At 47.2% G+C, this 138,739-nt stretch overlaps 5 protein-coding genes and 4 long non-coding RNA genes across 19 annotated transcripts in view; 7 read left to right on the top strand and 2 right to left on the bottom strand.

Moving 5' to 3' along the window:
- The window catches only part of LOC137483137 (uncharacterized), a 7,106-nt gene extending 3,000 nt beyond the window's left edge, over positions 1-4,106 (top strand). The window contains exon 3 of the long non-coding RNA XR_011004357.1: positions 3,919-4,106. This is a non-coding gene — a long non-coding RNA (uncharacterized lncRNA). The remainder of the gene's footprint in view (positions 1-3,918) is intronic.
- Positions 4,107-5,113: 1,007 nt separating this feature from the next.
- LARP1 (La ribonucleoprotein 1, translational regulator) lies at positions 5,114-45,935 on the top strand. Of its 5 annotated transcripts, none has more exons than XM_068205982.1 (20): positions 5,114-5,561; positions 21,166-21,192; positions 33,910-33,971; positions 35,496-35,561; positions 36,288-36,456; positions 37,021-37,152; positions 37,318-37,461; positions 38,104-38,266; positions 38,490-38,634; positions 38,850-39,024; positions 39,843-40,012; positions 40,284-40,643; positions 41,782-41,905; positions 42,498-42,703; positions 42,798-42,904; positions 43,290-43,441; positions 43,712-43,856; positions 44,039-44,148; positions 44,646-44,773; positions 45,335-45,935. In XM_068205982.1, the coding sequence occupies exons 1-20, from the start codon at positions 5,219-5,221 to the stop codon at positions 45,554-45,556; spliced, it is 3,150 nt and encodes a 1,049-aa protein (XP_068062083.1). In that variant the 5' UTR covers positions 5,114-5,218; the 3' UTR covers positions 45,557-45,935. The 5 variants fall into 5 exon arrangements, with proteins under 5 accessions (XP_068062083.1, XP_068062082.1, XP_068062084.1 ...); XM_068205981.1 differs by having other exon boundaries at positions 5,115-5,561; positions 36,285-36,456; XM_068205983.1 differs by lacking the exon at positions 21,166-21,192 and having other exon boundaries at positions 5,115-5,561; positions 36,285-36,456.
- Positions 45,936-46,627: 692 nt separating this feature from the next.
- On the top strand, positions 46,628-49,802 carry LOC137483136 (uncharacterized). Its single transcript, XR_011004356.1, has 2 exons — positions 46,628-49,029; positions 49,067-49,802. It is a non-coding gene; the product is annotated as an uncharacterized lncRNA (long non-coding RNA).
- Positions 49,503-67,084, bottom strand: FAXDC2 (fatty acid hydroxylase domain containing 2). 4 transcript variants are annotated; one of them, XM_068205988.1, is made up of 11 exons: positions 66,923-67,083; positions 63,258-63,368; positions 60,483-60,541; positions 59,318-59,365; positions 56,950-57,041; positions 56,752-56,849; positions 55,919-56,040; positions 55,407-55,612; positions 54,400-54,505; positions 53,178-53,344; positions 49,503-52,231 (listed from the first exon to the last, which is right to left on the bottom strand). In XM_068205988.1, exons 4-11 carry the CDS (start codon positions 59,363-59,365, stop codon positions 52,075-52,077), a joined length of 996 nt encoding a protein of 331 aa, XP_068062089.1. In that variant the 5' UTR covers positions 60,483-60,541; positions 63,258-63,368; positions 66,923-67,083; the 3' UTR covers positions 49,503-52,074. The 4 variants fall into 4 exon arrangements, with proteins under 4 accessions (XP_068062089.1, XP_068062088.1, XP_068062090.1 ...); XM_068205987.1 differs by having other exon boundaries at positions 63,258-63,377; XM_068205989.1 differs by lacking the exon at positions 63,258-63,368 and having other exon boundaries at positions 66,923-67,084.
- Positions 56,039-57,705, top strand: LOC137483139 (uncharacterized). The gene is made up of 2 exons (XR_011004359.1): positions 56,039-56,420; positions 56,910-57,705. It is a non-coding gene; the product is annotated as an uncharacterized lncRNA (long non-coding RNA).
- Positions 66,572-74,240, top strand: CNOT8 (CCR4-NOT transcription complex subunit 8). Of its 3 annotated transcripts, none has more exons than XM_068205992.1 (7): positions 66,572-66,682; positions 68,708-68,907; positions 70,155-70,348; positions 71,734-71,895; positions 72,661-72,805; positions 73,450-73,560; positions 73,861-74,240. In XM_068205992.1, the coding sequence occupies exons 2-7, from the start codon at positions 68,791-68,793 to the stop codon at positions 74,008-74,010; spliced, it is 879 nt and encodes a 292-aa protein (XP_068062093.1). In that variant the 5' UTR covers positions 66,572-66,682; positions 68,708-68,790; the 3' UTR covers positions 74,011-74,240. The 3 variants fall into 3 exon arrangements, with proteins under 3 accessions (XP_068062093.1, XP_068062092.1, XP_068062094.1); XM_068205991.1 differs by lacking the exon at positions 66,572-66,682 and adding an exon at positions 67,315-67,440; XM_068205993.1 differs by lacking the exon at positions 66,572-66,682 and having other exon boundaries at positions 68,777-68,907; positions 70,037-70,348.
- Positions 74,241-76,110: 1,870 nt separating this feature from the next.
- GEMIN5 (gem nuclear organelle associated protein 5) lies at positions 76,111-93,831 on the bottom strand. Of its 2 annotated transcripts, none has more exons than XM_068206009.1 (28): positions 93,631-93,831; positions 93,355-93,509; positions 92,177-92,358; positions 91,690-91,841; positions 91,345-91,473; positions 90,679-90,811; positions 90,132-90,291; positions 89,306-89,518; positions 88,540-88,625; positions 87,950-88,044; positions 87,209-87,345; positions 85,979-86,052; positions 85,403-85,584; positions 85,152-85,291; positions 84,566-84,737; positions 84,112-84,339; positions 83,528-83,641; positions 83,203-83,331; positions 82,812-82,907; positions 82,392-82,529; positions 81,893-82,040; positions 81,653-81,772; positions 80,557-80,767; positions 79,777-80,034; positions 78,971-79,133; positions 77,793-78,366; positions 77,263-77,359; positions 76,111-76,709 (listed from the first exon to the last, which is right to left on the bottom strand). In XM_068206009.1, exons 1-28 carry the CDS (start codon positions 93,815-93,817, stop codon positions 76,554-76,556), a joined length of 4,629 nt encoding a protein of 1,542 aa, XP_068062110.1. In that variant the 5' UTR covers positions 93,818-93,831; the 3' UTR covers positions 76,111-76,553. The 2 variants fall into 2 exon arrangements, with proteins under 2 accessions (XP_068062110.1, XP_068062109.1); XM_068206008.1 differs by having other exon boundaries at positions 91,345-91,476.
- A 74-nt stretch (positions 93,832-93,905) lies between these two features.
- Positions 93,906-100,431, top strand: MRPL22 (mitochondrial ribosomal protein L22). Its single transcript, XM_068205979.1, has 7 exons — positions 93,906-93,983; positions 94,515-94,560; positions 96,398-96,533; positions 97,655-97,720; positions 98,034-98,111; positions 98,938-99,007; positions 100,140-100,431. The coding sequence occupies exons 1-7, from the start codon at positions 93,956-93,958 to the stop codon at positions 100,349-100,351; spliced, it is 636 nt and encodes a 211-aa protein (XP_068062080.1). The 5' UTR covers positions 93,906-93,955; the 3' UTR covers positions 100,352-100,431.
- Positions 100,432-110,820: 10,389 nt separating this feature from the next.
- On the top strand, positions 110,821-113,652 carry LOC137483127 (uncharacterized). The gene is made up of 2 exons (XR_011004349.1): positions 110,821-111,538; positions 111,569-113,652. It is a non-coding gene; the product is annotated as an uncharacterized lncRNA (long non-coding RNA).
- The last annotated feature ends 25,087 nt before the right edge of the window (positions 113,653-138,739 follow it).

The following is a 138,739-nucleotide window of genomic DNA, read 5'->3' on the forward strand; positions in this document are numbered from 1 at the left end:
TGGGTGGCTGGGACCTGGGAAGGATGCAGGACATCTCATCTGAAGCATGTGGAGCTTAAGTCATCTTGAACAAGGACAGTAGAGCTCTTATATCTCTTCTCTTTGTAGAAGTGTCTGAAATATTTCTGCTGAAATTCCTGATGGCAGAGGGGTGGCATGGAGGGTAATCATCCTTCAGAGAGAATATCAGGTTCAGTGGTCAACTTATGTCATGTTTTCACATGCTCCTGGAAATGGAAGTGGTTTAGGGGACATAAGAAACCTTGGGTTAATATATCTCCAGCAAAATATACAAGGTGAGAAATTGTGTTCTAGAGGAGGTATTGCTTTCCAAAGCCCATGTCATCAATAACTAGGAAATGGGGGAATTTTTCTCAAGCAGTCAAGATTATTTACTGGCTTTGGGGAAGTCCTACAAGAACTGTGGCTCTTTGAGGGAAAAGTTGTGATGATAAAAGCAGTCATGTATCATTAGATATCCCCTCCTCCAACCCACTTATTAAAAACACGCAAAAGCTGCATAACAGGCTTCAGATTTTAATTACAGGATATTTGCTCACATTTCAATCTGACTTCCTAGCACCAGGAAAATCCATGGGGTGCACTCTCAGACATGAACACATCTGCAGCACCACTTCCCAGCGCGCAGAGCATGGGTGGAAGCAGTGAGGGGCCGGCAGCTTTAGGAGCTGGTTCCTACTCCAGGCATGGCACAGTGCCCTGAGAGCACAGTGCCTTTGGCTGGGCTGCAGCACCAAACCACCAAGCCCCTGGGCTGTGGAGTCCTGCTAAGTGAAAGCACTTTTTCATGGGGATGTAATGGAACTCGTTAGTGTCTGCTGTTTTATTACGCAGGTTGAAAATTACTTATTGGTGGGAACGCGCTCACTCTTCACGCTGATCCTTCATATGCTTTGCTGGAAGGGTCCAAGCGAATTAATCTCAGAGCCAGGGAGTGTCTTCCACCTCTCTGGATCACATGGCTGCAGATAGATACGGGACTGTCTGGGAGCACTCAGGGCACACTCACCCCTGTGCCCTGGCAGCAGAAGTGCAGAAGCTGAGATAGCTGCTCTGGCTGTGCATTGTGCTTTAGTGCATGGCCCCCACTCCTGAGAAGGGATGGAAGCTCTGGGGTTAAAAACATGAGGCAAGGAGAGGCTAAAATCTGGGTTAAACTGGGGGATGTTGGAGCTCTCTCTCCGGCAGAAACCTGCAGGAATGGGCACTCTCTTCTGGTTCTGAGCTAAAGCAGGTCGAAATGTGGATATTTTGAGTAGTAGAATAAATGGTTTGGGTGTTTAATTTTAAAAGTACTCGAGTCCTTTGTGATGGCCACTATGTGCCACGAATGGGTGTCTGCTGGTTGCAGGCACCTGCCATGGCAGGGTCACAGGGATTTGCTGGCAGCCTGCCCTCAGCCCCACTCACCAGTGGCACAGCAAATTGGGACTGGAATTTGGGCTTCCACTGTTTTGTGGGAAAGAATCTCACCCAGACTGAAAAGGTTGGGTCAGATTATCCTGATGAAGAATTTATATCTTCATCCTGATTGAAGGTTGTAACTGTTGGCCCAGAGTCCTGAGAATGGTTCTGCACCAGCACACCACCCTCTTCTCAGAGCGAAGATCTTTCTCTTCTAAGAATGAGCTGTGGGTGTCCTTTGAAAAGCTTTTCCCTGTGGGCACCAGCATTTGGATGGTCAGATTGCATTTGCAAGTCCATTGGGAGCAGGACTTTGACACCCCTCAGGGGCAGTTGGGTTTGCTGGAGGGCAACATTGCAGGGCTGCTGCAGGAAAGTCAGCCCAACCTTGTGTGCATTGTCCCTGACAATGTTTCTGCCTAGCAGGGTTCACGGAGCAATAACAACCACATAAATAAATCAAAGCATATGACCCCGGATAGGAAGCTTGGACTTTCCTGGAAAAATCCTCTTTTGCACAGCATTAAAGATGCCTGAGCCTTAATATTCTGCCATCCATGTGTAAAGCTTGGGCATCTCACCAGGGAACAGCGTGACCAGCACTGGCAGCAAGCAAACTGGTCTGGAGGTGCTGAGGAAAGAAAATTCCCTTGGGAAGCACACATCAAATCTGAGCTGACTGCGAGGTCTGCACAGCCCCTGGATGCAGGGAAAGGAGGTGTGATCAGGAGTGTGCTGCAGACGCTGAGCGGCATTCAGGACCAGACTAGAGCAAAGGTGAAGCTGTAGGAAAGAAACACTTTTAACGGTGACCTCGTGGCCACAGCGCTGGACAAAATTAGGCAAGGGGAACCTGAGAAAGGGGCTGAGCTACCAGCCAAACAGGATGGTGAAGTTAAGGAGCATATCAGTCACACTGGCTGCTTTGTGCTCCTCGCCATGCACAGGCCTTGCTCCAGGCCACTGAACTAAAGCTGTTCCCAAAGGGAAGGTTGGGCCCCTAGGTGAGCTTGCCAGACCAGCAGAAATGAAGCTGGGGATATTCCAGCCAAGCAAGACCCAGAGATGCTCAGAGACATTAATGGCCACCATCAAAGCATCTTTAAACCTCCAGGCCAGCACCAAAGCAGCCGGCTGTCTGTGATAAATATGCAAGCCACGCTTCAGTCGGGGAGAAATAAATAAGCTGTTGTACAGGGAGCAAGGGAGGTGGGGAGCTCCTGCCCAAATCACTGCTCAGCAGAGGAGTTTCCCTGGAGACTGCTTCCTCAGAGCCTGCGCAGGGCCAGCACAGGGCCGGGAGGCAGCACCCAGAGCTGCTTGAGGTGGTCTGGGCAGGCACAGGGACACATCTGGGGTGAAGGATGAGGCAGAGAAGCAGGATTGGGGATGCCAGTCAGGTGCTTTTGTTGTATTTGGGGAAAGCAGAGATGGATTACTGCCCAGTGAGTTGTGCTGCAGAAATGTGGAAACTCCTTGGCTGCTTCTCAGCAAGCCCCTGGAGGCAGGAGCAGAATATCCAAGTGGACGCTGGGCAGAGCAGGGGAAGATGGGTCCAGCAGAGGTGAGGACACCAAGGGAGGACTGGAGCACACGGAGCTTGCTGGACATGGCCAGCGTGTTCACACCAGCTGGAGGTGGTGCACACCCAGCTTCCCTTGCCATGAAGGATGGGTGTTTGAGAGCTGACCTGCCAAGGTGATGTTCCCTATAGCTGATGCAAGAAGCTTGCATGGACACCTCTCTCTCTCTCTCTCATGCATTTATTTTCTAACTCTGAAAACCTGCCAGGGTTTGGCCTGGCTGGGCACTGCGTGAGGGTGAGACTCGCCCAGCTCCCTCCTGCCTGGCAGCTCTGGAGCCAGTTTGGCTCTTAGCCACCGCGGGCTCGTTTCTGCTCACGTGGCAGCAGAGCAGCGTCCCAAAGGGACCGAGCTGGAATGCTGCACCCTGGCTGGGGGACAGGTGAGGGACACCAACGGCCTGCAGGTCCCCTGGCTGCAGCCACCTTCCTCACCCAGCTGTGCTCCCCATGCCAGGACCTGCTCCTACAGAGGGTGTAGGTGGGAGACTGGCTGGGAGCTGTGCAGCTCCCAAGTCACACTCAGGAGGAGCGCAGGGACCCCCCAGTACGTCAGGGACTGGGCACAGGAGCACAGGATGTGGCTTGGGTTACTGCAGCTCAGGTATTGAGCCAGCCAGGCCAGCAGACCTCTCTTCTGGAGTTATATTTAAACTTCCTTTTGGAATTTTACTGGCCAAATTCTTGAATGACTTGGGATAACTGCTGGTGATCCCTGAGGCTGTGGCACAGGAGGGTATCCTCTGAGCCAAGAGCTTGGGTACCAGGGCACACAGAGAGCAGAGATGGTCTCAGTGGAGCATCCCTGACCGCCTGGGACTCCCTCTATGGATCCACCATGATGCTGTTGCCCTTCCAAATGTTGTGCTGAGCTCATGTTTGTTTCTCACTTTCTTCTTTCCTTCCAACAGTGAAATCAGCTTTTCATCTTTCTCCACACATCAGCAGCTGGCAGCTACATCTTCAGTGCCTTGTCATGCTGACGGGTCTCCTGCAGGGATTGCATAGATGTGTCCCTGGGGCTGCAGGACATGCTGGGACTTCCAGATGAACCTTTCCAGGCAGAAGCAGAGTGGTGTGCTCGCTGTGATGAGAGAAGGGGCTGGGAGAGGCTTGCATTGAATAAAAAAGGCATCAAGTAAGGGCTGCTGTGAATTAGGCAGGTTGTGCTAAACGGTATCAGCAATGCAAGTTGCCTTTTAAATGTGTATAATTCATGTGCACATACACACACGGTCTGCAGTCGCTGTCTTGCTGGCTGCAAGAATTGAGGACAAATACCAGGAATATTAATGATGGTGATGAGCAAGTGACATTCTATCAGCTAGAGAGCGATTAAATATTTTAGCTTACTCAAACAAAGGTTTTTCTGGGCACAGGAGACGAGAGGTGGTCCCTCCCTCATCAATGTGTATAAATATCTAAAGGGGGGATATGCAGATGGAGCAGGGCTCTTCTCGGTGGTCTTGAGCAGTAGCACACAGGCAATGGGCAAAAACTGATGCACAGGATGTTCCACCTGAATATAAGGAAGAACTTCTTTACTGTGCAGTGACCCACACTGGAACAGAGAGTAGAGAGGCTGCGGGGTGTCCCTCACTGGCGATATTTAAGAACCGTCGGGACGCAATCCTGTGCATGTGCTCTGGGACAACCCTGCTGACACAGGGAGGTGGGACCAGGCGGCCCAACCTGGCCGTTTCTGTGGTTCCGCGATTCCCCAGGACACGCACCGAGTCCCTTTCTGCACTTCCCAACCACCTTATCCCGTTATCCCCAAGCGTGGGTGACCGAGGACATCCCTGTCCCTCGGCTCCTGGCTGATGCCGGCCGGGAAGACTCTGTCGAAGCCGGTTCGGGGACTCCGGGGCTCCACCGGTGCATTCGTTCCCGTAGTCCCCGAGCCGGCAGCGGTACCCCTGGCCCGAGCCCGGCCTCTCCCAGCCGGGCAGCGGGGCCGGGATGTCGGGAAGGGGCCGGTGCCCTTTAAAACCCCCGTTCCCGCCCCCCGGCTCAGCCGGGCGTTGCATCAGGCCCGTGCGCGCCGCCGGCCGCCCCGCGGGGGCGCGCCCCGCGCCGCCCCTCCCCTCGCCGGCGGCGCGCACGGGCGGGCGGTGCGCGCCCCCGCGGCAGTCGCGTGGTCCCCGCGCGGCTCCATATTGCGGCGGCACCGGGGTCGGGGGGTTCCCGGCGGGGCTCGGGGGCGCGCAGATGGCGACGCAGGTGGAGGCGCTGCTGCCCGGCACGGCCCCGCTGCTGCCCGCCGAGGAGCGCGCCCTGGTGCTGAAGCCGCCGCAGGACGGCGGCCGGGAGAAGGGCGAGCCGCCCATGGGCCCCGACGGCGGGCCGGCGGCGCCGAGGCCGCCCAGCGCCAAGCAGCAGAAGGAGGAGAGCAACAACCAGGAGAAGGAGAGCCTGCTGAGGGCCGGCGGCGAGGCGGAGGACGGCGGCGAGGCGGGCGGCGCGGGGCGCCGGGAGTTCATCGAGGCCCCGCCGCCCAAGGTGAACCCCTGGACGAAGAACGCGCCGGCCGTGAACGGGCAGTCGCCTCCCGGTGGGTGCTCGGGGGTCGCTGGGAGCGGGGCGGGGGGGGGGCCGGGTGCGCCGCCGACCGCGCCCCGGGCGGCCGCGCCATGCGGCACACGCGGCGTGGGGCCGCGCCCGCGGCCTGCGGGGCCGCGGCGGGGCGGGGGGCGCGCTGGGAGCGGGGGGAGCGGCGGCGCCGGCCGCGGCCACGAGGCGGGGAGGGCAGCGCGGCCCGGCCATGCGGCGGCGAGCGGAGGGCGCCGGGGGCTCGGCGGCGGCGGCGGGCGGGCCCGGCGGCGGACACGCGGCCCCCCCCTTCCCCTCCCGCTCCCGGCATTCCGCCGCTGCAGCGCCGGCAACGTGGTCGGTTCCCGGCGTGCGGCTCCCCCGGGAGCGCGGCCCCGCCGCCCCCGCGGGGGCCCTTCCCCGGGCCGCGGCCTGCGCTGCCCACGTGTGCGCGGCCGCGGCTCCCCCGCGCAGGCCGCGCCGCCTTTCTCTGCCGACTCATGGCGGCGGCGGGGCCGGGGGCCGCGGCCGAGCGCGGCTCTGCCCGGCCCGGTCGCTGCCCCGGGCTGGGGGCACGGCTGGGGAACGGGGGTCCCCGAAAAGGGAAGCGTTGGGGCTGCGCTGTCCAAATCGCGCTTGTAACGCGCTGCTGTCGTCAGCAAAGGCTGAAACTGCAGAACACCATTTCCTCGCCTGTCGGGATGGGTGTTGCGCTCCTCTCGTACCTGTTTCAAGTGAATCGGGAGTTGGAGAAAACCACAGAAGTTTTCACGAAGCGTCTTGTTTGGGAAAGACTTAATCTTTTTCTACCTGTCTCTGTTAGCTCTGGAATCACGCTGCCAGATGTGCCATCACATTCCCAATTACTGTACGTGCCAATGTTTTGTAAAGAACTGTTGCTACCTAGCATGGTGATTCATCCGAGTTATTGATCTTTAAGAAATGGACAGCTCTGCAATTTACCTGGAAAGCTGTCATCTTAATGGGAAGTAAAGAAGACAAGTTAATCGTGCCAGGTAGAAGTCTGTGTTTGGATTGTTGGGTGGTTTGTCATTGTAGTCATGGACATAAGCAAAGCTTAAGGAGATCCAGGACAGCGTTGCTGTCTGCATTCGCCTCGTGCGTTAATGACACAAAACTGGTCGCATCGCTCCTTTGTGTGAAGGTTGCACTCTATTGTGATGCCTTCTGAGATAATGATCCTGAGAAATAAACCAAAAAATGCAAAACTGCAAGGTTGAGTGTTCCTGGTTGAGTCTCCTGTGTAAGGAGTGTCCAGATTCATTTCCAGCCTCATCCGTTTCAAAGGTGTGTGATTTGTCAGAGTCAGCAGCAACGAGGCAGCTGCCCAACACAAGCAGGGGGCCCTTGCAACTCCTGGGATGATTATTTAAAGGAGAGAGTGAGGGTGTGTCATTAGCGTGTCCACGCAGTTGTAGGGTAAGGGAGTAATGCTGCAACACTCAGAATTGTCCTTGGGCCCAGCACAGTTGTCTCTGTATTCCCAAAGGCGTTTAAAAATGGAATTTGGTAGTGGTGTGTTCTGGGACGCTTGGCAGCAGCGACTGGTTCCAGCAGTGCCCCCAGTGCTGCTGCTTGGCTCTCCTCTCTAGGGCCATTGTTTCTTTTGCTTCGTGTTCATAAGCAGAAGAGAAAACGTGTAAAATAAACACGGCTGCTGAGCTCCCACGAGAGGCAGACTGGCAGCTGACCTTGCCTGGCAGCCCTGCACCCAGGTACCTTCTTGTAGAGTTTGCAGGCTCGTATTGTGTCTTCATTTCATTGGGTGGAGGATTTGTTTTGGCAGACACTTACCAAAAAAGATCTGGAGTGTGAATTTGTGTGAAAGAATGAGCTGATGAGGTGAGTTGTCATGTTGTGGTGTGGTAGTGACCTCCAGGAGGATGACCCAAGGAAAGCCACTCTTTTTCTATGCTTGAAGTGAATTGAGAGCTTCTGAACTCTGGAAAGTCACTACTATAAGTCTTTGGTTTCTCAGCAGAGCTTAGCAAGGCCTTTGCTCATAATCCAGCAGCGTTCCCAGTGCAGTGCTCGTGTGCTGAAGATATTAAATGTTTCCAGCCCTGGTCCGCCAGAGGTAGTGAGGAGACCAGAGAGCGTAGTGCAGACAGCTCTGTAAAGATAAAGGGATCCTTCTATGACTTGTTTTACAGGCTTTGAAAGCCCTAATTTTTTTATAATGATTATATTAATTATAAACCCACAGAACAGATTTAATGGACGTAACTTCTCCTTAGGTGTCCACACATTCTGTAATGGCGTGCATTGGAGTTGGTGCTTATAAAAGTAAAAGCACTGAGCTCAGGGAAAACAGCTGCCTGCAAGAGCTTGGTTTCTGCTGTCCGTGTTGGAGTATGGATAGGGAAGAGGCTAACACCACCTCCAGATGGTCAGAACACCAGCTTGTTTTGAGCTGTTTGACTCGCCATGGCTGGGCAAGTTGAGTGCGTTTGGGGCCTGACACAGGGACTGAAGAACAGGGTCATTTTTTCATGGATTAGGATTTACCTTTAGAAGTTTGTTCCTTGCCTACCTTACCTGCTGCAGTATTTTTATGCTAGAAGTTGGCAATGAAGCCTGTAATATAATAGGATGTTCAAGCAAACGTTTCTGCTTTCTCAGGAAGGAGGGCTCTTGAAGTGAAGCCTCTCCTTGCTTCTTAACCTCCCAAAAGCACAACTGCTTGGCAGTAAGTGGGGCAACCATTAGGTCGAGTTAGACCCCAGTGATACTGCTGATGCTGTGAGTGGAGGAGGCTGAGGCTCTTCTGGAGCAGCACACCAGAAAATTTTCATGGTTTCTTGACAAGATGCATGTTACCTTTTTAATCATGTGTGTTTCTGTCAGAGGAGAGGGGGAACCTTTTGAGTCCTGAGTACACATGGTCCTGTCCTGTGTGGCAAGGCTTGTACTTGACACTGCTGACGGCTTGTGAGGGACGCTGCAGAGCTGTAATGATTCCTCGTTTTTACTCTCTAATGATCTAGTAGCAAGGTCTGTGTGACCATGCCCTTGTTATTACATGTTCTCTTCTTATCATGTAAATAAATGCAGCCAGCAGCCTGACTGACACATGATGGTAGTGTATGTGTGTCTGTGGTAGTGAAGGAAACATTTTCTGGCAAAACCAGCTTTGTACTACTGGCTATAAACCAAATTCCAAGTGTTTTCTTCAGTTCTTCTGTAGATGAGAAGTGTGGCTTGCAGTTAAAACAGCTCAACCTTCTGGAACATGTTGTACTCCTTGGCTGTGCCCTGCACCAGGGCTGATGCTGATGCAAGCGTTGGTGTGGACAGGTGTTAACAGCACCCCATTTTGAAAACCTGCTGGATGTATTTCAAGAAATGTTGCATCAAGGCACTTGGCACTTCTTTATTTTTAAAGCCATTTACATCTTGGAAGTAAGAACATGCAGGTTTTAATGACTGGCACTACAATCGCTGAGCTTTGCCTGGGCTAACTTTTAAAAATCTCCTTGTAAGTGCTTGGCCAGGGAAAGCAGTGTATTTCCTAGTGGAGATGCAGGAGATGCTTTGATTTCTTGAGTAGAGTTTCCTGCACGCTGTTTGGCAAACATGCTGGGTGGATAAGCAGTACTTACAAGAAGGCACACCTTCGTTGCTAGCAGCAAGTACCAGGGGTGAGCTGACTGTTGTTGAGAGTGCGTGTTGCTTTATGCCTGAGCAGAGTCTGACTTGGCTACCGGTGCTGAGGAGAAGGCAGGGGAAGATTCATTAGCATCTCACCCCTTGCTGACTAACTCCCCATAGGGCTTTCCTTGAAATCAGCCTTCAGTACAGGAGATAAGATGGATGGGAAGCTTGCTTTACCATTGGCATTTCTTCGTGTTCAGGGTAGACACACACATCTGCTTGCTCAGGTATCCAGCTTGGTAGTGCTGCACACACCTATTTCCAAAGTGTTGGGCAACTCTCACTCTGTCGTGGCATGTAGTTGTGGAGCTCTTCTGGCTGTTGCAACAGAGCTGCTATCGCAGCAGGAGGCCTCCCCTCCACCGCCCCAAGTTTCCTCTCCAAACTCCTGTTTTGTTCCAATCCCACAACTCACGTTCGAGTAACTCTTCCCACCTTGTTAGGGAGGATGAGGGTAACTGGAACTTGTTGCTCCAAAAAATAAACATGAGGCTTAGTGTTTTCCCTCCCCCACATACCTTTGCCCTTCAGCTTTGTGCTGGACCTTTGCCCTGTTCCGCACTGTTTGTTTCGGGCAGAGAAGGCTGGGGAATGCAGCGCAGCTCCTGGGAGCTGACTCATTGGCCCTGGTTGCTGGGCTTTAGTGCCTGCTTCTGCTGCGACCTCCAGTTCCAGGTCCAAGGCGTCGCTGAAGGACTCTCTCCAGCCATCTCCCTACCCTCACAGCTCTTCTTTTAAACTTCATATTGCTCATTGTGCCATGGAGATTTCCACCGCGACTGGGGCAGCAGAAGGACTTCATTCGGATGTGAAGGCGAATTGAATCCAGAAAGCAGGACTGGAAATGGGGGCACTGGGGCTGCAATGCTCTGCTCTCCCTTCCGAATTATGACACCAGATCTTTTTACTGTGCTCGAACGGTGTGAAATTATCTTCGGGGCAATGCCAAATGCAGACTTGGATAGAGTTAGGTTGCTCTTCGCATACTTGCGACTATAATGAATCTCCAACACCATCTCTGTGGTTGTGCTTGTTTGGCAAAATAAGGAATGGGCATTTTAGTAGAAAGCTGTGCTTGCTGTTCAGATCAGGCTGAATGTTTTAACCCTTACAGTTATTACAGGTGCTCTTTCCCTAGGTCCAGTTGGGTCAGAGGAGCTTTGTTCATTCCCAACCGCAATACGCATTTACATTATGGTCTTTAATATGTTACTTATCCTTTGGTCATCTTAGCATTATTGAAGCCTTTCCTGACTTCCTACCAAGGGCCTGAGTCTCCACACTGCTGGCTCTGACAAATCCCTGGCTTGCTGTGTACACAGGGAGCTTGGGGAAAGAGGTTGATGCAACCTTGGTGATACCTGCTGAGCTCTCCCATGGTGATAGGGCTGTCTAGGTGGAGCTTTTCATGGCCAAGAAGTTGTCTCCAGGGGTTGGCTAAAGCTCTGGGTGGATCTCTGGATCCACTCTGTGGTCTCTGACATGGCCAGCTCTGCATTTCTTCCTTTTCTCACTTGAAATTGGGCTTTGGTTCCACTCGTTCTGCAGGTCCAGGTCCTTGTAAGTGAGGTCTGAATGGAGCTGGGAGACTTACCTCCTTGCATTGAAATAACTGGTTAATCTGAATATCATGAATCAAATGATGCAGCTGCACGACTTAAGGTCAGAGGAAAGGGAAAATAAGGGTTTCAAAGAAGTTAGTGCAGTCCTGGGAGAACTTAAAGCTACTTGTGCATTTAGGTAATGCTAATGGGTGACCAGAACAAATGGCAACTTGATTTGGCCTTGAATAAATAAATTACCAGACTTCTGTGTGGGGAAAATTTTGGGTCAGGGTCGGTCTGGATTGCTTGGCAAACAGAGTAGTGGGTGTGCACATGAATGTCGCACAGCTGTGGAGCAAAAACCGGCATGAGGCATTTGGTGGAAATAGGTTTGCTGATAGCAATTCTAATGCTGTGCAAGATAAACTTTTGTTTTTGGGAAAGGTTGTGGAAACTGTGGTCAAGTGTCAACATGTTTCTAAAGGGAGGCTCATCCTGTAATTGGAGGTTTCCAGAAGATCCTCTTAATTGAACTTTCCTCTATCAGAGCACACATTTGTACTGAAGTCTGGGGGGCCTTGTGGGTGGATTGCCTTTCCCGAGCAAACTGCTGTGTGATGTGTTGTGGCTCTGCTGGTTTCAGTGTTGCACAGGCTGATGGTGCTGGTTGAGCTGCTGGAGCCATCCTTAGCAGGTCATTCTGCCCCAGCTTTGGTCTGACACTTGCTGTGGGTATTGCCAGGATCAAGAGCTCTTCCTGCAGCATTAAAGCTACGTGTGCTGGGGGATGTTCTGCTGAGACATGCAAGGAGAAGGGAGGAAGGGCTGGGAACTGGCTCATCTAATACCTGCTTTATCAGTGAGTTACCTTCACTGTCCTTCTGGAGCAAAGCTGACTTAGGAGCAGAAGCTTCCCTTGACACTTCCATGTGTTTCAGGGTTGTATGGGAACACGCAGCAGGGTTCAATGCTCTACAGTGGTTGTGATGTTTATTTTTATTTTTATTTTGTGGGTTTGAGTCCTTTGTTCCTTTGTGTGGTGACAAACCATAAGGTTTGGTAGAGTTCTCTGCTGCAGACTGGTGTGTTGGAGGTGACCATGGTGGCCCTGGCTGGGTTGGGTGCTCTGTCACAGCAGGCCAGGTGGAAACCTTAATTTCCTTTAGAAGTGGTCAGCGGGGTTGGTTGTTGGTGTGATGCCATTCAGTCTCATTGTGGTGACATTCAGAGGTGACACAAATGCCCTTTGCTCTTTTGATCTATAAAATGTTTCTCTGGTTCCTCCAGAATACGTGTGACACTCGCAATGTGCTGGCGGGCACAGCGTGCCCTGGCCTGTGCTCCTGGGGAAGCGCGTTTGCTTCCTGCTGGACACCCCTTGAAGTGGCTGGGAACAGGTCTGCAACCTGCTGCTCTAGCAGGTGCTGCTCTCCACTCCCAACTCGCTCCCCAAAGCAGCCCTGGCCACTGATGGGGCCCAGGAGAGGCATCCCTGCCCCAAGAGGAAGATGTTGGAGGAGAAGCATCTCTGGTGCTCCTCAGTGTCACTCGTTTGAGCTCTGTCAGGCTCTGCAGTGATCCCTTGGTGACCGTGGCAGCCGGGGGGCAACCGGGAGAAATGGGGGCTCAGCTGGGGCTTGTGAACCTCACACGTCCTTGACACATGGGGCAGCGTTAAAGCACGATGGGGAAGCTGGAGAGGGGGTGGAAACGTGCTGCGTGTCCTTCCTGCTGGCCGCGAGGGCCTGCGTGAGCCCCAGGTGGGGTCAGGCAGGTGGCACACGGGGGCTGCTCCGCTCTCCCGGCGCGGGTATGGGGGCACAGCTCGGGGCGGCGGAGCCCGTCCCGGGCACAGCGCTGGGCGCGTTTTTCCGGCTGAGCGGCGGCGTGTGCAGCTCCTGCAGAGTGACTCTGCAGTCTGCAGGGCACGGCTGCACCGGAGGAGCGGCCGGGCGCGGGGGGCTCCTACCGCTTCTGCTTTCCTGCTAGTCATTCGGCTTCTTTGACTCGCCTGCAGCGTGAATGCATGGAGAGAACAGGGGGGTTTCAGGGCTGGATAAGGTAGCTTTTAAGGAGTCTGAAAAAAACTGAGAGAAGAGGTGAGTTTTTTGGGTTTTTTTCCTGGCTAAATATGTGGGGAAACAAGTATGAAATTGGAAAAACCACAAAAATGAGGAAAGGGTAGAGTTTTGTTGATGGGAAAGTAAGAGAAAAGGTGTGCGGGGAGATTGGTGTTTTACCTGCCTGGTAACTCAGAGGTGCTGCTAAATACTGAGCATTGTCTTCAAAGCAGATTATTTGTGATATATATTCAGCCTCCACACAAAATCACACAGCCTTTATTTTGTTTTTCTTTCTGACTGTGCTTTTGAAAGCATCTGGTCAGTGATGTAAATGAGTGATTATTTTACCAAGTCTTAGTTGCCAAACTATCTGGTTTGCACATTTGCAGATGATGAAGCCAGTGACAGAATAAAATAGTGAGAACTCACAGCTAACAAGCAACACTCAAATGTCTGATAAGCCAGCTTTCACTTAAACTACAGGAAATTAATTTCTTTGGATTATCCAAGGTCACATCTTCCTTTTTTTTTTTTTATTATATGTTGCTAAAGAAGCACTGAGTTTATTCCTGCAAGACCCTTAGGATTCTCTGCAATTTTTATGCCTTTGCTGTAACTGGAAAGGTTACACTTCCAAGTAGTAAAAAGTCTGTGTCAGCTCTCCTGACCTCAGAGAATGAGCCTACTGGAAATAAAGACAACCACAATAACAAAAAGCACTTCTCTTGGCCTCATTCAGCACAAAAAGACACCTAAAGGAGTGACTGAAGCACTTGACCGTAGTTCTGTTACCTCCAGGTGGGCTCATGTTGGCAAGTCAGCTGCAAGGCTGTGCGAAGGGGAAAAGTAGAGGGGAAAAACAGAATGAAGAATTAGGTGTAAGGAGAGACACCAGTGTGTGTGATGCTGAGAAATGATGTGTCTGTAGCAGCAGATACTGAAATGTGGAGAAGCGCATCCCAAAAATGTGATCAGGAGGTTTTTACTGTGACTGAAACAGAAGAGTGATGGGATTTGTGCACGAGGTTCCACCCAGCAGTAGAGAAGAGCGAATCACAGAGGTGTCTCCACCATGTGCTCAGGTGACAAAGCATGAGACTTCACTGTAATCATATTGAATTTCACTTCCCAGCTCATCCTTGAGAGCTCGGGGGAATACCAGCTATGATCTCAGGCATCTTCTGAGTGCTCAGAAATCCTCAGCCACTTCAGAGGGTCTTGCACTGAGCTGAACAAAGAGGGGACTTTTCTTTTGGTTTCCCAGTCTCAGGTGAGCTCTACAAGCTCACTCTTGCTGGTTTTTTGGGGGTTTTTGTTTTTTAGGTTTTTTTTTAACTGTGGAATGGTGAATGTGACATTTGCATACTCTACAGGGAGGAATTTGCTGTAAATGTGCCATGGTTTTAAATTTTAAAATTAAACCTGTAAGGACAATTGTGGAGATGATTTGGAGGAGACATGTCAGGTTGCAGTAAGATAACCCTCTTAGCTTCAATTGGAGGTGAAATCTGAGTTGAAGTAATTGTCAGCAGTGAGTGGAACCAAGCAGGCATGGAGTTTGGAGGGTGATTGGAATGGCTGTGCTTGATTAAAACCAAGCAGATAGCCTGGGCCAGAGGGAGGGAACACCTCAGACTATGTGTCTGATGATTTGTAATTCAGTTAAGAGATTTAATTATGTTGTCTTCACTGTGCTGCCTTGTGTATCCTTACAGCCCCCTGCTTGGCCCTCTGCCTGCAGCCCAAAGGTGGAGAGAGCCTTGCAATTTTCAGTTTCTGGGTTTTTCATAGGGATTTATGGCATCCTTGTCTGAATTTGTGGGGCATTTGAGGGGGTGGAGTGGAATCCTCTTGCATGGAGTTGCTGGATTTCTGGGAACATTAATGGATTCTCCTTTGTATGGAGATGGATCTGTCCTGCCCCCCCTGCTTGCTAAGCTGTCCTTGGGCAAAGCTTCTCTGGAGTTTGGATCTGTCCTTGATATGCAAGCAGAAAAGTGTGTTGCAGCTCTGAGTGTGACAGCCCTGTCAGACAGAAACACCATCCTGTATCAGTTTCCACAGTGTGGGATCCAGCTGGCTTCTGGGCCACACCAGAATGGCTCCTGTATTTAAATATGAGTCTTTGAGATGTGTATTCTGCTTGATTGTGCCAACAATTTTAGTGTCTGTTCAGTATCCAGTGGCTTAAAGAACAGTTTGGGGAGGGTGACTGTGATCATTTGGACCAGAATCATGTAGGGTTGCTCTCCTGGAAGGCCTAAGGGCTCCAGTGGTATCACTCCAGGCTTCCTGGTGATTACAGGACGTGAGGCAGAGCTGGGTCACCAGCTGCTCCATGGGAAGAGTAATCAAGAACCTTTAAAGTTGCCTTGGACTTTCTCTGAAGCCCTTTGTTGAGTTAATGATTGGGAATGTTGAGACTCATGCTCTGGAGCAGCAGCGCTTTGCTGCTTCTGCACTTTGGAGATGAGGGGAAGGGGTTAACGGGAGAGAACACCCAGTGTTTGTTCTCTCCAGTGCAAGCACTGATAAGTGGATGGGAGAAAGAGCAGCCTGTGACCTTCCAGTTATTCCTTGTGTGCCTGTGCATATGAGTGTTGAATTTGCAGGACTGTCTGTTTGGAGAGCTCTCATTCTTCTGGTCAGGTTCCCAAGAACCCCATTGGCATCTCTGGTGCTTGGAGGAGAGACCTGGACCTTCTTCCATCCATGTGGATCTCTGAAAGGTGTTTTTGCCAGGCACAGTGCTGGTCCTGCTGGTGACTGTGTTCAGCTGGTGTCGCGGCCCTGCTGGGTCTGCACTGCTCCCTTCGGTCTGGAGGACACTGAACATCAGCACTGAGGTACTCATTTAGTGTGTGGTGTGGAGTTAGTTAGGGACTTATCCCAGATAACACTCTGATTTTGGAATAGGTGATTTTGTTCCCCAGGGTTGTTCCTCTTGAAACTCTATGATGCTGGAAGTCTTCATTACTTTTCAAGTGCATGAAGGTAGCAGGGGCACCCCAGCTGAACTTCACCGAATGCACAGCTGTTCATACACTGAAAACGTATTTTGAGCATTTGTTTTTGTGTGGTTTGTGGGAAATTGATGTTAGAGCTCACACTGGCTGCAGCTCTTGAGCCAGTGTAGGTGATGAGGGTGCCTGAGAACAAATCTAACCTTTCCTCTGGGCAGGGAACAGAAAACCCCTTAGCAGATACTGGTAGTCTGGATACCCTTGCAGAGGAACTGATTTGGGATAAACTCTTTGGTAGCTTTTTTCTCTTGCACAGGCCTTAGCGGTGTCTTGGGACCTAGCCAGCATCATGTTAGGATTGACCCATCTGTCTCATGCTTCAGCTTCTGTTTGAGGGGGTAAATGTCTTACAGTAAGTTGAGAGGCATGGGAGATGTTAGCGTGGACCTGGCAGCTGGAGAGGGCTGGAATGATCTGGGTGACTTGAGAGGTGGACCCTCCCCGATCCTGCTCAGCAGGTAACAAAGGAGGGGAACAGGAAGCAAACAAGATCTCGGGAGGGATAAAATTGGCCATGCTAATCTTCCGGTTTAGGGTTTCTTGCTTTGCTGCTTTTCCCTAGCAGACCTCACCCCCTTCTCTGCTGAGTGTTGCTTTGAAGAGCCCTGTAACTGTCTCAGGAACCTGTGCAGGCACTGCCTTGGCCTCCGAGGGGGAGCCAGGTGACAAAGATGCGAACTGAAATGTTGATAGGGCCAGAGAAGAGATTCAAACAGCTCTGGTCTCTTTGCAGTGTATGCTGGACTATGTAATTTGGACCTTTTCATGCCCGGATCGTCCCTGCCGGGCAGCAGGTCAGGTTAGGAGGAGAGATCCCAATCGATCCTGCCATCCGGCAGCGCTTCCCTCCCATTCCCTCTCCTGGGCAGCCAGTGCAGCCCTGCAGCTTTGGAGCCATTGTGAGCGAGTTCTGGTCACGTCCCTGCTGCGAGTCCCCCTGTGACCTTGGAGAGGTCATTTTTTTTGCTGACGTCCGAGTCTTTTGTCTGCAAAACGTGGAGGATGATTTGGTTACAACTTCAGGGGTCGAAAGCCAGAACAAATCAGCTGGTGTGTTCCTGTGGCAGCGTGGATGAGCCCCATGTCCCACTGGGAGCCGCCGAGGAGCTGGCTGTCATCGCTGTGCTGGTACCTGTGCGCGCACAGCCCTCACCCAGAGCACACTGGCCAGCGTGCTCCGCCAGTCAGTGTGCTTTGGCGTCTGGCAGGTGGCATAAAGCACTCCGAGGTCGTTCTTCCCCGTTGGGAGAGCAGAAGGGTAATAATGGGAGGTGGGGGCCAGCGGGGAGCTGGTTCCTGCTGGCACGCAGCCTGCGGCCCCTCGGCAGTTATGGCTGCAGGTTGCTGTAATAACGAGTCAGCGTTTCTCTTGCGTCAGGGATAATGAGCTGCTCTTCAGCCGCTGCCTCCCGGGCCCTGCAGGGAGGAAGCAGTGTCCATACTGGAAAAGGGGGGCTGGGGACAGGCACTGGGTGGTGGAGGTCCCTTCCTGGCTGTAGCTCCTGAGCTGGGAGAAGACAGGCTTCCTGCGCGGGTGTTTGGATTCAGCGCTCTGAGTGTGGCTGGCAGAGGAGCGTGGTTGGCGTGTGTTTCCTCAGGGAGCAGCAGAGGGGAGATGGGGGCTCATAAATGGGGTGACTTTTTTGGACTTGTCCCAGATACCTGAATAGCAGCAGTAGCCAGATAGTCCCTGGGGAAAGGGGTATGTGTGTGGATGCATCAGCTTTTCTCTTTAAATGCCCCATTTTAGCATACGGTCTTCTCCTTTGTGTAAAAATACCATCAGGCAAAAATTGAAATTGAGATCCACCCCCAGCACCACCTAAAATAAGGATGAGTGCCCTCAATTTAGTTCTATCTCCTGGGCTGTGTGCCACAGCTCTGGGTAGTGGTGCTCAGAGCAAGCACCCCTGTACCACATCTGCACCTTCACTTGATGGTCCTGAAAGGGATCTCTGTGCCTGTCCCAATACCCTGCCATCTGCTATGCACACCCCTGACCTCCTCCTCCTCACTCCGTCCTCCACCCTGCTTTGCTGGTAACAGGAAGATTCACAGAATGTGTTTTCCTGTTGAGATGTTGTAGGCTGCATGGATTCTGTGCAGGGCTGAGGAGAATGGTCAGGGGCTTGGGGAGTACCTGGTGCTGCAGTGAGGAGATCACTGGTTCCCATGGTGACTGTGGGTCACTGGGTCCCTGTGTCCAGACACCACTTCTTTCTGATTTTGGGTGCATGGTGAGAAACAAAAGTGTCTGTGTGCGAGGAGGAGGAGGAAGTGTGAGACTGTAGGGTCGAAATCTCATTTGCATTGAGTTACTGTTTCTTGCTCCTTCCCACTGGGCTGCCTGGAGGGCAGTCTGGGCAAGGCTGGGAGGGTGTTTGCAGGCAGGACTGCCTGGGTCCCGTGTAGGGATTGCCTGCTGCTGAGCCAGGTGGCTGACAGGATGGTGGAGAGCTGCTGTGAAGCACTGTCCTGCAGCATCTGACCAGTGGTGGGATACCTGGCATCAGGGTGCCTTGGGAGGTAGCAAGTGTGCGTGTGGTGGGAGGAATTGGTGGGGCTGGTTTGCTGGCTTCACCTTTCTATGTTGTGACTTTGAGCAAAAAACCCGTCCCTGTGCCTCGGTTCTTTGTGTTTGAGTTTTAGCCTTGGGAGGGAGCTGACCTGGACAGGCAGCCTCAGTCCTGCAGTGTAGGAGATGGGCTGCTTGGAGAGCAGCCCAGGGGTTTACCTGCTGGCCACATACCTTTTCTGCCTGCTTCCCCACTATGGCTTTCTTGGGAAAAGAAAGCACTGCCTGATTTAGACTTCTCTTGGGCACCTGAGGTGCTGCCCTTAATTGGCAGGCTAATTTTTAATCTAAGTCACTTGTGCTTGCAGGGGAAAAAGGTGTCCCAAAGTGTCGTTGTGCCTGCTGGTCCCTGACCAGCCCTGCCTCAGATGTCTCCTCCCAGCAGTCCCATTTTTCAAAGCAAGTCTACAGACTGCTCTGTGCTTGTTCTCAGCTTTGGGAAAGCTGCCTGCAAGCCCAGTGTTCTCAGTGTGCTCTGGAGAGCTTGGAGTCAAATATGTGTTAATCATAGGTGTGATGAGTTGGACAAGGTCAGCCTCTCCCAGGCAAGGGGGCTGAGCCCTGGATGCAAGTGTCTTTCCTTGACAGGAGTTGCCCTGGCAAGTCTCTTGAGGTGAATGTGAGCTGTATCTGTCCTTGGCTGTCACACGTGGTCCTTGCTTTCTTCTGACCTCAGACACTGAGTAGAGTCACTGCTTTTCTAGTAAAAGTAGTGACAAAGCTGCTCTAGAGTCATGGCTGAGCTCAGGAGGAGCCAGGAGAGCCTTGCTGCACATCTAGAGCAGTGGGGAATACAGCAGTGAGCTGAGAGGAGACCTTGAGGGCATGTGAGTTTGGAGTTGTGGTGGTGACATGTCTGATAGGAGGTGTTGCTGGGGGTCACCTGCAGCTGTGCCTGATTTGGTGGCATTAGAGCCTGGACCTGTTGTGAATGGCTGGTTCTGCTGTGGCGTTCCTGATGAAGAGTTGGTGGGACAGCCTAGCAGGAATGCAGACTGGAGAACTGCACCTCTCAGGGTACAGCAAGGGGAACATTTGCCAAAGCCTGGCTTTGCTAAATTCCTGGCTGGCACAAAGGAATTTATTTTATCAACCATTGTGGTGCTGTTATTTATTTTGGTTTTTGGTAGCATCTGGTACAGCTGATCCAAACAGATGGGGTACCAGTGTTACCACCTTGTTCCTTTGCAGAGAAGCCCAAGTAGGGAAATAATTTATATCTTGTTTGAGATCTTAAAAGGTCTTTTCAAACCTTACAGTTGTATGATTCTATGAAGTACAGGGTGTTTTGTCTTGCTGATGTGGAAGCCTGAACTCATCAGTGACCATACAGAAATAGAAAATATTTAAATGCATTTGGGATGTGGGCTGGTGGAGGATTGCAGTAGAACATGCAGCTTGCAAAGGATCAAAACTGTTGCTTGGAGACTGTTCTGGATGTGCTGGGCTGTCCTTGATGTCATGTCTTCAAATGGCCACAGACCATAGCTGTGTAATAATGGTAGAGAGAGTCTTGATTTAACTTCTGGGTATTTTTGCTCAGCTTGGCTCTTCCCATTCCTATGTGGCATGAAAGCATCCCTGCCTGAGAATGCTTTGAACATGGTGCAAGTCAAAGGAAGAGAAATAGAAGTTATTCTGGCCGAGGAGTGTTTTTGCTGTTTCTGCATGAGCTGAGCCCAGGCCAGAGAGCATTGCCCTGCCTGAGGGGTAGTCCTTGCTGCAACTCTTGTGATTTTCCAGCTGAATGTGTGTTTTGGGTGGCTGATAAGCAGAAGCCAGGGGCCTGCCCCTGTCCCAGGAGGACCTTGCCTTGCTGGCAGTCTTCCTTCCCCCTCCTCTTCCAGGATCCTTGAAGAAAACATAAAGTATTGCTCTCTCAAAAGTACTGTTTTCATATCTTCTGGGGAAGCCTTATCAACAGGGGTTTTCCACACACACTGTCCTGTATGCTCCTTAAATTAGATCTGGTCCTTCCAGCTACTTAAATGAACATCTTCCCAACAATACATGAGGCCCTCCAAGAGAAGGGCCCGTACCTCTAACTGGAAAGAGCCTGGGGACTGGGGAGGTTGAATAATCTGTTTTGGGGTCTGAACCCTCCAGACTCAATCTGTCCTGTGCAGTGCCCTGTGCCTGCTGACAGAGACTCCTGAGCTGGGAAAGGAAAGGAAAGGAAAGGGGTTCTCCTGGTGTGATGGGTGATGTGCCAAGGCCCTGGGTGTCCATTTGGTGATGGGGGTGTGTGTCTGGTGTAGGTGCTGTGTAAGAGCCAGGCATAGCTGATGTCCCTCATGGTTGCAAAACCAAGGACAATCAGAAGAATGCTTACTTGGCTTTTGCCTTGGCTTCCACCTGTGCTCCCTGTTAGATGTTCTCTGTAGATTTCCATCTGATGTCGCTGCTCAGGGGGAGTGTGGGCTGCCACCAAGTAGCTCATTGTGTGGGTCTTTGTACATCTCAACAACCTTTTTTATTGCTCACTGCTGTCTGCTAGAAGCCAATACAGAAGGTTATTTATGAGAGCAGTGCATTCGGGTAAACATAGACTCCTTCAAAATCTTTCTCACAACAAGTGGTTGAATTGAGGTGGGTTCCAAGCTGGATTGATGTTTAACTTGAGATTCTAAGAAAATACTTCCTCTGTTTAGCTAAAGCAAACAAATTGAGAGAGGAGACCTTTTAAATATGATTTGCACTCCAGCTGCAACCAATACTGACTTTTTTTTTTTTTTTTCTTTTACAGATATATTTCCATCTGATGGCCAGTCTGGTATGTATTAAATAAAAATGGAGCTCTTCAAACTTCCTTCTCCCTTGCCTTCCCTGCACTTCTCTTCCTTCAGAGTCAGCACTAACCAGATGTACATGCAATGTACAGTCTGGAATATGCAGTGGACATTAATGTAAAAAAAAAAAAAAAACCAAACTACAAACAAACCCCCAAAAAAACCCCACCCAAAAACCGAAGCAAAAGAACTTCTTAAACAAACCTCTAATATTTGTTCTTTCCTGTATAGCAGTGACATCTTTTATGGTTTCATGTAGTGATGACTAAACAGCTGGAAGGTTCTTTCCTCCCATACATTGTAGCATAGAAAATTTGGATGTCCAGGGTGAAGGAGTTTGGGAACTTGTAGGTCTTGCTCATCACGCATAATCGAAAACACTGATGTGTCAAGATGCAAATGTAACTCAGATTGTTGTTGTTTATATGTTACCTGTATACAGATGGATGTGTCTGTGAACCTGAGGATATATATTTGAATTTGCACTACTTTGGGAAGACACAGACCTCCCCCATGGCTTGTAGTCTGTGTGTTGCTGTTGAGTATTGCTGTTAAGGACAACAGAGTTGCTCACTGTGTTGCCATCAGTGCAAAGAAAAAACTTCCTGGCCCCAGTCATGTGTGCAGCCTTGCTGGGAGAGCAAGGTTGCTCTGGATGGAGGTTTCAAATCAGGAAAGTAATGTCATTTTCAGAAGCAAATATTGATGATCTCAATTCCTGCCTTTCCCAAATTGCCAGAAGCTCCTTATCCAGGCTGATGTTGTGGAAGTGCCAAGGCTGAAAGAGACATTTGTGTTTTAAGCAGTGATACCAGGATGAGTCAGTGAGAGCCTGATGTTTCAGAGCTGATGTGCCATAACAAAGGCACTGGCAAGGGAAGTCGGTGCCTGACTGGGCCTTGTGTCACCCCAGGCATGTCACTGTGTCCACCTCTGATGTCCATCTTTGGCTTTGCATGGGATCCCATTTCACCAGTTCATGGATGGTGTGAGGATAAATCACTGTTGATGGTGGGGGCATTGGAAGTATGGAAATCAGCTCTGGGGTCTTGAAGCTGATTTCAGGGAAAATAACTCACTGCTTTAGAGTGGTCTGGCGTAACACTGAAGTAATTCAGCCTGCTGAACTGAACAGAGGGATGGAAGTTGTGGATGCATTTCCAGAGCTCTAGCCAGCTACCAAGGCCGTGGTGTAGAAGTAGATGCACTGGATTAAGGCTTTGGTTCCACATTTGTAAGTCCCTCATGATTTTATTGCTTTCTTAACATGTAAGAAGGAAATACTAGGGTTTTGAAGAGCAAAGACACATTCCCGTCTGTTGAGTTTGTAGGAGGCTTTTCTCCACCTTGCTGAAGATATGTCTTCTTTGGGTATTGGGTTTTGTCTGCCTGTGCTGTGAGCTCAGAGATGTCCTTTGCTTGGCACTGCTTCATCCTCTGTTCTCCAGCTGGTTGGGGACCTTGCACAGCTGCCTCCAGGGTGGGGCATGAGTGTGTGTCTGCAGCAGATGATAGTGCTTCAGAAAGTGTTTGTTACATGTCAGCAGTGTTGCAGAAAACATTACCTACAGAGCTTGGGGCTTTTTTTACAATTCTGTCTGGTTTTTAGAAGATAAGTTAAAGCTGAGACAGGATTCCTCTAAATGGTAGCTGCACAGGACGCTGTGCAGTCTTTCTCATACCTTTCTCCAGAAAAGTCTTAAAGTTGGTGCTGTGCTCTTTCTTCCCATGCACTAAGCTTATCTGGAAGCTGTGGTATCTCAAGACACAGTGAAGTGTGAAGGCAGCAGGCAAAGGCAGAGTGGCACTGCTCCTACCACCAGAGCTGTTGACTCCCTCACCTCCTTTTCATTGCTGAAGTTATTGAATGAGGTAATTTACTCTGGTCACCAGAACTCCCACACATGTAATCAGGGGTCTGTTTTTTAAGCTTAATCTTCTGAAGTCAGGTGTATCTGTATGGCTGGTTCCCCCTCTGGATGAGAAGTCTGTTGGTCGTCTCCCAAGGAGATGGTTAGCAGAGTGATGGAAGATGCTGAGTTGCAGTGTCAGGGTTGGGAATTGCATAGGTGGGGGGTGCCTGAGCCAAAATTCAGCCATTTTGTAGGCACAGTAGCTGTAGTGTGCCCCAGAGCATGTTCCTGCTTGTTAGCCGACGGATGCCAGCACCGGCCTGGATCCTCAGCCTGGATCATCCCCGTGTCACGTGGGAGCACTGTGGAGGTGGAAGCACAGCAGTGTTTGCATCCCAGTTACCTAACAGTGTTTGCAAATAAGGCAGTTGTTGAAGAAAGGCCTCACTTTCCTTCTGTCTGGCACAGCAGTGCCTCAGTCCTCTTCCACATCCCACAACCAGGATTTGGCAGCTGTAGGGTGCTTTTCAGAAGGAGCCATTTCAAACCATGTGGTCTGGAGTTCAGATGGAAAGCTGAGAGACTTCAACACCCCTGAGAGATGTAGAGTTGGGCTTGGTGGGCCGAGGGACACACTGTCACATTCCCACTGCTGCTGAGGAGGACTGGGAGGGCACATTTTCAGCTGGATGGCTGTGGATGACTTTACTCCGAACACCAAACTCCTCTGCCAAGCAGCCGGTGCTGCTCAGCTCTAAGGACTTGCTATGTGAGATTTGCTGCCTGCTTTGGAAGGGAATACTTCTGCCACTTCAAGTGGATCTCCTGCTAGCTTAGAGTGCTGTGCCTGTGCCCTCCTGGCCTCCTACATGCTGCAGCCAGCCCTCCTCTCCATGGTGGAGGATCCCAGCCTTTTTAGTCTCACCTCTCGAGGAGCTGCCTCTGGGTGGTTTAATTGCTTTTCTTTGAGCAGCTGTAACAGCCCTGTGCCCTTGTTGAATTCCAGAGACCAGAGCTGACTGCAGGATGCAGTTGTGGATGTGCTGGTGTTCAACAGAGCAGCAAGTGATGCTCTGTCTTGGTTTCACCACTCCTGATGACATTTTTTCATCTGCTGCACCCTGACCTAATCATTTTGTACAACTGTCAGCAGTGTCTGAGATATCTTTCTTGAGTTCATAAATGCCTCTTTGAATTAAACACTGTGAAGTTCTCCATAAAGAGATGAGGGTGATACTACCACTGCAAGGAAGTGGTTCTTAATCCTTTAGAAATAAAAGGAGGGGAGATGGATTTTTAAATTAGGAAACTCCTATGTTGCACTCTTTTGTAATTGGGTATTCTTGACTCCTTTGGGAAGACTTAGTCTGATTAGAGTGTTGTACTCTTCTGTGCTCTGTATTGACATGGGAGGCAGCCACCTGTAGCCCAGGAATTTGCTTTATTAGAGAGAGTGGTTTATGCAGCAGGATTCATGTGAATGTGAACCCAGGAAATTCAGAGTTGCTATATCAGAGTTATTTAGAAAAACCTGGAATGTCTCTGCATCTTGCTTAATGTGGGGGGCATAAGTGAGGATTCTGTATCTTCTGCTTGTAAAAGCATGCCTTGAAATCAACTCAGCTGAGGTGCGGTAATCCTGAAGTAGCACAAAAAGCAGCCCTTCTGCTTGCTCTCAAAGATCACAGGGATATTTGAGTGCCTTGTCATGATTTTAATGCTCTGGATTCACCAGCAGGAGGAAGCCCCCATACCTGTGCTCAGTTTAATCCAGGTGGTTATGAGACTGTAAGATTTCTACAGTACATTTAGAGACATCCTGCTTAGTGGGAGACCTAGGTATGACTTCCCTAAATTCCTGGGAAAGTTTGCTGCACATGCTCCTACCACCAAATCACTATTACTTTCCCCTGCCCCAGGAGATGGAGCTGGATTTCTATGCTTTGTGTTCCTTGACCTCACAAGCTGAGCTGCTGCTCAGTCTCTTCTTGTTCTTGTGCAGCCAGGGAGGCAGGTTTACAGCTGTGCAGGCTGAGGGCAAGGTTAAGTGGTCACTTAGCAAGTGGCCACTGCTCAGGGGACAGTCTGGTCCTGCAGGGATGCCTCTGCCAAAGTCTCCAGGAAGGTCCTGGAATCACAGCGGGAGGAATTCAGAATGATGCTATTTGAATTACATCACAGTCTCCTTTCTGGAAACCCATTCTGTTCTTTGAGATGACAGGTTTTCCAGAGGCATATTTTGTGCAGAGTTCACACTTTTGCCTTGTACAACCCCTCTCCCCCTCCACTGGCACAGTGGGAGCTGCAGTCTCTTCCTAGACAGTGTGAACGCTTGGAGCTGGAGGGTCTCTCTGCAGGCGCTTGGCTCTCAATTCCTGCCTTTTTGTTGTTAAATATTTACAGTGAGACGTACCAGATGCTTCCTAGGAAGGGTTTTGTCAGCTTCCAAGTCCCCAGATGCAGCTGCAGAAGAGGCTGACGGCCATGAAAGGGATGGTGTCAGCACGGGATCGGCAGCGATGCAGTGACCTCCTCTCTCTCGTGCCTCTGGCTGTGCTGGCTCATCGGCCACAGCAGGATCCAGGCAGAGAGCACCCTTCTGTTGATGTCAAGAGATTAATGATGTCTGTTCCTCAGGCTTTTTGTTTTTCTTCTGCTTTGACGCTCTTTCACTGCAGAAGGGAGCAGGTGATGCTCTTGGATTTTGTTGTTGCACCTTTTTCCTAGGGCCATCTCTCCGCAGCAGTGGTGCTGCCTTGGCTCTCATTCCATTCTGAGCACACTGTTGTCTGTCTCGGTCACCCAGCCCTGAGGAGAGAGGGCTAGACTGATCCAGGGGGTCAAACTCCTGTCACCAGCTCTGGGCATCACCAGCCCTGGGCATGGAGAAGCCAGCAGCTGGAGCGTTGCCGCTGCATGCGTCTCCTATGCTTGGTCACACTGGTCAGGTTCCCAGTGTGCCTCCTGCTTTCAAGATAAGGTCCAGGACCTTGGGCTAGGCCCCTGTTTGTTGCTCTTGGTGCTTATCAGCTTTTGCTGCTGACAAGGTGACCTGCTGCAGAGCACTGAGGATGGGGAGGGAGGGTCCCCCCAGCTGGGGCTGTGTGCTGGGCTGGCCCCTCCACCCGGGATAGCCTGGACGTGCACACAGGGCTTGCTCCCGTGCCGGGTGTCCCTGTTTATGTATGACAGCTCCTGCTGGATGGGGATCTTCCCGGGTGCCATGGAGGTAGGATACTGGGAGGTGGCAGGTTGGCCACCCCCCCGAGGGGTGGCCAGGGAGGAGCAGGCTCGCTGGGTCATCGTTTTTCCAACTAAATATAGTTGCCTGTGCTTTCATAAGGTCGGGATTTTTGCATCACGTGACTGTCTTATCCCTCCCGGCCGGCAGTCAGAGTAGGGGATCGTGTGTCTGAATGGGTAATAATTAACTGTTAACTAGCTTTTCATTAGAGCCTGGCAGAACTGGCAGAACGGTGCAGCAGAGGTAAACTGGAGCGGAGGAAACTGGGAAACTGTTCCTGATCCCTCCTGGAGGGTGGACACCCCCTTTTAATTTGCAAATCAGTTGTTCCCAGGTGAGTGGGCTGGGTTGGTTTTTTTGTTTTGTTTTATAAGGAGTTGTGAGTCCTGCCTGGTGTCTGCCCTGTAGTTCCTGTCCATGTCAACCCTCCCTCTCCCCCACCACTGATTTTAGTTTTTAGGTCATGAACTATCAGCTGGTCTCTGAGCTGGCTGGGAGGAGGGCCTGACCCTCGATCTCCTCCACAATTTGGCTCACTTGCATACCCTGGGCTGCTGCAGCCTTGCCTCGGGAGGCCTCCTGTCCTAGCACTGAGGTGTCCTTGCTGTGCCTCGTGCCCAGAGCGGCAGCTGGATCAACTCGTGCCTTTTCTCAGGGGCCCGGACTGACACGGCGTTTTCTCTGCAGCGCCGCCGGCTTTTCCAGCCCCTGTCCCTGAACCATTTAACCTGACAGTGTTTGCAGGTGTCCTTGAAGACTTTTCTGCCTTCCATGCCGGCAGAGGAATTGCTGGTGACATGCTCCTCCAGCTGGAGATGTGTCTGCACCAGATGTACTGGGTCAGGCACTGGTTCTGGAGTAGCTTTTCCTGCAGAGCTGGTCGATACCTTTTCCCTGCTCAGAGAGAACAGGGTGGCTGAGCAGCTGTGGGGGCCTGAGCCAGCACAGCTTCCTCATGTTTGACAGTTTCTGAAGTCTGGTCAGCTGGGTGACCTTGGCTGTGTCCCCTGTGCCATGCTTCTTGGTTTCTGGGAACCATTGGCTTTCCCTGGAGAGAATCCTTAGTTTAGGATTCCTTTTTTTTTTTTTTGTAGACAACTGTGTGGGAGCTGGTTCATGTGCCATCTCATTCTGTGTGTGCCTGGCATCTCAGGGATTGTGTGCAGGGCTGTGAGCATGGGTTGTATGTCAGGAGTTTCCTAGAAATCCTCTTCAGGGAAGAGGTTTGCTTGAAAAGGCGGTGGAAAGATGTCACTCGCCCTTAAGAGGGAGTTCATTTGCTACCTTTAATAGTAGCTGTCTGTGCCAGGAGGAATCCAGGCTGCCCTCACTGACAGTGTTAATGTTAGAAATGCTCGTCGGCGTTTCCTAACCCGCTCCTCCTGGAGTGTAGCTGGCCACAAGTTGAAGCGTTTCTGTCTTGGACTGAGAGGCTGCCGTGAAGATGATCATGCATTTTTGGTAAGTCCAGACCCTTCCTGCCCCTCATTTGCTCTGGAAATAGATGTCAGACCCTGCAGATAATGCATGTGCGTAGAGCTTGTAGCAGCTTTGTGCATTTAAAGGAGCAATGCTGTTCCTCAGCTCCCTGAGGAGGGCTGTGGTCTGACTGAAGCCCCTGCTCCCTGTGCTGCCCATTTGTGCTGTCAGCAGAGGTGGGCTCTGCACGTGTCTTGAGCTGCTCCTCCTCTTCCGGGGCTTTCAGGACTATCAGCTGAGGGATGTGAGGGCTTGGAGAGCTGGGATTATAACTCAGATGCCCACACTCAGCCTGTGACAGTGCTGTCCTGGCTCTACCTCCCTGCACATTTCCAGGTCAAACTCCTGAGTTCCTGGAGCTGCCTGGGACACCCAGGTGGGAGTGTTCTCATGCTCTCTGTGGAGCTGTCAGATGCCCTTTTTGAAGTTATTTTTAGAGAGTGATCTTTGCAGCAGTTGCAGAGCTTACATTGCAGAGAGGTGTAGGCAGCTCTTTGCTTCCATTGCTGTTACAGTAGGGCTTGTACAGTGGAGCTTCTGCTGAGGACGTGTGGAAAATTGCTTGGAAGGCTTTGAGCCAGGGTACCTGCAGATTATCTCCTGCTCCAGCTGAGCAGGCTTCCCCTGTGCTTTACAAGCCTGAAGCCTGCTCAGCCATCCACCTTAAGGATCCAGTCTTCTGCTTGGTCCTGACCTTGGCCATTCTTCTGCAGTTTTTCTTGCACGTACAGGAAACTTCTGATATTGCTGAGGTCTTGCAGATACTTCTCTTACCTTAGTAAGCAAGGCCAAGCACTGCCCACTGGGAGCTGTGAGACCACGTGCTGCGAGTGGTGGGGCTGGCTGTGGTTCTCTGCAGTCCCCAAGAGCAGGTGGGAGCCCCTGTTGTGGAGGCACCAACCCATTTGTGCTGGGAGATGTCCTTGTGATAACATCTCATTTAAAGCTGTCAGAGAGCTCCATCCAGTGCTCCCTTGTTTCCCCCTCCATTCACTCATGTGCCACTGTGATTTGGTGGGAGGTAGAGCTGTAAAACATTGCAAACCTCCTAGAGGAGGTGCAGTCTGTGGGCTGAGCCTGTCCTGGACCCTTGTGGCTTTGTGTGCCTTGTGATGCCTTCAGCAAAATGTGAGCATGCCAAGCAGTCAGTGCTATAAATCCCAGGCTTTTCTAAAGCTCATGTGTGGAGCTGCAGCAACAAGTGTTTCCCATCTCAGCTCTGGCACAAGGCTGAGGCCGTGCTGGGAGCAGCTCCTTGGGAGGCAGGGCAGGGTGGATCTGCTGATTGTTCTCTAGGGGTATCTGCACCTCTCTGCACACAGGGGTGCTACCAGATTGCTCCCTGGGGAGGCTGAGGTCCCCTCCCATCTGCTGATGCTTCCCAGTCCCTTTACAGTAAGGGTGTGTTGCCCACCACAGCCTCTTGCTGATGCAGAAATGGGTGCAGCACCCACAAAAGGGGCATAAAGTGTTTGCCTATCCCCCAAGGCTTCTCTGCCTGTAACTTCAGGGGGTCCTCTTTGGTATGGACTCAAAAAGAAAAGAACTTTGTCACTGTCTGCAAGAGGCAGGCTGCTGGTGGGACCTGGGACTGTTGGCTTGCAGGTCACATCTGGCCTGCAGGACTGATCCTAAAAATGTCCCTGTGTGCTGTTGGTGGACATAAGGCTCACCAGCTGTGTCCTCTGATGGCTTGGGCAGGCTCAGACTGCAAGTCCTGCGCTGAGTGCATGGACAGTGGTGAGTGCCATGGGAGAGTCTCCAAATCCATGTCATGCCCCTGCTGCTGTGCAGGTCAGGTCACCCTGGGAGAGAGATTGCTTGACTCCTGGAGCAAGGACAGGGACAGGGTTGGTGGCCTGAGTTTCTCATGTTGGGAAGGTGGGGATGCACCTTTGGAGCTGTTGTCTCCCTAGGTATTCTTTTGGGCCAGGAAGGGGATTCCTGCAGCCACAGTGGGGTCCTGGCCTGCCTGCCTGCGGCAGGTTGCCTGCTGGGTCTGTCTTACAGGAATTTCTTTGAGGGTTGGTGCTGTTTAACCACATCTTTCCCCGTGTGTCAGCACCCCAGGAGGGACTCTTCTGCCCTCACGAAATGACTCTGAAGGAGCTATCTTTTTCCTGGGAAAACAGATAAATCCCACACAGAAACATTTTTTAAAATGTTTCTTGACTCACCCTTGCCCAAGCTGCACTTTCTCTTTCTCACCTAAAAACCTCGATGCCAGAGTGGGTGCCCTGTTGTGTGGGTTATGACCTAGTCTTCACATGTGCCACGAGTGTTCTGTGGAGTGTGGGAAGGAGGGAGGATTGTTTGGAGACAGAAGAGTGAAGTGGATCCTGGTGGACTGCTGGGCACGTGGTCGTCTGTCTCATACAGCACCCTCAAGCTCCTGCCAGGGCTCTGGGGAAACTGGGGATACTGGTTTGGCTCCTGCAGCCCCATCAGGACCTGCATCACAGAGCATGTGCCCCTGCCTCAGCCTCTTCAGCACAAAGTCCAGGCTCTTGGCTTGGAACCACCTTTATCAGCAGTTTCTGGTAGGTGCCAGGCTGTGGAGCAGGGAGCGGGATGGCTCCGTTCTGTCGACCTGGCTGCTGGGTAAGGAGGGGATGCTGTGTCAGGGACAGTGTGCCAGAGCTGAGGACTCTGCATTCCTGCTGGGAGCCTGGGCTGCCTTCTGAGGCTGTCCAGCTGCTGCTGGAGCCCTTGTCTGCATTGCACATGAGTGGTACACCTGGAGCAGCCCTCACAGCATTCTTGCTATAGGTACACGTATTTCTCCAGTAATGCCAGGTCTCTGCCCAGCACTGCAGATTTATTCCCTCTCTTCATTTACCTTGTCTAAAATTCCATTAGAAATTCCATTGGATGCAAGGAAAGGCAGAAAACCAGTTGCTGGGTGTTTGGTTTCATTTTCCCAGATAAGGTGGTAGGTATGTCTCCTTGGCTGAGTTCAGTGGTCCTACATCAGATGTCCCTGTTGAGGCGGAGGGACATTTAGCTGTGGATCTGCTGTCACTCTGGCTATCTGGTGCTTGTGCAAGGATAAGAGGCATTTGCTCACCTGGATGCCCCTGTGAGCCTCCCACCCCAGGACTCTGTGCCCCAGCCAGGTGTGGGCTGCAGGAAAGCACGAGATGTCTGCACAGCTTTGCCCTTGGTGTTTGTCAGGTGCATTTGGGAGTGAGTGTCCAAAGCTGGCGAGTACTCTGGCTGTGGCACAGCCTCGGGAAGGGTTTGGCTGTGATAGCTGCTGTGGGTGCTCCCACCTTTGCCTCATCCCCTTGGTTGCTAAGAAATAATCTCCTCGTGGCTGGGCAACCCCTTGGCTGGACAAATGATCAGGTTCTGGCTGCAGGCAGCAGATCAAAACTCAAGACCTGCTTTTCTGTTCTTGGCTGTGCCAGCATCTGCTCTGTGGCCGCAGGCAAAGCTGCTCCTTGCTTGCCTGCCCGCTGTCCCCGTGCCAGCCTCACACCACTAAAGCCCTGGCTCCTGCTGCAGCTGTTTTGTCTGTCCTCTCACACTGAGAGGCCCTGTTTCTCAGGAGGTGGTCAGGCACTGCTAGTGCAACTGAAATTGCTTACTGCCACCAAACAGATGCAGAAGGAGGGTTGTGAGACACCCGGAGGTCTGAGACATCTGTCAGCAGCTCTTAAAGGCTCGGCTGTGAACCAAGGCAGTATCCAGTGTCCCTCACTGCTTGTGCTGAGCTCCTGCATGGGATGAGCTGCACTTGCTTGTTCTCCCCTTGCCAGGCTGATGCAGTGAGGTTTTCCTGCAGGAGGTCTTCTCAGCTGAAGACCACAAGATGTGTTGCTGGTGCCCCTGGTTATGTTGCTGTGCCCTGGAGGGTGCCAGGCATGCATGGCCTCTGCTAGCCGTGATCTTGGCTCAACAAATGCTGTGTCTGGCCACGTGTCCACCAGCACAGTCACACCCTCTCCATCTCCTAGTTTGGTCTCCACCATGAATTGCTGGATCTTGGCTCCATCCATGCTCCACAGCCTCCCTCCCTGCTGGACTGCAGCCCTTTGCTTTGTGTTTTGTCTTCCCCAGTGCTCTGCAAATGCTAATTAGTCTTCTCAGCACCTCAGCGAGATAAGGGATCCCTGTTCATATCTTGCAGATAAGGAAAGCAGCAGAACTTGTTTCAAACAATCTCCTCCCTCCCCCGCAGAGATGGAGTCTGCGGCACCTGCCCCTGCAGCCTGTGCCCCTTGGTCCTCTTCAGTGCTGCTTGTGAGGCCCCTCTCTTTGACTGGTTCCCAAAAAAAAGGCACAAGAACATCTAAGGCCTTGAGGGCTCCTGAGGTGAAGCAGCTGGAGGAGAAGGGGCTGGATGCCATTGCTGTGAGCGCTGGGGCTGTGCTGTGGAGGGAGCAGGCACCTGGGTGGGATCCTTGCAGGGAGAGAGCTGTCCCTGCTGTCCCCCAGTGCCGGAGACCCGCCTGTGCCAGTCCCATCAGTGCTGATGGAGCAGGCAGGGTGCTCTGTGTCCGTGGAGAACCGGGCTGGCTGTGGGTTTGTGCTGTCGCTCCTGGTGCCTTTTGAAGCTATATTTAGTTGGTGACATCTGTGGGTGTTGAGTGGAGGATTTTGGGGGCTGTTTTGAAAGTGCTGGCTCTTCCTACACTAGCAGGGAAGTTTAAAAACCCTGTGGCAAGCTTTGTGCCGTGGAGCCAGGATTCTCAATGAAGTGCACATGGAATAAATGAGGGACACGTGGGACTGCTGCTGCTCCTGAAGGGAGGCACTGCAGGTGGGTTGGGGAGGTCCTGGGGGAAAAGGGGAGGGTTCAGGGATCCAGCTGAGAGCTTGGACTGTTCTGCACTTGAAATCCCCATGCAGGAGCCATAGAGATAGGAATTGGGGAAGGAGAGTGCACATGGCTCTGTCCTGCCATGTCTGACTCTGCCTTATTGACACTTCAAAGCCTCTGAGCAAGGCCAGGATGAATCACTGGTTTCGAGGCTCAGAAGGGGACCGGTTTTGATCATCCAGGCAAAGTTGTCCAGCCTTGTGAGGGAGATCAAAGGCAGCTTTGAGCAGAGCTGAATAGGCTACTCAAGGTGTTTCCTGGGGCATCCCCAGATAGCCTGTGCTCCCACCCTCACCCTACCCCAGTCAGGGCTGCTTTTCTTCTAAACAAAGCCAGTGAGTCAGCAGAAATCCTCGCCGCAGCAGCCTGGCACCTGGCACAGGCTGCCCTTTGGGGCAGGGCCCAGTGGGCTCTCCTCTCACTGTGGAGCACCAGCGTCCTGGAGGAGACCCTCATCCGTGTGGGGCTGGTTGGTGTTGGGCAGGTTGTGCTGCTCTGTTGCTCAGACTCTGCGTGCCCTGTGTGAGCCTGATCAGAGACCTTGCAGCCAGACCTGAGGGACAAAGCAAGTCGAATTCCTTTTTCTGCTTGTAAGAAGGTGCTGTGTGAGCTAGAGCCAAGACGGGCCATGGTGAGGTTGAGATCTTGACTTGCTGTGAGGTCTGTGGTGGTGTGAACCCTAACAGTCTCACTCTGATGTGTTAAAACACCCCACAGGTGCTTCAGTGCCTAAATACTTTCAGCTGTAGCAGATTTAGGAGCTTGATGTGTCTGGCTCATTCTCTCTGTACATTTCCTCCTTGAACTTACTGTCCCTGCTGGGATGCCTGACTTCAAACCAGGATTCAGCAGCCACAGACTTTTGCATCTCTCTGTCAGAGCCCTGCTCTGCTCCTTGGGGAGCACCGGCCTCACAGTGCCGTGATGGGTCTTGACTTTTCAAGGGCACATTTGTTTTGCTGTTCTGTGGGTGCTTTGCAGCATGAGCTGAGCTCCTTGCCCCCCCCGTGCTCCCCGGCTGGGGAGGGCAGAGCTAAGGCAGGGACTGCCATCCTGCAGCAGGATGGGTTAAAAGTCCATCTCTGGGCCACCTGGATTGGTCAGGGGTTTTCTGATCTTCATGGGGCAGTTCTGAGACTTGAGGCAGGAGCTGGCTGTGTTTTCTGTTTACCTTTTCCTGTTAGCCCTCCTTTGCTCAAGGGGGAGCTGCTTTGCTTCCTACCCACTTCTCCCCAGAGCCAACACTCCCACTCACAGCCCTCAGCTGTGTTTTAACACTTATGTTGTCCTTCTCTTGCAGAACTTACAACTCCAGCAAAAGTGGTGAGAGCTGCCAACCCGAGACAGAGGAAAGGAAGCAAGGTAAGGCTGTGCCTGCTCTCCTCGCTGGCCCTCAGTTTCTGGTGCAGTCAGTGCTGCATGAGCCTCTCAAGAGTCTGGAGAGCAGAACTCTCCCTTCACAAGCTTGGTTGTGGAGAGGCTGATGTGCCAGCCTTGTTCTCTATTTTCTCTTCAGCATTTTAGGGGTCTTGCATGCTGCTGTGACTGGTTTTCTGCCCAGCTAGGTCAGGGGAGACCTTCTCACCTCCCCTCTAACAGGGAGGCACCTGGAGGAGTCCTGGATGTGGAAAACCTCTCACCTGCTGTGAGGACACCCCAAATTCCTTGTGGGCCCAGCCCATGCCCAGCCCTGCAGTGCAGGCAGGGTGTGACAGTGGTGTGTCTGCAGCTCTGTCCTTCTTTGTGCAGTCTGTTCCTCGCTGGCAGACAGAGAGCCAGGGAAACGGATGTCAGAGAAAGCAACTCCTCTGGAGGAACCAGGGCAATTTGTTCCAGGGAATCAGTGGTGATGGAGGGACAGTTTCTTCTGGGGCCCAGCTGGGGACAGGGGCTGTTGGTGTTGGCTCCCAGAAGCCAGTAGAGATGTATCTGCAACTTGATAGGACTTTCCTTCTATGTTCCATTTTGGAAAAAGGAAGGCCCTGGGATGGCTGGTGCTCCTCTCTGTGAGACAGGCATGGCCCTGCACTGGAATTGGTTTTCCCAGTAAACTTGCCTCCTGGGCAGAGGAGCATGGCACCCGCATGTAAAGATGTGATCTCCTGAGGGACAAAAAATTCCTTTGACTCCAAATTAATTCAGAAATAGCAATCCCACAAGGAGGAGTTTCTGTGCCCAGGTAAACTCAGTGACCAGCCATGATTCTTTTGGTGCCTGGGCAGCTGTTTGGCTTCTTTCCTGTGTCCTGCAGGTCCTCTGAAACCAAAAGAGATAGAAGTGATGATAGTGAGCAGGTCATTTATTCATCAGAGAAGTAGTTGATGTTCCCCTGTGTGCCTATGGGGTGACTGAATGAGGGAGTTCCCTTCACCTGCTTGAATTTTCTCACCCACTCTGAGACCATGCCCTTGCTTTGCTGGCAGCACATGGTGGTTGTAGTTGGGCGCTTGACTGGGGCTGTGCCTGGCTGTGCCTGCAACTAGCTGGAAGAGCTTCTTCAGTGGAATGTAGTTGCATCAGGTGTATTTAGAATGCCGTAAGCTGAGTGCTTTCCCTGTCCAAGGGATGGTGCCTGTAATTGAGTGAATTACTCTGGGCAACTTGCTGCCAAATGCTGCTGCTGGGGCAGAATATTTAGTGAGAGGCTGGGAGCTTGCAGGAGTGGTGCAGCCTCGTTACAATGTCTGATGGACATAAACTTGTCTGCAGCTATTTGGAATTAATTCAGGGTTCCTGCTTTGGTGGGTAGAGGGGTGGTATATGTGCAGTGTGGGTGTCCCCCTCCAGCCTCCTGGGGACAGCTGTTTGTGGGACAGTGATGGGTGGAAAGCGTTCTTCCCTGCTGCAGGGAACACGTGCTAACGGGATCTTTCTCTTTGGTACAAGGTTGGTGACTTTGGTGATGCCACAAATTGGCCAACACCTGGAGAAATAGCCCACAAGAGCGTCCAGGTAAGAACACAGAACCATTGTGATGGGCAGGATATGGCCCTTGCAGACCTCCCTATCCGTCTGGAAGCACTGGCTGAGCTGGGCCATTTGGGGTGCTGAGTGTCAGTGTGGAGGCAGCCAGGAATAGTGTGCAGGGAATTTCCTTTTAGGGCTGCCTCCCTCCCTCAGTGCTATTCTGGGAACCTGAAGCCCATTCTAAACCCTGGGCTGGCTGAAGCAGGTAGGCCAGCTCCCAGACTGACTCTCCTCAGGGCTGCTCTGTGCAGGAATGGACTGGGCCAAAGTCAGGAGCTCCACACGAGGAACTGAAATTGCATGAGAAAGGTTTGGTGTGCTGAAGGGGCTCAGCCCTTCCTCCCTGCTGAGGACGTGGGTGTCATTGAAACCTTTCTATTTTTGGATGCTGCTCTGCTAGCTCCTGGCTGTCTGTCAGGGCAAGGTGGTCACTCACCCTTTTGTCACTGGGGCAGTCTGGTCCTTTACAGGACAAACCTGTCCATGAGCACGAGGTCTCCCTGTTGGCCCATCTTGGTGTCTCAATGAGCCCTTGCCCTGCTCAGCCATGAGCCCTTCCCTAGGAGCAGGACTGCTCTGGGAGGTACAGGGCAGGGATGTACCCAGCCTAGGGCAGAGTCTTCCTGTTCCTGCTGGGACAGCTGGGCTCTGCCTCCAGCTCCTCACTACTCCCACCTCTCACATTTTCCTGTACTGGTGTGTCCCCAGCAGCCACACAAAGCACCGTCCCTTCGGAAGCTGCCTGTCAAGAAAGACATGAAAGAGCAGGAAAAGGGGGACGGGAGTGATGGCAAAGAGAGCCTGAAAACCAAATCGGATGAGTCTGGGGAGGAGAAGAATGGTGATGATGACAACCAGAAGTCAGCCCAGAAGAAGAAAGGTAAGGCAGGAGCTGGTGGGGACAGTCCCCCAGGCTCAGCTTGTCTTCCCCTTTCCAACCCTCAGGCAGAAGGAAGCATCCTCTGCCTTCCCTGGGGGCCTTGCTGCAGGACATGATCCCAGTGCAGGGACAGCTGTGGGAAAAGGTGTTTGCAGGCTTCAGGTGTCATTTTGGTAGGAACAGGTGGAGCAGGTCCCAACTAGGGGCAGGGCAGGAGCCTGCCTTCCTGTGTGCTCCAGGGTGGCACAGAACAGTCCCTTGCTGTGGGTTGTATCAGCTGTGGTTGACATGTGGGCTCAGTCTGGCCTGAGCCTGGGCAGGCAGAAAGGGGCAGAGGAAGGACAAGTGCTGTGACAGTTGCCACAGGCAAGTTCTGACTCGTCCCTCCATGTCTCAGAGTCCTGGTCAGAGCTCTTCTGCACCCAGTGAGGCCTGGAGGGATGTCAGAGGACAGGATCTGTCCAAAAGGCCCTGCTGCTTTCTCCTCTCCATGTGTGGGGGCTGTGGGGGAGGAAGCAAGCACACTCCGAACCTGTGTCACACCCAAACCCTGTCCTTTTGCAGGCAACAAACACAAGTGGGTCCCTCTGCAGATAGACATGAAGTCAGAGGTGCCTAGGGACAAAACGGCCTCTCGGAACAACCGGCAAAACGAGCAGCACAGGCACCCCTCCAACAACCGCAGCGAGCTCAAAGGTGGGGGCTCGGGCCGGGGAGCTGCTCCTGGCCCGGCCGCGGGGCAGAGCAAGCCCTGGTGCCCAGCTGTCCTGCATTCAGAGGGCTCCGGGTGCAGCGGGCTTGCTCCAGGGAGGTGCTGCCATGCCCTAACTGCCCTCCTGCCTCTCCTCCCCCCTGCTGCAGGCTGGCACCCCGACAACAAGCACGAGCGCAGCTGGCAGGACCACGATGAGACCTCGAGCGTGAAGAGCGAGGGAGGGGCCGTGCGAGGAACCTTCCGGGGCCGGGGCCGCGGCCGGGGCAGGGGCCGTGGCCGTGGCAGAGGAGGTGATCGTCGTGTGTGTGCTCGTGTGACTGCAGGGAGAGTGACACAGCGGGCAGAGCTCTGTGTCTGTGTGCTTGAGAGATCTGGGGCTCTAAAGTGGGCTGGGGAGCGCAGAGCACTGCAGGGATGCAGGGGAATATTGTGGCAGGTTATTCCAGCTGGTAAGTTGATCTGCTGTTAATGAAGCAAATAATTCATACCAGTATTTTTATAAAAACAGATGTCTTCCTGCTACTCAGGCTAAGCTCTTTTTCATGTTTTCTGCCCCTTGCCATAGCTGTGTGAGCAGGAATTGGAGCATGTTGATAGTCTGTGAAGGCTTTATGCCATTTGAGAGCCAAGCAGGGGTCATGGCTTGGGTGAGAAAGAGCACCTGCCCTGGCATTTGACTGGGCAGCGTCTGTGCTAACACTGTGCAGCTTCAGTGTAGGGCCTTTGTGTGTCAGCTGGGCTGCCCAGTTACCCTTGGGTAAGAGGGTTCCTGGCCTCTTCTGTGGCAGAGAACCATCCAGGTTGAGGGATGTGGGTGCTCCACTGCAGGCTTCCAGGGGGCCCTCAGGAAGAGGGAAGTGTTTATGCAGGAGTCCACCCCAATCTGGCGGGGTAGACCCCAGGGGCGCTGTGCTGACCCTGGTGTCCCCCAGGGCACTTTGACTACCAGTATGGATACCGGAAATTCGAGGGCTCGGACGGCTCCCGCACCCAGAAGTACGCCAGCAACATCACCTACTACTTCGACAACATCAGCAGTGCTGAGCTCTACAGCGTGGACCAGGAGCTGCTCAAGGACTACATCAAGAGGCAGATGTGAGTACTACCTCCTGTCCTTGTTGGGTGGTGGGGACTGTGCAGCCAAATGCATAGGAAGGGTTAGAGCTGAGGTGTTGACTGTGCTTTGCTTCCAGCACCAGGCATGTCTGTGCTCCCCAGGCTTGCTCCCCTCAGTGTGTGTGTGGGGGGGTTATTTCTTTGCGGTTGCCCAGAGAATGGTGGTTTGGGGCTTCCTCTCACTGACACATTGTCCATGCAGAGAATATTACTTCAGCGTGGACAACCTGGAGCGGGACTTCTTCCTGCGGCGCAAGATGGACTCGGACGGCTTCCTGCCCATCACGCTGATCGCCAGCTTCCACCGCGTGCAGGCACTGACCACCGACATCAGCCTCATCGTCAAGGTGAGGGCAAGGAAAGGTGACCTTTCCTCCTTGTTCTGCTTCTCATCGCCCCTGTGCAATGCCTGCCCACTGTGGATGAGGCGCAAGTGGAGCCTTCCCTTGTCCTCAACTTGCTCCTGCCTCCTATTAGACCTCCCAGGGAGGAATGTCTTGGGCTGCGTCCCTCAATATCCCAAAGCAAGGCCCTAAGTTAACCAAATACTGCTTGGTTCCAGGCTCTGAAGGACAGCAAGGTGGTGGAAATTGTGGATGAGAAGATAAGGAGAAAAGAGCAGCCAGAAAAATGGGCTCTGCCTGGCCCTCCTATGGCAGACTACACACAGACAGACTTCTCACAGTTCATCAATTGCCCCGAGTTTGTGCCCCGGCAGAGCTTCCAGAAGGAGACTGGTGAGCACTGGGGGAATGTGGAGAGAGGTGTGGGATGCAGTGCTGGGACTGCAGCATGACTGAGACCCTGAGAGTCAGGAGTGTTCTCAGGGCAGGGCTCTGCCAGTGGCTTTCTGCTTGGTGGTGGGAGTTGGTGTGGGCTCTGTCCTTAGACCCCGAGAATGCTGCTGCCTTCAGACATGGGGTAGTGTGAGAGACTGCATGTAGCTTGTCCTCTGTTAGGGCTGAAGGGATTCAGAGTCAGTCCTGCTGAAAGTCTCTTGGCATGCCTGGAAATAATCTACAACTGTTGGGCAGAGTAGAGGACACTTGTGAATCCAGCCTTCCTTTACTGGTTGAGGAGATACTGGGCACAAATTGGGCAGCAGATGTGAAGCCATCAACCAAGTGCTTTAGAAGGGTCTTCTGTCCTTCATGGGCTTCCCATGCTCTTGTCACCTCATCCCACAGGGTCTGGCAGGAGCCCAGGGCTGGGCCTGAGAGCCCAGGTGGAGGATCTTAGTGCTCCATAAGAGTTTTGATGGAAGATCTGGCTCCAGACTCTCTCGGGAAGGTTTCCCAGAGAGCAGCAGAGCACCTGCTTTAGAGCTTTGTATGTCTGGGAAGCTGTCACCTGCAAAGCTCTGTGGCCACCCCTGGCATCATAGCTTTAACAGAAGATTCCCACTCTAGCACCTGTGGGCACTGTGCTGGTTAACTGTGGCCACTGTATGCCAGTTAGGCTGTGCCATGCTGCCAGAATGGTTGGATAATTTGTACCTACACCCCTGGCTTCCCTCCCTCCCTCTAAATTAGTTTGTGGCTCTTGTTGGCTCCAGAGTCTGCTCCAGGCTCCCCACGTCCTGCCAGCCCAGTCCCCACCAAAACAGAGGAAGTCAGTAACCTGAAGACAATGCCCAAGGGCCTGTCCACAAGTCTGCCAGACCTGGATTCAGAGACATGGATTGAAGTGAAGAAGAGACCCCGACCTTCCCCAGCCAGGCCCAAGGTAAGTGATGTAGGAGCTGTTGGATTGGGAGTCTCCCAGTGATTGGGGTGACTTGGATCATACATGGGCAGGCTTCAGTCAAGTAGGGTCTGTTGGGAGCGATGTCCTGGTCTCTCCTGTGTCCATCTGAACCCCTTTGGAGCTGGTCCTCAGTGGTGTAAATGAAGTGTTCTCCCCAGATGGGCTGGGGTAAAGAAATAGGGGGCAAGACCTGGGTCTTGTGTCACTGTGTGGTCTTTACCCTGTGTCACCCTTGCTCCCCTACCTGCAGAAACCAGAAGAGTCAAAGACACCGCAGCAGCAGAAGCAAAAGGACCAAGATGAACCTGAGGAGCTCGACTTCCTCTTTGATGAGGAGATGGAGCAGATGGATGGCCGCAAGAACACCTTCACCGACTGGTCAGACGAGGACTCTGATTATGAGATCGATGACCGTGACGTGAACAAGATCCTCATCGTGACGCAGACCCCTCCGTACCTGCGCCGCCATCCCGGAGGGGACCGGACTGGCAACCACACCTCCAGGGCTAAAATGAGCTCGGAGCTGGCCAAGGTGATCAACGATGGGCTGTACTACTATGAGCAGGACCTGTGGACAGAGCAGTTTGAGCCAGAGTATTCGCAGATCAAGGTGAGAGCGGCTGATCGAGGATGGCAGGGATCCGTGTGGCCGATGGGGAGCCTTGTGTGCAGCAGTTGGGCTGGGGTGAAAAGGGCAGTGCAGAGGGTTACAGCCTACTCGTGGGGTAGAGCTAAGCTGGGATTAGTCCTCTTGCAGTGTTTGGGATTCTTGGCTCCCAGCATCATGTTTGGCCATACCAGGGGTAAACACAGCGCAGTAACCAGACGTGAGGCTACAGCCACGTAAACAAAGTGCCAGTAGTGAGGTGACCTGGAACATGGGGCCTATTGTTCTGCTGGCTGCCAGGATCTCAGCTGGCAGGGCCAGATCTGTGAGGGGAACTGGGCGTCTCTGCACTGCCCGTAGTGCCCTGTGCTTTGGGCACAGCCTGTTGGAGACTGTGTGCGTTTGGGACGGATTCATAGGTGGCTGGGCTGCTCCTGGCCCACGCTCTTCTCCATTTTGGTGTCAGTTTGCATAGACATGGGCTTTTTATAGAAAGCCCATCTGCTGTTTTGAAATGCTTGGGTCCCAACTTGGTGACTCTCACTTCTGGGGACTTGCCTAGACTCATTCAGTGCCGGAAATAATGGCTGTGAGGTGGGATGACTTACTGGAGCTCCCAGCTGGGCTCAGTGCTTGATACCTGGCCCATTGCTGAAGCAGTGCCGCTCTCTGGGGTGACAGAAGCTGAGGGTGACAGGGACAATGTGTGCTGAGATGTGGGTCCTTCAGATCCATGGGAGCGCTGTGCCCGGTTCCAGCATGGCTGTGAGGATGTGGGGAGGGGTGCTCTAGGGACACAGGAGGGTGGTAGGGGGTCCTGGCCAAAAATGGGTCACTGAGCTCATGTTGAGCTTTACTGCACTGGCTCTGACCTGGCTGGTAAAAGCCTGAAAGAACAGGTGCTGGTTAGTGAAGCTGCCTTGTGGGATCCCTGAAAGCTTGGCAGCATCAGTGGCTCAGATGTGGCCTGTGCAGTGCCCAGTTTTCTGTCTGCTGCATCTCCCCTTCCTGCCCCTGTGCAGCCAGTGCCCTCTGGGTACTCAGGCCCTGTGACTGCCCTTGGGGCCCAGAGTTGTGGCTGTTGCTCAGGTAGAGCCATGGTTGTGAGTAGTTTCTTCACCATCTTCCTCCTCCAATGCAGCAAGAGGTGGAGAACTTCAAGAAGGTGAATATGATCAGCAGGGAGCAATTTGACACCCTGACCCCAGAGCCCCCCGTGGATCCAAACCAGGAAGTCCCTCCTGGTCCCCCCAGGTTCCAGCAAGGTAAGACATGGCGTATGAATGGATGGGACCGAATTTGTGCAGGTTTCTCATGCTGAGAGGTTCTTGGAGGCTGGGTAGCAGCTGGGGAGAAGGAACTGGGGTCACAGGTGTAGTGGATTATCTAGTTCACAGAGTATTCTGAGTTGCATCTTTCCCAGATAATTGCTTCCAGCCGAATGCTGTGGGGTTCTGGAAGAAGAGCCCCAAAAGCAGGGGTGTCCCAGTGGAGTGAGGAAACCGTGGCAGACTCAGATATAGTTCCTGGGATTTGGTTTTCCTCTTGGACCTTCTCTGAGTACCTGGAAGGCAGCTGCCTGCTGGACCTTGTTTGCCTGTGTGACACCAGGGCTGTGTCCTTGGGGACAGGGATTTGTTGCTGCTGTTAACCACTAGGAAGCAGATACCTTGTGGGAAGCTCTTTGCATCTGCTGCTAGGATTTGGGCTTTCTGGCCAAACTGGATTTCAGGCTGCTTGTGTGGGAGAGCTGGGATGTGTCCCTGCATTCCTGCCCCTGCTGCTTCCCATCTGCGGCTGGTAGTGACGCTCGGTGCCCGGAGCCCAGCGTGACAGGGTGGGGCTTTCTCCCTGCAGTACCTACAGACGCTTTGGCCAACAAGCTCTTCGGAGTCCCTGAGCCCTCCACCATCGCCCGCTCTTTGCCCACGACTGTCCCAGAATCACCCAACTACCGCAACGCCAGGACCCCCCGCACGCCGCGCACGCCGCAGCTCAAGGACCCGACGCAGACGCCCCGGTTCTACCCAGTGGTGAAAGAGGGCAGGACGATAGATGCCAAGGTGGGACCAGGCTGGGCTGGGGGACAGGAGCTGGGGCTCCCAGCTGGGGCCTGAGGAGGAGGGGAGCACATCCGTCATGCACCGTGTCTTGCAGACTCCACGGAAGAGGAAGACGAGGCACAGTTCGAACCCTCCGATGGAGTGCCACGTGGGCTGGGTTATGGACTCCAGGGAGCACAGGCCCCGGACTGCCTCCATCAGGTACCAGAGACAGGCGTGCAGGATCATGGAGGAGGCAGAAAAGGGAAAGGGAGGGAGGGAGGGAGGGAGTGTGGGAAGGAAGGGGAAAGCAGCATCTGGTCTTGCAGGGGAGGTCTCCTGTTAGGTGACTGCAGAAAGGACAGGGATCAAACCTGCCCTTCCTGGAAAGGCTTGGCGGAAATCTGTGGCCTTGGAGAGTAGCAAGATGAGACTTGATTAGAAGCATTGGTCGCCTTCCTAGTAGACTGCTCCATGGCTCGTGTCCCAAACCCAGCATAGTACAGGACATGGGTGGGACCAACAGACAGGTGGGGTGGAGTGTGACTCCCCCTCTCCTGGGGAGGGGTGCCAAGGAAAGGTGCTGACAGGAGTCTCTCACACTCAGCTCCAGCCCCTCGGAGGGGACCCCGGCCGTTGGGAGCTATGGCTGCACCCCGCAGTCCCTGCCCAAGTTCCAGCATCCCTCACACGAGCTGCTCAAGGAGAACGGCTTCACACAACACGTCTACCACAAGTACCGGCGGCGCTGCCTTAACGGTAAGGACCCTGCACTGAGGGGTGGGACAGGGTGTCCATGCTGCCATGCTGGGACAGGAGTGTGTCAGGGATGGACGCAGGCAGGGTTCTACAGGACAGCCCTGCTGGCAGCTGCTGTGTCCCCACGGTTTGTGAGGAGCATGGGCTGCGCTCATGGTGTCCACTGCAGGGGCTGGGTGTCGTCACAGTGCCACAGGGCCCTCCTGCACATGAGCCCCTGACTCCCTGGGAGAGGATTGGCTTTGTAATCACCCCCTCTTCCCCAAACAGAGCGAAAACGACTGGGCATTGGTCAGTCCCAGGAGATGAACACGCTTTTCCGCTTCTGGTCCTTCTTCCTCCGAGATCACTTCAACAAGAAAATGTATGAGGAGTTCAAGCAACTGGCTGTGGAGGATGGGAAGGAGGGATACAGGTAAGAGGGTAGTGATAGAGTAGAGGCCTTTCCTAAGGGTTTGGCCTTTTACAGGGCTCACAGCAAATTCAGGTAATGCCTCTGCCTTGCTTGAAGGTGGGTTGGGATTGTTCTCAGCCTCCTGCTGCTGCCCTGTGTTGTGTGCAGCAGTATCTGAGCTGCATGTGCTGCTCCCTTCCCAGGTACGGTCTGGAGTGCCTTTTCAGATACTACAGCTACGGGCTGGAGAAGAAATTCCGGCCAGACATATTTAAGGACTTCCAAGAAGAGACCATCAAGGATTATGAAGCTGGTAGGTGCCTCCTTTGACTCCCCTGGGATTGGCATTGATGTAGCTCAGCTGCATGGTCCTTCTGAGCCTCTACTCATCATTTTGAGGAAGCCACCTAGTGCTGTAGGTTGAGGACTGGGATGTCCTGTTGCTTATTTCACAGGAGAGGGTTGAGTATCACCATCTTAAAGATTGCTGGGGCTTGGAGGAGGGCAGTGTGAGGCTGCAGCTCTGCCAGAGCATTCCTGCAGAGGCACCATTTCCTGTGGGATTTCTCAAGGCCCTGAATGGCTGAGCCTTGTCACCACCAAGTCAGCTGAGCCTGGGGACATCCCAAGTTGAGGGCTGCCCAGGACTCTGATGTATGTTGCTTCCCTCTAGGTGTCCCATTTTGCCTAGGCTGTGCCCATCAGCAGGACAGTAGGGTTTGTGGGGAAGCCTGGAGGAAAAGTGTCTTGTTTGGTTTTTGTGTTGCTGACATCTGAGTTGTTTGGTTTTTTTTTTTTTTTCCCCTCCAGGGCAGCTCTATGGGCTGGAAAAGTTCTGGGCCTTCTTAAAATACTCCAAAGCCAAAAATCTGGACATTAACAGCAAACTGCAAGAATACCTCAGCAAGTTCAAGCGCCTCGAGGACTTCCGAGTAGATGTGAGTAGACACAATTCCTGCACCACACTGATGGCCCCTGCAAGCAGTCCTCTGAGGATGGAGGATTCTGGGGGTCCTCAAGTGGCAGGAGGGGGGGCAGTGACACCTACTGTCACTCCCAGTCATTGCAGCCAGGCTGGGAACAAACTGCGGGATTGGAATATGGCAAACGCACTCAGTGTGGGGGTAAGGGAGCTGGGTGAGCCTGTCCTCCCTGGTGAGGAGGAAGAAAGGGAGCTTTGATGGTTTGAGTAGAGCCAGCATTGTGTGGAGCTTTGGCTCCCAAACTTCTGGGCTGTGCCTCTGTGTGGGAAGCAGGTGACGAAGAGCAGGTTGTCACCATTGTGGTCAGTTTGTGGAAGTCAGTCAGCTTTTCTGTCAAACCTGGCAGCAGGAAATTTGGACAGGGAAGCTGAGTGCTTGGGGTGAATGTGTGTGTTCCCTGTGGGCCAGGGACAGAAGTTGCAATTGGAGGCTTGCAGGAAGGCTGTTTCCTGATCCCAGGGGGAGGCACCTGAATTTGGAGGAGGCTGTACTGATACTGGGGTGCTTCTCTTCCAGCCACCCATGGGGGAAGAAGGTGGACACAAGAGATACCCTACGACGTCAGGGGGAGATGGCAGGAAGCGCTACCCATCCCAGTCTTCTAGCAAAACGGTCAGCCAGTGCCCATCCAGCCAAGCCCACGCCTCACCCAGCCAGCCTGCACAAGAGGATGCCAAAAATCTGAGCCAGCAATCCCCTGCCCCATCAGCTGCAGAGTCGCAGACAGTGGGGAAGTAGAGAGGCTGCAGCGTCCGCTTCCTGCCGGGGGGGTGGGGTGGGTTGGTGGGGAATGGCTCAGAGAAGGGAAGACATGAGGGGGTGGGACAGGAAGGGAGCTGGAAGGTGGGTTCCCAGGAATAGGCTGCTTGGGAGAAACTTCAACGCACATGATTTTCTTCTCTTGTGGCTGGAAAGCAAAGACGATCTGCATCCAAAACACCATTTTGCTATTACTACCCTGACCAGAGCCAGACCCGCTCCCAGCAGACCCAACCTTTCCCTTCTCTCTCCTCCTGTGCACACACTCATGTCTTAGTGTCTCTTCAAAAAAATGTGTTCTGGCTGGGTTGGAAAGGGGAGATTTTTTTATTATTATATATATATATCAAGTTTTAAATTATTGCTAGAAGTTCGTCTGGATTTACCAAAACAAGTCTGCTCTGTGTGGCCCCAACGAGTCCCCTCTGTGTCCCCCTCGGATGGCGGGGCAGCCGCTCAGGAAGCTCGGAGGAGCGAGGTTCCCCAGTGGGGGACCGAAGCCACAGCGTGTGACGATGCTGCGGAGCCTCTGATCTCCGACCCGGCTGGCGTCTCCCATTCCACGTACGGCGGTGCCTCTCCAACGCCGACCTCTGACAGGAGCATCGCCCTGTTCCTTCTCCCGCTCCCTCCTCCCCAGCGTCTTCACCTTCCCGAGGGTCTGGCTCTCCCTCTGTCCACCTCTCCCTTCTGTCGCGGACAATTTGGAAGTCAACCAAAGGACCTTTGCCAAGGATAGGCTTGTTCTGACTCCTTCCTGCGAGGATGGCTGGTTGGGAGGCTGGCAGGCACCTGGACTCAAGCCTGTGTGGACGGTGCACCCGCTGCCCCAGGAATGCCCATCACTTGCAAAGACAGGACTTTGCTGAAGGAGCTTTTCTCTTCCTTTTCCCTTGGAAAAAATGACATAACAAAAAGAAAAAAAAAAAACCCACAAACCCCTCTAAAACAAGAACAGAAAAACTCTTTAAAAAAAGACACATCCCCCTTTGCTTTCTTCCTTGGAAATATTACTGAAGAAAAAAAAAGAAAAAAACAAACAAAAAACCCCAAAAACACACAAAAAAAAGTTGCCTTATGGTGGAGCTGGAGCAGGGAGGCTTGTTGGCTTCCTGCACCCTGGGGTGCACTGGGCTCTTGGCTCCCCCCAGGCCCAGAGACTCCTCACGGCATTGCTGCCGAGCTGATCTTCCCTGCGGCCTTTCCTCTGACCCCGCAGCTCGCTCGGATGCCTCCCCCGTCACGGAGCCTCCCTGCCAGGCCCGAGTCTCCTGGGGCAGGGGCTGAGGGCAGTCACAGCCAAGACTCGTGCTCACGCAGTAGTCACAGCCCTGTGCTGGTACCATGGCAGCCTTGTCCCCACCACAGCGACGCTTCCTGTCATGGCCTTGCTCGCACCCCCAGCCCTCCCTGGGCAGGAGGTGGCTCTGCTCCTGTCTGTGCTTCCAGCGTGGCTGGGGAGTGAGCAGGGACATTGTCACAGCAGCTGGGGGGACTGGTCCTGGCTGTGAGCGAGGGCTGCTTCTGCTGTAGCCTGACAGGGAGTGAGGCAGCCCTGGGAAAGCTGTCCCACAGCAGGCACTGGCTCAGGGCTGCTGGTGGGACTTGTGCAGGGGTGAGCAGGAGACCTGCCTGGCACAGGAGAGCTCTCGCCTGGGTTTCCTCGTGTGTTGTGTTGTGGCAGGCTCCTGCATGGAGTCTCCCACTCAGGGCACAGTCCCTGTGCATTTCCAAGGGCTGAGATGAAACCGTGTAGCTCCTTACTCAGCTGAGGCAGGGGGTGACTGCAGAGCTGCTGTGGCATTTACTTGATTCATCCTTACACCCAGCACCAGGTGGACTTTGGTGGGCAAACCCTCCCCAGGCTGTAAGCTGGATCCTTTGTGAGGCGCGTGTGTCAGGCGTGAGATCTCGGAGATGTCCAGTGCTACCTCTGGACCATCTCCAGAGGTAGCACTGGAAAGTCGTGTTCCTTTCCAGTCAGACCTGCTTGCCTTGCTGCCACCGTGCTCCTTCTGCTGGGTCCCTGAGATACCAGGCTTGGCTGTGGCTTGGGCTCCGTCCCTGTGAGCTCCAGAGCTGTGCTCCTCTGTGGAGTGGGCACGTGATGCACCACTTCAAGGGTGCAGCTCCTTGTCTTGCCCTTTCTACAAAGTCCCAAGCTGGTACTGAACAGTGTCTTCCCGCGGGATCCAGCTGATCCAGAGCTGTGTCTCTTAGGTGGGACGAGTCATCATCTCTGCAGGGCTGTCCCTGTGCAGTTGCAGGGTTGGGTGGGAGCAGCCAGGAACTGAGAGCAGGAGCAAGAGGGGAAGCATGGCCAAGCTGTCCACCAGCAGTGGCTGTGGGTGCTTGTGGGGTCCTGGCTGTGGCCATCACTTCCCAAACTGACCCTGCCTCCAGGATGCTGCCTTTGTGGGGGCAGGTGGGCTGGTCCGACTGGCGTGGCTTCATGAACTGCTGCTAGAATTGACAGCACAGCTGGGTTTGAGAGGCTGGGGAGCTGCTACTTGGCTGTTTCCTGGTGGTGTGATCCTGCCCTGGTCTGTCCACCCCTGCCATGTCACCCTGCAGCTGGTACCACTCACAGGCCTGATTGCAGCAGGCGAGCCCATCCAAGGCCGTGGATCTCTGTTATGGCAGCAGTGCTCTGGGGTTGTGGGGTGGGAACTGGGCAAGATGGGCAAAAGTAACACTTGTACAGTGCTGTGGCCGTGACTGTTATCTCTGGATTTCCCCTCTTGTGAGCTGGAGTCAGATCTCTGAGGTTACTTTTATAGGTGGGTTTGTCCCACATTTGGGAAGGAGGAGGCTGGAGAGTCAATCAGTGGCGTTGTAGATGTGTTGCTGGTTGTTGCAAGTGGAGGCAGGTCTGGATGTGCCACAGGTGATCATTGCTGCTGTGTCTGTGCTCCTTTTGTTGGTGTGTGTGCGTGGCTTTCTTGAAGCCAGTTGTCTGTGTTTCAGCAACAAATTCATAGGAAATGGGGAGGGATGAGCTGCTGCTATGGAGTTGTTGCTTGTAGAGCAGACTGTGGAATTGCTTGGGTTGTAGAAGAGGTAGGACATTTCCCAGAGAATTTCTGAAAATACTGATTTTAAATAATTTTTAATTTCTGATCCTGAGGCTCTAGTCTTGGCATGGAAGTGTCTTCCCTTCCCCCTCTGCCAAGTCAGTGGTTTGTCACACTAGTGTGTGCTCCCAGGGGAAGGTGGGTCAGAAGAGCAATCCCAGTGGTCCCAGCGCCCTCCAGGTTTGTGGACCGTGTGCCTTGTTTAGCTGTCCATGGGACAGCAGTGGGCAGGACAGAGCAGAGATGGACGCGACAGTCCGAGGCAGCTGCTGCTGGCTCACACCTGTCTTCCTGCAGGGAAGGGAGCACAGAACTGTTCCCTCCCGCTCCGTGCCAGGGTGGGTGCTGGCAGAGGGCAGGGAGCTCCCCAGGTGCGTGGTCTGTGCCCAGCTGGGTCACGAGTGGCTGCAGCGAGGCTCATGTCCCCACTGGATAAAGGGACAGCTGTCCAGAGGGGGTTTGCATTTGAGGAAGCTCTTGCCCTTCTGCAGAGGAGGGAGTTAGGCCTTGCTTTTAGTTTGGATGCCTCACCTCCACCACGTGTTGTGTTTTTTTGAATTTTAGAGGACTGAGTGGTTGCACACATGCTCCTGTGACTGCTGATTGCCCCACAGCCCGCGAGGGCTGCTTGGTGCTGGTGTCCAGCCACTGGGAGAGCCTGGGGGGAGCCCCAGCTGCTTCAGGAAAGGCTGAGGGAGGCTGAGTCAGGGGAGCATTCCTCATCCTGCCCCTCTTCTCAGGAGGTCCTCCTTGCCGAGGTTAACTTGTCTTTAGAATGCAGGTGGCTGCAACAGGTACAGAGCTGTGGTGTGAGGTCAGAGTGGAGGTGGAAAGTGTGTTTTTGAGGAGGCTTTGTTGCTTTGCCGTGTTCATTTGGGGAAAAAAAATTAAAACGTAATGATGCTGCTGCTCTAGTTTTGCCTATCCATCTCTTCTGCTGCCATCCTGGCACCTCTGGTGGCACCTTCTCACTGTAGCCCTTGGGGTCCCTGGGTTTTGGCACCTGCTGGGGACTGATTGTTGTACTGTAACAAACTGATGTGTTTAACCTCAGTGTCCTGCCACATTCCACGTGGCAGTGCAGAGGGGGCCTTCTAGCTGTTAATGCCTTCCCATTTATTTTATTAAAAGGAAAAAAAAAAAAAGGAAAACTGTAAATGTAGCAAGCTGTGTTTGCAGTGCTTATTGTCTGCTGTCTCTGAGGCTGGTTATGTCACTTGTCAGTGTTTGAAATGGATGCTGGGCTCTTCTCGAGAGGGTTGTTACACTTGATGTTAAATGCCTCACTGACTTTTTAAAAATACTCCAATACAGGTAACAGATAAAAGAATTTCTTTCATTTTTCTTCTTCTAAGCAAACGTTCATCTCGGTGGTGTGGAGCGGGTGGCTGGAGGGCAGCATTTCCAGGAGTAGTTTACAGTTTCACTTTCTGCAGACACTTGAACATAGGACCGATGTATCTGTGACAAGCACATCCCCTTGGTGGGAAGTTCCACAGGAGCAGGGAGTGCCCTGGGTGCCAGCTGGCCCCTGTGGAGTGTGCTGGGGTCCCTCCAGCTCCCCACGCTGTCCTCTGCTCTCTCCCCAGGGGTCAGCCCTGCACCGGGGTGGCTTGCACCAGCGGTGCCCCTCGTGGCGGGGGTGCTTGGCACCACTTGGTCCCTCAAGCCTCCCTGGTGCAGCCCTGCTCCCTGTCTTCCCCCCCAGCCTGTCCTGCTCCCACTGGGCTTGGAAACCTTTGGATCTGTGGCTCAGAGACACCCACTGAGCTGCATCCCAGCGAGTGCAGCCTTCTGCTTGCTCGCCTGGAGCTAAAGGGGTGATGGTTTGATGTGCTGGCCCTTCTCAAACCCTATGTGTCCAACCTCAGCCTTCTGTTTCCCAAAACTAGAGAGTGTGTGCAACCTTCTTCAGCTGCATTTATAGTAGAGACAAACTTAAAATGACTCATCACAGACCATGTATCACTTGGGAGGAAAATCTTGTTAATACGGCCTGCTGTACATGATCCATCTCTGTCGGTAGTACATAATCTTTGACCCATGTGCTAGGATCATCATCACGTATAAAAGGAAAAGAGAAAAATGTAAAATACTTGAATGAGAGCTTGTATTATAACATTAATATTATTCAGAGTATCTGCTTTCTAGGCTGATGTGATTCATTATTCTAGTAATGCTTTAGTCCTTTGTAATTTGTGGTAATTATGCTTTTTCCTTTTTAATACAAAAAAAATGTATAAAAATAAAAAGTTCAAAAGACAGTGCTGCCTGGGTCTTCTGTTCTGCTGACTTGCCCTCCCCAGGGAACTGTGGGTGGGTGACTGGGCTGGGTTCATCGTGGTGCAGTTGTGGGGACCGGAGAGGAGCAGGGGAAGTGACTTTGGCTCCACAGGAAGAGCTGGGCTGACCAATGGTCAGTGCAGCACAGGTCAACCCTGTGTGCCTGTTCCTCAAGGGGCTGCTCCAGCACTGGGGAGAAATGTGTTTTTGTTCCAAGCCCCCAGGCAGGACTGAGACTTAGGAAGATCTTTGAGAGAATTCACAGTGTGTCTCGGATGGTCTGTGGGAACTTGTGCATATTGTTCTGGGGGCTGCTTTCTTGGGTCCTTTCTTAGAGGGGTTCCTTAATCTTCACATGGCTAAGGACAGCAGGGACTCTGCTTTCCTTGGAAAATCTCTGGAATTTATCAGAATTTCAGTTGTGTCTCAGAGCAAGGGGAGACTCAGCCAGGAGGAGGTGACGCCATGAAGCACATCAGCTCCCAGCTCTCCTTCCATGTCCCACGAGGGGAAACTCCCTTTGTCTGCAGCTGTCTGTGGAGCAGTGATGAGGCTGTGGCAGCCCCAGTTCAGCCCTGTACTACCTCCAGTGCAAAACTGCTCACAGGAGGTCAGGCCCTTGTTGTATGTGCAGGGGGGTGTTTCTAAAGCTGTGGCCCCATTGATTTTCCACGGGGCTGCATCAAGTGTCCTAGGTGCTCTGAGTCACAAAAGCTGGTTTAATTGTATCACGTGTAGATGGAGTGACTGATGTTTCTATAGAGTGAGTGCTGACAAGAGAGGCCAAATCATCACCTGTGGAGTCTGGTGCTAAAACCTTAATAATGAGAACCCCTGAGCCATGTGGTCCAGAACACAGCTGGCTCATACACAGGCAGCTGGAACCAAGGGACAGTACAAGTAACAGAGAAACAAACCATTACGTTTTAAAAAGAGATTTCTAGAGCAGGTTGTTTTGTGAATGTCTTAGAAAACAATGGCAGCCAAAGTGCAGTCGTTCCAAAGCAGCATATTTAACTTCAGCTTCATGATTTGTTATGTGTGGACAAGAATTTGTTTCCTGATTAAAATACTATTTGGCATAAATCATTGTCTTTCACTCTGCTCATCACCAGGCTGGGCAAGAGCTGCTGAGCTGGTTCACTCATCTTTCTTGGGTGGCTCTGGGATGCTTTCAGAGAGTGGTGTGAGGCTGAGCAGGACCTTGTGTCTCTCGAAGGCTTTAGTCTGTCTGAACATTTTGTCTGTGCCGTGCAGAAAATCCAGCACTCCCAGCACACCGTAGCACTGGTTGAACCTGAGAACAAACACAGATAAACATCACTGGAAGTTACTGAGGTTACCTTGCCCTTTCTCTTTCCATTCCTTTCTGAGCCCTGATAATCTCTCCATGGGATTTCTGCCCCTGCACCAGTCTCCCTGGCAGCTCTGTCAAAGCCTGGGTGAACCTTGTGCAGCTTCTCTCTGGTGCCATCATTGCCCAGAAATGGTGGCACTGAGCAGCAGCTGGTTCTCCTGGGTAGCTCAGAGCTGTGGGAGCATTGGACCACCACGTTACCATGCCCCACATGCTCTCAAGACCTGGCTGTCCTGGGATATTGAGCAGATGTGCTTCCAGCTGGCACAGCGGTTCCACCCACAGTGTCTCAGCTCTGCAATGATCTGTGTCCTGGCATGTGGTGACTGAACTGTCCCCTGGGCTGGTTTTGCAGCAGGGGCAGACATTTCTGGGCAGCATGTCTGAATGTAGTGCACACTGGGAGATGGGAATGTTTCTCCACTGCTCGGGTATGTATCCTTGAACAGTGCTGCAACTGCTTTCTCTCCAGCACAGGAGGCTGAGAATCTCTGTCAGGAAGGGTTAATGGTGATTGTCTGGGCAAAATGTAATCTGATCAGTGTTACTGATCCCAGTGTATGGGAGAGGCACAGACAGGCAGGCTCGCTTATTTTGCCTGTGTGACTTGCCCTGGCTCTGTCTTTAGATCACATGAACTGTATTCTGAACTTCTAGGAAGAACCTTGCAGAGAACTGTCCTTAACAGGGCTGGAATCCCCTGAAATCCCAGTGTAACTGCTCTAAGAACTGGCAGCACTCAGCTCTCTCTCCAGGTGCGCTGGAGAGCTGCCCTGCTGGTGCGTGAGTTAGGCAAACCCACTTGACCCTCAGAAAGGAGCTTTCCCTGCCAGTGGTGCCAGCAGAGAGGCAGGAGCATGGAAAGCTGAGCAGTGCCCAGACATACTTGAGGTGGTGGAAGTCGTGGAACTCTGGAGACGGCAGGAGGGGCAGGTGGTAGCCACAGTGAGAAATGCTTGTTGTTACAAGAGCAATGGAGAACCATGCTGAGATTGAAACAATATGAGATCCCATGATCATTGGGCCAGTCATGACAGGCAGAGTGTTGGAGACCTGGAAATGAGAAGAAAGTACCTCATTAATAGGTCCACTACAAGCAGACTCTCCTCTAGGAGCTGAATTGTCACCTGGTGATCCATCACACTGGTTTGTTTTGTGCAAACAGTGTAAAGGGAAGATCTCTCTGCAAACACCTTAACTAAAGTTACATAATCATCCAAAAAGTAGTAATAGAGATAAGAGAGCTCTACTACTGCAAACCATTGTCATAGCCCAAACTCCATAAGCCTGCAGTAGAAGTTAGACATGACTCCAAACCCTGGTTGAGTACAGCATGATTCCAGTAAATCACCCTGGAGTCTGTGGTGTGAATTTCAGCTTCACCTGGGAATAATGCTGAATCTGCTCTTGGGAAACCTCACTGCGAAAGGGCATGGCCTGCAGACACACACAGCAATGTGACAAACCCTGCTGCATCTCTTCACTGTGTTCTGCCTGTGGCACAAATGGCTCTGGCTGCCCAGACCCAGCTGCATGCCCCAGCACACCTCAGCTGGGCTCCTCAATCATTATGCTGTCCAAAGACTGTCAGCTGGGGGGGACACCCTCAGAGCAGCCCAGGACTATTGGTAACAGGAGACAGAATTTTTAAGTGGAATCTTTTGAAGGTGGGATGTGTTTTCCTGAGAAGTCTCAGCTGGAGGGGTGTTGGGATACATTCCTTGCAAACACTGATCCCAGCAACCACCACAAAAATCCTGACAGATTTCCAAGTCCACACGATCGTTCAGGCAGTATCTCATAACTCTTGCTGAAAGCACTGTCTGTGCTCCCAGTCCTCTTGGGGCTCATGGGAAGCCCTGTCCAGTCAGTTCCTTATCTACTGGAGGCCCTTGGATCTGTGCTCTCAAAGCTACTGGAGTCCAGTATAAACAATTACTGCAAGCCTCCAAAAGCCAAGCTTCTTGGCAATGCAGCTCAGCTTCCTCTTCCTAAGGAAGAAGCCTCTAAAGGCATGTTTTCTTTTCTTCTCTTACCACTCCACCTCATCCCCTGGAAATCACACTCCACACAGCAACTGGAGGGTGACCATGGGAGAATCCACTTACTATGTGCTCTATTGGGTGAGCATAAATGGAGACCACACCGATGGGGGCTGTCCACTCATGGTGCTTCTTGTGAATGTGCTTATACAGCACTGGGTGATGAACAAGCCTAGGCAGAGTAAACAGAGAGGCAGGTTTTGAACTCTGCAAAAAAGGAGTAACAGAACACAGAATTTCTGCAGGGGACTTGCTTGTGTCTCTAATATAAAGATTTCAGAGCAGCTGGCAATAAGAGTGTAGGATTCCTTGCTTCCTTTGCTCTCTTTGTATTGAGCCCTTATGCCATTAATGTGTCTGCTGCCTTATGATAAACTCAGGGCAGATAAATCCCATAAATCAAAGTCCCTGAATTACTTATTTACTCAAATCTGGGAGTACTATTAAGGGAAGACTCACTTTATGCTTTCACTGTTTGGACTTTTTCTACTGGCAACTGTCAAAGAATCAGAATTTTCAGTTCCATGGGTCCTTGGTAAAAAACTGAATTTACATTTTTTGGGTACATTTGTCCTAAAGGGAAACCTACAGATTTCTGAGAGTACTGTGCTTGCTTCTGCTTCTTTTGTCTTCCTTGCTTTAGTTCTGTCCTCTAACGTTGGTGTCAGTGTTTGAAAACCCTGCAGTGTTGGAAATTAGGCCCTGATTTGTAGGTGCTGTACAAGGGAACAGAGATCAGTCACTGACCCTTGAGATTTTTATCTTTCAGGACAGTCAGTCTTGTTCTTTTCTAAGAATGCTGGGTTACAGCTTCTGTGAAAAACTGCCTGTTCTGTTTCTTCCTTAGCTTTTAAGCTGTTCCACCTTTAAAATTCTACCCATTTTTGTTTACTACAGTTACTGGCAGCACCAAGGCCTCATGTTGTGAGGGTGGATTTCAGGACCTGTAAGATTTCCTATATAAATACAAGACTGGTGGAACAGAGGGATGAGGATTATTGCTGTTGTAGGGTATGAGTATAAACTTAAAGGCATGGAGGAAAATCAAGCACCTGTTCCTGTGCTCAGCTCACCTGTGTGTATAATAGAAGAGAATTTCCTCTACTACAGTAAAAATGCTTAGCTCCACAAGAAACCATTGGAAGGTTGGTAATTCCTTGCTGAAGGTGTTTTCCCACCATTTCATGATGTAGAACATGGGCACAAGCATGGGAAAGGAGACAAAGAACTGATTACCCAGCGCTGTGTAGATGGCTTTCCACAGTTTCTTCCTGTCCACCTGCAAAAGAGAAGTCAGGACTTGAGACTAAGAAAGAAGCAATGCAGTTTTAGTTGGAAGGATGAAAAGCTTTAAGATTTGTAGGCAGTTAGTTTTGGGATCAGCTTTTTAACAAGCAGTCAATCAGTAGGCTCATAACACGATCTGCCTTCCTCCCTGCAGCGGGTATACAAGATTTGACTTGATCCTCCTGGAATCCTATCTGGTTGCAAGAGAAAAGCATAACAGGTTCTTCTCCTCATTCCTGGCCTAAGAGACTGCAGGAAGTGTTTAGCCAGCAGAAAAGGCAGAGTGAGAAGTACTTACAGGATCATTCTTGCCCAGCTGAATGCGATAGCGAGTAATGAAAGTTGGCTTTCCTGTTATATCAGCCACCAGAAGGATTCCATTGAAGCCCCAGAAAGCAAGTGCAGGCACCAATGCAGCCCCTGTGGCATGAGGAAAGGGCAGAGATGTGTGAATGAATTGGGAACTATGGCTAAATCAGAAACAAAATACACTGGCACTGTACCCAGTTGCTGGGACCCAGATGTGCCAAGTGTGTGTCCCCTGCCCCAACATGCTTTGAAATGGAATATTGGTAAATTCTGACATCCAGGTAAGATCAAAGAATGGGAAAGAGGTTAGAGCAGACAAATGTCTCAGAGATTGAAACTTGACATAATTGAAGCTAAGAAAAGGCTTTTCTAGGTGGCTGGGAGGCCTCTGTTGCTTTTAAACCCAAGTAGGATAAGGTTGACTTGCTCTAGAACCTTGCAAGGTCCCTACCAGTTCTGTTCACCAGCTGCTAATCACAGAAAAGAGTTTTGTAAGTACTATAGCAAGAGTAGATTTCACTACATTTACTTACATTTTTAGTAATTAGTTCTACCGAGTCATTCAGTTCTCACAGGAGCAAAGTGTCTTCACAGGGAAGCCACTTCAGAAGCAGCAAAAAGATCAGATTTTCAATCTGTACAGGGTCCTGATGGTGACCCCATCCAAAAGCAGAACAGCGGCACCACATCACCAGTTGGTACCTTCCTTCCAAGCCAGTGCTTGTGAGAGGGAGCATTAGTGAGTTTGGGAAGCTTGTCCATGTCTCCCTTTTATATGTAACACATGGATGATTTCTCCCGAGAAGCATTATTAAAACTCACCAACGAGGAAGATTGTCCACTCATCTCCCTCCATATAGTCGTAGAACTCCAACCATGCTGTTTGCCAGAAATTGCCTAAAGTTATATTCTGCATAAACCTGTGGGAATAACAGTGGTTGGTTGCCCATCTATTCATCCACTTTTCCCCCTTTCCACAGAAAAGTTTCTCCTCAAGCTGCTTTGCTTGAACATTCTTACCAAGAAGCAGTGTTCACTAAGGCAGTGAACATGAGCAGGCCTGTACTGAAGACATAGGCACTGATCCTCAAGGCATCTGAGAGCTTCTTTCCCTGTGAGAAGCAACAAGAGTAAGCACGTGCTGCTGTGTCCTGCCCTGGCATTTTTGGTATTTGAAATGATGAAGGCAGTCCTGTGATGGCCTGTTTTGCTTCACACACACTCTGAAGAACACAATAACAAAGCTGTTGTGGGATACTGTGTACAATCATCCATCTGTCATGCTTACAGAGATCTGGTGCATGACTGATGTGGAATTTCGTTGGACTAACCAAAGGGAGAGAAAGGACCACTGATTTTTTTTTCCTCTTTATTTGGCATACTGCTCAGTACCTGGAGGGCTATAGTGTTAGGTTCTGGATAACTCAGAGCAGTGGGACAGAAACACTGAGCAATAAGGAATGTGCTCCATCTCAGCACCTCCCTCCCCTCAGTATTTTCTCCCTCCCAGGATGCAGTGTTTTCTCCCCACAGCAGTCAAGAACTGCTGTGCTCAGATGACCTGGTTAACAGGAATAAGTATATTCAAAAAGCAGTATTCAATACATTTGAATATTTAAATATCCAAAACAAAGTTGTTTAGCAAATATGCAACAAATTTATAATTAATGATCTGTCTTGTAGAGTAGTCCAACTTAGAATTGGTTCTGGAGTGCAATTAATTTGATTTTTGTGAGTGAATATGAATTATATCTATCTGCAATGTAAATGTTTTTTTTTAAATCAATGCAATAGGATAATAACCAGCTATTGTTTTCTTCATTCCTCTTCCTTCCTGTTTTTTAACTGTGGTGTTATGTGGCACAAACAGACTGGAGTGAAAACAGTGTGATTCATAGCTGCTGTCCTTCTCGCCTCATGTCAGAGAGGACAAACAAGAGAGGCAGCTCTGAGAAATGCCAAATGCAGGTGATTTAGGGTAATGCAATATAAAGGTAAAGGAATTCTCTTTACATGGCTTTTAGATTCTGTAACAGCTACAGAACATTAAATGTGGCCCAGGACTTATAAGCAATATTTATTTGTCCCAGGACAAAACTTTGCTTTAGCACTGAAACATTCACTATTAAAACAAACAACCAACCAGTTCCTCCTATCACGTCCTTTTTTTTTTTTTTTAAATCGAAAAAGCAGATAGGGAGGAAGAAACTGACAGGACTCTTGCCCTACAGTTTGATATTTGTGAACCCTCTGGGTTTATATGAGCGCAGTGCAATCAACTGCCACTGTTATTACAGGAGGTACTGAAGTGCAAATGCCAGCTTGGCAAAAGCCTCTACTCCAGCATCAGATCGTGCCTGCTGGATCCTGGACCAGAGATTTGCTCTCTTAGCAGTTTCATAATTCCAGCTGCATCCATGTTATGCCCCATGTATGCTGATGTAAGACTTTCTTGATCTTTAGACCCTGGACCATCACTACATATTCTTTAGAAAAAAAAGGTTACAGAAGTTATAGAAAGCTTTGAGCTTTTTAGCAGACTCGTATCCTATAAATCCTTTTTCTCCTGGGATGAAGAGCATACCAAACAAAAATTCTGTCTTATAAGTGTTAAAATTTCCAGTTAGCCCAAATAAGGTTTCAGTTGCTTTAACATCCTCCAGCTCAAGAGTTTCAAACCTTTGTAACTCCTGATAGTCACAGACACTGTGCATGTCCTGCTTTGAGACAGGACAGAGAGGAGCTAAAGTTCAGCACTTCAGCTATTTTAACAGCCTTTGGCTAGAAACTGTCTTGTTTTGAGGCTGTGTTTTTATTGCATATGATGAAGTGATTGCATGAATCCCACACACTATAATTACATGAGATGTAGAAGTAGAGAAGTTTACACAGAAAAAAATCTTGTTCATCAAGTCCAAGTGCTTAATACCCTGTTTCTCCTCATGCCAACAGCTACAGCACAGTAGTTTCCAAACTAATTCATGGATTCTTGCTCTTAAAGTGCTTGTAGAAGTTGACAAATTCCTTAAGTGCAGAATAGGGTTGCTGCTAGCAAGGTAAAGAGACTGGGGCACATCAGCTGGCCATAAGAGTTTAGCAGGACCACTCTGAGGACCAGGCCCAGGGAGGTGGCACAGCTTCTCTTTATGGGGGACTGTTTTTGCCAGGAATGCATAGATAACAGGTCCTTCCCCACTTGCTGCTGGATCTGCAGTCCACTGGAAGGGAAAAATGCTGGGGAAGTGTTGCTTTAGTGATAAGAGATGAGCTCCTAGTTATGCAAAAATGTTCGGAATGAGGATGTGTCTGTCACTTCTCTTAGAAGATGATTCAACACATTCAGCCTTCCAAAGCACCTGCATGACAAACGATGAGCTTGAGCCTTTACCTGCTTCTGCAGCCCAGCTGTGGAGGAATATCCAGAGTCTGCTTCCATCTGAAATAAAAGGTGATCTAGGTAAGTGAACCTTGGCCAGCTGGAGAGTGGCAGAATATGATGCAGACAACAGCAAATCACCTCCACTTGCTGTTCAGTGCTAAAAGTGTAAAATATTTACTCTCTGTGCCATGTCCTGTCCTGCTCCATCCTTTGTGTGTTGGCCACGGAGCAAAGCTGAGTTCTTGAGAAGAAAAATGCCCTTATTTCTTGAGGAGTTAGCAGTGTCCCAGAAGATTAACAGGGATGCAAGGATAACAAGGAAAAATGGGAGAATAGCCAAAACCAAAGCTTTTGCTTGTGTCAGTGGTGCGTTGTGGTAAGACTTCCTCCCTTGATCTGGCCCAGGAATACACTGCAGCACCCAGTAGCTACTCCAGCCCTTCCCAGGCTGTAAGAAAATGATAATAATGTGGGACACATGTTCTTCCATAATTACAACATGCAATTAAACAAACAGGGATGAAGACAAAGTGAGTTTGGGCCACAGAGAGTTAACACAATAGAGTCCCACTGCCTTCACTCAAACTGAGTTACAGTTTAAGAACATGATAAGTAAGAAAATAATCTTTGCTTCAAGTCCTGCTATGGTCACTTAGAGAGTTAAAGTCCTAAATGGGCATGTGGCCATCTCATAATGAATCTCCCTGCATTTGGCTCTGGCTTGACCCTTTGTTGATGGTTTTGTTAAAAGAAATTTTAAGAATATATCAAACCCAAGGTTTGAGTAGCTGCTGGAACTTCACTGCTGGCCATAGCCATAAAGGGTTCTGTATTTCAGGCCATGTTCTGGCTGTCCTAGGGATTATTGCATAATTGTTTTTATATTTCTGCAGTCTTATAATCAAATATAATTAGCAAAAGTTAACAAAACATTCCTTAATATTTTCTTGGTTTCACATGGTCTTTAAGAACAAACACACAACTTCTAATAACATGACAGCCAGATTACTGAGGATTGCAGAACTGAATCCATTTTGCTTTCCCTACTCAGCAGAATATTCAAGCACAGGCAAACTGTTACCTAAAATACAAAGGCACAGAGAAGGTTCAAGCGTTCTTGTCTAGGGTACAAACAGTTGGAAAATTACTCATTAGGAAGATGATATTCTATTACCTTGATGATGGAGGGAAGCCTCTTGGGAGGCTTGCAGCGTTTCAGAAAGGAGGAATAAACTGTCAAAAAGAAATCCTGTATTAGGCAGGAGGTTTAGATTTGAAATTATAGGCTTCTGGGTATGTTCTTACAAATACAACTCTGTTTATTTACAGGTGTTCCCAGCTCTGTTACTTTACATATTAGTATGCAGGTCAAAGGGCATGAGATATTAGACACCTTCCTGCTTACTCACAGACACAAAAGAGCAAGACCAGCCCACCATACCACACACTTTAGTGGAAGAAACTGATGCTAGACAGTTCTGAGAAGGAAAAAAGAAAAATAAGGCAAAAAGGGATTTGAAACTTGAAACTCTGAGGCCAACTCCCAGCTCTGTATTTCAACACTAGGGCTGGAGGTACGCCTATGGGAAATGCTAAAATTTGGTAGCAGTCCTAAAAAGAAACCAAATCCAATTTCATTTTGTCTCCCTTGGCCAAAAAAGGTAGTGTGAGAGGTGCCCTAAAGTGCTATTCCTTAAAATGAGAATGTACTGGGGAACCTGCAGTGTCCCAGGGCTTCCTGTCCTTCCCCAGACACAGAGCTCCTCACTACTGCACTTCGTGAGCTACCACAGCCAGTCTGTGGGATTTGCTTTTCCTCTCATATATTGCTTGCCAACCACATTTTATTGATAAAATACAGCTGAACTCTAACACATCTGATGAAGAATACACATAAGGAACAACCAAAAATAACCTGCTAGCCTGAAGAGAACAGCGTAAATAAAAGGCCACAGGCCAAATTTAAATTGATCTTAATTTTTAAAAGACCTTCTAATCACGTCTGTTACATAACATCCACTACATGCCCATCTTGTCACACACGTCCTCTCAGGGCAGGTGTGCCCACTGCCTCCAAGAAAACACTACTAAAGCTTGAAATATGTCAGGCTTGAATAATCCATTCCTTTGAGGCTTTGCTCTGTTCCAGCTTTCTTAACAGGTTGTTCAGAGCTTTGAACAGTTGAGTGTCTGCACAGAGGGAGATTTCACAGCTTCTCTGGGAAATCAGTTCCAGTATTTGACAGCCTTCACTGTAAGTTTTTTCCACTTGGAATTTTTTTGATTATAACTCCTGTTATTTGCTCGTAAGCTGTGCACATCTCTATCTTTACAACCACCCAGTAGGGAGCTGAAAAGAGCAATATCCAATTATTCTGCTGGGACAGTAAAGTAAATAGTGCTGGCCATAGTTTTCTGTGGTTGAAGAGATTATTCTGCTCTGATGACTTTGCAGCAGACAACATTAGATTAGGAGAGGCAGATGTGAAAGGGGAACCTCACTGAGCTGGAAGGCTGATGCTCCAGAGGTTCCTCCATCCAGCAGAGCTGACTCAAACCTGCTGAACCTTTGCATGTGAAGAGCTCCAGAGCAGAGCACTATAGAAAATGTGACTCTGCTTTGAGTTTTTAGGAGAAGGAGCTATTACTTCATTGAGTCACATATTCTGTGCATTTAGGAAAGAGTCAAAATTACAATCACATTTCTAGTACCCTTTTTAAAATAATCAATTTATGACAGAAGGCTGGCTTGGGCAAAGGTTTCCAGTTCAAAGCAGAGCTGCCACATCTGCTTTACCCTGTTTCAGAACACTGCCTTTATTAAGCTTCTTTTCAGGGTAAAATTTTACATTATTTACATTAAACCCAGAAAAAATTGGATAGAGTAGATTTTCCCCAACATCTCATTGCCTACTCTTTTTTTATTGTGTAATGTCTCTCCTGATTCAGAATACACCAAATTCATTAAAAAAACATTCATGTAACCATGGCTGTTTCAGCAAACAAAAAAGCCATTCAGCTGCTTGGCACTGCTATCATGTTGGCATATTTTACAGCCCCAAACCAACCACTGAAGCTCTCAGCTGCCTGCAGCTATTTCCAAATATCAGCTAGAACTACTACTGCATTAAAAAAAAAAAAGTTCCTTTCCAGTTATTTCGAATTAGATAACACAAAATTTGATCCAAAGCAAATTCTCTACCCTAGAGTAAAAGTAATTACTTTTCCAATCAGTCTCTTGACATTAAAGGGGAAACATACACTAGTCAAACAAGAATTCTAATACATTTTTTAATATTATTATTTCCACATATAACTTAATTTGCCCAAAAACTGTTCATTAAATCACAGACCTTAATTTGCCCAAAAACTGTTCATTAAATCACAGATCTTAATTTGCCCAAAAACTGTTCATTAAGTCACAGATCTTGTTTTCACTGAATTTTTCACTTCTGGTACTGAAAAAAAGCTAGCTTGTCTAAGTCCTGTTTTAAAATGTTCATTATAATACATAATATAATGCTCAATACAATCTGAGTATAATCTGAAAAAAAACCAAACCTGCTGTACTTTTTTACTTTTTCTTTTTTACATGCGAATTATTATTTATGCCCCATGCCTGCTGTTCTCTTGTACTTCTGGTGCCCAGACAGCCTCAAGCTGAGGCAGCACAGGTGCCCTTTTCCTGTACTGCATCCTTCTGCCACCACAGACCTGCACGGCAGGCACAGCTCAGAACAGCTCCATCTGCGGTGATGGACTGGCTGCCCACCCCAGCTCCTTGGGATTCCTCGTGCCTTCCTCCTGAAGCCTCTGGTGTAGGTCTTACTTCACTGAAATCAACCTTTATACGGCACAGGCAGTGGAAAACCGCTCCTGGGAGAACAAAGGCTGTGACTATCCACAGAAGTAGAGAACATATAGAACAAAAAAACGCAGGACCACTTACCTGGTCACCTGAACAGCTGCATATCAGCCACTCTGTGTGGACAGACACAGGACCAGACGTGGTGTTTGATGTCCTACCAAGCACTGCACGGTTTTGGGGGAACCCCTGTTCCTAGAAAAGCTGACAGTGGACTTCACACAGACATGACATTGCCTTTTAATGACTTCCTCAAAGTCTCTATCATATCTTTTCAAGCACCCTTGAACTCTGGCTGCCTGTTCTTTGCTCACCACCTGCTGATGGTAGCCTAGGAGAGGTCCTTTTTGTCTGTTCAGAGCAGAGTTCAACTCCTCACTTTTCACAACTGCTGTCGAAACTTTATGAGGGTTTAGGCAAGGGCAATGGGGGTGTGTTTCCAAGCAGGAGCTGCCTGTCCCCTCCCAGACAAGTCATGTGAAGCCAGTGCCATGTCACTGTTAGTGCTGGCAGTGCTCCCCGTGTGTATGTGCATGCTGTTACTCAGTTAAGCACGTGGAATACATTGTTTCTGCAGGTAAGTTTTTCATCGTTGTACCTGAGAACAAAAAAGCCACCAACACCCTAAAGGTAAGTAGTTTTTATAATTCACTAACTCATGGTTGGAGCACAACATAGCTACTGCCAGTGCAACTGAATGGGTCAAAGGTGTATTTGTTAAAAGCAATAAGGGTTACTGTGGAATTTGGCAAAAGACCAGCAGTCCAGTTTTAATGCTGTTGTACTAAATCTAAAAATAACTCCAACTCTGTTGCTACACAGTGCCTTCAACCAGTAACAGGCTTTGCTTGCATGGGTAAGGTGAAGACACACATAGGCTAGCATGTGCTTGGGCTCATTTGTCTTTAAACATGATGTTTACAGACCATACAGTGTGTAATTATGGTATTGCAGAAAGCAAGATGCAATTTACAGCAGCATCGATCTTTCTTATGCAAATGTGGCCCCAATCTGTTACTTAGCCCATAAATAGTGCCCTATTACGAACTAAGCTCTGAGAACTGAGGGTGTTACTATCATAACTTTCCAGATCTATTTTTCCACAGGAGGAAAAACAGGGAATACTACCTCTGTCTCACAGTTAGCCTTGTTTGCCCTTCACAGGTGAAGCAACACATGCTCTTTCTCAGTAACACCTCGTGCCAGCAGAGCTGCAACTGCAGAGAGCTCTGCAAGAGTGAACAGCGTTTAACACTGTTACTGTTTCCATCGTCACTTTCTCTTGCCTAATTCCAACTATTCCCTGGTAGGGACAGAAGTTGTAGTTCTTAGCTGTTGCTACTAATGGGTATTTATCAGACAGAGCAGGCTCAACAGAGAGGAATGTGATTCCTTCAAACTATTTACTCAGGTGCAGAGGAGGAAGTGGAAATGAGCATCTCAAGAGAGGGGTGCCATAAGGATAATGTCCTCAGCTGATCTTTGGATTTGAGCTTGCAGGGGGAGGGCTGTGCATCCAACAGCCAATAGTAGGTGATAATTTCAGACCTCAGTGTTCCTTTTGAACCACTGCTCAATTCCAACATGGGTGATCTCTGAAATATTCATACCCATGGGGACAGCTCAGCACATTAGTCATAGGGTTGTAAATGCCATTTAACTTCTGCTGCAATTTTGTGTCTAGCACAGGTTGTCACTAATCAAACTGCTGCTTCTGCCTGCTGGCTGTCCTGTGCTGGTGTCTCCACCACAGACGCTCCAATGCTGCTGCAATCTTTGCTGAGCCATGCAAGAAGTCTCATTTCTTCTCAGCAAAAAAAGCTTTTTGATCAGACACTTCCTAACACAACTTTGTTCACTCCCCAGAGTTTTTGTAATAGTCACTGGTTGTTTCACTGTTTGAGAGGAACATCAGGGGAAAATCTATGAAGTATCTTTCAGGGGACTGGACAAGCCCATACTGATAGTTCCTCTAAGGCTGAAGAGGAATCTGACCTTGGCACACATCACCCACTGCCTAATTCCCTGCATTCTGAACCAGATTGCTCAGCCTCTGCCAGGGCACGTGTGCCACCACCTAGCACTGCAGTGGCTGCTTTGGGAGCACCTGTGGAACAACAGAAGGGTGAGGAAAACGTAAATTCACCTTTCAGGATTCCCCAAAGTAAGTTTTCTTGTGGTGCTGTAAGCTCTAAAGAAAAGGCACAACAGGACATGCAGCTCAAGCTGCCCAGTGTGAAAACATTGAGCTAAAGACCTTTATTCCACCTTATAATGCAGCTCTACACTCATGTGTAGATGTGAGGACTCTTCAAGACTTGCTTTGGAGTGCTGGAGCTGGAGGCAACCTTGGTAACCTCCAAATACAGAAATGATGGGACTTTTTAAAGAGCAGGGTCCCTCTTCCAGCTATTCTGAATTTTTATTAGCCATGTCATGTTTGAAAAAAATTCTGGTCTCATCAAGCAAAACGTGTCTCCAGTGCTTGCAAACATCCTTGAACAGCTTTTTTTTTTACAGACAAATTTTTACACACTACAAATGTAATTTATCACAGGTGATTATTGCCTGCAACACATTTTTATTACAGTACCAAGGCACAGATATTTACAGTGGCCTGAGGAGATGCATCCTCCCTTTTCCCCTGGATTCAGCATCCCTTTGAGCGCCGGGTTTACGAGCAAGAAAAACGACTCTGAATTCTTTTGGGAAATAAAAATTTCACCTTATATTTACAGGGTGCCGTAATCCAGCCTGCTGAATTTACCTGCCAACAACACAGATTTCCTTGTACAAAACCCCAGACTCAACTGACCACAGGAAGAAAGGTGGTTACTTTCTGGCAGTGTAGCATATTGCATGTTGTATAAATTGCACAACACCAGAGACTGCAGAGATAAGGCAAAACAGTAACTCTCTATCATCCCTGAAGATAAACTCTGAATCAAAATAATGCTCAATAAAGGGAATGTACCAAGATGCTGACAGCAGCAAGGTTACTCAACACAGCGACACTTGAAAAACCCTCTTCTTTTCTAAAGGCAACATTTCTGCTGAGGCATGAACATTAAAACTGAGACACTGAACGGTGTCTGACGTGTGAAAGATACCAATATCTGCTTTTGCAGATACTTTGATCAAAATGCTGGGCAAGTAGCCGAGATTCAGGGAAAGACTCCCATATGGTGGGCAGACAATCCAGTACCAGAACATATATATTTATAGAGGCACATATTTTATAGATATTTTATAGATGCATAGATATTTTACAACAGATGCAACCCCGTCCAGAAGGACGGCAGTCTAAAATAAAGGAAATACAATCTAAGTTTAATTAGTAGACGAGCTTCCAAATGAACTGCCTATCTGCCATCAGCATCAGCCAGCAAAGCAAGTGTTGGCAGCCGTGTTGCACAAGCAGTAGCTGCTTCACCAGCTACAACCTTCTGTTGCTAACGTAATTTAAATTCCATCCCTGGAACAGGAGAAGTCAGACTAAAAGTCTGCAGGTGTAGTAGGGACTTAAATAACTCCTAAACCCCTGCAGGAAGAAGCAGAACTTGCTCCATTAATGAGCTTGATACGCACCACACCGCAGGGGCAACGCGTGCCAGGACAGCGGCGTTTGCTCTCTGGGCTTTAGGAAATCCCCCTGGAAAACAAACCCTCGTCCCACTCCCACCCTGCGCGCCCGCGGCCTGGGAGCCCGGGGGGGCTCGGGCCTAACCCCGACCCGGGGACCCCCTCACCTCCCCTCGGTGAGGGAGGGGCGGCCGCTGCTTCTTTCGGGGACGCTCAGCCAGGGCCCGGCGCAGCCCGTGTCCCAGGGGATCGGGGCGCTGGGGGCTCCCCATGCTGGGAGCCCACCCCAGCCCCGGTGGGCGTTATGGCGACGCCTCCCTCGGGGAGCGGCGGCAGCCAGCTCCCTCATCCCTCCCCCCCCCGCCCGCGGAGTTTGGACTCGCCCGCCGCTGGCAGCGCGGGGAGCCCGGGCGAGCCCAAGAGCTGAACCGGGGGGGGGGGCAGACCGGCCAGAGCCGCGCGCATGCGCAGCGCGGCCGCCGCGGCGGCGCGCATGAGGTGCCCGCCCCCTGCCCCGCCCCGTCGCGCGCGCGCCGCCGGCTCCGCCGCCTCTCGCTCGCTCTCGCGAGAGCCAAAGCGGCGCGAGAGCCGGAAGCGCCGCCCCTCGCGGCGGGGGACGCTCGGAGCCATCGCGGGTGCGCGGGCCGAGAGCGGCGCGTCCCGGCCCGGCCGCGGCTGCCGGGAGGTACCGGGGAGCGGGGCGGGCACCGCGACACGCACCGCGGCTGCAGGGCTGCGCCTGCGGCTGGGCTTGAGGGGGCGGCGGCGCGGACAGCGGCCCTCCCGCGGTGAGCCGCGTCCGGCCGCCCCCAGGCTGTGAGGGGTGCCCTGAGGTGACCCCGGCCGGGCTGCGGCGGGGCGCTCGTCCCCCCGGTAACTGGTGGCGCAGGGCCCGGCCGGGCTGAGCCGGAGCCCTCTTGCGGACGCCTGGCAGCGGTTCGCCGGTGTTACTGCGGGAAAGGGGCACCAGCTGGTTTCTCGCCCGAGCTGCAGCGCTGCTGACGCTGCCGGTGGTTCCAGCTGAAGCAGCCCGCTGCAGTGTGTCCCGAGTTACATCCGAGGGGCACAGGATCCCAGAGCGGGGTGGGAGGGACCACAGTGGGTTACCTGGTCCAGCCTCCCTGCTCCAGCAGGGTCATCCCAGAGCATGTGGCACAGGATTGTGTCCAGGCGGTTCTGGAATATCTCCATTGAGGCAGGCTCCAAAACCTCTCTGGGCAGTCTGTTCCCGTGCCCGGTCCCTGCACAGTTTTTGCTCGTGTTCTCCCTCATGTTCAGGGGAAGCTTTCCTGTGCATCACTTTCTGCCCATTGACTCTTGTCCTGCCGCTTGGCATCACGAAGATGAGCCTGGCCCCGTGTTCTTGTCACCCCTCTTTAGATATTCCTACCCACTGAAACTCGTGCCAATGAGTGTTCTCTCTAATGCATTCTGTTATTGCGTTTAAACAATTGTCTTCATCGTAGAATCACAGAGGGGTTTGGATTGGAGACGACCTTCAAGATCATCTCATTCCACCCCCCTGCTGTGGGCAGGGATGCCTTCCACTAGACCAGGGTGCTCAGAGCTCCATCCAGCCTGGCCCTGAACACTTCCAGGGATGGGGAAATATACCTGGAAGTGAGGGTTGAGGGTTACAGATGAGGATTCACTGCCTGTACATCTTGTGCCCAAAGTGTCAAAGTTTATGCCAGGAAAAGGAAGATAGGAAGAATGGTTCTTTACATCAATAACTGGACTGTTGATTGTGTATCTGCCCTCATATTGTGATCAGATGCTCTCGGTTTCATTCAGCATGTTTACAGAAAGTGATAAAGCAAGAAAACTTGGTGTAAACTTTAAATGGGTTATTTGAAGGTGAAAATGGAAGTGTGACTGACTCCTTCAGAGCATTTATTCACATGTCATTGTTCCTTCACTTAAAGCATTATTTATTTATCTTTTTAATGCAGCACACTGATAAGATTGCACAGCTTGTGATCCTGCACTGTCATTTGAGTTCAGCGTCAGCTGCCTTTTTTCTGGTCCCTGCAAGATGCCAGCAGCCCTTGCAGAGAACAGCCAGGTTATCTGTGAAGTATGGGCCAACAACCTGGAGGAAGAGATGAGGAAAATTCGGGAGATTGTTCTGAGTTACAGCTACATTGCCATGGTAAATGTTTTATACTTGACCTAGTTGCCTTAGTCAAGGGATTTTTTGGGGTTGTGGACTAAGTTGATTCTTGAGTGAGAAGCAATTCCTCCCTGCCCCCAAACTGAACTAGAAGAGGTGGAAAAATAGAAAGCTGTTTGTTAGCTTTCCAGAATTTAATACAAGCAGTGCTGAGTATGGGTTGATTGAAAGAAGGGGAAGAGGGAGACCAACTTAAAAACATGAATTTATTTAATATTTAGCTATTCATAGTGTACTCACTTGTGCAACGGGAAAATGAAACAAGTAACAATTGGTTTAAAATCCTTGTTTTTCCACCAGTGTGTTTGTCCTTTGAATGTTTTTCTCCATTTGATTATAGAAGATGCCATGGGACTGGAGGTCAAAAGACCTGCAAGTCACTGCTAGCCAGCTGGGCTGCCTCCTTTCAAATGAGGGCAGATGTTGATTCTTAGGGAGAAAAAATATTCTGTCTGTAGATAAGACAATATGTTCAGAAAGCTTTATTTAAGAAGAGCATAATCTCCCCCGGGTGGGAGGAATCTCCTCCTGCTCTTACAAGTCTGTAACTGCTTGGCAGCACCCCAGTGTGTTAGATAAAGAACTGGTTTTAGCTTTGATACTGTAAGTTCTGCCAGCTTTTCTTAGGAGCACTGAACCTCAAGATAGGAAAAGTCCTCATTAAAAGTGTGGCAAAACACAGGTGCCTTTGCAGAGTGTGGGGGATTTTGGTGTCAAATTCAGCTGTGGAAGTGAATATGATTTTTTTTTTGTTAACATTTGTCAATGGGAAATGAACTTTTTTCTTCTTTTCAGTCTCACTGAAAGTGTTCTTAGGGTTTGTTTGAGTGACTGTGCTGTAAGAGTAGACAGATAAACCTCTTGGGCAAGGGAGAGATTGTGTCAGGTGCACAGCACTGGCTTCATTGTGAAAGATTCTGTGTGTAGTCAGTAGAAGCTCAGTGACCCAGTCTGAGGGTAGAAACAGTATGGCAGTTTGGTGTTCAGCAAAGACAACACACAGTCACTGGCTGAGTAAGAGGTTTTTCACCTGACAGATGGTTTTTATCCAGTAGATGGCTGCTGTCGTTCAGGTGGGTTTGACTGACAGTAGGTTTTGTTAATGTAGGCATTGACTGTTCCTCAGAAGCTGTGAAGATTTTCACTGTCTGGGCTGTCATAACAGAGTGGTGGTAATGGCTGCTAACAGAATCCATGGTGAAACTCAGTTTTCCCTTCTCTGGCAGGACACGGAGTTCCCCGGAGTCGTCGTCAGGCCGATCGGTGAATTCCGCAGCTCCATAGATTATCAGTACCAGCTCCTTCGCTGTAACGTTGACCTGCTGAAAATCATCCAGCTGGGCCTGACTTTCACAAATGACAAGGGGGAATATCCTTCTGGCATTACCACCTGGCAGTTCAACTTCAAATTCAACCTCATGTGAGTCTTTGGGCTTGCCATTAATTTCCTGTTCCTTCTGCTGGAGTGACGCTTTCCTTTGGCAAATACCGGTGTCCATGTGCTCATCACTGCTGGCTGCTTCTGAGCAATAAGGATTCAGATTCTAGTACAGACTCTGTGGGAACCTAGTTTGGAGTGCCAGGAGTTAACAGTGTATCTGGAAGTCAAAGCCATGCTAAAATTCTATCCTTATTATCCTTTCTCTTAACAATTCTTTGTGCCTTTTTTTTTCTGGAACAATGTTTGAAACCCCATCTATATATATATATATATGTAAAACTCCATCTCTTTCTGCTAAAAATAAATGGATATGCTGGTCTCATCAAAAAGAAAAATACCTCTTTACACATCTATGCTTAAGTATAAGCTGGGATCTAAAAACATGTTGGTGTAATCATCACATCTGTTCAGGAGAATGAATCTTGTTAAATGGAGTGTGGCAGTTCTTGTCTCCTCCATACTGTAATATCCTGGGCTGCAGCTGAAACAAGTTTCATTATCCCTTCCCCTGTAATTATAAAGATAAACTCAGCATAATTACCACTAGAGCTGTCTGGAAATAAAGAAAGGGTTTATCTGGCAAAACCACATATGTAGAGGAAATCAAGCTATTTTTATGAAACTGTCATTGGAAAGAATTACAAAAATTTGTAGCTACTATGTGCAGATCATCCAGTTCTTGACCCCAAAAGTTGCACTATTTACTCCACAAATTTGTGAGCCTCATACAAGTATTGAAATCAGAGCGAAGTGGTTTTTGCTTTGTGATCACTTCATTTAAATGAGTTATCATATTGATAGAACTTGGCTCTATGTGTTTTCTCTCCCACAAATGACACAAACCAGTAAAGAAGTCAGGTTCCTGCTCACCTCTCCACCAAGCACATGATTCTTGTCCTTCTTGAGTCAAGGATGATGCAATTCTGTTTACTCCCAGAGATGGAAGTGGAAGTGCTGATAAGGTGGTATATGCTGTGGAGTGAAAAGGAAAAATGGCCAATGCTTTAGAGCTGCACATCTTCCTGTTGGGGAGAACTCCCCTTTCCTCTGGGCCTCATCTGTGGTGCTTCCCTTCACCTTGCAGAAGGGACATTGTTCAAAACAGTCAGTTTCAGTCCTATGGAGGTGGAATCTTTGGAATTTGCACTAGCTAGGTATGATCACAGAACAGCTTGTTACAGATGTAGGAGGCTGCAGTAGTGGCATTGAAACTGAGCCAGTTTGAATTTTCTAGAGAGACAAACTGGAACCCAGAGTTATCCTACTGGTTAGTCCAATTCTTGACATAGTGTGGGGAGAATTATTTCTAAAATGAGCTTGTCTTGCAGCACCCTGAGTGCAAGCTTGGTTTTTTTTTCCTTCAGGGAAGACATGTACTCTCAGGATTCCATAGACCTCCTTGCCAGCTCTGGGCTGCAGTTCCAGAAGCATGAAGAAGAAGGAATTGATACCCTGCATTTTGCTGAGTTGCTGATGACGTCAGGGGTCGTCCTCAGTGACAGTGTGAAATGGCTGTCCTTCCACAGGTGGGTCCACTGACCCAGGTGGTGCTCACTGACCATGTTAAATCTCTTCTTAATTCTCTGCATTTTCCATGGAGATGGACAGATTTTAAGGAGAAAAATTAGCAGCCCTGCAGTTCTTAAAATAAGCTTCAAGATATGAAGACCACGTTAAAGAAGTAAGGACACTTCACGGTCTGACTTCCTGACTGCTTGTGAATCCTTTTGCTGTTGCAGTCTCCTTCTGTTGAAGAAACTACTAACAAGTTGAAATGTGATTTCTGCACTTAGTAAATGCATTGTAGAGGATTTTCTTTCTTCTTCCTTACAGTGTTGGTGGTGCTCTGAACTTCCACCTGTGTGGTTAAGATATCTTTCTTGTAGCCTTTCAGCCAACTTGATCAGGAAGCCTCTGGTTCAACATGGTATCACAAATGAAAGGACTTGCCACCACCTCCTTCTGTTTCAACAGATACTTGCAGGGTTTCCTTCTTTTCTGTATTGCCCTTAGCTACAGAAATATACAGAGGTGGGAAGAAATGTGTGTTCTTCCCAATGGCTTAGCTGTTCCACAAAAGGCTAGTGAGGGCACTTGGGGAGCATCCCAAAGTCCTGTGTTGACATAGAAAATCAGGATGAGTTCTAGCTGAGATCTAGTTTTATGAATGTCAGAAAATGTTAATGCTTGAAAGGCACAGTCAAGTAAAATTCTGTTGAAAAAGAAGGTACTAGTACCTTGGGTTATAGGTGCTGCCTGCTTACCTGGTTTCTCTGTGGTTTTGTTTTCAGTGGTTATGACTTTGGCTACATGGTGAAGTTGTTGACAGATTCCAGGTTACCAGAAGAGGAACATGATTTTTTCCATATCTTAAACCTTTTCTTCCCATCTGTCTATGATGTGAAGTACTTAATGAAGAGCTGCAAAAACCTCAAGGTACTTTTATCTCCCCAGCAAGCAGATGATGGGTATCAGCACTGTGCACGTACAGGAATACAAGTGGCAGAACTGCTGCATCTGTTGTTTTAAAATGGAATGTGTATAAAAGTCAGTAGTGACACAGAAGCACCTGAGACACAGTTTGTGTCTAATGGATACTGCCCTCCCCAGTTCCAGACTTAACCAATGTGTTTATTGTAAAGGGCACACTGCCACAGCCTACTGGTGTGTGTATCAGATGCTAATTATAATTCAGCATATTTATGTTTCCTGTGCAAGGGTATTTCTTTTACATGAAATACTCCATGACTTGATTAACTGGTAAGAGGGTTGAAAGTAATTTATCTACTGAATCACAGCCTTGAGTAAAGGGAGGGAAAGGCCCAGCATGTGTAACCTATGAATGTACCCACAGTTATCTCAAGTATCTGCTGCAGGAAAAGAAGGCACCTAAACTTGACAAGAGTTATTTCTGCACTCTTGAACACCATTTTCCACTGTGTTTCACTCACAGCTGGTGTGTACTGCTGGGATCTGCATTGGTTCATCATACCCTGTTTGCCCTCATGTTTTGGAGAAAGGTGGCAATTTTGGCAAGAGATGAATCTTCCAAAGTAAAACCTCTTTTGTTCTCTTTGCAGGGTGGCCTTCAGGAAGTGGCAGATCAGCTGGATTTGCAGCGAATTGGACGACAACACCAAGCAGGATCAGACTCTCTTCTCACAGGAATGGCATTTTTCAGAATGAAAGAGGTACTGCAATGTTCTTCCTTCTCCACTTTCTGTCCATAAATGTCAACATGTATAACGTGTTGTTTGTTTTGGTTTGGGATTTTTGAAGCCATCACACTTCAGACTATCAGGAATAGGAATTGCTGATACTGGCACAGACTTGTTCTGTTTACTGGCCTTTTGTGTGATTATTTTAATTTGTGCACTCCATCTTGGAGGTGACAGATTTCAAATGCGCTGTTAATTAACATTGGATGTTTTCTGATTTAGAGCCACAGTTAAACAATACCTGTTTCTCTTTTTTATTTTTTTAATCTGCAGTTATTTTTTGACGATACAATTGATGATGCAAAGTATTGCGGACGACTGTATGGCCTTGGCACAGGAGTGGCTCAGAAACAAAATGAAGATGTGGACTCGGCCCAAGAGAAAATGAGCATTTTGGCCATTATCAACAACATGCAGCCGTGATGAGCGGTGCCCCTCAGCAGAACGTTTACCATATTGGCAGCTGCTGTCCTCAACCATTTTCCCTAAACAGTGTCTCAAACAAAACGCATCTCCAGTACACAGGCTGCACCAAGCCTTGCAGTTTGGCTGAAGAGCTGCATTTTCCTTTGAAACCCAGAAGAGTTGACTGAATTCCTAATGCCAGCATTTGTGGTTTGCTATATTTTTAATACCAAGGGCAAAGGACAGAATCTATTGTGTATACCTCTGGTTTTTTCCTCTTTTTACTGTACAGAATCTGCAAGGAAGATTTACCTGTAGAATATCGGGTAGAGCTGAGGGTTGGGAAATGCAGTGAAAATGGACACAGACACACGCAGATTTGCCATTTGTATTTTATAAAGCTTGTTTTAAAACTTCTGCATGTTGTGAGGGTGACAACTTCGAGTGTTGCTTATTTTATCTCTGTCTGTGGAAATTGCTCCCTTTGATCACTGCAGAGGTTTGGGAACGGATGACATTAAAAATTATCCTTGCAGCTAAAAATACTCAGAGATTTGCTTTACCAACAGAGGGAATGGAGATTAATTTGATCAGCACTCCTTAGTTTCTAATTCTGTGTGTTACTGCTTTGACCCATGCTAAACCTCAGCTTTGTTCTTATGGATATTAAGGAACTGTTCTGGAAATACATTCAGAAGCCCAAAAATTCATCTGTGACAGGGATTGGACCAATACTATGACTTCAGTTTTCTTCATCTTAAACCTACACATTTTATTCTTCTCATGCAATACAACTAGGTCAGCATGGACAAATATTTGCTCCTCTTCTCCCTCCTGCTTCTACAGCCCCTAATTTTACAATATGCTTAACAGGTAAACCAGAGTTTCTGACTGTTTTTTCCTGCCTTTCTGGGTTTCTTGCATTATAAACACCTGAAAAGTAGTTAAGAGGATGAAGAACTTGGGATTCTGACTTTGAAAACCATTCTATAGTTATTTTTTTAACAGCTCTGTAATGACATTTCTTAAAAGAACAAACCCTTTTGGACATATCAAAAATTTTTAAGACTTCGTCTGGCATTTTGAACAAGCTTAATCCAGTATTAAAGAGTTGAGGTTTAGAGCTGGTATTTTAAATGTTTGTAAAGACTAGTTTTTATTTTTTGTAAAATAAATTTTTAAACCAGGCTTTGTTTTGGATTTTCCATCAAGCACTAGAATTTCCACAGTTGAGGCTTTGGAATCTGAATTTGGAAGATACGTGCCTGAAGATGCTCAAGTTTGTTTCCTTTACCATTTATGATGTGCTCCTGGGGTAGCTCTTAGTAAAATGTCTTTTGAGCTTATTGTACAGTAGCTGAGGAAAGCTGAGCTGAAGAGCTCTGGCAGAGTTGTATTCTCTCCCTCCTGGTCTCTCAGCACAGCTCACAGTCTGGTGCAGTATTCCTGCACTGCAGAGTGGCCACTTAAAGGGACAAACTTTTGTGTGAAGTTTTCTGCTCCATCTAAACTCCAGTGATTGCTGTTGTAAGTGCAGGAAGGCAGTTTGGTTAAGCACTGGCTCCCCCGCCTGGTTTTCAGATGCTTTGTACCGACTTCAGCAAATGCAAATTGGTGGCAACACTTCGCTGATTGAACACATCTACAGCAGGATCTTGTTTCAGTCTAACCCCTGGCTTTTCACCTGCTGCTCTTGAAGTTGTTCTGAGGCTTTACTCAGCTTGAAGCAGGAAATCTATCAGCATTGAGTTTGCATTTTGGCTGGAAGAATGGGGAACAGCTTTTGATGTAAAAAATCCATCCTTTTAATTCTTAAACAATAATCTTTACTGTACTTGAAACTTTCTAAATTCATGATGCATACTCTTCCCCATCAACTTTTCTTGCTACACTTAAAACCTTGCTTTAAAAATGACTAAGATGCTGTGTTCACCAAGGCTTATGCATGCTTGTGCTTTTCATAGAAGTTACTTTTTCTAACAAAGCCTCTTAAGTAAGCTGTAAGAATGGTCAAAATACTGCACGTTCAAGACTGCAAAATCCAGGACTGGTTTTGACACTTTCTAGAACAGCACCGTTCTGGAGAACTTATTTCTGTACATCAAATTAAATACCAAGTCATGGTGGTAGAAGACTTTATTTAAAGGAGAGAAAATAAACTCACAATGCTTTTTATAACAATACTGGCCTAAGGGTCAGTTTGCTTACAGAAACCATTGATTTTCCTGAGGGCAGCTATTCTTCCTCCTCTGCTGAAAGACTACACAGCTGCTCAAAACTTTCTCTTGCATGTAAATAGCAAGAGCTTTCATTAGCAGAGTGTCCAACAAATAAAAAACTATACAAAAATCAGTTATAACAGTTCACTCTACTGCTTTTCAGTTTTCTAACAGTCTCCTTAAATAAGTATCAGTGGATGAGCACAAGTGGATGTGTATAAACTTGACATTTTGGATCAGTAACAGCCACAGCCATCAAAAGAAGCCGTCACTTGAAGAAAGAGCAGCCTTAGTGTTAAGTAGCTGGAGGCAGCTCAAGGGAGACAGTTTGGTCTCCAAATGTCATGTCAAGAAGCTCCTGCCAGCCTTTTTGTAAACACCAGCACCACCGTGTTTCCTAAGGAGAGCCAGAGCCTCTTCCTGCAGCTCAGGAGGACACTGGGATCCAAGGTGAAGGAGCACGAGGCAGCACTCCAGCACATCAGGGAACGGGAAGACCTGCAAAAAAAGGACCACCAGGTGATGTCTACAGTGTATATTACAGGTGTTCAACATTATCAGGCAGCTCTGTAAAGACACTGCTTTGTAGCATTCTCAGAATGCTACAGCATTTTCTATTCACATTTATCCAGGTTTGCCCCCTCTTGCCCAATCACCATGGTTACATATGTTTGAATGTGTGATGTGTACTTTCTACAGTTCCTAATCTACAAAGGCCATTTTATAGATTAAATTTTTGATTTCACTGTTCCTATTTTTTTCCCATACATAAGTAGCAAGGGATTACTCTTAAAATGCATGGGATGATCCATACAGGATATCTCAGTGAGTTCTCCCACACAGTAGTTTAGCTAGGCATTCCAATTGCATGGGGAAAATGATACTTGAAAGAAAACCACCACCCTGCTGCCATGTGTCAGTTCTCTCTCAAAACTGCCACAGGATCACAAGGAACACCACTGGTCCTTTCTGTTTGAAAGGGATTCTGTGATAAGGCTGCCCTTACAGAATGACTTTTTTCAGGACTGCAATGGCTCTTCTGAAAACTTACCTTTAAATTGTCTGGGAATTCAGCTAATTTCTGCTTCGCTTTCAGAAGCTGCTTTGTGAGCTCAGGGAGTGTAATCGGTTGCTTTGCTTCATCTTTGCTGTCAAGAGAAGAGCAGGTGTCATGAGTAACTTTGTTAGGTGACTGTAGCCTCCCCCCTGGACAAGGAGCACAGAGGAGAACTGGCTGAGTGTTTTATGCTCTAACTCTTTCTTGCCAAAGTCCCAAACCAATGTTCAACAAAGAAAACCCTTAGATCATGCTTAGCCTTTTCATTACCCTCCCTTTTTCAAGCTGCCCTGTTTATTTACTGTAACAACACCTCATGCATCACAGAACTATTCAGCTGCACTGAGCTTATGCATGTGGTGGTTCAGCCCCGGGGAAATGCAAGATTTCTGAGCTGTATATCCAAGTGTTCCTGGGTGATGGGCTGGAGATTAGAGGCAGTCTAGGCAAAACAAGAAATTTCCTGCACAAACACACAAAAATGCAACACTTTTCAACACACTCATTCCTGTGCCGAGTCTTACCAATTCATCTGGTTGCTGTCAGAGCATGGTTTGTCTGATTCAGTCTCTGAACTCTGTTCCAGGTTGCTTCCCTGGGTGTTTCCATTTGTGTTTTCCTGGAGATTGTTCCTCTGCTGCTGATGCTGGCGGATCATTTCTGCTAAAGTCTCCTGGACCTCAGCTATGTCTCTCTGGGTGTTCTGCAAGGCAGCCATCTCTTCTGAAAGGAGCACTTGGCAACCCTTCAGTTTTGACTGTCTGTCTGCCACATCAACTGAATCAGTTCTTGAGTCACTCTGTGTCTCACTCTTAGGAACTTCAGTTGTACTGCAGAGGTTTTCACCCATCTCAGCTGCAGTTTGAACCGTTTCCTCAGGAGATGGGTCACCTGAAATACAGCCCTTCTCAAGAGCTGTCTGCTCACTGGGACACGGCACAGCACCCAACACAGCCTTCTGCAGGCCAAGGGAGTCTTTGGGTGGGTTCCACCACAGGTCATAGAGCAGTCTGTAAGCCACAAAGCCCTCCAGACTCCTGCAGGCATCCATGCTCTGAGAATTGGTGCTGTCCAGTTTGTCTCTCAGGTCATCACAGCCTAATAATGAGAAAAGGATTATAAATAGTTCATAGAACTTTCCAAAGACAATAAGCAGATCTGGTAAATGAACCAGGAAACCCTGGAAACCCAAATCAGGGATCTACTCAGATGCTGCCAGAGCAGTGCACAAACTATGAAAGTAAAAACATCTTTGGCATCTTTGTGAACACAATACTCTGTTCTAGCTAAAATGTTCTTAGCAGCTACAGCAAATTTCCTTGGTTTCAAACTGCAAAACACAAGAGTCACATAATCACAAGCCACAAACTAAATGCACTGCGTAACCTAAAGAGAATGGAGGACAAGTTGGAGTATGTGTTGCTGTGAAATGAATACAGCATTCTAATGTCTCCCTCACAGAAGAGAATTCACTCTGTTTCCTACATCACTCACACCAAGTGACACAGCTGAGCTTCCTTCCAGTGTCAGGAATTTTCATTGCCCAGTGGCCTTTGCACTAGCCCAATTCCACAAGCTTCCACAGCTATGCCTATGTCTTGCTGCTTCCAAGCATTATTTAGCCTAAGAACATTAATGGACACAGCTGTGCTGGCAGGAAAGAGCCCTGTCAGTGCCAGAAGAGACATAAGGAGAGACTCACCCTCAGGAAGGATGATACTGCAAATCTCCTGCATCAGAGTGAAATTCCCAGCATCAAAACTGCGGGTCACAGCCCCAAGAATACTTTTCACTGCCTCATCCCACGTACCCAAGTGACAGCTCAGGGCTGCGAGGGCCAGGTCATGGGAGATATGGAAAAGCACCTAAAGGGAGCACCAGAGAGCACAGTTAACAGTTTTACTGCAAAGTGTGAGCTTATGGCAACTGTGGAAGAGCCCAGAAGCACATGACTTGACCAAAAGCAATTTTTGTGACAATGCAATTTACACTGTCTCCTTCATGCAGGACACAGAACATTTCTACATCACCTGGAGCTGTACAGTCAGCCACTGTGCTTGCCTGTGTCTTAGTAAACAGATGAGAAGTGGGAGCAGTGACTCACTGTGGTCACAGAGAAGAGCTGCAGGAGAACCAGTCGATGGACAGACCTTACAAACTAATTTGACAACAAGCAGCCCTACCTCCCCCTAACAGTCCATTACAAACTCCTGAATCAGTGCTGAGACTACTCAGCTCTGTCCATCACTCCCAGCCAGCACATCTCAGTGACCTCAGTGCTGACCCCCAACACCCTATGTCAGTTTTTACCCTGCACAGACACAAACTGGTGGCTACACAAAGCTGTCCCAGTAGCTGATCATCTCTCTCCCAAACTAAAACTCCATCCTGCAGCAGGGTGCAGACATCAGTTCCCTGGGAATGGCTGCTGCAACTCCACAGAGTGGCTGGGTTTACTGCCCACCCCCAAGTAAGGATTTGTGCCTGCACAGATCAAAATCCATTTACCTGCTTTGGGTGTGTGTTGCTGGTTGAAGGAGGATGCTCAATCGTGCGAAGCTGCTCCTGTGCACACGTGGCTTTTTCAGTGGTGTCCATGCCCAGCACATTCTGCCACACTTCTGTCACCATGTCAAAAAACGGGGCCTCTCTGTTCAGCTCCCAGCTGTGGTAACAGGGGGGCACGGGGCTCTTTCGCTCACAGGGATTCCTCTCACTGAGGCAGCTGCAGAGCAGTTCGTTCAGGCAGAAAACCAGTCTTTGTCCCTTTAACAAGGAGGGGAAAAAAAAGCACTGAGCTGTTGCAACAAGAAAAACAATCCCTTGCTGACCCCAGCAGGTAGAGTGACTTCAGAACATCATGCCTGGTAGCAGCTGCTTGGTGACAGAGCCTAAGGGAAGTCAGAAGGAAACCTCAGAGCAAGCCAAGGTAGCCACCTGCTTCTCAGTCCACAAAAAGATTTCAAATTTAAGCCTCCAGCAGCTGCAGTTCCAGTTGGCTCATTTGTTCCTTTAATGTAAACAGCAAATTCTTCTTTCTTCTTATGATCAGTATTACAATTAAAAGAAGAATCCCACTTTTCTCTACAACCTCCCATATAAGAACAAGCAGAGTCTACACACCTCCCCACCATGACCATTCCAATATACTCCCAGAAAAATATTTTGAGGCAAAACCAGCCCAAAGGACCACTAGTGGACTATTAAAAAATGGGAAGTGGTGCCAAGTTATGTCAATCTGCAGAGAGACAACACTGAAGGAGGTGGAAAGGAAAGGATCAGACTCACAAATAAAGTTTTATGCTGCTGAAGGACTTCCTGAGCTCCCACCCAGTTCCTGGATAACAGCAGGTCTTGGGCACATCTCAAAGACAAAGTTGCTGACAACTCCTCCTCCCCAGATATCAGAGCAAGCTCAGCAGCAGTTTTAAGAGATGCCACATCTCCCTTTTTTGACAACACTTTGACTGCATCATAGGGTGAGGAAGCTCCCAAATAACTGAAAAAGATAAAAGCAAAACAAGTTGATTGGTACTAAAGTAGCTTTTAAATTGTATTGCAACACAGTAGCACAAATACACAAATGAAGATGAGCCTGGATTTTCCACAGGTTCTCAGAGCTCTCACCACTTTTTCTTATCAAAGTTTACTACAGACATATGGTGAAAAATCTGATGCAAAGCCAAAAGGGGAAGTCACACAGCCTTAAAGTCAGGACTGAAATCTCTGGTGGTCTGCATGCCACACATGGCTTGGATGAGCAATAAAGCTAAACAGATTCAGGAGACAAAGGTTATATGCAGCTGTTTGTCCCTACTGGGGGACAAACCCCAACTGGGTTTCGTTCAAATCCTTTCACAAGTGTGATACCCACAAAAATGCCAGAACTAAAATCAGCATCAAGCAGGGGACACTACTCCAGACAAAATAGTTCAAGAGGTATTGGTAATTTTGGTAGTCATGAAGTTAAAACACCCCAGCTGGAGCAGGACAACCAAATGACCAGGATATTAGCTAAGGCTTCAAGAAACTCAAGATGAACTGCTGCACTGAATGTTTTAGTGGAAATGTTGGAAATCTCACGTGGTCTTTTTGTAGACAACCTAATCTTAGACTTGCTAAACTTGCTTTCAAAAACTTCCAGTAAGGTCTGTGGAAAGAGATGGCTCTACTGTAATGTGGCATTTGGACTTTCTGCTCTGAACTGCTCTCTGGAGCTTCTCTTCCCACCTACATTAGAGGAAATTTAGTGAGATCAGGCTCAGAAAGCACCTCAGACAACCAACAACCAAGGGCAGTTAACAGATTTCAACTGATACAAAACCAAGAACCTTCTTTGTTTGAGGCACGGAACCAATTCTGTCTTCTCCCCAGCAGCACTCACCATTTGGCAGCCATGGAATAATGACCATCTTTCTCCAGCAGAGCTGCCCAGCTGGTGTACAGGTCCTTCAGAACTGGATCTTCTGGTCGCAGCCTGGCCTTAGCCATTACAATTGCTTCCCTAATGCACATAAGAGAAACCAGACAGAAAAGTTAATCTGTGTGTAAAGAGTGAACCAAAATGCTCAATTTACCCCACAAAAAACACAAGATAAAGTGCTAAACATAAATATACAGCAACCTGTAAAAATTGTTCACTTTCAGGAGCTCGATAGCCTCGTAGACTTTATGGATGGACAGGAGATGGGTGGCAGCCTTCACATATTGCTCCTGAAAACACAGCTGCTTGGCAAAGGCTTCCACTGTCCAAACCCAGGCCTGGTAGCCAACTGCAAAAGAGAATACAATACTATTGGAGGCAGTTTTATAACTGGATTAATTCCTCTGTGATATCATCACTGGTTTCTTCAACATGTACCTCTCTGCCCCAGGTTAGTTTTTATTTCTAAACCATCCTAACACAAATCAATGAAATAGGACAAAACTAAGGCTTGAACATGACTGCAGGACTTCACTGCCAGTAAAGAAACTTAGAAGCATATTTAAACCAGCAGCAAGCTGTAAGGACTGCTGATCGTGTCACAAAGGACTAATTCCTGGATTTCTGTCCAGAATCACCAGAATGAGGGGACCCTTGGCAGCCAATCCCACCAGTACATGTGGTGCAAGAGCAAACATACCCATGGGTGACATGGCTACGAGCTGGTCTGTGAGCTCCCCTCTCTCAGCAGCTGCCTGGAGGACACCCTTCATGTCTCCTTTCCACAGCATGAGCTGCTGGAAGAGTTCTGCGTGTCCATTCTCCAAGTGATGCTTTCCTGTTGGAAGCAAACACACTTCCCATCAGCATGAGTGCAACAGCATCATTTGTCACAGGAAAATAGCTTGGCAAAAGGGAAATCATTCAAGCTTAAGATAAGGCAGGTCTGCATCTGAAAGGTGTAAAAACCATCTGGGAAAAAGATGTATATTCTTCTCACAGAGAGCTGCATTCTTAATCCTAGACTGCAATCCACAGTAAAGAAAACTCAAGCATTTTTCCCACTTGTTTTCTACTTCAATATAACAGTTACAGGGGACATACTCTTTATGCCACTTGCCTTCCATATCAATCATCTTGTGCAGAGAATCCCTGTCTGTGAACAGCCCCAGGTGGATGCAATCCTTGAGGTCAGGGGACACATCTTCGTTATTATCTAAACCAGATAAGAAGAATGAATATTTAGGATTTAACACAAAACTGGGAACTGGAATGTCCCAAGTCACTGTACCACTCAAGTGCTGGCAAATACTTCTGTCTTCTACTTTCTTTCCTGTACAGCAGATTTAATAATTTGCTGGTCAACACTCAGATCTAAGTTTGATATCACACCAAGTCACACTCTTTGATAAAGGTGAGGATTTAAAAAATGTGCTGTGGTTGAAGTCAAGTCCCTGGACACTTGATTTTGATTACCTGACTCTTAAGTATTTTAACTTTTATACTGATACCTTTAGTTTTCAGACATGCAGCCAGCCTCAAGCAGTCCTGATGCAATTCTTCTTTTGATCTGTGATCCATTAATGTGGTGAAGGGCAGAATAGAACGAGGCTTCCTCTTCTTCAGAGATGCATCAGGAGCTGAAAAATCAGACACATTTTAGTCACTGCTGCTGCAGTTACACCAGAACCCCTCAAACTCTTTCAAAAGCACCCTTTTCTTTCTCTGGCATTCATTTGGTGTCACATTAGGAAGGGAAGCTGCAGTCAAACAAGTCTAGAACGGGGAAACTCTGCCTTGATACAGGACTGTTAAAAATCCCTGAAACACACTAACTTGGTTTCTCTTTAGGTGGGTCCTTTTTCACAGGAGCAGCTTTCTGGGTCACAAAAGGCTTTGGCAAGCTGAATGAAGAATAATCACATGCAGATGAAGATGTATCCTTGGACACTGTGATTTAAAAAAAGGAAAAGCAATGAATGGAAATGCACACAGAATAATTCACATTCTGTTACATTAATTTTGAAATAGACAGAAAACAAGCTTTGTTTTGCCATAGAACTTCACAGCTTTTTAGGGAAAGGAAATACCAAGAAAACAGAGAACTGTCAGAAGGCTAAATGAGATGTCACAAAACACCAATACACATCAGTATTACAAGATTTATCAGTGCTGATCAAAAATGACATTGTTTCAAGCCAAACAAAGTAACTCTGACCTTGAGGCCAGAATCTTGTTATATAAAGACAGTCCCAAACTAGTTTAGAAAATTATAAAAGGCATTCTAGAGCCTTTTTCCTTCAAGTGGACAATTTCAATAAAACCAAACAATGAGAAAATCTGCATGAAAATTAAACTTGGTGATGGTCTGAGGGCTCAACAGTCTGGGAAACATTGAACTAAGATGATCTGATTATTACCAGTCACAGAGACTTTATCAGCTAACTCTGCCTCCTGAGCTTCCTTTTCTCCTTCGTGGTCTGACACTCCATTTTCCTCCAGCAGCATTTCCTTCATGCTGTCATCTCCATTCATGGCATCATTTGCATCCTGCTTGCCGGGGCTCTTGCCTACAGGCTTTTTCTTCTTCTTGGCTTTGACTTTTGGCTGTATACTTCTTTTCTTCTCTAATTCTATACTCTTTTTGCCTGTAAAAGGTGCAAGTTTTAGTGTATTAACTGTCCATATCTCAGGATCAACATTTAGTTTCCAAATAAGTACACTCAATTTAAACCTAGACACAGTTTATTCCTGAAGAGGAAGAGGCAGGGTTGGTACTCAGCACAAGAACGTGCATCATTTCAACATGGCAACTCCCCATTTCCCAGCTCCAACATCACCTTCAGGGAAGATCTTCTGTTTGAAAACACTCACCCTGAGGAGGCCGTGTGTGTTCCTGCTTGGAGATGTGCCACTTGTGAACAGAAAAATCATCTGCTCCTGTATAAACACAATCTGGATCCACTGGTGACCACTGGACACTCAGCAGGCGGCCCTGGTGCCCTCGGTAGTTGCAGAGTGGCTCTTCCTTCATCACATCCCACACCTTGGCAACAGGAAAGAAATGCAATCACTCAAAGTCACTTCTGCACCTAATACTCTGCATTTTCTCATGATTTGCACAGGCAGGAACCGCTCTTTTGGGATTTTGCAGGGGTACTTCAAACACCAACATGCAAAAGGAGAAAATGCAGGGCTTCCTTTGTTTGCACTGATACAGCTGCACAACATCTTTCTTCTCTAAGGATCCAAAAATGCTAATATGAAAACCTTAATGACCTTGTGAAATCAATTCACAAATCACAATAATCTGCATATCAGGTATCCAGAATGAGCAGATGGTTAGCAAGGGTAAACTTAAAGTGCTTCAACAGTTTATCTCACAAAACCAGGTTTTGCTCTTTGATCAGCTATGGAATGGATGGTTTGAAATACAATTCTGAGGTGCTTTGGACAATACCTCTGCAGTGCCATCATAGCAAGCAGACACCAATCTTCCCTCGTGGTGGGGGCTCCAAGAAAGACTTGTGATTTTAGCTGTGTGCCCAGCCAAAGTTCGAAAAGGCTCTGTTATTGTCAAAGGATTTTCTGAAGAGTTCTCTGAAACAAAAAAGAAAAATTATTAAGGACAGTTAGAAAGACAAAACAGAAATAAACAAAAAAAAAAAAAAAAAAAGATGCCAAGATTTGGAATATAATCTGCACTGTTACCTACAACATTCTTCAGATTATGCACATAAATGGTGGCATTGATGGAGCCTGAAGCTATCAAGTAACTCAGCTCTGGCTGGGTCCCGTGCTCATGGTGCCAACGAATGGCATTGATCAGTTTGTGATGCTGCTGGATAGTGCAGAGCAACTTCAAGTTTGGTGCCTGAAATATTTCAATTGAGCTGAAATGTAAGAACAACAGTGTAAGAATTTCAGAAGTTGGTGAAAATGGGAACTTTTTTTGTTATCTTGCTCGAGCAGAATTGGAGCATGTGAATTAGAGTAACTGAGTTTCTGCTTTCTGGATTCAACTCACACCCTGGTTTCACTGATCAAAAGTGCATTTCTACCATGAGTGGATCCTTGGAATAGAATTTAATGTGATAATGAGGATCCTCCATGGCAAGAGCAGCTACAACAAATAACAGCAGGGAACTCTATATTATCATGATTCAAATACATCAGCACTGAAAGAACAGAGACAAACCAGGACAACAAAAAGTACTTTTGCTCCACCACAGTGACTGCAGTCAAGATCAGCACAGGCACCACCTCAGCCCACAAAGTGGGACATACCCATCCTCATTGCCAAGAGCCAGGAGTTTGCCATCTGGTTTCCAGCTGACCTCTGTACGTGCAGGCAGCTTGTGCTGCAGAAAGAAGACACAGTTATTGCCAAAAACTCTTAAATCTCTCTCACATACATTTAACAGAGCGAGGCTGGCAACTGGACAGAGCTGCAATTAGTCTGCAAAATGAAGAGTCATAAAAGTGTCTGTTGCTTTTGTAGCAGTGACATAAACCTGAGCAATTAAGACTGAAATAACTGATGCAAGAACCAGTGATTTGTTTAGTTCTGAGAAATATTTAGAAGTTTTGTCTGGATTCCAGTAGGGCATTGATGTTTCATATCCTTACACTCCTTGGAAAGCACCAGACATTGCAAGCAAATTTTTTCACACTTCAAAGAAAACCAAAGTTTACATTTAATTATCCCTATTCATTTGAATTCAGACAAAAGCAACTTACAATTTACAACTCAGATGCCTAAATATGATCATTTCAATGCCTCTGACATTACTCTCTTAACCCCCAGAGAGTCTTAACTCAAGGAAGAAGCCAAAACCCAGCTGATACAAATCAATACCCTTGGACTGACTTCAGCTGACTTGAAAGAACTGAAGATCCAACCCACTTCACTTATTTTATACATTCAGCTAAGAAATGACTGATCACATTTGAGAAGGTACTCAGTGATCACCAGCCACTCTGCACTGGCTGCAGTATCAATGGAAACAGCCTCCTGCAAAATCATGATTGTTTTTAATGAAAAATTTGTTTTAAAAAGTTCATGGTCGAAGCAAGGGAATTAAAGGAATTGAGGTAAATAACTCATGCATGCCTACCACACAGTTTAAGCCAGAATATATTCAGGATATCATTTCGAGTGCTTTGAATCTGGAAATATCTTACTATTTGAAACAGTCACAGTTTTAAACACAAACTCTATCCTCCATTTACCTTCCCCAAGTAAATCACAGTGTAGGAAATTAAGCAACTGATGCCAGAAAAAAATGTGCCATGTTGACACAGGAGAAAATAAATACCAACCACCCTCTTCAGACACAAATATATAAACTCTTTAAATAGTTTGAGTCAGTGTCACTGAAGTTCATCTGTGGACACTGAGGGGTTCAAGTTTTTTGTTAAAGATACATCAAAAAGGCAAAATCAGAAACTTACAAGGCCATGGAAACTCTGGCATGGTTACTATGAATCCATAAAACCCCTCAAATTCATACTCACTTTAATTGAATTGGTGTCTCTGATGACTTTGTTGATGTCATTTGCTTCTCCATTAAGCTTCCAGGGATTGTGCTGAAAAACAATTCCTTCTCCAGCACAACTATATAAAGTTACAGAGGGCTGTTCACTTTCTTCTCCTATCCAACAGAGAAAAAGAGCAATTACACTCTGTTCTTCATCACTCTTCACAGAACTAATCTCTCCCAATATAAATCAAAGCATTATTTCAAAAAGGCTATATACATCCTTCAATTGCCTGTGGTCCAGCAGCAGGAAATTCTCACAGTACAACCTCTAAAATTCTTATCAACAGATCCCTCATAGCACAAAAACAATAAAATCCCCTTTAAATTTTAGTCCTTAAAAGAAAAAAATCCCAGGTTATGTAAGAAGGGCTAAAGTTCAAATGGCAGAAACTCTGGAACCAGTATTTGATTTGATGCAGTTGCTGCAGGAAGCCTGTGAAGTTCCTGGCCATTAACATCCTGAAGCAATCCCAGAGGTGTGGGGCACTACTCAAACCTATTTGCTGAAGGTACCAGAATTCACAAACTAAAAGAGTTTGTGGCCTTGCAGAACTGTTAGCAGCTCCTCAAGCAGAACACATTCTTAGCTGCCCTAAAGGATTGCCACCAAGCAAATGGGGCTCCTTCTCCTAAGAAGGGAGGGAATAGCAGCTTCCTGGCATCTGTGTGCTCTGCATGGACATCCTGCTTTGTCACAAGGTGCTGGAAGACTCACCAGAAATCAGAGGAGGAGTTGGAGGACCCCAGGCTAATGTGTACACTGTCTTCTTGTGGTAAGTGCTGGAGATCTGAGGTGGCTTGTTCTTAGCACTGGGCAGGAAGATAAGGAAGCAGGGGCAGTCAGATTTCAGCAAATGGAAATGAAAAGAAGATAAAATCAAAGCAACATACTTGGGACAACAGGTGCTTTAAGACTCTAAAGCCATGGCTCAACCAAGCTTTCTTTAACACCTTCTGTAGGACACTACTAAAATTGTAACACAATTGTCCTGGTGAGCTTCCCCTCCCTGCTGCTCCTCCTTCCCAGAAAATGTCTTTCTGGGTAAAGTCTTCCTGAACTGATGTCCTCCCATAGGTGATCTCTGCTCATGCCATTTTAAGTCTACCTTAAAGCCAGTTCACCTCAGGAGCTCACAGACATGATGAAAATGAAAAAATGCACTGAAAATCCAACTGTTTGACTAATTTGAATTTAATCTCACTCATCTAACAGCAAAGATATCCCTTAGGAAAGACCACACCACTCCAGACTGGTAATACACCAGCAGGATCTGACACTAATGAATTTGAAAGCTACTTTTTCACCTGCTGGACAAGGTGTCAAATATGCCAACTTTTCCATCATCTGTTCCAAAAGCCAAGGAGCCTTCCTTAGTGGGATGCCAGGATAACTGCAAGAAAAATATAAAGAGATACAAAATGACCTAAGTTACAAACACTTTATTGCTAAATAATAAACAAAAGGAAAATGCTGAAACTGATGAGGAAGGACTCATACCACCCTTCCAACCACAGCCACTTGATTTGTTCACTCTGCTCTGAGTATCAAAGGCTTTCTCCCTTCCAGTTATGATGGGATAAGATGCAAGGGACTAAAATCATTAAAATGCTATTTGATACTTACATTACAAAACAGAAATAGCTGCCAGCTATTTCACCAGGCAGTAGCTTTTGACCAACCAGTGGTTAAACCCCAACTGAAGACACCTGTGTTGGTTGTATTGGCTTTTTGTACCCGTCAAACTTCCTAGCAGAGCAAGGGCAAACCATGGGCGAAGTAAGGAAGAATCATGAAGGAGAATAAAAGTGGAAAAGTAACATAACAGCCAGCTGGACTTCAGCTTATTTCCACTAAATGTAAATATAAGCTTCTAGGATTGTAAATAGCTCTAAAAACTTGTTGCCAGATTCTAAAATGTATTGTATACAGAAAGAATTGAGTATAAAATGAACGATGTGGCTTTATCTCATTTTAGTTGGGACAAACCTTCAGAGTGAAAGAGAGAGAAAAACATACCAGGAAAAAAAAAAGATAAGGGGGCAAAAAAACAGGAATCCAAAGCACACTTACTGCTGTAACCTTGGACTTTATGCTTTGCCAGAAGGTTTTAACATCATAAATGTTGTTGATGGACAAAGTATTCCACACTCGGATCATGCTGTCCCCAACCCCGATGGCGAGGCAGCCTGTGTCCACAGGGGAGAAGGCAAGGCTGTAGACAAACCCTCCAAGGGAGGGCATGGTCCAGCTGCAGTCCAGAGTTGACAGATCCCAGCATTTCACCTGAAGAATATTTGAGGAACAAGGAATGGTTGAATACAGAGTGACTGACAGGACAAGAAAAAACAAAGCAGAAGTGAAATGAAGAATCAAAGGGTTAAATGCAAGGCATGGCAGGATGTGATCTGCACCCAGAGGATTCCATGTCACAGGGCTGCAATAGCTGCAAGACTGGAATGGACATAATGCATTTAACTAAGATTCTCTTCCAATTTCAAAACAGGAGACACTCTGCTGCCTGTAAAAGACCAAAGATTGAAAAAAAAAAGACCCATAAAAACAGATGCATTAATTTGTACAATGAAATGAATTTAAGAAGGAAAACCAGGCCTTTAAAAGTGAAATACAGAGGAAAAGAACTGGAAAACCCCTTTCATTAAATGCTTACTATTCAAGTCCAGAATGTCATAAGCATTCACTGCACCGTGGTAAGAGACTGAGTTTATAAACTAACAGAAACATACCCAACCTGTGCTCAGAACAACTGGCAAGAAGTGATGTTATAAAGTGCTAAAATAAACCCACTTCTAGAGAAAAACTGTGGCCCTAAAAGGGCTAGTCTCACTCAAACTGCATTGAAGAGGCATTCTTATGCTAATTTTTAAATGGTTCTTACATCTCTGTCCATTGAAATGGAAAAAAGGAGCTCTCTGTCTTGGTGCTTCACAGAACTGAGATTGAACACAATTCTGGAGTGGTTTTGTCCTTCTGAAGATCCCAGAAGAGTCCACTTGCGTTTGCCAGGCTGGGTCAAATTCCAAAGGAGCAGTTCTCCTCTGCAAAATTGAAATTTATTTAAATTTTTCACTTCAGAAGAACAACACAGGCCCTATATAGACTATATGACAAATATACTGCAAGTACACAGGAGTAATTGATTCTGCAGACACCTGTAAAAAGCTACACACCCAAACTCCAGCTGAAAACTGCCATTTTTTCCCAGTAGATGGGCAAAACCACAATTAGTGCTATTAGCAGTCAATACTCAGATTGTTAGACTAATTATGTGACAAACAGTAATTCTCTCCACTCTGAACTCTAACTCTTGGCCTGTTTTCTCCTGTAACACTGGGAAGGAAGGAAGAAGGGGGTGTCTTTTCTACTCAACACTTCCTCCAGTAGGAACAAATGACTCTGCAGCTGCTGCTGGGTGCCCCACTTACCCAAAGCCACTGGACACGAGGTCTGAGGGGTGGCCAGCAGGCCAGTGGACAGTCAGCCAGATGCGCTCCTTGACCGCCGGGTCCACGGCTCCACCTCTCCTCTTGGTGGGTGGCAGCTTCAGAGTCATCACACCTGCAGGACCAGGAGGCATCACTGCACCTCACACATCCAAATTCTCAAACAGACAGAGGAGTCCTGGGAATCTGCAGCTTTAATTGCATTCCCCATGCTTTCAGCACAAACAAAGGTTGAACTGAGTTTTCCAAAATAATCAGCTTTGGGCAGACACTTGACATGGAAAATTTCAGCCTAAACTGTCTGAGTTCAACAACATTATAAAGCAAGGAAAAGAAAAGCAAGGTCTTCTCATGGGAAAATGGGAGGCAGCCAGATGGTGCTCCCCATCCCACCTGTGACACAGGCATGTGACAGCTGACATCATTATGATCTTACCACTGGTTATCCAGTAATTTCCATGATAATACATTAACCTCATAAAATATTGGTATTTTGGGCCAAAGTCTTCCATGCTTAGTATTTGGCCAAAGGCAATTTGCATTTCAGGAGCTACTCCACACCTTGTTAGTGTTTATCTCTTACTTACTAAAGGCAATTTGCATTTCAGGAGCTACTCCACACCTTGTTAGTGTTTATCTCTTACTTACTCCTGCCTCTGGTAGAGCTCCATATCCGTATGGTTTGATCCTTGCTTCCAGAAGCCAGGTAACAACCTTTCCTCGTGGCTGTGTCCTGTGTCAGCTCCCCATTTGGAACCTTGCCTTCTTCTGAAGGAGCTGCTGAATAGCATGGAAGTCATGTTATTATGCTTTAAAAATCAAAGCTTCATAAAAATGAGCTGAAAATTATGTTGATTTCTATCAAAACATAGTTTATTGAACTTACCAGTTGCTAGGCTAATTACTAACCTTCTGTAAAAAAATTCAGTCCTCTAGAAGGACACTTACATGAATTAAAAATTACTCCACAAGTTGTTAATCATGTTCACATACCCTGGAGCTCATCCTGCCAAGCAGGTAACCTTTCTTCCCCAGGCACGGGGCACCAGGCCAGACAATGGATTTCGTCCTCGTGGCCCCTCAGCCGGTGCACAACTTCTCTCTTCCTGCTGATATCAATTATCACCACCATGCCATCCCTGTAGCTGAAAGCAGAGATTTAATTTAATGAGGGGATTCTTGGATGCTTGTGGAATAGTATCCAAGGTGATTTACATGCTCTTTCCAGGGTCACTATCACTCTATTACAGAGAACCCAGGCTGGACAATTACATTTTTATAGAATTCTTTGCCTTTGCAGGTTTATCAAATATAAATGTCATTTCTAATTTGTTTTACTCCAAAACTAAAAGAACAGCCACCAAGACCTCTTAAAATTTACTTTTCAACCATGCACCAAAACCTCACAATTAAATTATTGCAGAAGAAGAGAGGAAAACAAAGCACAAGGAAAACAAAACGTTAAGTAATGAGCATTTACCCAATGGCCACCAGGTTTTCATGATGAGGAGAACAGGTGAGGCAGAAAACTGTCCTGGGCTCTGGGAAGAACTGCTGGCTGTCACTTCTGTTGTGCCAGTAACAAACAATGACACCTTTCTCATCGCCAGACACAATCAGATCTTTCACAAGAGGGGACCAGTGCAGTGCTGAGATGGCGTTCTGAAGAAAGAGCATTGGGAAGGTTTAAAGCTGCTTTACTGTCACCTAACGCAGAGAAACAGCAGGCCACCATCTGTGAGCAGTGCCCAGCAGCACTGTGCTTTGTCCCCCAGTGCTCCCTTCATTCCGGCTTTAGAGGATGGAGGAGATGGGCACTCCTGAGCCGCAGGAGCTCTTTAAACACACCTTCAGTCTGTCCCACCTTCAGTCTGTCCCACCTTCAGTCTGTCCCACGGCAACTGACTGAGATCATTTAGGCACTGGGGTCTGTGCCTCCAGCTCTTTGTTTTCCAGCCTCAGTCTCATTACATGGATACGACAATGGGAAGATGCCAGCAGCTCACATCCCCGGCAGCAGACCAAGAACTTAATGTTTCAGCTCACTTTAAAAGCTTTTTGACCAATCACACAAAGCAAGAGCATATTGACAGTAGTTCTGTCCAACTACTATAAGCATATAACCTTTGGTTAAAACAATGCTCGCTTATTTCCAATACAACACCTGCTTGTAAGCCTTAAGATACAAGGCACAGAGCTCCATTATTAAGATTAAAACTTCCTAATATCTCGCTAAATGTACTTTTCTGTAACTGAGGGAGTTATTCTAGCCGAGCATTAATACACTGACCATTGTTCTGTTTGTCCTTATTTCTACTTCTTGTATAATTTTTCCGCTGACAAATCCTATGTCTGCTGCTTAGCTCTAATCGCAGTTCTGCTGTCTCTGAGGCCTGCCTTTTGCAACTTGTCCAAAACCTGGTGATTTTCAGAACGGCCACGGGATTGAGCGGCAGCGAGCCCAGAGCCCGGCTCGCTCGGCTGGCAAGCAGCAGCTAATTACGGGGAGGAGCAGCGCTGCAGGCTACGAACAAAGAGCCGCCCAGGAGCGCGGACCGGTTCCACCACACGGGTTTGAAATTCGCTTTTGGGCAAAGCAGCGCGGCCGTGCTCTGAGTGCGAGCCCTGCAGCACCGCGGCCCGTGCCCGTGTCCCCACCTGGTGCAGGCCGTACTCCAGCACCGGCGACAGCGTCGCGCTGTCCCAGATCTTGACGCTTCCGTCATCCGAGCTGCTGGCGCAGAGGCTGCTCTGCCCGGGGCAGTGGCAGAAGGCGAAGCCGGAGATCCTGTCCGTGTGCCCGATGAGCTCCCCTGCCGCGAGGAGGAGGAATCGTCACGGGCCACCCGGGGCCTGCCCACCCTGGGCTCGCGGTGGCGGGGAGGCCCCGCAGCCCCTGCACAGCGCGGGGGCCAGGGGAGGTTGTGACGGTACCGTAAAACGCGGGCGCGGCGGCGGCGACATCCAGCAGGCAGACGCGGTGCCTCGCCGCGAAGCCGAAGAGGCGGCCGTCGCTGCTGGCATCGCTGCAGCGGCTGCTGTACCAGTTGGGGGAGGCGGGCAGCGCCCGCACCCCCGCTCCCGCTCCCGTTCCCGTCCCCGTTGCCGTCCCCGCCGCCATCGCCCCGGGTCCCCCCGCGCCGCCCCACGTGCTCCCGGTGTTGCCGCCGAGCGCCGCGCGCGCCGCCGCAAACTGTCGCAAACCGCGCTCCTGCCCGTGCGCCCGCCCGGGGCGCTGCCGCAAAGCGAGGCCGGGAAGATGGCGGCGCGCTGGGCGCTGGGCGCGGGTGAGGCTGAGGGGAAGCGGCGCTGCTTTGGGAGGGTCTCGCTGCAGAGGAGGCCGGCGGGTTGATCGGAGGGATGGAGCAGCTCTCGTGTGAGGAAAGGCTGGGAGAATTGGGATTGTTCATCCTGGAGAAGAGAGGCTTCGGGGTGACCCAGTTGCAGCCTTACAGTGTCTGAAGGGAGCGTCCAGGAATGATGGAGTGAGGGTATTTATAAGCGCCTGGAGTGACAGGATGAGGGGGATGGCTTCAAACTGGCAGCGAGTAGGTTTAGGTTAGACACTATGAAAAAATTCTTCCCTGTGAGGTGGGCAGGCCCTGGCACGGGTTTCCTGGAGCAGCTGTGGCTGCCCCTGGATCCCTGCCAGTGTCCAAGGCCAGGCTGGATGGGGCTCGGAGCAACCTGGGACACTGGGAGGTGTCCTGGCCATGGCAGGGGGTGGGACTGGGTGGTCTTCAAGGTCCCTTCCAACCCAAACCATGCTGTGATTTTACCATTCTGTTCATGCCTCCCTCCCTTTCCCTTCCCTTCAGGTGCTGCCTGGGCACGGGGTCTCCTCAGCTGGGCACGGCCAGAGAGGTGAGTCTGGCTCTGCCACCCGTGCCCCGGGCAGTGGGACAGGCATTGCCCTGCTTGGCTACCTGGGGCTGGGCTCTGGGGGCCCCTGGCTTGGCCATCCCACCCAGCCCTGGAGCTGTGGGTCACTCTCTGCCCCTGTGGTGTGTTTCTGTGTATTCAGAGCTTGTGCCATGATGGAGGTGTCTCTCTCCTCATTTCTTTCTTTTGGACATCCGTGTTCTCTCTGACTTCATAGTTCAGGTCACAGTAATGTGGTATCTGTGCTGTCCCCAGTCACTGCTTTCCTAAAGTCACTGCTTTTCTCTGCTGAAGCTTCCCCTCATTCTGGAGGAATCTCTTAGTTGTGCTGTAGTGTCAGAGTCCAGCACATCCCTCTGGCTGCCCTGGCTGTCTGGAGACCCTGGCATGAAGTCAAAAACACCTGTGGCTTTGATTTTAGCCCGTGGAAAAAGCTGTCAATTTTATATGAGGGATTACAAGTCACAAGGGTTTGAGTAATGTGATATTTAAACTAACACAGGGTGGAAATGTAGCATTTTGGGGTTTTTAAGATAAGGGGTTCAGGGGACAAGATGGAGGGATTTGGGCATGTCCTGACCTCCTTCTTGCCCTCCATGTCTTGCTGTGATAGTGACACTTTTCTGTTGGTTTAAGGTAGGGACACACTGTCCAACATAAATGTTAGGTATTGGTAATAAATTGTAAACATAGTGTAGGTAACTTTTGATATAAGAGGTAAACACTGCCCGAGAGGGCACAGCAGAATGTTATGACCTCCTTGCTAGCCAGAGCTCGGCAGGTCAGAGAGAAAATATTACAGATAAGAAGAAATAAACAACCTTGAAAGAGCAACTGGAAGCATTCCAGACTCCTTCTTTAGCTGCATTTGGGCTAAGAGAAGCAAAGACTCTTTTTGGATCTCTCTTGGGGTCACCCTGACCTGTAGGAACCCCGAGAGAGAGAGAAATCCACACTGTAGGAGCACTGGAACTTCCACTTGCATCCCTGCAAATACCTGAAAAAGTATTCCATGATATTGAAATATGTGTATTATGCTAATTTCTGCTCACATGTTATTGTGAGCAATGCTGTACACCGCCCTTTTGGCATGCTCTGTTTGCCTGTTGTTTTTAAGATGCTTTGCACACGTTGGCCACACACACAAAGACGTTCAAGGCTCAGTAAAACTCACAGTGTTTGGTCTTGAACTCATCTGTTTCTTGTAGTCACCAGTGGCTGCCCACTGCTGCTTTATCCAGGCAGCAGGGGGCAAAATGTAGCTTGGTTTTTCAGAATCTGAGCTGAGCAAACTGCCTGAAAATGGATTTCATTGCTATCAGCTGTCTGGTTTTTGCATTGACTTGATTGTGTTTTGGAAGTAGTTTAGAACACCTCTCTTTTCAAATGTCACGATGTTTATAAACCTCTAATGCTCTGAGATACTCAGCCCCTTGAAAAGCTAGAAATTTTCACTGCTAAATATGTCGTTGGTAAAAGTTAAATAAGTATGGAAAAGGTACAAGTGGTTTGTGTGAGTTCTGAGCCCCACAAGAGCATCAGAACAGAGGTGGCTGTGACTGTGTGTGACAGTCTGAGGACACTTAATGTGGAATCTCACACCAACATTCATGGCTTGCTTTAGGAAGCTTGAGTCTTCTTGCTGAATTAAAAAGCCCTTTCAGCATCAACTATAAAGGATTCAATAGTTTGGTTTTTTGAGTATACAAATGTGCTGGTTCTCTTTTTCAAGACAGCAAGTTCACAGTTTTCCAGATAAACTGGGCAGGGACAAAGAACTCCTGTGTTCAGCAGCTGAGGCTGTGGTCTTGCCTTGCAGGTGGCTGGCATCTGGCAGCCTTTTTCCTCTGTCATGCATCCACACCAGCACATCTCTGCAGAAAATTGGGAAGTGGGAGAAGAAGAACAGGATTGTTTACCCTCCCCAGCTGCCTGGAGAGCCTCGCAGACCAGCTGTAAGGATGCACCTGTGAATGTCCTCACCTGAGAATGTTTAGCAATTTCTGAGCAGATTGTCACTGTCTGCACAGGGCACTAGTTTGAAAGCTTGTTTGCTCATTATTTAGGATTGTATTCAGTTTGGCTGTGTTGTAGAAGTTGATATCACTTGGAATGCTTTCCATCTCTAAATTATATTGGAGCCTTGAGTTCCTGGGAGCTGATCACCTACTCAGTGTGTGGTTCAAGCTGTAAGGGGCCCATCCTCTGTCTGTAGAAGTTTCTGAACTACAAGGAGGTAGAAATTGTACTGTCAAGAACTGATATTCTGGAATTCCATTGTTAGCATTTTTCTTCATTAGGAATGGATGTGTTGTGGCTTCTGTTAGACACACTGCTCAGCAAAGTAAAAGCATTTACATCTGAAAAGAAATGGGTTTTTTTAAGCAAGTATTTTGTGGGCCATGAGCATTTTTTGATTGCTTTTGTGAACATTGTGGCCTAGGACATAGAAATCCCTGCTGTGGAGTGATGCAGTGTGTATGAAAATGCAGCTATTGACAGACTTCTTTATTAAATCGGTGTTTTACCTGTTTATCAAGAGTTCCATCTCTTTCAAATTTGCATTGATGTTAGATGCTACCAGCTGCTGCTGGTCCCTGTTAGCAGTAATGTTAAATGGGTCTGTGGAGGCAGCTCTTTGTGCTAATCAAACTTGAAACCCTCTTCACTTCTCAAGGGCTAATTTGAGTTCATTCTGGTAATATTGTTTATTTGCTCTCCCAGTAAGTTGAGTTGACAGCAGGGTTATATTTTTAAGGCTGAATGGGCATGTCAATCTTTGCTTCTAAAGTCGGGAGAATGAGAGGAAAAGATGGTGATAAACCTTCTGATTATCCTTTTCTGGGACTTCTGCTAAGTGTCATAAGATTAAATTAAAATTCCCTGTGTGCCAGCACCTTTTTTTAGTGCTTTCAGTTTCAAATGTCAAAGCTATGCCTGATGTGCTGTTCTCATAGTAGGCAGAGCCATTCTTATTTTATTCCTAGTAAGAAAATAGATTGTGGAGCAGACATGGATGCTCCATTCCAGTTTTCACAGCAAAATTACTCATCCTTTAACTTTTTTTTGCCCCTAGGAAATATATCACTGTAGGAGGGAAATAAAATACAGCAAAGATAAGATGTGGTATCTGGCAAAACTGGTAAGCAAAGAGTACTTTGTGCTGTACTTGAGAGAATGCAAAATTTAATTACTGTATTTGTCTTAAGAGCCTCATTCAATCACAGTTTAATCAGCATCTTTATAGCAGAGTCCTGGGGATGAGCATGGATCTGGACAGGGAATGGCTGTTTGTAGTTGGTTTAGCTGTAAGGTATTACACTGAAGAAATGGTAATTAAGGAAATGACAGTATTTTTGTTTTTATAATAGCGGTATAATTCAAGTATTGTCTTCTGAATAAGAGAAAGGAAATACTTGTAAGTGCAGAAGTTAATTTTACCACTTTGATTGCAGATAAAAGGAATGTCCATTGATCAGGCTCTCGCTCAGCTGGAATTCAGTGACAAAAAGGGAGCAAAGGTGATCAAAGAGGTAAATAGCAGTATTCTTTAACACTCCTGGTTTCCAGAAAATCAACATCTGTCACCAGAAGTTTGGAGGCATTTCTGCTTCTGTGGGTTTTTGTGTTTCAAGTAAGCCTGTTGGGAGCACATTCTATCAACATATTTTTGTTGCAGTCAGGTGATGTTGTGACTTATGAATATGTTGGGGTCACTTGTGCTGGGTGTTCTAACTTGTCATGGTGATAAATTCCACGTGGGTGTCCTCTCTAGCAGTGCTTGGTGTTAAGTTCATGGTAAAAGGTGCAGAATCCTGGTCACTAATGGCTGCTACATCTGTGTGCTTTGGTTCTTAAACTGTGAGAGATGAAGGAGAGGACTAAATTCTGTAAAGGCACAAAAGCTTTGAATACACTGTGGTAGTTTGGATTCTCAAATTAGTCATTTTCTTGGCTGAAGCGTTGTTTTCTGGTATAATTATGGCAAAGAAATGTCCTGTATTAGCTGAAAATATTGAATAGACCAAGTTAATTTTGCCCACCTTGGAATTTATTTGTAGTCAGATGTCTAATTACACAAAGGTCTATGGAGGGAAGGCTGATAAATGCTGGTGGAAAACATCTTTTCCACTCCCTTTCCTCCCCAAAAATGTAATAAAATTGTCCTGAGGCTTTTTCATTCTATGCAGGGAACTTCTTTATGTAAAAGATGCTTGTCTTTTAACAGTTTTTATCTTTATAAAATACTTATTCTATAGCTGACTTAAACTTGCAATTTCTTTCATATTATCTAGAGATAAGAAATAGCATTCTTTAAATTCCTCCTCAATATTTCCATTTCTTTTCCTTTTGTTACAGGTTCTGTTAGAAGCACAGGAATTGGCTGTAAGAAAGCACAATGTGGAATTCAAATCAAACTTACACATAGGTACATTTTTAACATTTAGTGCATTAAAAAAAATGTCATGCTACTCTATCCTACCCCGTGGAAATGTGTTATATTTAATAAGATTTTGATGCTTGAAATCACCAGAAGTGAATAGAGGACAGTTTCTGCTAAACTTAACTTTATCAAAACATGAATGGCACAAGTTTGCAGCATTTCTAAGATACGTGTATCCATCTGAGAGTGGAATTTCTGCTCCCTGTTGAACAGGACGTCCTGAAGAGGAAGATGCTTGACACAAATCTGAAAGATTGAACAACAAGAAGCAAATGGTTTCCAGTTTTTAATGTTGCCAGACAGAGATGCTGGAAGCTTTGTCTGTGGCTAGTACAACTTGATTTGCAGGATCAAAGTTAAACTTCCATCAGACACAGTATAAAAGTAAATGGGTAATGACAGCAAAGTTCTTAATAAAAAGACTTGTCTGTAGATGGTTTGCAGGATTAGCTTGTAATAACTAAAGTGCTTTTTAGCCTAGAAAATGTTAGAGAAATGTTTACTCTTAGGTGTTTTGAGGCCCAAAGAAAAAAAATTACCATTTTGTCTAATAGGGGATAAATTTTACTCAACTGACCTCATAAGCTTAAAGTCACCTGGACTGTAGAGAGATTTGATTAGAATTCTTTGGAGCTTTCCACACCTCTGCTACAAGAAGGATCAGCTGTAGTGCAGGACTGGATGTGCAGGTAATGAAAATACCTGTGATGAATGCAATAAAGGGAGAAAGGAGGGAAAATGAAGTCTGTAAGGCTTTACAGGAATTCATGAGACAAACTACTGAAAGGCAGTGAAACAAATACCACCTTCAGAAGAGCTGTATAATCTACTAAGTGCTCAGTGTGATTTGTCCTTCACCACATATTTATCTTTGTGTGCCTGCTTTCTAAATTCTCCTTTTTGGTGCTCCTGAAGAGTGTTAATGCAGCTCACGGGTTCCTCTGTAGCAGTGATCTGCTAAATGTAACAGAAGAAAGATGGAGGGGAGAATCCCGAGTAGAATTAACTTTCTAGAAGCAGCCATGAAAAATACCCTGGCAAGACAGGTGTTTTATTGCAGCTGTAGCAGTTTGTTCTTGACTGAATAATCTTCTCTCCCCTGTCCTTTTTCCTTCAGCGGAGTCGCAGACGGGTAGGGGCCGTTACGTGAAGCGGCTGCGGTGCCACGGCAAGGGCATGTATGGCATGATGAAAATCAGCAGGTGCCACTACTTTGTGAAGCTGGTGGAAGGTCCTCCTCCTCCCCCAGAGCCACCAAGGACTGGCTATGACCAAGCAAAGGAATATGTGCAGCAGCTGCGAAACAGAACCCTTGTTCACACGCTGTGACACGCTTTAGTGGCTGTATAGGTATCTCGTGTTGGGCAATGTAATTATATAAAGGAATCATTAAAGTCATGGTTTAGTTACATCTTTGGTGCTGCTGGAGCTGGATGATGTGAGAAAAATCAGGGGTTTTTCCTTATTTGTCAAGTCAAGGGTATGGAGAAATCTTGGAGCAGCAGATGTTACTTTTTCTGAGTTACTTGGACCACAGCATTCAAGCTCAACTCTGGACTGTCAAATCTAAAACATATGGTGCTTTTATAAAGCTTGGTGATTCTGCTATGTATGGTGGGCCTTTTATTGTAAAACTGTCTGCATGACAGTCATGCTGTAAGATCAAACCTCAGACTAAAATTTGACATCTTAAAATAGTTACAACATTGGAAGTAAACAAGTAACAGTGGACAAAACCATGTAACAATAGTATTTCAGAATATCAGACATCAATTTTTTGTTTATCTGGGCTGTAACAGCCTTCGCGTGTCTTGGGCATTGTGTCTGGGAGAGGGAAATAAAAAAATCCTTGGAAGTTCAGGTTTTGGCAGTCAGTAGGTGGCAATATTTAGTTTGTCAGAGAAGAGGTAGCAGTGAAAACTTCCAGAATGATCAAACTCTTTTGGATTTTGCCCGTGGCATTAATGATCTGATACAGGCATGGAGTTCAGGCTGTTCTCTCTGGAAATTCATTGTGGGTAACAGGCAAAATATGGAGAAAAGCTTTTTTGGTGAAGAGTGAACTAATTCTGCATTGTCTGGAAACAAATTGCTTTTGTAACATTGAGGGAAATGAAACACTCCATGGATTTAATATAGAATGGCTTGTTGCATATACAAATCAGGCTTTCAGTTCTCTGAAAACAATCCCATTTTTATCATTACTTCTTTGAAGAGAAGAAGACAGATTGATAGGGGGAATCTCATTTTGCTCAGTCAGATTTTCAAATCAAGATGGTCAGAGTTGAACATCAGCATAAAAACAGAATGAGCAGCTGCTTGTACATGCAAATGTCTGATATGTAGAGCTTTCTTTTCCATTCTGGGAACATTGGAGGGGGAGATAGCTTGCTTACCTCACTTGGGTCTTTTTACTGCAACAACTCATGGTAGCTTTTCTTACATGTGTTTACTTTGATCAGTATTGGATAATGGGGAAGGGACAGTTCTTCTAAGGAAACAAGTTATTTTTATTGTCTTAACAAAGGTTGCTACAGAGTGATTTCTTTTGGCTATTGAAGAAAGGGTTTCATGATGTTTAGGGTATTAGGGGACAGTGAAGTTACACAAGAAGCACATTGAGAGCTCAGTACCATTAATGGGAGTCTATTGCAGTCTGGTTCTCTGCAGTGCACTTTCAAACACATTTCTTGCTGTAAAGCCACGATTTAGTAACTTGCCTGAAAGGTGTTTTCTGATAAAACTCTCTATCTCTGCAGTCCCTGATGTGTGTTTGAAGAACTGTTTCTGTTGTACTGTGATAAACAGCTGTGCTGGGCTCTGCCAGCTGCCCTTACACTTCTCTGTCAGAGTGAATCTCTTACAAGTTGTAGCAAACTTAAATTGTTTATAATCTTTTTGGGGATCACTGATCTGGGAGAAGATTAAAGAATTGCAAAATAATCCAAATTTAATAAGCACTCACATATATTACACTTAGACACATGTAAATATCTAAAATCTGGCTCCTAGGTATTTTATTCCAGTACCTATTTGTCCTGCATGCTGTAGATTTTGCTTCAGATCTTTCTGGACCTCCAGAGAAGGCTGTATCCTTAGAGATATCATTACTCTGGTTGTGAATCCACAGACAGAGAGAGAAGTGAGAATGTGACTGATATATTTTCCAGCTTCTTTATGATTTGCAGGTGGCCCTGAAAGTCCTTTAAACAAACAGACCTGGACTTTAAAAGTTTTTCAGTTAAAAAGCAAGGTCGTTGCTTGTTCTTGTTTTCTTCCTCAAGACAGTAAGTGGGAAAACTCTTTTTTGGCATGTTTTTAGTATTCTCCTCTGCCTCAGTAGCATTTTCTGCTGTCTTAAACATGCATAACCCAGAGCTGATCTTTATGGTGCTGGCTAACGAAGCTCCACAGCTATGTCTGTGACAGGAGTGATGGGAGATTGGGTGGGGTGAGGTGAGGAACTGGCTTGGTCCCTGCCTTTCCCTGGTAGGGTGGTAAGAATGTCTGGAGTGGTTTCTGTGGTAGGTCCATCAGAATGCTGGGAACCTGAACCTTTTCCATTTCAGTAAGATCTAGTGACACAGCTTTATACTGGTAATTTTTATATATAATTGTATATTTATAAATTTTAGAGGTTTGGTTCTAATGTGCTTTCATGGTAATTATAGTACATCTGCACCTCAGATGTTTGGTACAGATTCAGACACAAAATTCCATGCTAACTGCAATAGGCCTTTAGCAGATCATTTATTAAAAACGAATGTTTTAAAATGAACTGCCACCAGAAGGGACGGAGAGGCAGTGAGGCCTCTACTTGGTGCTGATTTCATGAGTAACATCTGGGGGCACTGTAAACTCACCACTGGCGTGTGTTTGTGCTGGTGGTACAGAAACAGTAGAAGGAGCAAGTACTTGTGAAGGTGTAGTGAGGCTTCAGGGAAATCTGAAGAGAGCAGAACTGTGAGCTCTGCTCAGCAATGTGAGATTTAACTGAGGAGAAACTTGTAAACCTGCTGTTGGGCTTGTTCATAAACATTTTGAAGTATCCATTGAGAAAGTAGTACTTTAGTCAGGCAGCCTGATATCTTTATGGATGTGTGTGGTTGGTTGTTTTTTTTCCTTTTTAAGACTTCTGGGCAGTTGTTAATGAGGTGGTTCATCAAAAGTAGAGTAAGAAAGGGTCCTGATTGTAGTTATAAAGTGATCATCATCCTTTTTTAAACATGGAAGATAAATGAGAGTGTGAGAGTCAGTGACTGCACAGTTGGGTACTGCTGGTTCTGGCCAGGTGTGTGCTGGGAGCTGCTCTGGTGGGTTGCATTTGGGCTCAGCTGGTACCTGGGCACTGACAGGTGTGTTCTGCCCAGTGCTTCAGCTGTGTTGCTGTACCTGGTGTGAACTTGGCTCGAGCAAGGTTGTGCACTACAAATCCTGTGATTCCTTGTTGGCACACACAGGAGCTGTGTGACAGTCCTGTCTCTGCAATGTGCTGTCACTTGGGAAATCCTTCAGTCACTGGAGTGAAGGAACAACAGGAATCACTGCTTCCTCCCAGTCCCTCTGAGAATCCACTGCTGGGATGCTGGAAAGTAATTTGCAAACACAATTCTGCTTTGAATGGAAATAAGGTTACTCCTAATGTCCTCAGTGAACCACAGAAACAGTGTGACATTCCCCAGCATATGAGCTACAGTCCTGCTGAAAAGGCCCCTAGTTCAGGCTCTTCAAGGAACAAGCCTTTATTGCTGAATGACATCTCTCCAGCAGCACTTCAGCCATGTAATTTAAAATAATTAAAAGCTGAACAAAGTAAGAGACTGTAATGGCAGAAATAATCACACAAGTTGCTCTTTGCTGGAGCCTTACATGGCAAAAATAACTTGAGGAGAAAGTTTCAGGGTCTGACTTTTGAATACTTAGACTGAAGTAAGGAGCAAGATATCTCTTGGGAATAGTCAGTGAATGCAGAGTTCATTTTGTATTTACTCTGTAACATCAGCACTCTCTGTGTGTTTCAAGGAAGTTGTAAATTGGTACAGAGGGCAGGCTACCATTGAAGGGAATGAGCCAAGGAGAGCCTAACTCTACCTTGGGCAAATTAGACATTCACCTCAAGAGTATTAGCTGAGGAAATTAACCTAAAAGTCTACACTTGAAAACAATGACAAAATGTGGGGCAATACATCTGAGTGTATTGCACAGCAGTGCAGCCATCAAGGGTTGTGTGGTAAAGGACCTGTGGCACCCATGATCCAGCTCTCAGTGCTGGCCTGTTTACACTCCTTTACTGCTAGGAATTTGTCTGCTATGTGGGTGACAGTTTTCTATCCTAATAGAAAAGTTGCAAACCAGTTTTCTGTCTTCTGTTATTAATCAAACTCTGATGCCAGCTAAGAGTAAAGGCATTTGTACATGCTGTTGTGGGCAACTCCATCCATGTGTGCAGCTAATAAGCTGGGAAATGTGTCTACAACTCTCCTATTGATTATTACCTTTAGAGCAAGATAAACATGGGTCTTTACTGTATGCTGGCTGTGTAAATTAAACCTTTATTTAAATGGAAGCAGAGTGAGATGCACTGCACTGGGCAAGTAGAGGATTGCTGTTCAAAACCAGCTCCTCTAGATGCCCAATTCCTTCCCTTCTTTTTTCCCCACTTAAGATTCCTAACAGTGCATTAAGATGAACTCAGTAGTTAGTAAATTTTCCCCTGTGTAGTTTACAAGCTCAAGGTTATGGGCTAGAACAAGTAGTGTCATGCTATAAATCAGGTGAAGTGAAACAGCTTGGGAGAGTGCACAGGAGTCCTGCCCCTCACAGTGTTTGTCCAAAAACTCTGAAGGGGGAGCTGGCACGAGCCCAGAAACCCCCACAAGTGGCTGATTAAATAATTAATAATAAGCCTTGTGCTGCTGCCCTCTCTCTTGACAGGTGAATGTGGCAAGACACTTTTCATTTTCTAGACCAAGGTGTATCTAGAGAAATTTGAGTGTGAAACATCCAGAACTGAGGTGCCCTTAGGAGGGGAAGGTGGATTCCAAAGTCAGCGAAGGGAAGGGGCAAAATTATTTGAGACTTGGATTTACTTTGGGCTGACTGAGGTCAAGAGCAGCAATCAGAAGTCTGGTGCAGCTACACCTCTCTTACCTCCAAAAGTCAGTGGAAATTTCTGAGATCAAAGCAATACCAACTGAACTATTGGCTGAGTAGCAGGAAGTGTCTGCATTTGTTTCTAGTATGTCACACTTCATAGCAGAAATTCCCAGCTGTTCTCATCAAGTCCAAGGTGTTTCAGAGATACTCTTTATTTTTCTTTTACTCTTATTATCTGTCTCTTTAGGGGGCCTTACTCACTGGTTATGTGGGGATGGATGCTTGGAAAGCAATTATTGTTCATCTTCTCCATCTGTTTTGATGCTGGATATGCTTGTCTTTTTGAAGGCTTTCAGAGTCTGTGCTGGGAATGCATTTCTCTTCCTAGTGTTGAGAGATTTGTATTTTTAATGGGTATTTGTTTTATCTGTCACATGCTAGATTTATTCACTTGATAATCTCTCAGCAACACGGGCAATCTTCTCATGTCCTGATCTAGTATGCAGGGATTTTACTCATTTAACAGTTTGGCTTTGGGCTGAGATAGCCATGAGAGGCAAACCCTGCCATGTGCTGAGTGTGCTCACCACCCCCAGAGCAGCAGGGACTTGCAGGGAGCTGCAGCTGCTCTCAGGGTGGTGCTCTTAGAAGCTTTCTTTACACATGGAATGTATGAGTAAGTTACTGTGTGGTGCACGTCTTTCCTTCTTTAATATGATTTCTTGCTGATAAGGGAGGCTTCTAGATGGAATTTTTGCAATGATTGCCTGTGTTCAGTTAACCACTTCTGGCTATCTTAGGAGTTCTTTTTTACATCCATCTGCTTTGATACAAAACAAAGGCATCCTTCCTTCTTCAAGTTGTGTTTTGTTAAAGTTAGTTGGAAAAAGTGAGGTGGAAAGGCAAAAAACTGCTTTAATAAAGTGACATTTCTGCCCCACTCCAGCACACTACTGAAATAAACTCAGTATCATTTTGCCTGAATGTAAGATATTAACATTTCTTTCTATCTACAGCAGGGAAAAACAACAGGTCTTTTGTTCTCTGACACAGAAGCTTCCAACTTATTACTCACTTAAAAAAAAAAAAAACCTCCACAAACTTAATTCAGATCCTTTATCACACAGCATCCTATCCTTATTTTTCAGAGATATTTTCAGATGTTATGGTTGTTCCTGATTGCAATCGCGGGGGCCAAAGTCCTAGGTTTCAGAAGGAGGCTGATAATAAATCTTTCTGATACGGTTCTTGGGAAAGCAGGGCAAAGGGGGTGATGGCCCAGGGGTGCTTCATATACCCACAAGGGGAAAAGCAACAACAACCCTCGTGGTTGACAGTTCCTTGGCACAGCTGTGACTTTGGCAAGTCAATACCCTCATGGCACTGACAGCATAAACATTTTGTGGCAACTGTGCAAAGCAGGCAGCAAATTATTTTACTAATGATTTCTTCTCACTGCTCTCCTCCTCCTCCATCTGCCCTAGAGAGAAAAACTTTCTCCCCTGTACTTTGCCCTCATGGATAATGGCAATAATATTTTCTTTCTGTAAAGATGTGGTGCTAATACTGCAGTAACCTGTGCTGTGTGGGACTTGGCTGTGTGATTACAGTCCTCCTCTAAGTTCCCCCCCTATTGTAAGTGCAGGTGAACCTGATGGGAAGAAATGATGATATCTGACTCCAGTTCAGAAGGCTGAATGATTTCTTTATTATAACTATGCTATAATACATTAATATACTATTTAAAGGAGATCCTAAAACTACAGACCTAATTTTCCTAACTAGCATATCTAACTCACTCACAACTCGTGACCCTGTTCGTGAGAGTCCAGCCACAGGTGGGTTGGATTGGCCATCAGGCTCAAACAATCCTCACCAGAATCCAAGCAAGCAATCACCCCAGGTAAACAATTCTCCAAACACATTCCACATGGGAAAAACAAGGAGCAGAAACAGAAATTGTTTTCTCTTTCTTTCCTCTGTGCTCCTCTATGAAAAAATCCTGAGATGCAGAAGAACGTGCCTGCCACACCCCCTGTTTTCCAGACATTTCTAGGTCCTGTCTGTGACTGTGGTAGCTGTAGCAGGGATGGTCTGAGTTTGTATCACCAGTGAATCCTCTCTGAGCTCCATCCTGCAGGTACCAGATTTCTACCAGCCCCTGAGCTACCTGGGTTAAAGGAAGGGGAAGCATTCAGCAGTGAAAAGGTAACTTCAGATACTCCTCCTCCATTGATTTTAAAAGGAGAGGGGTGCAGCTTCCCAATTGAAGACTGTCCTCTGCCTCACCACTCCTGTCAGCTATGGAATCCAATACAGCACTTTCATCCAGAGACAGTGGTTATTAAATGCAATAGAAATCATTCAGGGCCCTTTTGATTAAAAGTTTCACTCTTCTCTTTCTGGCTATGTTTTTCAAAAAGAGCTCAGCAGAGACACAGAGCCAAGGAGTGTCTTGTCTGCTTTGTTTTGAGGGGATGGGGCTTCCAAGCACACAAAGGTAGTGTTTGCCTCTAAAACAATTGTTTGATATATTGAGATAACAATTCTTAACCTTGAGACACTGGGGACCCTTTCCTACCCAGCCTGGGCATTTGAGCAGTGATCCAAGTGCATTAAACTGTGTGGAAGTGTTATCTTCTGGGTACTCATCATGGAATAAAGCACCAAACATTTAAGAAATCACCATTACTTTGCATATAACACATGCCAGAGAAAGAGTGTGAAAAAAATGTCAGCACCCTTCTATCAGTCAGCTCTTTTGAATAAAAACATAAAATATTAATCTAAATCAACTGAAAGGCATTAAAAACTTGATGTTCTCCTTGCCCCAGAAGTACTCTGCTGATAAGAAACAAATTAAAAATGCAGAGTTTTCAAATAGTAAAAATGCTGCATATTTTAAATGAAGTTGGTCTTTTTATGTATAGTATTTTGGACTAAAAAAAAAATATTAAATGCACATAAAAGTGATTACTGTAAATGGTGAAGACATCAAAGTTGGCATCAAAGTTAAATGAAAGTGCTTGGAAGTCTATTTGTTTGATCTGTACATAAATAAGCTTTAAAATAAGCCAGGGCACTCTTAACAGCTGGAACTGGGTAGCCAGTTCAACTTCCTCTGCATCCCAGATTCCCAAAGTAGGTTAGAACCAAACATGGTCAATATTTTTGTTGGGATTTTTGTGTTTGCTCAAAACACAAAAAATGTGTGCTTCTCTGCCAGTGCATCAGGGAAAATGAGTTGGCAGAAAACACAAAGTTAAAACACATAATGAATGAACTCCAGGACAATGAAATAGATGCCTCTTTCCTCTTCTGGTTTTGGCATGAGGGTTATAAAAAGAAGGTGGAAGATGAGTCCTTGACCTTGTTGAAGCCAAGGCTCTTGTTAACTATACTCCTCCTGGTTGTGTTTCAGTCCCCATTCCTGGGTTGGCAAGAAATGTGAATGAGGAATATGGGTCAGAGCTCTGTTAATTTATATCAGCTAAAGATCTGCTACAGAACTAAGCCACACTAATGTTCAGTTCATTTTAGTTTGCTCTTAGAGAAAAAAAACCAACAAACTTGAGGTGTGGGAAGTGCAGGAAAACATGGGACTTAGTGCCTTTCACCAGAAGACCTCACTGTGCTTTAGAAGGATGAACTCCTGCAGGAACTCTGCATGGTGCAGAGCAATGACTGAGCTCTGGGAGCTCTTTGGGTATGGTGCAAAAGTGAGACCTTTATCTACAGAGAGCCAAACTGCAGCTCATTTAGTTTGAGGAATGCAAGTTGTAAGCAACTAGAAGCAAGACTTCAAAGAAAACCTCCTTGGCTGCCGTGACTTTTGTTTGGCAGCCCAGACCTTTGGGATCAACAGACTTTCAGCACTTAAGGGTGCATGGCAGTCAGTAAAACTTGTTCTTAAAACCTCTACAAATTTACCCTGTTTCATTTGGCTTCTAATCAGGGCTCCTCTATCACAAACCTTTCCCCAGAACCCTAAGCTGGAGCTGCCTGTGGCTCTGTGGTCCAAAGGAAGATGTTCTGCTTTGAAGAGCAGCTTGAAAGGCCACGTGTTACCTGACACAGGAGAGCATGCTGCTCCTTCACCTGGCCTGTGTTTGTAGCCCTGGAGTTAAATGTGCATCCTGCTCAGGAGGCACCTCCCAGCCTGTGCCTTTGGAGATGGTGACTTCAAGGCTCCTACAGGGGCTGCTGCATGAGGTCACTGCAGGGCAGCCAGTGAGGAAAGCCTTGGTTGAGGACTTGCCCTTCAAAAATTCAGCTACAGCCTCAGGGTGTGTGTCTCTGATTTAGAAAAGTTTTATTTTTCCCTGTTGAGAAAGTCAACATTTTCCTATCCCCATGTTCTCTTCCATTCAGGAGTTCCACAACATATGTCCCCCAAAACAATTCATTATCTTGTTAAAGCAGGGTTTCTTTTTCTTCCTGAAAATCTCCCCTGTCAAGAGCTAGAAGGAGAAACCTAAAGTCTCTGGATCACTTTCCATTTTCTTGCTGTGAGTGGGAGTGCGGGAAAGATGCTTTTTATGAAAATAGCTATTTTTAAGTGAGAGAAATATAAAAAACCTCCCCTGGAATGAAAACACAGCCTGCATCCTCCCAGAGGGGTGGCAGCTGAGGTGGCAGGCTGCAATTTGGCACTGTGCTCTGCTCTTAGGGCAACACTCTGCTTTTTATTTGGTGAGCCCAAATTTCACTGGAGCCCTGTGAGAAGGTGACTGGGTCAAGGGTGGGTGGTCAGGATGTGCTCACCCCTTGTAGCAGCATGATATTGAGGCTGCTGGGCTTACCTGCTCTGAGGATGTCAGTCAGCTTTCCTGGCTCTTGCAGGTGTTTTTACTGTAGTTGCCACTTAGCAGCATCTGGTTTACTTTAGTTTTGTGGAGTATTCTCCATTGATTCCATTTAGTGCAGGTGGAATTTCACAGGGACCTGCAATGCATCCCGAGGGAGGGCTGAAGGAAGGAGGCTGCAGGAGCGGGCAGTGCTGATAACAGGCTCTCAGTGCATGGCAAGCTGGTTTTCAGGGATGAAATTAGCTCAGAAATCCTCATGGTTTTGCTTTGTGGACAAGAGGAAAAACCAGGAGGACTCAGTGTTATCACCTGCATCTCCCTTGCCTGGGAGAGCTTCTCTGCAAGTGCAATAAATCTGTTTTCCTGTGAATGCAAGAGAGCTCTTGAAATAATCTCGTTCCAATCCCTCTTGTTATTTTTAATGGATTCCAGGATGAGCTGGTTGCTATGAGTAGCTTTTTTACATTAAAATTTGGGTTTGAACCCAGTTGAATATTCAGTCCCATTAAAAGCAAAGTCTTTGCTAAAACAGAGGCAAGGGGAACAGTGGGGAAGTCTTTCATGCAAATGAACAAAACAATGAAAACAGGAGGACTGAATGTTTGTTATTCATACATATTCTTACAGGTTATTATTGTGATTTCATTCCTAAAAACTGCCCGCTTTAAGAAGTTCTTGTATTCTAATAAGTACTTGTTTATTAAACTTCCAGTGACTGAAGTTGAATATGAATTATTAATATGTCTGTGAGGTGCAGGGTTGTTTTTCTTTTGCCAGGTGTCTGTGAAAAATAAAAACAACAGGAAAGCATACAGCAGGAGAAGCAAAATGTAAGGCAAGAACTGGCCCTGGATCAATGGTCCCAGTCCTGCTGGCCATGAGCCAGGATCCCCAAAGTGTGCCAGCAAAGCCAGAGCTCTGTCCCCTGCAGGACAGGGGTGGGGAAGGGTCTGCACTGACCGAGGAAGCCAGCTGAGAGTTCCTTGTTCTCACAGACTTGTGCAAGGCTGAGGCATATATTTCTCTTGAGAAATGAGAGGAAATTTGGGTGGGAATGAGAATACCTGGAGTGCAAAGGTAAGAGCAGGTGTGTTGCAGCACATGGCAAAGGAAGAGGGGGAAGGGAGTGGTCTGTGAGGACAAGTGGCATCTGTCAGTCTGTAAAAGGCATGGTGTACCCCTCAATTTCCATGTACCAGAAGGATTTAGACCTGGAAGTAATAACAGAGCAAGGGAAGCCTGGAGAACCCGACAGATTTATTCTTGTAAGAGGTTAATAGCTTAGCCCTTGAAATGTACCAGAAAATGCAAGGAGGTTTATGTGATGGCTTTGACACATTCTGGCAATAAATGCAATGTGAAGATGCTCTCTCCATTTGCCTTAAGCCTTTGACTTTACTCTGCCACTGTAGGAAACTCAGTGGACATAAGAAAAAAGCGCAGATGTGAATTTCTGTTGCAAAATAATTGTGTTTTTCTTTAGCACAGCTCACTCCAGGAAGGAAGATCTTGCATTCATACTCTGAACCTCCCAGGCTTCCCAGCAGTGTCAGGAGCTGCTCACCAGGTTTAAGGACAAGTGTGGAAGAGATTGAAGTTTATAGAAATCAGTGTGGAAGAGATTGAAGTTTATAGAAATCAGTAACAGGAAGAGGGGAGATCCTGGAAGTGCCTGAAAAAGAAGAGCCGTGATGCCTTCCAGAAAAGAGACCTTATCCTGGTCCTACTCCAGGAAAACTCCCACCTTCCTAAAGCATGAAGAGTCCATCAGTCACTTGACACGAGCCAGTAGAAAATTAAATTACTTTTTTATTTTATTTTTTTTTTTGCTAATGTGGGTGAATTCTATAGAACTATGGAACCAAAATGTCCTGAACAGGTGATCCTCCTGATCTTGACCAGCACCTGTGCAATTTCAGGCTTTAATTTCCCCTGATTCCTGGGAGTTTGCTGCGCGGTTGTACAGTTTTGTCTGAGAGAAATGCAAGCCCAAAGATTCTTCTTTAAGCCCAGCAACCTGCTGGAACACAGGTACAGACACATCCACATCTCTGATTTCTGGTTATTCATGAGGTGCTGCAGGCATCTGTGCCTTTTCAGCTGAGTTCCCTGCTGTGTAGTCCTGCTTCTGTCAGTCTCCCAGTAAAACAACACACTTTGGCCCAGTGATGTCTGCACTGCTGTTTGCTTCACCGTGCTCATATTCTGATCATTTATAATTCAGAGGTCTTCAGAAAGAAGTGACAGTTTCTCTTCTACAAAATAAAGAGCATAATGACTTGTGTTAATTATTCCTCCTTGCTTACTCACTTACCAGCTCTATATATTACTCCAAGGCTTTTAGTGCCTTGGGCCAAAAAGGGGCATTACAACTCACAGCCTAATGGCCTGACCAAAAAAATGTAAGTGAGGGAGAACCAAGTCCTGAGTCCTCCACTGAGCTCTCTGGAGTCATTTATGGCTGCCTTGGGAATTCTACAAAGGAACAGCTTGGAAAACAAACAGCATTGTTCAATGTTGAGTATTGCTCCCGTGACATCTATACTATTACAAAGATTTACAGCTGGAATAATTCGATCTGGGTTTTTCTCTTCCCTCCATTGGCTCACATTTTGGAAAGCAGTCAGGCCCTGAGAGTTGGGTTTTGCATAATTGAAGCACCAGAACATATTAAGTGGAACAACTAATGGGGACGAATTTTTCCTTTCCTTCCAGACTGGGTTATCAATTATGAATTAGTGGCAATCTAAGATCAAAGGGGTTCCATTTTTGCAGCTGAATTTGAGGATTTTGGAACTGAAGAGATGAAATACAGCTAATGACTCATTTCAGGAAGGCTGAGGCAGGAGATAACTGATGGGTGGAGTTAAGTGTTTGCTTTAATATGTTTCTGACCATGGACATACATCCTCAAATGTAAAACTGGACACTGAGATCAAGTTAATCATATAAAATGATGCTGTGAGTTCCTCTTGTGGGGCATGGCAGTCAGCAGTCTGATCTGCAGCATTTTTTTCTTAATGCTGAACACGACCAGTTATTGAGACACACAGAAACATGTTAAGGTTACCATGCATTTGTTACACAGAAGGCTTTGCATCAATACAAGTTCCATTACTGCTGAGAAAATGCATCTCTCCAGCAAGAACAGTTCAACACATGCTAAAACAAAAAAAAAACAAAAAACAAAACAAAAAAAAAATTATGAGAGTTTTAAATTAAAAGTGGCTACAACCCAATGGAGGGACATTGAAAAGAGCAGCCCAAGGCAAGGCTCAGCTATGTGCTGCTCCCTGGAGTGGCAAACAATAAAGCAGATTATGATTCAAGATAGTAGGTGGTGAGACAAAGGTCTGGGAGCCTTAGGGGACAAACAATAATCTGCTGTGCTTTCTGCAAGGAGAGTGCAGGAACACTGGACAGGCAGGCAGGAGCATCAGGTGCCTTGGCTTTAAGAGTATTTTCTCCTTGAAATACTCTGCTCCTGAGTGAATGACCCAGGTCAGACCAGGTGAAAAGGGTTTGTGGTTAAGTGCTCAGAGCTTCTCCCCACAGCTGTTGCTGGGAGCTTTGGGGGTGTGGAGCTGCCCAGGTGAGGCTGTGGGTACCTGCTGTGGCTGGCAGGAGGAAACACCACCCGTGGAGCTTCCCTGCAGCTCCACAGCAGGAATTTCTTAACCTGGAGATGTGGAGGCAGCAGGAAGAAGTTTCCCAAGGAGTCCTGGCTGTCCTGGCAAAAGTGAGTTTCTTACTGGTGTAATAAATCTCTGAATTCCTAAAGGAAAATTACTGGGGAGGGTGAGACAGCCTGGATGAGAGGAGGGGTCTTGGGCGGGCTGCTGGGATCTGCCCTGGGGGTGTCAAACCCCTGTGGCTGCTCAGCATGTCTGATCTAGCACTGGTACTGGCTGTCTTTTGTGCTTCAATAGCACAGCAGAAAAAGTCAATTATCTTGTGTGCTTTTAAGTAAAATACTTTCTTTGGCCTCAAAGTTATCACTTTTAATAGGATGTTAGATAAATTTCATGCTACATATTACTTGTTTTGTTTGGATAATGCCTTCTAAATAGGAGTTTAGATAAATTTATTTTTAATTGTTTCTTATTTTGTTTGGATAATGCCTCATTGTAGGACTTTTGAAATTAATATGAATCTATTACTAAATTATAACAGAGCAATTATGAAAATAATGAATTTATGATCACAACTGCTGTTGGAATAAAAAGGAAGGAAATTCTAATGACCTGACTCACCTTTGCTGATGTATCAGAGAGAAAATGAGGCTGGAAGTACCAAATGTTATATTCAAGCTGTTTAGTGTATGGAACGAAACTTTCAGAACTTCACACTTACATGAAATGGGAAATGAGAATTTATTTTGGAATTAAAAAACACTTCTAACTGCAGAAGCCAAATAGAAAAAAAAACTTCTTCAGCTTTCATTGAGAAATTGGTTCGTTTCCTCCTATTAAACTTAAAACACCTTTTTTGAGGATCTCTAGTGAAAAATGTTTTCCCCTCCATAAATTGTTTTTATTAGAGTTCTGTTGGGCAAGGTGTGTTCTGATGCTCTGAGTTGCAGAAAACTTTATTTTTATCTGGCTGTAACAAGGGGCACCTGGAGATGAGAATGTTCAAATCAGTTGTTTAAAAGTTTCTTTTTCTTTCTCTGGATCAGTGTCTGCATTTGTTCACCTTCAAGTGCTCCTCTATGTCCTGATACTAATTTTGTTTAGGTATCTGCTAGCTTATAAATCTTTGTCAGAGACAATAGAAGGCATGACCTGGGCATGGTCTTTTAGAAAATAAACCAGTTACTGTAAGGAAAATACTCAGCTCTTTATTAAGACTCTGAGATAGATTTGGTGATGACTCTCTCTTCAGACCACAGAATAATGCTTTTTTTTTTTTTCTCAAAGGGATTTTCTTATGGCTGCAGAGCCATAAGAAGTTACAGCTCTGTCCTCTTCAGTGGGTTCTGGGCTTTGAAGCTCGATGCAGGCTCTGTGCATGGGGGAGCCCTGGGAGCCTCTGTGCTGCTGTGTTTGCCCAGCCTGGGCTCATTATGGATCCTGATCAGGGGCTCCCCGAGGTGAAAACATGTCACAGCAAAGCTGCCGTGCTCAGTGGGCTGCTGGGCTGAGGTGTTAAACCACATTCCTTATCTCTGCATGGCTCTGCATCCTCCCTGGTGCTGCCAGGACATCCAGCAATTTCTTTCCCTGGTTTGTGCTGGTGATGGGATTGAGAATCTCCTATCCCCTCTGCTTGCTGTTTGTTTTATTGGAGGTGTTGTTAACCTTTACTCAGTGCACTTATTTACTTCAGGTTTTAATAGTGTGATAAGGTCACTACAAATTTAGTGGGAGGCGTTTTAAGCACTTGCAGCCATAAATCACAGTGTACATCACCCTTGTGCAGTTTATCCAGAACCAGAGAAATCCATTTTGGTCCATAATATGAAGGCCAAGTAAAGGCAGGTATCATAGTGAGAAAGCTTTGACGTATGGCTCTGAAAGAACCTGCACACTTCTCCTCTGTAAATTAACAGCTATTTTGCAGAGCTGACAAGTAGCTGATATTCTTGGAACTGGTCCTATTTGTGGCTTTTCTCCCCTCTTCCATTCTAGTCTCTTGATCTTTCCCTTTAGAAAATCCAAGGAGTAGAAAAGGCAGTCTGTTCTCTAAAGTAAGTTTTAAAACACTGGAGGTGTGGGCCCATGTCACGAGTCTGGTGAACTTGCTGGGGGTGCATGAAACCCTAAAACCTCAGGGACTCATCTCTGCAGGAATATATTATTATCTATTTCTTTATACATTAGATTTTTATTTCTTCTTAGACAAGACAGCCTTTTCAGGTAGGATCAAACCAGACTGCAGGTCATCCTAAGAGCTGCAGAGTCCAAGTGACCAGAAAGGGACAGCAGCAAGCTCTGTTCAAGAGCTGTAGATAAAGGGGATGTGTCGTGGGCCACTAAACTGCACTGGCCAGGAAATGGGCTCAATAACCTGGCATGGATATCCTGCTTTAATTCCTGTTGGTTTGTGGCCCCTGCAGGAGCCTGGCCTTACCCCTGCCTTTAGTCCAGCAAAATTCAAAGGGTGTTTGAGGGAGGAAGGGATTAGTTGCCAGCAGTGGTGTTGGACTCCTGAACTCTCTAAATGACCCAAGAGGAGATTGATTTCACCTGTAAAGCCCAGCAACCTCCTGGGTTTTAAGCTAGCATTAAAAATTAAATGCCAGTTTGTGTGTTATTAAAGGTGGAATAAAATTGCTTCATCCTACCACCTTCAGAGCAAGAAAAAGATGGAGACTTTGTAGAGCTCAGCAATGCTGTTACTGTGAAGTGCAAAAGTGGTGTGAGGAGGAAGGATGGCTGTCTCCTCGAATTTCTCCTTCATCTGTGTAGTGAGAGAAGAAAAAACACTCTCTCTGAGTGAGAGACAGTGCTGTGATGTCTGCCAAACTTGCCAGAGAGCAGAGTCTGGCTGGGCTGTGTGCACAGCACACCTGATGGATGCTCAAACACAGCCTCTGTGAAAACAGGCAAGTCAGGTTTTGCCAGGCACTGCTGCCTCTCACTCAGTGTCAAATGCTCCCTGCAAGAGCAGCTCCCTGAGTGATAGATTAAAAAGCAGCAAGAGCTCATCAAAGTCCGGATACATCTCTTTTAGGTAAATAAAACCTTGTCACTTTGGAAAACCGCAGGGACTGGATGAATTTTTCCAAGGCCTGAGGGTGAGGCAGTTTCCCCCTCACCATTATGGATGTGTTTTGGTTGCACATAACCATTGATGGTTCTGCCGTTTTAATTTTAAGTCCTTGCCTGATGTTTTTCTGAAGAATTGCAGCTCCTGGAAATGTCTGATTGGTTTGTTTTCAAAGGTACAAAACTCTTACCGTCATCTGCATGGTGTATCATGAATCTCTGACTTGTCTGCATCAGGCTGAGAGAAAAGCCAGACCTTTTTGGTCATCAAACCCTAGGAATTTTATCAAAGTATACATATTTTTGGAGCAATGGGGCTGAGAATAGGTGATGCACAGGACCTATGGAACGTGATGGAGGTCCCTGTGACAGGACATGAAAGTGGTTGGTCTGTGTCATCAAATTCAGGGAGCAGGGGCCAGAGGTTGGAATAAACTGGATGTGCCCTTGCTGCAACCTGCCAGAGGTGCAAACCACAGCTGTCAGTGGCAAAGAACGGACTGGGAAAAGGGACACTCACCTTTGAGCAGGATCTGTGCCTCTGCTCAAGGCATGGTCATCACCGTGCACTGAAATCTGCAGCTCCACAGCATTCTCCATGCCAGGCAATCTCTCTCAAGGTCTTGAATGCCTAACTATTCTGAAAAGAATCCTTTAATTTTTTCCTGGCTTAACTACGTCCATAACTTCTTTTCTTTAGTAAAAGTCTTCTTAATGCACAGCCATGCTGTAAAGTCAAGCTGCAGTTCCAACGTGCCCCATCCTAAAAAAAAAAAATTTGTTTAAAAAAAATCCATTTCTCAGGGAAATTTGCTTTGATTTGCAAAACAGAAAACCTGTTCATTTAACTGCACCATACCTTTGACAGGTCACTATTTCACCCTTTTTGTGCAGCTGCAGTTTGTTCTTAATAGGTTTATTGCTTTTGGGTAATTTGTTTCCAAAAGCCTCACTTCAGTGCTACAGCTCTGATCTGGAGTACAGAAAATTAATTCTTTTTACAGTAGTCTACTCCTTTCACAAGTCCTCATTCTAAGTGTAGCTCAGCTGTATTACAAATAAAAGTATGTGGTCCTAGAGGGACTACCAAGCCTCTAATTTAATGTTGTACTGCAGGCCTGATAACGTCAGCGCTGCCGGGTCGAGGTTTTCTCTTTGGAGCCCTCCTCTGTCCCAAGGGGGGTCACGAGGTACCAGCCTGGCTGCTCCCAGTGTGTGTGGATGCTGCTGGGAGTGTGTGCTCACTCTGCTGCCTTTGGATTTTTCAGGCTCTGAGCCTCATTAATAGAAATGAATGTCCAGGGTGAAAGCTTATCTCAAGAATTTGGGTGTGGGGAGGACTTGAACTAGATGGCTTTTAAAGGTCCCTTCCCACCCCAACCATTCTGTGACTCTGTAATAAATAGGAAAGAACTGTGTGTGAAAAGGATCTGTCACTGCCAGGGTTTCATGGTGAGAGCCTCTGCTGGGGAGGCACCAAGCCCCATGGAGATACCCTCAGCTCCCTCTGCTGATGTGTGTGCAGTCCTTGGCAGATCACAGGGCCTCAGGAAAGGGCATCTGAGTTTCCACGGCATGGACATGGTTCTGTGTGTGCCATTTGCTTTCTGTCAACTCCTTTCTTTAGTGCTTTGAGAGAGTCTGAGGGATAAAACCTTACAAATTGTGGTTTTGCCCCTGTAGAATAAACATTTAAATGGAAATAATAGTTTTGTAAGTTATGATAGAAAATGATCCACATTTAGGAGAGGGGTTAAGACCACTCAGCATCTCACAGTACCACTAAAATCCACCACTTTCTTCATCTGTAGGATGATTCAGAGCTCTGGAGAGATTATTCTTACCTCCTCATTTTCTGCAAAACTATTCTACCTTCACTCCTGAACTTCCTCTTCCTCCTCTGGCTATTTTTCTCTGGGGAAGTTTCCTGCTCACAGCTGACAGATGATGACCTAGATCATGTGCATCTTTTCTGGAGAACGCAGCTGAGCTGATGGTCCTTATTCTCCATGCTGTTTAAAGCTGGGCATGGTTCAGCAGAACTCAAACGCTTTGCCCTTGAGAGTAAATCTCAAACTCCAAGATGCCTCTTAAGCATTGCGTTTCATGCTCTGCAGGCTGAGGTGCCTGTCAGGATTTCCTGTGAGCTCTGGGGGTGAGCTGATACTCTCCACCTCTCTTCTGCCTGCTGACAGGGCACTTACCATGAAATGCTGATTGGCTCAATTTCATTTTGCTTGTGTCATGTTGGCATCTCAATCCCTGTGAAATCGGAAAATCAGAGACCTCGCTCCTTTTGCAGGACTGGATTCTGTGTGTACTTACAGTGAGCAGTGGTTGGACCTGTAGGAAGAAGTGATCTGGGCAGCCAAGAAACAAAAATATTTTCCCTTTTCCATGGGGAATTTAAGGCAGGGAGTGGAGAGGAGCAGCCTTCCCTAGAAGCTTGCTAGAAGCCCTAGCAATGACTTTGAGGCTGCTCTGGATGTTGGTGGCAGCAAAAGAAGCACGTGTGGTGCTCTTGGGTGGAGGTCTGTGACTCTTCCCTTGCTTGGGGATGAGTGGAAAATGGGATTAAATTGTATGAACAGCACAGAATACTTTTGAAACAACTGTTTATTGTCATTTTCTCTGGTGCTATTTCTGCACTGTCAGCACTCAAGTCCTCAAACTTTTGATATGGGATGAGAACCCTTGTGTGGAGTGGGCAGGGTCCAGTGGGAGCACATGGAACTGGAGTGACAGAAGGAAAGGGCACAAATTCAGGATGTCATTTATAAATATGCTTCTAATTGTTACCTTGCTTTGAAAGACTTTGGAAAAGTGTGGACATATGGACTCCCTTAGCATTCAGTTGTTTTCAAGAGGCATATTGTGAGTGGGTGAGTGTTTGATAGGATGGAAATAAGGAAAATAGAATTTTCCCAAATGGTGAATCACTTCTGGCTCTCCCATTAACAGAAGGTCTCCTTCTCAAGGTGACTTTATTAATTGGGCTTTTTATCATCTCTTGCATCACAGAGGAAAGTGAAAAGATATCAGCAACTGTGTGTGGCCCTGCAGACAGCTACCGTCTGCAAAATCATGCACTTTCCATCAAAAAGTAATTAAATTAGCCCAGATTCCATGAGTAATACAACTGGATCTCCCTGGCACCTCCCAAGAGAAATGTGCTTGAAGTCAAACGCACTCAGAGACCATATTTGTAACTGAAACAATTATTAGTTTAATTCAGTCATCAAATTAATTTTACAGAAGCAGGAAATGCCAATCACTAGAGGAGGTGGCAGCAGAATGAGGCTCCCACCTGCTCAGGCTCCAACAAGACTGATGGATGCAGAGAGAGGATGGACAGACTGACCATGCTGTCTGACCACTGGTGGTGTCCAGACCACCCAGAGCCAGGAGCAGCCCATTAGTCTGTTCTCTCCTTGCTGTTCTAGATGGAATTTTTATTTTATTTTCTACAATGGCACTGAAGATACATGACCAAAGGGCAGCTCCCTTGGCTGCCACAGCTGTTTATTCCCATCAGCTGCAGGGAGCACAGAGAGGTTAAGACCAGGAACAAGCCAGGGCTCCTCTTTGTGCATCAGGCACTGAAGAGAAGTAGTCGTGACATCTAAATTAGAGCCTGGTAGGGCTGTAGTCAAACCACATCCTGAGCATTGCCATGAAGTGCAGTAAGTGGCCTGTCACTTGCAGTTTGCTGGTTTGCTCATCCCCTGCCCTGGAGACAACCATGTGCACAAGGAGCTGTTTGCAGCAGCAGGAATTCTCCCAATAACCATACACCTTCCTGCCTGCTGGAGAAAGCAAGCTGGGACGTGGGGATAGTTACAGCAGAGGGGGCAGTGAAGGCCCTTTCAGACAGCCCTTGGAAACTCTTTGATAGGGACACAAAAACATGGCTGCAAAACCTTTTCCTTTTATTTCTTTTTCCTGGCTTGTTCTGCATCAGTCTTTTCTAGGAGTCAGGACTGGGGTTAAGAATCTCCATTTCAGTGTCCATATCAGCTGCACTGCTTTCCTGACAGGGTGCCTTTTCTAGGCTCTTTGGGAGAGCTCATTTTTCCTTGCACCAGTGGATGTGCTTGTTTCATCTATACTCAGCTTGTCCTAAACTGGATTGATTTCTAGAGTTCTTTTACCTGCTGATGTAGGGCTGTTTCTTTTTGGTGCCTAAATTTTTCACAGTTGCTTTCCTAAAGGTATTCTGTTTTCTGCCCAGCACATTTTAGCATTGGAATTAGATTCAAGTGCTGGTTATATTCCATTTTGATCTGTCCAGTGTTGATTTTTTTTTTTTGCCACACAAATGATTGCCTTGACTGATCTTCACTCTCCTTGTATTTATGCCCCTATGCAGATTTCTCTGTATGGTTTGGTTGGTGGGTTAACTACTTGGAATGTGACATTTGACAGTTGAGGGGTTTCTTTTTGCTGGTACACATGGATGTTTCAGGCAAAATGACTTGAGATCTTGGGTTGACAGATGAAAATAAACTTCTTATTGTGAATTTTTAAAATTGGCTTATGAATCCCAGCACCATATGATTTCCTTCAGTGTTTCATGCAGTAAAGAACATTTAGACCCAGGCATGTAGTCAGAGTTGTGATACCTTGGTGTGTTTGAACTTTGGGTTGGGTAACCTTTCTGGACCAGCTTTTATCCAGACTTGAAGTGAAATAAGGCAGGAGGGAGCCCTTGGAGGTAAATACTGAGTGCTCTGTGTGGGGAGTTTAGCCATCCACATGGTTGCTGTTAATTGTAATGATGGTTGTGCATCTACGTTCTCATGGACCAGGTTGCACAATTACCCTTTGGTGCCATTAGAGCACCTCTTGAAGTTCCCTCTTCACTTTTTGCCATCAGCCAGAGCACCTGCCTCCCCTCCAGAGTCCCCCATGGGATCCACTTCACCATCCTCATTATCTGGGGTATTTCATCAGTATCTACTTCAAGGAGAACTAAATGATCCTGCCAAGGCACAGTAACAAAACTGGGACAGTATAAAGTTGGCACCCAACACGCAGAGCAATGCCCTGTGTGATTCCCTCCCACCCTTCCCACGGGGCAGAGTCAGATCCCAGTCAGACATCCTGGTCCAGAGGGATGTGCTGAATCCAGAGCTTGCACCACAAGCACCATCCATTTCAGCACTTGAGTTTCTGTGCTGTTACAGGAGCGTCCTTCAGTTTGGCTCTAGATGTGATGAGACAGAGATGGTCTACAGGAAACTGGCAGTGGGGCTTTGGCCTGGAGATCCCAAAATCTTCCTGCTGGCCATGCTCTGCTTCACAGCACTGGGGCTGGGCCACCCCTGGTGCAATCTGCAAATCCTGGTGGTGGCCCTCCACGGAGGGATCTGACCTCAGCTGCAGTTTCCTTGCCCACTTAAGCGTGTTTATTTAGCTTTGCCAAAAAGGTGATGTGTGAAAATTGCTTTTATTACCAGAAAAAGAAGTTTGCAATAAAACCTGTCTCCTTGGGTGCACTAATTCTATTTTACAAAGAAAGAACATATTGTTTTAATTAATCATATGAAAGCAAAATTAGCATGATTATGTGAAAGGTGCTGTAAATCATTCTGATCCACATCATTGAACAAAGAGCACTTAGTTATTCCAGAGTTGTTAAAGATTTTATCTACCCAAGTGAAAATTCAATTAGCACAAACCAGTCTCATATAAAACTAAGGATTCTGACTGCAGGAAAAACTTTGTATGTGAATACTACCTTGTGCCACTTTGATAGATTACTGTAATTAACTGTATCCCACGCAAGCTAAACAAAATTTACAGAAATGTTGTTGTACAAAAGGAATATCTTCTCTCTCGTTCTTGGCTAGAAATTTAAATAGTCTCCATAATATTGTTCTGATGATCCTAATCCATGTCAAAGTGAAAAAAAAAAAAAAAATGCTGCCAACAAATGCAGAGGGCTCTAACTTTCATTGTCTGGGGTTTTCCCCCCCCTTCCTGCTGCATCAGAAACAGGCACTGCACTTGACATGTCTCAACTTGAATTCAATTAGTTAACTCAAGATGTTTCAATTAAGCAACTTGAATTCAATTAGTTAACCCAAGACATTAGTAGAGAAAGACAAACCAAGAAATAAATGAGATTGCTTAGAAAAAGAGCCATGTTCTCACTCTTGGCCTTCCTGGGAGACTGGCAGAGTGCTAGAGGGGCAGAAATGGAGGGCATGGAAAGTTATGCCAGAATGCATCATCCTAGTGTAAAAATAACCATACAAATAAACATGTTTGTTCTTGGACGTGTCTCTCCTCACCTGTTAATTGTATTTGTCAGGCTTTGGCTGAGTTCTCCTCCTGCAAGGAGGAGCTGCTGTCGGTGTGTGCAGGGTCAGGCTCTTTGCTGCTCCATGTGTGCAGTGACATATTGATACTGCTCTTGGGCTGAGGGTGGTTTTTTTGTGTTGCTGTCACCCTGTGGTGCTCTTGGTTTGTCTTGCAAAACACTTTATTAAGCAAATAGCAGTGGCCTGTTCTAGTGAGAGTGGTCAGGTAGAGAGGAGCTGGTAGTTCTGTTTTAGTATCCCAGGTTAAGCAGAATGTGCCCTGTCCCTTATCCAGGCATAACTGGGGGAGATTTGGGGAGGATTATCATTATTATCCCCAAAGATTGTACAATAGTCTCCTGTGGATTGGCTCATGTGTACTGAGGAAGGCAGCCCTTTAGGGTCTTGAATGTATTTGTTAGAACTACTACAAGTTCTTGTTGAAAACGTGGTGGTTCAAGATATGACCTGGTAGTGTCTGGTGTCTGTCCTTTGTCTCATCTTGGGCTGTCTTTCCTGTGGAGAAGTAGGAAAAACCACAATAAAATTGTTCAATCTGAAGGAAGAAAGGGAGAATGAAAATCCACTTCTCTTTGGATGCTTGGGTGTAAAATGTGACCAGTGTCTTGTGTCAGTTGTTTGCTTTGATTGGATTTTTTGTGTAGCTTGAGCTTCCTTTCAAATTTAACCAATTTGGAGGTGAGGATGGCTGTTTGCCAGAAGTGGCACATATTGAGGGTCGTGTCCCTTGCAGCAACCACATCAGACTGTCTGACTTATGGGGTCTGTCTTGCTTTTTGGGCTGAAAACAAACAAACAAAAAAAAAGCCAGGAATGTAAGCAAGCCTTGAATTGTAAAATGGGCTGGTGCATGTTCCTGGACTCCTCAGCCTGCAACTAAACCTTGTGGCAGATCTTGGCATGCTTGATAATCAAAAGAGTGCCTGGATGAGATCTCTGTGTGCCCTACCCATCGCACTGATCATCTCTGTTTGATTCAGATGGGGGGAAAAGAATCCTTACAAATTGCAGAATTGCTGGCACTGCTTTCTGCAGCACCTGAAAGTGTCTTGGACTTCTCCCAAACATGTAATGGCCTGGTCTGATTCTACTTCTATTACAGCTCAAGCACTGGAAGTCCTGAGGTCAGATCTTCAGCTGGAATAAATGAGGATTGCTCTGATTGCAGGCAAAGATCTCTGCCAGGAGGCATCAGCAGATGGGGCTGCCTTCTTTTTTTTTAAGGGAAAAAGTGGGCAAATGGAACTGGTAGCAAAGAGGATACAAATGTCTGTGGATATAGGCAAAGAAAGTAAAAGTGTGGAGGGGGAAGTGAGGGGGAGAAGATGAGAGCAAACACTTGAAGCAGCTGTCACAGAATCATAAAATCATTTAGGTTGCAAAAGACCTTTAAGATCATCGAGTCCAACGGTACTGTCACTGCAGTTTAAGTGCAAACATTTACCTGCAGCACAAGTGAAAGGTCTGTCTGTGTGGCTAAAGTTAAGTTTGAGCTTGTTCCCTTGGAGGTCAACAGGCAGAGAATTCATTTTTGTACTTAGGAAAAAGCAAGTGTAAACCCCCAGAAATCAACATCCCCCCTGTGCCAGTGTGGGCATCAGTGGGGTGTGACAGCTACACCCTCTTTACAGCCCCCCATCCCACAGCAGCTCTGTATCTCTTTCCAGAGCAAATCCCTCTTTCTCAGCAGTTTACCTTCCCTGCCAGTTTAATTTCAATACAGTTGGATTTCAGGCTTCTTCCTCTTAATCCCCACTTATTTCTTTAAACAGAAATGGTCAACCATTTTGGGGCAAGGTGGATTAGTGGAAATGTTGGCAGAGAGCAATCTCTGTGTGGGAAAACCCTCAGCATGTTTCCTCCAGTGCCAGATTAGCTCGGCTGGCCCCTGCTGAGTGAGGAAATGGGTCATTGCTAATGTTGTTTAATTTTGCTTTTCTGAGATGGGCTCTGGCTGCCTTACCTCTGCGTAGCTCAGCTCTATTTAATTTGCCTCTCACAAGCCTCTGTGCCTTTCAGTAGCAGGATGGCAGTGGGGACACTTTTACAGAGCTAAAATGATTCACTAGTGGGGTTTTTTTGCCCTCAAATTTTGCACTGGTTTAAAGTCAATCATTCATTGAGTAATTTCTTCATCCTTTTCTCTTTGGCCCCCTTACACTCTTTTGCTCTGTTTGCTGACTGAACAGTAACTCATAATACTACAGCTGTCACATTGTGGAGTTTATTTGCCTAGTCACTTTTTGTTTTGCAAAATTAATTAGATAAGGATAGATTTAAGTGACTGTGGAAGTTGGCAATGAAACATTACGTTCTCAATAGCTGGAATAATTCAGTTGCTCTGCTGCAATCTGCAGAATCTCCACAGAGCCAACAAGATGGATGTGAAGGAGAGGAGGGGTAGTTTTGCAGTGACCTCTTGCCAGGGGGTGGTGGTGGGATGGTTCCTTGCAATCAATATCCCTCCCTTGGAAAGGGCATCCTTGCTGGTCCAAGCCATGGAGCATGACCATGAGGCTGCTCCTGTTTTTTCAGGAGCAGAGTCAGCACTTACGGTGCATCTCCAAGGCATTTGGCTGTCAGCCCCTTTCCACTGCTGAAGGGTCCCTTCCCCACCCTGTCACTGCAGATTTCCTGCTTGGAAAGGCAAAAGTTGTTTCTTCTTTTACAAATGGAGAAGAATAGAGAGGAAAGGGAAGAGAAAAGGTAGAGAAGAATAGAGAGGAAAGGGAAGAGAAAAGGTGATAGAGAAAACCAAGTCAAACAGAAGTCTGTGTAGCAAATGGGACAGAGTTTTGGTTTTGGGCTCATATGTCCCAGCATGTGTGATTTGAGCATGTTGAGTTGCTTTTTGTCGTCACAAATGCTACCATGATATAGGTGATAAAAAAACAAGAGGCCTTTCTATTGGGATGAATAAAGGGCCAAATTTTATATTAGAGTAAAATAGGATTTCAGTGTTGTTCTAGATTTGCTGGCCTGAAAAAGTAGATTTTTGAGAACCCCTGTTTTAGAATTCATGCTTCCATGTGCAAATGGCTGTTGGGGAGGCTAAATGGAAATCTTCCATGCTTCCATGTGGGAGGATGGAGCTCTGCTCTGCAGAGAGGATGAGCTGTCAGGAATGTTGAGCTGCAGCCTGTGAGCAGAAAGGTGACGGAATTCCTGGGAGACAAACAGCTGGAGCTGCACTGCCATGAGGCTGGGGGCATGGATCTGGGGCTGGATGAGTCCCTTCTATAAATAATTGCTCAGGAATACAGCACTTGGGATGCTAAGGACAGCAAACAATGCCAGGGACAAAAATGCACAGCAAGGGAATACTCTGAGAGACTGGAATGAATCACAGAGTGAAAAACAAGCCAGACCAGGGGAAGGTTCTGGGATTATAGCAAATAATGATGCACCTCTGCTGTAAAGAGCCTCGAATGAAAGGCACTTGGTGAAAGTGCTTTATAAACTGTACACTGGATTGAATTCCCACTGAGGCCAATGGAATTGCTCCCATTTATTTTTTTAATGAGTTGATTTGGGCCTCAGTGGCCATGTTTTGATCCCCTGTGCTTTGTGGATGCTTTCTTACTCTACTGGACAAATATATCAGCTGGACAGTTCGAGCACCAAGACTGTTAATTGAGAGTTAGGTTATTCCTGTTGTTGTTTAGGATCATGAGCTGTCATGGGATCAAGAACCTCTTTCCCTACCAGAGCTTTAAAAAGCATTTCTGCTCTGGACACAGGGAATGTTCTGGTGCTGGCAGGGCTGTAGTACTTTAAGGAAAGATAGAGAGCTAGAAAATAGAATTTATTTGCAACTGTGGAGAGAACTTGTCAGATTGTTTTAGCTGAGAAATCAAGACTGGTGGTGGGAGCTTGTCAAATCAAGGCTCCCTAAACATTTTCTTCAAACCAGCATAAGAAATTCACCTGGATTAGATGCATGATCCAAGTAAAATTAATTCTTTAATCTCCTAATGATACCAAGCAATTAGCTTGTCAGATACTTGTAGCTGACTCAAAAATATTTATATCTTTTTGGACTTGAAATGGAAAAGACCATTTTGCCCTAATGTCTTTTAAACTGCCAGACATTCAGCTGACAGCAGCAGGAATCTGAGGAGCAGAATGCCCTTAGTGGAGGCCACACAGGGGTCAGGTTCAGATCCCCATCTCCAAAGCTCTGCTGGATATTTAAATCTTGCAACGTTCCCTCCCAGACCTTCTGGTTAGGGTAGTGCCAGGACACTGACACCTCTTTGTTTTTTCCTTCTTTCCCTCTCAATTACTCATCACATCTATCTCTGTTTATTTTGAAGTTTGCTATGACCACCTACCACCTAACTGTAGATCTGAGTGTAAATCGGGAAAGGCACCTGGGGCCTGAGTTTTATTGTCAATAAATCATCAGGACAATCTGGGAGCTGCAGCAGGGTGAGGGGTACCTGTAGGCCAAAGGGGTAGGACGCTGTAACTGCAGTGAAGAAGGGGAGAGGAGAAAAAAGAACTAATTAATGCTTATTGAATAAAACTATTCTGCTCTTTATCTGTGGGAATTGGATTTAGAAAGAATTAGATTTAGAAGAGGCTCGAGCAAGCTGATTCAGTGACATGGATTTCGGTGTAGCACTGAGGCCAGCGTTGTTTGCAGAAGCAGACACCAAGGTCGTGTCTTTGAACTACACATGTTTTTGATGGGAATAAAAATGAAAGACATTTGTGGTGTCTTTGAACCGGTATCAAAAACAAGAGCTGGAGGTCACAAAGTGACAGTGAAGGAGAGGATGCACCCAAAATATTCATGACAAAAATTTCTTCAGCTGGGTAGAGCTTGGTACTGCACAAGACCTTGGCTGCATAAAAATACCCTGCACAAAAAGGCTGGAAGGGAGCAGAATGGGTCTGCTTTGGGAAAACAGTGCTGTAGCCTGCAAATCAAATTGTTTGGAGTGATGGTTGGGCCAGTGCCTCAAAATCTGCTGTGGAGAGCAGCAGCAGCCAGGGACCAAAACAGGACCTGGTTCCAAAAAGGTACCTCCACACATTTGGTGGGGGACAGATGCTCCTCTCTGCAGCTGCTTTGGTACAAAGAACTGGCAAGTTGGTGGGTGGGGTGAGAGGCAATGGGAGTTTAGTGCTGGTTTCTATTTTCCCCTGCTCTCTTGCAGCTTTTCCTGTAGGTTTCACCCCTGCAGATGTCTTGGTTCCCTGTGCTGTGACATGATGGGCATGTCCAGCTGCATGGGGAAGGACAGGTGTTCCCAGCACAGCCATGCCACTGGCAGGGCTCCTTCCCAGGTGCTTTCTTGGTTTTTGGTGAGTGTATCATGTCTGCAGCCGTGGAGCTGGAGCCAAGAGTGTCCCTGAGACAGAGGGAAACACAAACACAAGGAGGGTGTTTGAGGTGGGAAGGCTGAGCCAAGTCTCTTGAAACAGGTTATAAGAGTCAAGTGTCTGAAGTGCCCCGCAGTTTTCTCCTTATGGACAGTACATGGCTGCAGCAGGACCCTGCTGAGACCCCTGACTCACCTCTCCAGCTCTTCCCACCCTGTGTGTCACAACTCAGCTGATGCAAAGCCCCTTGGAACTCAGCTGAGCTTAAGGAAAAAAGTTTGCCTTGACTGTGCATCTGTTGTTGGTTTATTCCCTCTTACTGGCCTTTCCTGGCTGCTTCCTCACCCTTCCCTGGGATGATGCCTTCCTCCTGCCTGGGATTGTGTCAGCCTTATCCATCCATCGAGGAGGAGTGTCCTTAGGAAGGGCTGTCACTCTTGATGATTGACAAAAGGAAGGGCATTTGTCCTTTTGTCTATCAATGTGATAAGCAAATCCAGTGCCAGTCATTTGCATGCAGGGAGGACGGTTTCATTAAGAATTTCATTAAGATGGTAATGTTTAATGTTTCCTGGAAAAAATGAGTTTTTAGGTTGTTCAATTATATAATTAAAGTCAGAGAATTAGGGAAGATTGCAAGCTGCTTGCATAATGTGGGCAAGTTTAATGGTAAAACTTGTAAATAAGTTCAAAGGAAATGAGCTTCCTTTATGTTACTTGCCTTGAATAGAGTTTGTCTCCTGCAAGGGTGAGGGATATGGAGAAGGGCAGTTGGGCACTTAACAGGCTCTGACAGAGGAATGAATTAACAGACAGATGTCAGTTTTCCCTGAGTTTGAGCAACAGGAGATGGGTTACCTGGTAAAATGCAGAAAGTGCTGCCAGCTGGACCAGGCTGTTCCATGAGCTGTACCAAGGCTGGGATTTCAGAGCACTTCTTCCACTTTATTTAGCACAGCACTGTGTTACAGGGGCTTTGGCCTGATGTTTTGCAAGGTGTTTTTTCCCCCTCTGTCCCCACACAAGTGGGGTTGAGATGCTGCACACAGGTTGTGCTAGAACTGCCTGCTCCATGTGTGGCTTCCCAGAGCTCAAGAGGATCTGGACCTGGAGTTCATTTGTGTCCCAGTGGCTCGTGAGACTCCCTGACTCCTGTCCTGCACCAAACCCACTGATGTGTAAGTGGGGATGTCCCAGGGAGCTGCTGTGCTCCTGCCTGCTGAGGGTTACTGGCTCCACAGAGTTATTCCAGAAGATCTCCAAATCTTTTCATAGCATCCCTCAAATGTCAGTCCTGAAAAGTGACATATAAAGGAAATTTATTAGGGAGAATTCCCAGCAGAAGCTCGAGCACTATAGCACCTTAAAAAGAAAGTGGTGACCTGACAGCTGCAACAGTGCCATGTATTATGTGCCTCTCCTTTAGTACTTTATATAGGTTATTTTAAGGAAATAACCGTTTTGGATGCACCATTATTCTTTTTAAGGAAGATCTATATTTGAGTGTTTTGAGAATGACAACTGGTTCCTCCTTGCTTATTTTTCCTGTTTTTCACAATATTCCAGTTCATTTCATTGCAGGCTTTTATTTTGTTTAGTTTGTGACTTTTGATTGCTGTCCAGCATATTAATATTTCATATGGAAAATAATTTATATGAATTAATTTATCCAGTACTCTTCTACTCATTCAGCTTGTGAAATATTAAAAAAAAACCCACTTTGATTTAATAAATTCCATCATTTATCCCCCAGCTCAATATACATTTTATAACCACTGTGAGATAGTTTAGAGCATTTCTTTTTGGGGCATGTGGTGATGTTGCACTTTTGGACACAAGACCAAGCTGTGTATTTTCCAGTGCTAATAGTGCGGTCTTGGTGGAAGAGTCCCTTTACCCCCTGAATGAGCTTTTGCCTCAATATCTGTTCTCACAGATGAACAATTTTTTTTTTTTTTTTGTTTCTTCCCCCCCAGCCTCTGTGCATTCAGCAAATCTTCTCAGCACATTGACAAGAATGATGCATAGGTCTTTCATTATTATTTATCTGCAATGTTTTATGCATCAATGAATCCCATATTTGCCTTCTGCCTGATAAATACTTGGCTGCAGGGAGAAATGTACCCACCTGGTCATTAGCAGTCAAAGAATGGTGCGTCCTAGGAGAATACTGCTGGGTCAATAAAATTGTGTCTAGGCATTATGCTGGACAAAAGGGGATTACTGGGGTATTGAATGGGAGGTGAGTGATTATTGATTGAAGTATTTGTGTTTTGAAATAGCTCTGAATAAAAACATACCTCACGTGTTGTTACTTGCCAAACTTCTGGTTTTTCTCTGTGCTAATGGGAAGAGTCCTTTTGTGCTGCTCATTACCAGAGATGTTATTCCCCTGCTCAGTTGTGGAGCCTGCCCTCTACAGCCTTTCAGACTTGATTTGCAGTTCTGAGTTGTTGCCAGTGAAGCTGGGAATATTGGGACTCACAAGGTCCAAAATGCACCGTCTGGGTTTGCCCCTGACCCGTGGGTCCAGCCAGGGCCAGCCCTTGCCCCACGGCTCAGTCTGGCAATAACAAAGCTGTCTGGAGCAACTCTCTGCTTTAGCACCACTCTCCATTTAATATTTCCATATTTCCTGTCATCAGAGCATTGAGAAGACTGGGAATGTATTTTGCTTCCCAAATTCCCCGGAGGGATCGGATTTCTTACTGCAAAGTAGTTAAGAATGCTGCATAGATGGGGAAGATTGATGAGCAGTAAGTAAAATATTTAAAGACGTGTGTAAGACAAGCTTTGCATGGTATCCATTTATCATCTTGAGCAGATTTCATCTCCAAGCTGAGTTCAGACTTTTAAAGGAGAAAACGAGAGCCTCTGCTCTTGGAGCTGCAGCTTCAGAGAACTTCAGGGAGCAGCAGCCCCTGCAGAACGAGTCTGTCTGTGGATCTTTACTGAACTGTTACTCACTCCACATCTATTGCTGCAAAGCCTTGGTTGGGGCTGATGGCAAGAGGGACACAATCAGACATTTCAACAGTGTAATTAGTCTGGTGTGGAGGCAACAAAGTTGTTCCAAGGTCGTGTTGTCACATCAGAGCAGGCTGTTTCCTGCATCTCATTTTTATGCCCACACACAAAGAGACACTTTTCTGGCTGATATTTATAGAGAAGTCCTACAGTCATTTTAATTATGCACAACATACTGATGCCTGCTTCACTGATCATAATTGCAGCTCTGACCTGTTTTATTTTGTGATTTAGATGCTTTCTCTTAAGCATTGCTCTGGGCTATGATTTACAGCAGCAGGTACTGGAAGTGAGGAAAAAGCCATTGATAACACAGCTTTGGCTGGTGGAGGCTGAGACGAGCTGTGGGCTGTCACTGAAGGGCTCCCACATGTCTTGAGCAGTCTTGCCATGTCTCAAACCCCTGGGAGGGAAGAAACCAGGTGTTTGAAACATGGCCTGTCCCATTCTGCTCCAATGGCCTGTCTTGTCCACCCTCTCTAATTTTGTTTCTCCTCCTAGCACTTTCCAGCATGAAAAGTTCACAGCCAAAACCTTCACACTCTGTCTATTCCTTCTCAAAGGGATTTTATTTCTGATCTAATGATTGGTCATGCAAAGGCAAGTCAAGGAGCAAGGGGAATGCCCTACCACGGGCAGCCTTGTGCGTGGTGGTGTCCAAAAACAAAAAAAGCATCCCAGCACTACTGCAGTGCCCCTTCATTTTGTCACATTAAAATTTCACTGAGAGGAGAAATCCATTTCTTGTAAAACAAGGAAATGTGGGAACGTGGCATCTCACGGGCAGCAGTGCTGCCAGTCTGCATGTTGTATCACAAGCACCCCCAGGGAGTGTCTGGGGAGACTTAATTTTTTAAATCCCTTGTCATGTTGTTGTGCCACTCGCTCGCTTACCAGCAGAGGTGTCAGAAGACAAGTTCCATGGGGCCTCTGCAGTGCTTGGCAACAAAACATTTGTCACCTAATGCTTTTATGTGGTTCCCCAGGGCAGGAAAGATGTGAGTGTTTGGGAGAGAAGATGACCCATTTCCATCTTTCAGAAGTCTTCCTCATCGGAAGCTTTGCTAGGAGGGATTTCTGTCGATGGAGGAAACAAAGGATGCAACAAGCCCTTTGGAGAGTTGTCTGTCCATGGAGTATGGGTTACAGAGCCTTGTTTTGATCACTTTAGCCCCATTAATAGGTCAGGGCTTGCTTCTGTCCTGTCACATTCAAATGCACTCTAACCAGCACATCATACATGATCCCTCTGCACACAGACCTTGTAGTGGATCTCCTGAGCTGAGTCCAGAATCGTGAACCCTAAAATTGAGTAATCCCGTGTCCTGGTGCTCCCAGTGAGACCATTCTGGCTGCAGCAAAGCTTGGGGTATTGCACAGGGTGAAAGGATCCTGGTTGCTGGGTCAGTGAAGTCACCAGGCCCCCCTCTCACCTGGCAGGTCCAGAGAAACTGGGGAACTGCTGAGGGAGTAGTTCAGCTCTTGCTATGCATTTTTTTTTTTAATCAAATTTAGTATTTCCCCTGAATTCTTCACTTTGTCTTAAAGCAACTGGTGGTGGTGGTTGGATGGACTGGAGAGCCACATCCACAAATGACAGACAGAAGTTTAATCCAGAATTAGTGATCAGGAAGGTGGCTTGCTGCTTGCTCTGCTTCTGCCCTGCAGTCAGTCTGACTGTATTCCCCTCCAAGGATGGAGCCTTCAATTTTTTCTTTTTTTTTGGTGTGTCTTTCTGTGGCATTTTAAAGAAACATGACATGGCATAACTCTTGTAGGAGAATATTGTGTGTTCCATAACATGACACTTTAACGGCTGTGGGACTGTTCAGCACAGGGCAGCTAACAGCCCTCTGCAATGGACTGTGGCTTTTCTCACCTCCAGGGTAATGGTTTGTAGTGCAGTTATCTGCTCTGGAATGGGCTTAATGTCACTTGCTGAATCTAGTTTGGAGAAGAAGCCTTAGTAAGAGAGGAAATGTTGAGATGTATTTCAATAGGTTTTTTTTTTTTGTTTTGTTTTGTTTTTGTTTTTTTTTCTGAAGGTAAAATAAATGCAGGAAGTGTTGGACCTATTCTGTAGCATTTGCAGGCTATTTCTGCTAATTCTTTTAGCAGAAGCTGCAACACAAATTCTCCTTGTCTCTGTGTATCACAGCAATGCCTCTTCATCCCAGGTTCATTGCACTGGTGTGAGAGACCTGGGAGCAGCCATTCACTCCATGCTGACCTGAGGTGTGAAATTCATTTTATCTAAGCTACTGAGTTGCTGTGATTGTTCCTTACTGTGTGAGAGTAAACAGTATGGGAATCCTCTGTGTTCCCTCACCTTCTCTAGTTGCATCCCATCATCTGCTCTACAAAGCCTGGCAGAAGCTGTAAAATTGTATGGGAATTTCAGAGTGGTGTGGGGTTGGTTTGTTTGGATTTGGTTTTGTTGTTGTTTTGATTTTGTTCATTTTCATTAAAAAAGGGGGGGAAAGGAAAAACGCTCAGCCCACTGACACACTGAATATTGACAATTTAACTTATAGCAGGAGGATAATTTCAAGCATGGTGCTGCTCTTCAAGTAAGACCAGGTGTTTTCAGTTAAGAGTAAAAACCTCTGGAGCCCAAAGCAAATAAGTAGCAGATTTGGACTGGTGTTTCCTCTGCCTGTCTCAGAGCTGCATCCTCAGGCACAGAGCTCGTGCTGTTGTTTCGTCCAGAGTGCTTTGCAGGCCCTGCTGCTCCACCTGGCTCTTCCTGACATGGTCACTCTTTGCGGTGCCTGGACCTGTTGTCAGTGGGTGAAGGTGTAAAATAAAACCAACCTCCACTGCCCCAGCTGCTTATCTCCTTTTCCTTGGGCTCTTTCCCCAAAGTTCTGCAATTTCCAGAAGCAAATGCCTCAGTCTGTCTCGGACCAGGCTCCAAGTGGCAGGTCCTTGAAGCAGATGTGACAGCTGCAATTGGGTTTGTCACCCAGCTGGTCCCATCACAGCCAGTGACAGCCACAGCAGAGGCCCTGCCAGAGGCAGAGGAGCCCCGGAGAGCTCCTCAGCACAAACCAGCTCATGAACGATTGACCACCAGAGTGTGGGCAGTGCACAACCCAATGGGATTGGGGGTCTGCTGCTCCTCTGACCAGCACTGCAGGGAGATGGGAACTACTTTACTCTTAAAGGGGGCTATTGCTGGCTGCCTTCCTGAAGAGGGGTTGCAGGATCCTGCCTGTCTCAGAGCTTAAACCTACCCCTTGGAGCATGGAGCATGCATTGTTCCTGGGTGCACCTCTGAACCTTGCAAAGGCTCTGTCCGTCTGTCCTTGCAGGGAGCTCATTTCAGATGAGCTGGGTGCTCATGCCACCTCTAGAGCACACCTGGTGAAAGCAAACTAGATGAGATGGATTATGTAGGTACTGAGTGATGAGGAGCTAAAGCCTGGAAGTTTTTTTGCTTTTTGTTTTCCCGCTTCCTTGCTTGAGTCAAGTGGAAGTTTTTTGGAAGTTATGAGTTAAATGGATTTAGGAACTTGGCTCATTCAGTGCTAAACCCCTTGATGTCCCTTTTCTTTCTGTCCTTACAATCTCAAGGTGTCAGTGAGTGATTTCTTCTGTCCTTCTGCATGATGGAAAGAAGTCAGACAGTGTGGATAGATGTCACTTGCTATCAGGAGCAGATATGAAATGGCTGAGAAAAGCATAATGAAATCTTAAGTAATTTCCTTTGCTGTCTTCTGAAGCTGGGAGGATGTTTTATTTTGATGTGTGGTTCCTTCTTTTACCAAAAGGCATTTCTCTTTCATTCTTAACCTTTGATATTATCAGGTCGAATGAGGTTGGCAGGACACGAGCAGAAAGGAGCCTCTGAACCCTGCAGCATAAGCACCACAGACTTGTGCTGGGTGAAGCAATGCTCTCCTGCCACAGGCTCCAGCTTGGTCCTGACTCAAATTCGTGTGGACACTGGTTTTGTAAGCATAAAGCTTTCTGGGATCTGCCTCCCTCACTTAGGAGTTGCAGCTTTTATGCTGGCACGTGGTTATTGGAAATCACCGAAACTGCCTGTTTGCATGTCATTAAAACCATCACTGTCAGCCTCCTAATTCCAGAGCACAGCAATGTGCTGACAGCAAAGACTGAGGAGAGTGGCAATGACATCAGCAGGACAAGCAAGGGAGCTGTGAGGGGTTGTGTTTGCCCCGAGAGAGCCTTCCCCAGCGAGCAGCAATTGCACGGCTCACCTTCCTGTTCCGACCTGGCAGTAATGCACCATCAGCTGAAAGCCAGGAGCTGTTTATTGATTATTACACACCATCATTAACCTGCACATGCTGAACAGAGGCATTGAAGTAGAGAGTGAAAATCTGGCTTTCAGCTCCTGGGACTGATTTTCCAGGGAGGTGAAAGCAAACCTGTGACAGTCAACACATTGGGAAATTCCTGACGTGTCACACATCACTGCCAGCCTGTGGAGCAGCTCACGAGGATCTGATGCAGAAATATGAGGCATTAACAGACCTCATATGTTGTCCATATCCTTATGGATGGGCCAGGGTATAAAATTAGCCAGGCAGTACAACAGACTGCAAGCCTGGCATTTCAGGAAAGTTCACCTTCCAAAAGTGCCCAGGATGGGGTGATGTTCCTTTCAGTGTGCTGCCTTTCTCTTTCAGAAACAATTGGCCCAAACCAGCTGGGGCAGGGACAATGTGGCATTGCCAGCTCAAACGGGGGAGGTGAGCTTGTAGGCAGGCATAGGAACAGGACTGGTTTTTTCCTGTTTTGTTTGTGGAAATGTGAGTTGCACACTAAATATTGAATCCTCCACTAGCAATGCCAGGGTTTGTAGCTTTGCCCTCTTGTTCTTCAAGCCAGGTCCTTGGGTGTTGGGAGTGTCTTGCTGAGGCTGTCACCAGTCCTTCTCTGCTCATCACCTGAAGCTACCTTGTGCTGTAATTGGTGAGAAAACGTGCCAGAACAGTCATGTGTTAGAGCAGCTTACTAATTTTTCTCAGACAATAAATATTTTCATTTATTCTCTGTTGCAGATGAGGCCTTGGTTACTCTTTGGGAAAACTGAACAGAGATAATAGGTTTGTGCTAATGCTGCTCTTCTATCTTGCTTGCTCAGAGCTGACCCTGTCTCTGTGGTGGGGGACCAGCCCGTCCACTGAGCATGTCACTGCCAAAGCAAACCATGTAAATCTAATGATATTACACACTGCTCTCAAAGATGGAGAAAACATTTGTAATACTCTGGCTTATCACTAAGCTGCCCAGTCATAAAAGAAGCAGAAAGCTGGGGCATTCAAATAATAGTATAAAAAATAACAGAGGAAGAGAAAAATGTTTTAAGAAATCCCACTGTGGTGTTAGCTTTTCCTGTCAAAAAGACCAATGTTTTGGCTGGGTCAGCATGATTGTAACAGAATTTCTGAGATGTGGTGTGATGCTATATTTGTGAAGGTATTGTTTGCTAAATTTATTTATTTTTTTCCCTACCAATCTCATTCCCCATTCCATAGTTACACTGAAAAAAATTGGCATTATACACACTCTAAATTATTAAGTTTTTCTTTATGGCGACTACCCACTTGAGCTTTAGTAACAATTATCTTCCTCCCAAAGTACAGGTCTGCACAGCAGGAGATTAGATTGCTTTTGTGACTTTGCAACCAACTTTCTTTCTAACCTTGAGTGAACCTTTTGATCACAATTATGTCTCAGCGCACCATTGTTATTAAACCTAATGATACTTAAACACAGAATTTAAAACAAATGTTGTGTTATTAATGGGGACTCTGACATAAGCCTGCCTCTATTATTTTTTTTTTTCTGAAGATGTCAACTCAGGGCTTTCACTGAGCTTAGGGACAGCTGACCTTTTGTATGGCCGAGGACTGCAGGGTGTGTGCAGCTCATGGGGCTCAGGGAACCCAAGGCAATGCCTCTGCTTGGAGAGGACACCACAGCTCCTGCAGCACTGGTGCACTTGGGCTGTGCAGGGTATCTGGGGGCCCAGGGGCACCCTGCTGTGGACTGCTTTGGTTCACATCCACCTGGGGCCGTGGGCATGGCCTGGGATCTGCTCCCAGCCACACCAGGAGTGCAGTGCTGCTGCCCAGGGTTGGGCAGTTGGTGGTGTGTAAGAATTCACAGCTTCATGCTGAGCGTGGCTCTCAGCCAAGGTGATTTTGCCATGACTAAGTTACCCCTATTGATGGTTTTGGTGCGTTTAGCCTGATTGAATTGGTGTCTTTTGCCAACAGAAAAAGGGAAAAGACCTCTAGTGTGCCCAGTGTGGTTGATGTGAAATTCCCAAAGTACGGAAATCATTGCTGCATCCCTGATCTCTCTTATCTCTGGCCATTTCTGTCTCCTTAGTAGAGCAATATCCAGATAAAGCTGTCTGATTGCTTGGGAAATCTCCTTTCCAGGCTCTCCCCGAGTCAGCCCATGCACTTCCCAGGACGTGCAGCTGACAATGAGGGCAAGGTGTAGCCCCAGGGACACCCTCTGTGTTTTGCTCAGTTTCCCTTTCAGGGGGGGACCGAAGGTCATGAGGGAGGTTCCCAGAAATGATCCATCAGCACAGTGAATGCTGTCACTTCCTCCCTATCACTCACTGGAAGGGGACACTGCATTCTAGATATTGGACTTAATTGCTTTCTGAATGACAACACATTAGGTTTAATTACCCATAAAATTGAAGTACAGAGACTTTGGGTCCAAAATAATTTTCCAGCTCAGTAATCTATATGTGCCCAACCTCTTGGCATGGTGTCCTGTATTTCCAAAGGCGTTTCAGGGTGCACTGGTTCCACGTGTGCCCATCAAAACGCTTTTACCTGGAAAGACTCCTTTTGCATGTGGCATTTTTGTGATTGCAACCAAAAATATAGAGTTTGCCTGAAGCTGAAGTCTACAAATGAAATAACCTCTAGGATTGCTAAGTAAATGTGAAACTTTCCCAGGTCAGAACTGCAGTGTTGCCTTTTATCTTTGAGCTGATTGCTCTTGAAAAAGTTGCACTGGGAAAAACTAAACCCAATAAAATAGATGACACGCATCCTCTTTTAACTCCATTGATATTAAAATAAATAAGCCAGATCAAATGCAGGGGAAATAACTACAGAGAAACTTTAATCTGCCTATGAAATCTTGTAAAATTAAAAGAGAAAGTTTTTCTTGCTCCTATATTGAAGTGAATAGAAACAAGATTAAAAGAGACATCCTTAAAAATTCCATTTCTTTCTGTTTCTGTTTGTTTCCCTTTCCCTGAATCCAGCCATTGGGTTCTCCTGACCAGGGTGTCTCTGTCCGGACAGTGCTCGGGCACTTTCAGCTGCGTGTGGTGTCTCAGGTTTTCATGTTGTCATCTGCTGGGGCTGCATAGGGAATCAAGCAACACTTAAATTGCTTTAAAGCGTGGTC

Source organism: Anomalospiza imberbis, chromosome 15, assembly GCF_031753505.1.
Source record: "Anomalospiza imberbis isolate Cuckoo-Finch-1a 21T00152 chromosome 15, ASM3175350v1, whole genome shotgun sequence".
In the NCBI taxonomy this organism is placed as follows: Eukaryota; Metazoa; Chordata; class Aves; order Passeriformes; family Viduidae; genus Anomalospiza; species Anomalospiza imberbis.

Coding starts and splice junctions, on each gene's coding strand:
- LARP1 (XM_068205981.1), top strand. CDS start 5,219: ATGGCGACGCAGGTGGAGGCGCTGCTGCCCGGCACGGCCCCGCTGCTG. Junction 37,153..37,317: donor CAACCGCAGCGAGCTCAAAG/GTGGGGGCTCGG, acceptor CCCCTGCTGCAG/GCTGGCACCCCGACAACAAG. Junction 38,635..38,849: donor ACATCAGCCTCATCGTCAAG/GTGAGGGCAAGG, acceptor GCTTGGTTCCAG/GCTCTGAAGGACAGCAAGGT.
- FAXDC2 (XM_068205986.1), bottom strand. CDS start 57,200: ATGATTGTACACAGTATCCCACAACAGCTTTGTTATTGTGTTCTTCAG. Junction 56,850..56,949: donor TTAGTGAACACTGCTTCTTG/GTAAGAATGTTC, acceptor TTATTCCCACAG/GTTTATGCAGAATATAACTT. Junction 56,041..56,751: donor GTGGACAATCTTCCTCGTTG/GTGAGTTTTAAT, acceptor CTCATGCCACAG/GGGCTGCATTGGTGCCTGCA.
- CNOT8 (XM_068205992.1), top strand. CDS start 68,791: ATGCCAGCAGCCCTTGCAGAGAACAGCCAGGTTATCTGTGAAGTATGG. Junction 71,896..72,660: donor AAATGGCTGTCCTTCCACAG/GTGGGTCCACTG, acceptor TTTTGTTTTCAG/TGGTTATGACTTTGGCTACA. Junction 72,806..73,449: donor AGAGCTGCAAAAACCTCAAG/GTACTTTTATCT, acceptor TTCTCTTTGCAG/GGTGGCCTTCAGGAAGTGGC.
- GEMIN5 (XM_068206008.1), bottom strand. CDS start 93,817: ATGGCGGCGGGGACGGCAACGGGGACGGGAACGGGAGCGGGAGCGGGG. Junction 91,477..91,689: donor TTGGCAGGATGAGCTCCAGG/GTATGTGAACAT, acceptor CATGCTATTCAG/CAGCTCCTTCAGAAGAAGGC. Junction 88,045..88,539: donor TTTGACACCTTGTCCAGCAG/GTGAAAAAGTAG, acceptor CTTCCTGCCCAG/TGCTAAGAACAAGCCACCTC.
- MRPL22 (XM_068205979.1), top strand. CDS start 93,956: ATGGCGGCGCGCTGGGCGCTGGGCGCGG. Junction 93,984..94,514: donor GCGCTGGGCGCTGGGCGCGG/GTGAGGCTGAGG, acceptor CCTTCCCTTCAG/GTGCTGCCTGGGCACGGGGT. Junction 94,561..96,397: donor AGCTGGGCACGGCCAGAGAG/GTGAGTCTGGCT, acceptor CTTGCCTTGCAG/GTGGCTGGCATCTGGCAGCC.